Raw genomic sequence first — 118,183 nt, 5'->3', positions numbered from 1 at the left:
GGCATCTTTCCTGCAAGTTTGAAGCAATTTTATTTTTTAACCAAAATTTAAAAAATGCAAGGGGTTAGCCTTACTTTTTTAGTGAAATTTGGTCAAAAATTGACTTTTCTCGAAACAATACAGAAATTCCTTTGAAGTGTCCATCCATCCAGCAATCGAATTGGAATGCGTTTTAAGGTCCATTAGGCATCTTTCCTGCAAGTTTGAAGCAATTTTATTTTTTGGCCAAAATTAAAAAAATGCAAGGGGTTAGCCTTACTTTTTTAGTGAAATTTGGACAAAAATTAACTTTTCTCAAGACAATACAGAAATTCCTTTGAAGTGTCCATCCATCCAGCAATCGAATTGGAATGCGTTCTAAGGTCCATTAGGCATCTTTCCTGCAAGTTTGAAGCAATTTTATTTTTTGGCAAAAATTCAAAAAATGCAAGGGGTTAGCCTTACTTTTTTAGTGAAATTTGGTCAAAAATTGACTTTTCTCGAAACAATACAGAAATTCCTTTGAAGTGTCCATCCATCCAGAAATCGAATTGGAATGCGTTCTAAGGTCCATTAGGCATCTTTCCTGCAAGTTTGAAGCAATTTTATTTTTTGGCCAAAATTTTAAAAATGCAAGGGGTTAGCCTTACTTTTTTAGTGAAATTTCGTCAAAAATTGACTTTTCTCGAAACAATACAGAAATTCCTTTAGAGTGTCCATTCATCCAGAAATCGAATTGGAATGCATTCTAAGCTCCATTAGGCATCTTTCCTGCAAGTTTGAAGCAATTTTATTTTTTAACCAAAATTTAAAAAATGCAAGGGGTTAGCCTTACTTTTTTAGTGAAATTTGGTCAAAAATTGACTTTTCTCGAAACAATACAGAAATTCCTTTGAAGTGTCCATCCATCCAGCAATCGAATTGGAATGCGTTTTAAGGTCCATTAGGCATCTTTCCTGCAAGTTTGAAGCAATTTTATTTTTTGGCCAAAATTAAAAAAATGCAAGGGGTTAGCCTTACTTTTTTAGTGAAATTTGGACAAAAATTAACTTTTCTCAAGACAATACAGAAATTCCTTTGAAGTGTCCATCCATCCAGCAATCGAATTGGAATGCGTTCTAAGGTCCATTAGGCATCTTTCCTGCAAGTTTGAAGCAATTTTATTTTTTGGCCAAAATTAAAAAAATGCAAGGGGTTAGCCTTACTTTTTTAGTGAAATTTGGACAAAAATTAACTTTTCTCAAGACAATACAGAAATTCCTTTGAAGTGTCCATCCATCCAGCAATCGAATTGGAATGCGTTCTAAGGTCCATTAGGCATCTTTCCTGCAAGTTTGAAGCAATTTTATTTTTTGGCAAAAATTCAAAAAATGCAAGGGGTTAGCCTTACTTTTTTAGTGAAATTTGGTCAAAAATTGACTTTTCTCGAAACAATACAGAAATTCCTTTGAAGTGTCCATCCATCCAGAAATCGAATTGGAATGCGTTCTAAGGTCCATTAGGCATCTTTCCTGCAAGTTTGAAGCAATTTTATTTTTTGGCCAAAATTTTAAAAATGCAAGGGGTTAGCCTTACTTTTTTAGTGAAATTTCGTCAAAAATTGACTTTTCTCGAAACAATACAGAAATTCCTTTAGAGTGTCCATTCATCCAGAAATCGAATTGGAATGCATTCTAAGCTCCATTAGGCATCTTTCCTGCAAGTTTGAAGCAATTTTATTTTTTAACCAAAATTTAAAAAATGCAAGGGGTTAGCCTTACTTTTTTAGTGAAATTTGGTCAAAAATTGACTTTTCTCGAAACAATACAGAAATTCCTTTGAAGTGTCCATCCATCCAGCAATCGAATTGGAATGCGTTTTAAGGTCCATTAGGCATCTTTCCTGCAAGTTTGAAGCAATTTTATTTTTTGGCCAAAATTAAAAAAATGCAAGGGGTTAGCCTTACTTTTTTAGTGAAATTTGGACAAAAATTAACTTTTCTCAAGACAATACAGAAATTCCTTTGAAGTGTCCATCCATCCAGCAATCGAATTGGAATGCGTTCTAAGGTCCATTAGGCATCTTTCCTGCAAGTTTGAAGCAATTTTATTTTTTGGCAAAAATTCAAAAAATGCAAGGGGTTAGCCTTACTTTTTTAGTGAAATTTGGTCAAAAATTGACTTTTCTCGAAACAATACAGAAATTCCTTTGAAGTGTCCATCCATCCAGAAATCGAATTGGAATGCGTTCTAAGGTCCATTAGGCATCTTTCCTGCAAGTTTGAAGCAATTTTATTTTTTGGCCAAAATTTAAAAAATGCAAGGGGTTAGCCTTACTTTTTTAGTGAAATTTGGTCAAAAATTGACTTTTCTCGAAACAATACAGAAATTCCTTTAGAGTGTCCATTCATCCAGAAATCGAATTGGAATGCGTTCTAAGGTCCATTAGGCATCTTTCCTGCAAGTTTGAAGCAATTTTATTTTTTAACCAAAATTTAAAAAATGCAAGCGGTTAGCCTTACTTTTTTAGTGAAATTTGGTCAAAAATTGACTTTTCTCCAAACAATACAGAAATTCCTTTGAAGTGTCCATCCATCCAGAAATCGCATTGGAATGCGTTCTAAGGTCCATTAGGCATCTTTCCTGCAAGTTTGAAGCAATTTTATTTTTTGGCCAAAATTAAAAAAATGCAAGGGGTTAGCCTTACTTTTTTAGTGAAATTTGGTCAAAAATTGACTTTTCTCGAAACAATACAGAAATTCCTTTGAAGTGTCCATCCATCCAGCAATCGAATTGGAATGCGTTCTAAGGTCCATTAGGCATCTTTCCTGCAAGTTTGAAGCAATTTTATTTTTTGGCCAAAATTTAAAAAAATGCAAGGGGTTAGCCTTACTTTTTTAGTGAAATTTGGACAAAAATTAACTTTTCTCAAGACAATACAGAAATTCCTTTGAAGTGTCCATCCATCCAGCAATCGAATTGGAATGCGTTCTAAGGTCCATTAGGCATCTTTCCTGCAAGTTTGAAGCAATTTTATTTTTTGGCAAAAATTCAAAAAAATGCAAGGGGTTAGCCTTACTTTTTTAGTGAAATTTGATCAAAAATTGACTTTTCTCGAAACAATACAGAAATTCCTTTGAAGTGTCCAGCCATCCAGAAATCGAATTGGAATGCGTTCTAAGGTCCATTAGGCATCTTTCCTGCAAGTTTGAAGCAATTTTATTTTTTGGCCAAAATTTAAAAAATGCAAGGGGTTAGCCTTACTTTTTTAGTGAAATTTCGTCAAAAATTGACTTTTCTCGAAACAATACAGAAATTCCTTTAGAGTGTCCATTCATCCAGAAATCGAATTGGAATGCGTTCTAAGGTCCATTAGGCATCTTTCCTGCAAGTTTGAAGCAATTTTATTTTTTAACCAAAATTTTAAAAATGCAAGGGGTTAGCCTTACTTTTTTTGTGTAATTTGGACAAAAATTGACTTTTCTCGAAACAATACAGAAATTCCTTTAGAGTATCCATTCATCCAGAAATCGCATTGGAATGCGTTCTAAGGTCCATTAGGCATCTTTCCTGCAAGTTTGAAGCAATTTTATTTTTTGGCCAAAATTAAAAAAATGCAAGGGGTTAGCCTTACTTTTTTAGTGAAATTTGGACAAAAATTAACTTTTCTCAAGACAATACAGAAATTCCTTTGAAGTGTCCATCCATCCAGCAATCGAATTGGAATGCGTTCTAAGGTCCATTAGGCATCTTTCCTGCAAGTTTGAAGCAATTTTATTTTTTGGCAAAAATTCAAAAAAATGCAAGGGGTTAGCCTTACTTTTTTAGTGAAATTTGGTCAAAAATTGACTTTTCTCGAAACAATACAGAAATTCCTTTAGAGTGTCCATTCATCCAGAAATCGCATTTGAATGTGTTCTAAGCTCCATTAGGCATCTTTCCTGCAAGTTTGAAGCAATTTTATTTTTTGGCCAAAATTCAAAAAATGCAAGGGGTTAGCCTTACTTTTTTAGTGAAATTTGGTCAAAAATTGACTTTTCTCGAAACAATACAGAAATTCCTTTGAAGTGTCCATCCATCCAGAAATCGAATTTGAATGCGTTCTAAGGTCCATTAGGCATCTTTCCTGCAAGTTTGAAGCAATTTTATTTTTTGGCCAAAATTTAAAAAATGCAAGGGGTTAGCCTTACTTTTTTAGTGAAATTTGGTCAAAAATTGACTTTTCTCGAAACAATACAGAAATTCCTTTAGAGTGTCCATTCATCCAGAAATCGCATTTGAATGTGTTCTAAGGTTCATTAGGCATCTTTCCTGCAAGTTTGAAGCAATTTTATTTTTTGGCCAAAATTAAAAAAATGCAAGGGGTTAGCCTTACTTTTTTAGTGAAATTTGGACAAAAATTAACTTTTCTCGAGACAATACAGAAATTCCTTTGAAGTGTCCATCCATCCAGCAATCGAATTGGAATGCGTTCTAAGGTCCATTAGGCATCTTTCCTGCAAGTTTGAAGCAATTTTATTTTTTGGCAAAAATTCAAAAAAATGCAAGGGGTTAGCCTTACTTTTTTAGTGAAATTTGGTCAAAAATTGACTTTTTTCGAGACAATACAGAAATTCCTTTGAAGTGTCCATCCATCCAGAAATCGAATTGGAATGCGTTCTAAGGTCCATTAGGCATCTTTCCTGCAAGTTTGAAGCAATTTTATTTTTTGGCCAAAATTAAAAAAATGCAAGGGGTTAGCCTTACTTTTTTTGTGTAATTTGGACAAAAATTGACTTTTCTCGAAACAATACAGAAATTCCTTTAGAGTATCCATTCATCCAGAAATCGCATTGGAATGTGTTCTAAGGTCCTTTAGGCATCTTTCCTGCAAGTTTGAAGCAATTTTATTTTTTGGCCAAAATTGAAAAAATGCAAGAGGTTAGCCTTCCTTTTTTAGTGAAATTTGGACAAAAATTAACTTTTCTTGAGACAATACAGAAATTCCTTTGAAGTGTCCATCCATCCAGAAATCGAATTGGAATGCGTTCTAAGGTCCATTAGGCATCTTTCCTGCAAGTTTGAAGCAATTTTATTTTTTGGCCAAAATTTAAAAAATGCAAGGGGTTAGCCTTACTTTTTTAGTGAAATTTCGTCAAAAATTTACTTTTCTCGAAACAATACAGAAATTCCTTTAGAGTGTCCATTCATCCAGAAATCGAATTGGAATGCGTTCTAAGCTCCATTAGGCATCTTTCCTGCAAGTTTAAAGCAATTTTATTTTTTAACCAAAATTTAAAAAATGCAAGGGGTTAGCCTTACTTTTTTAGTGAAATTTGGTCAAAAATTGACTTTTCCCGAAACAATACAGAAATTCCTTTGAAGTGTCCATCCATCCAGCAATCGAATTGGAATGCGTTCTAAGGTCCATTAGGCATCTTTCCTGCAAGTTTGAAGCAATTTTATTTTTTGGCAAAAATTCAAAAAAATGCAAGGGGTTAGCCTTACTTTTTTAGTGAAATTTGGTCAAAAATTGACTTTTCTCGAAACAATACAGAAATTCCTTTTAAGTGTCCATCCATCCAGAAATCGAATTTGAATGCGTTCTAAGGTCCATTAGGCATCTTTCCTGCAAGTTTGAAGCAATTTTATTTTTTGGCCAAAATTAAAAAAATGCAAGGGGTTAGCCTTACTTTTTTAGTGAAATTTGGTCAAAAATTGACTTTTCTCGAAACAATACAGAAATTCCTTTAGAGTGTCCATTCATCCAGAAATCGCATTTGAATGTGTTCTAAGGTTCATTAGGCATCTTTCCTGCAAGTTTGAAGCAATTTTATTTTTTGGCAAAAATTGAAAAAAATGCAAGGGGTTAGCCTTACTTTTTTAGTGAAATTTGGTCAAAAATTGACTTTTCTCGAAACAATACAGAAATTCCTTTGAAGTGTCCATCCATCCAGAAATCGAATTTGAATGCGTTCTAAGGTCCATTAGGCATCTTTCCTTCAAGTTTGAAGCAATTTTATTTTTTGGCCAAAATTTAAAAAATGCAAGGGGTTAGCCTTACTTTTTTAGTGAAATTTGGTCAAAAATTGACTTTTCTCGAAACAATACAGAAATTCCTTTAGAGTGTCCATTCATCCAGAAATCGCATTTGAATGTGTTCTAAGGTTCATTAGGCATCTTTCCTGCAAGTTTGAAGCAATTTTATTTTTTGGCCAAAATTAAAAAAATGCAAGGGGTTAGCCTTACTTTTTTAGTGAAATTTGGACAAAAATTAACTTTTCTCGAGACAATACAGAAATTCCTTTGAAGTGTCCATCCATCCAGCAATCGAATTGGAATGCGTTCTAAGGTCCATTAGGCATCTTTCCTGCAAGTTTGAAGCAATTTTATTTTTTGGCAAAAATTCAAAAAAATGCAAGGGGTTAGCCTTACTTTTTTAGTGAAATTTGGTCAAAAATTGACTTTTCTCGAAACAATACAGAAATTCCTTTAGAGTGTCCTTTCATCCAGAAATCGCATTGGAATGTGTTCTAAGGTCCATTAGGCATCTTTCCTGCAAGTTTGAAGCAATTTTATTTTTTGGCCAAAATTGAAAAAATGCAAGGGGTTAGCCTTACTTTTTTAGTGAAATTTGGACAAAAATTAACTTTTCTCGAGACAATACAGAAATTCCTTTGAAGTGTCCATCCAACCAGCAATCGAATTGGAATGCGTTCTAAGGTCCATTAGGCATCTTTCCTGCAAGTTTGAAGCAATTTTATTTTTTGGCAAAAATTCAAAAAAATGCAAGGGGTTAGCCTTACTTTTTTAGTGAATTTGGTCAAAAATTGACTTTTCTCGAAACGATACAGAAATTCCTTTGAAGTGTCCATCCATCCAGAAATGGCATTGGAATGCGTTCTAAGGTCCATTAGGCATCTTTCCTGCAAGTTTGAAGCAATTTTATTTTTTGGCCAAAATTTAAAAAATGCAAGGGGTTAGCCTTACTTTTTTAGTGAAATTTGGTCAAAAATTGACTTTTCTCGAAACAATACAAAAATTCCTTTGAAGTGTCCATCCATCCAGCAATCGAATTGGAATGCGTTCTTAGGTCCATTAGGCATCTTTCCTGCAAGTTTGAAGCAATTTTATTTTTTGGCAAAAATTGAAAAAAATGCAAGGGGTTAGCCTTACTTTTTTAGTGAAATTTGGTAAAAATTGACTTTTCTCGAAACAATACAGAAATTCCTTTGAAGTGTCCATCCATCCAGAAATCGAATTGGAATGCGTTCTAAGGTCCATTAGGCATCTTTCCTGCAAGTTTGAAGCAATTTTATTTTTTGGCCAAAATTAAAAAAATGCAAGGGGTTAGCCTTACTTTTTTAGTGAAATTTCGTCAAAAATTAACTTTTCTCGAAACAATACAGAAATTCCTTTAGAGTGTCCATTCATCCAGAAATCGCATTGGAATGTGTTCTAAGGTCCATTAGGCATCTTTCCTGCAAGTTTGAAGCAAGTTTATTTTTTGGCCAAAATTAAAAAAATGCAAGGGGTTAGCCTTACTTTTTTAGTGAAATTTGGCAAAAACTGACTTTTCTCGAAACAATACAGAAATTCCTTTGATAAGTCCATCTGTCCACAAATCGCATTGGAATGTGTTCTTGGGTCCCTTAGGTATCTTGCATTATCCTGGAAACGGATGTTAAACAGTTTTCAAACATTTATTTGAGTAGAAAGTTGCACAAAATATGTTGCCAAGTAGAATTTGGGTCTTGGGCCCTATTAAAACCACCCACATGACAGGCTCTCTACCACTAGGACTGGGTATTGTTTAAGGTATTTATGAGTGTAAGTTTTACAGCAGTAAATTGTCCATTATAATGCTGAATCTATATATGTACAGTATATGTATGTACTTGTTCCAATGGTGCACGTGATAGTCCTATATTTCCTAGTTTCTTACATGTATGTGGATTCAACTTTCCACAAAGAATGAATGTGTACACCATACATGAATCAAAGTATTTTCATTAAAATGATATTTGTAAAGTATCATCTTAGCAGAAATCAATTGTTGTACAGAAAAAATGAAGTCTATAACTTACCAAAGACTCTAACAATTTGAAATAGTCTAAATTGTATAAAATCCCTCTTCACAGTACGGGCTTGAATGTTCTGTTCCAATTTCCATTGTCGCTGTAAATTGTTTTTGGTTTGAAGCAACAAAAGTGCTCAAAATCTAGCTCTGTAAATGCTGTGCGTTTCCAGGAAACACAATATTCTGGAATATACGGAAATTCTGCTCTAATCCTGTAAGCACAGAATGCGTAGTAAGAGGATGTTACAGTTACATGTAGGTAGAGTTTTGTGCTGTAGTGTCTGTGGATTTTTGTGAAACCATAAACTTGGGCAAGCCCATAATTTGTATTATATTGATGAGACTACCGGTAGCTCATGTAGTCACCACAGTGTAATCACCATTGGTGTGCAAGTGAAATTTGTACTTTTCTACTGAGGTACATATTCAATGTGTATTTATTCTTAACAGTTTGACCTTTAAAATTACAATTGTAGACGTCTCCTAGTTAACATAACAGTAAGGAAATAAAAACAACTTATTACTCTGTTGCAAAAATCTCAGTCTTATTTTGTGAGCTATTTATTCTGTTAAAAAAGTAATTCACGATTGTGAAAGTATTTTTCTGTTCTTTTGAGAAAAAAAATGTTCCCATTTCAATAATCCACATCTGTTCACCTATTATACGAAATGACAAAGTTCCCCAAAATAAGGATGTGAATCTGCATTTTATTTTGAGAACATTCAGCAAAATGTTTTAAGAACCAACATTTTTAACATTTAAGGCTGACATGTTCCTATTACATAGTACAAACTTAACTACATGTCCTCTATTATTAATGATTAGAAAATAAAGTAATGTGATCTCATGCAACAGCAAGCATCAATGGTAACATTTGAACCAGAAATAACGATGAATGAATTGTATCTTCATCGCCATTCCCCATTTACATGTACCTTGACGAAGATGTGCAAATATTTTGTCTCAAAACAGTTGTACTTTACATATTTACAACCTGGTGGCACTATGAGGCATAGCAAACTGTTAGGACTAGTCCAAATCTCTCGTCTAGTGCTTCTGTCCGAGTCATCTTCCCTTACAACTACATGGGCACAAGCTGACAATTGACACAGCCATAGCTCTGGACACCTGTTTTTTTTTTAACACATTCTTATTGTAAACGGAATAAACAATATACAATAAGGGAATAAATATGTGCTTGGCTAGTTTTAACTAAGTCCGTTTAAGACTAGCTGTAGGAATGAATGCTGATAACAGCCCCTGCCGAAGGCGAGGGACATTATCAACAACAAGGCCCCAAACTCCTAGTCTGTATTCTCCTTGACTATTTACAACGGATGTATAAGATTTGACAAATACATTTAATTATCAGGTGTAGTCACTGAGCTCTCAAAAGCTCTGTCATGCCTGTCACAGACGTTACATAAAGCTAGAATTGCCCGTAGGCAAATACCTGTCTAGAAGACTGTGCTGATGGTACTTGCCACCATGGGTAGGATCTCGTTAGTTTTACATCTCCAGTTCTTGATGTTCTTGGAGACATTACACCACAGCTCACCATGTCTAGGCTCGGCCTCTACGCAGCGCTTACGCACTGATTCCTGCTGCTCCTACAGGCGAATTGAAACAATTTACAAACTTTAGTCACTTCTGCGTAGCTTTATGGTTACCAGAAAGGTTGGGTTGACTTAATAAAAAAGTTGGAGACAACAAAATTATTACGGTGTGCTTAACAGAACTACGAATGTTGGCATTGGTCTACATTGTTGCTGTTACGCAGGTACGTGTTTATAGACTGCTTTCAGACCCTCATTTTTTTTTCTCAAGCATTTTTGTTTCATTTTAAAGAGGGATTAAAAATTCTTCAACACTTCCTTGAGATAAACTACAATGCTTTTTGAAAAAGTTAAGTTCTCAACTTTATGCGTTCTTATTTTCAAATATTTAACAGTCTAATTTTTTTTTTCTAATTGGAAAAGTTGTGAACGTTTAAAAATGATTACAAACAAAAATATGCTAAAAAATATATAACCTGGAATACTTGTAGCACATGACAGTCAATCCACTGTGTTTTTTGTGGGGGGGGGGGCAGTTATTACTCTATGGTGTGCCAATGTACTTACCTCATTGCCATGTTGTATTTCAAACCTGAAGAAGTTGGCCCATGCATCCCCTAGATCAGGCTCAATCTTGACGGTACGGTTGAACCACTCTCTGGCCTTGCTGATCTTACGCTCACTCCAGAATAACCTACAACAGTTATGATCAGAAATACTAAGATTTTGATAGATCTTGCACGGCAGACAGATTGATGTTTAACAATGGGTATTACTTTACCTCATACACATTCATGATCAAGAGTCAACTTCTCACTGATCTGTTCATCATCATGTGACAGCCGCTAGTTTTGCTAACAAGCGTGCACACTATGATTAACGTACATGGTAAATACACATGTGAGTTGACAAGTGTAAGGGGTACCCATGTGCTAGTCTATATGTAAGGGTAGTGTGCATACATCTCCAAGCTAGTAGATGTACATGAAAAAATGTTTTGGCTAATATCTGATAGCAAATGGCTGCAATGGTGGGAAACCGGATGGTCACACGGTACTTAGATTTCATAACATCGGAACGTATTGTATAAAATATTCCAAACTTACTTGGAAACAGCCAGCAGTACTTGTGGGTCATGTTCACATCTCTTGAGAGCATCCACACTCTTAGTCTTACGCTGCGGTCTAGCTTCCAGGAAGATAGCCTCAGCCCATAGTATGCCTGATGAGGGGCTGTCCTGCATGGCTCGGGCCATCGTAGCCTGAGCTATGTTCTTATTGCCAGCACGAGATTCAGCTCGGACTGCCTCAAGCCTGCAAAGAAATGAAGGGGGACGGAAGGTCAGCAAAATCCAGCAAAATAAATATACAATGTATCACCAAGAGGTTACCAAAGTTAGAGGTGATTTCACGGGAAGCCATGTTTCTACCTACCATAGATCAGGGCACTGTGGGCAGCTTAGCCTCGCTTTCTCCAGCAAGGCTCTAGCCTTGGTCAGGTTCCCAACCTTCTCTTCTAGTCTGGCGGCCAAAAGCCACAGAGGAACTGAATGGGAACACTTCTTGAGCTGAAACACATAAGGAGCATTGACAACAGTAAGCAAAAAGGGTGCTGATGAAGGGCCTGTTTGTATGTTTGTCTTTAGATCCTGATCTGGATGACAGATCTCAGCGATCCTTCTCGAGAGGTGTATCAGCACGCATTTCTAAACGTTGATGAACGAATTGACATACAATGTTTAATAACAGTCTCCAATCTACTTTTGGCTAGTCACATGACTTAAGATCCAGATCAGGTGCAGTTTTGTTGGTTATAGCACAGTGCTGGTTCCAAGGATATGGATTTTGATTCATAACGAAACAAATGCACCCAAAGATTAACCTTACTGCTGTCAAGCAGGTATACAAATTTGTCTGAGTTTGAAACAAAACTCTAAAGTCTCGGTGTTGTATTTTAAGAAAAAATATCAAAGAAACTTCAGACGAGCTTTGGTACTCACTCCTTGTTGGTAGGTCTTTCTGGCATCCTCGCGCTCGCCGAGTTGCTCAGCAATCTGTCCTCGCATCATCCATAACTGTATGGATACGACGACATTACAAGATTAAGGACTGTATGGGAAAGCACCACCTTTGTAAACAATCTGCACAGCAACTTCCAAGATTTGAATGTTGGGTTGGGATTAGTAAGTAACGGGTATCCAGATACCAGGTTTTTTTTTTAATCTGGTACCCCTGCTCCAGTACTACCCGTACATGCACACTCTAGACTTGACAATATTTAAATATCCCTGAAATCCACCCAATCATTTTGAAGAATTTTGCAGAATTCGGGAGGACGGGACTAGAACTTAAATACAAAAATAAATGCCACTTGTTTCAGCAAAGAGTTTTGAAAAGACTAAGGAAAGTTTCTAGCAAAAATATGCAGAGATTGATAAAGACTTGTCTAAGCTAGTTACCTTGGCAAAGTCTGCATAGTGTTTGACTCCTTCATCTAGTAACTGCCTGGCCCTGTCAATACAGTCTAGCTGCCATTCCAACTTCACTGATTTCATCCAGACCTAGCACGAAACAGGACAATGGATAAGAAACGATGGATATACTGTACATTCAATAGCAAATTGTGCCCATTCCAAAATGGACCAGTAGCTGTGGCATCAAATTTTATGAAGCCACTTGTGTAAGTTTCTTGTACAAAATTAGGCTTGGCCTTACCCTAGCAGTGGGGGCGCTGTTCCTAGCCCTTGCTAGCAGTCTTCTTGCTCTCTCATCTTCGTTATTCTCACTCTCCAGTTTGACAGCAGCCAGCCAAATCTCCTCACTGTTAGGGTTGGCTTGGAAGGCTAAGGCTAGAATACTACGAGCTGCTGGCACGTCACCCTATAAAAGAAAAAGAAAATATGAACAAAATGAACAAGTATTTTCTGTAGTTCCTATTTAAGAAAAGGAGCGATTTACAATACAGTACGCTATCAAGTGTATACCACAGAGAGCCCTTTATAGCAGCAAATTATGGGAAAAGTCAACATCTGAGCACATTTTTGTTACAAAGAGTTGCTAGTTCTTTGCATGTTTTTAGTTGCATTGAACTAATAAATTATAAAACATTTAAGGCGGTACTTAGTTACCTGTTCGCTGGACTTAAGAAGGGATTTCAAATCAAATATAAGATTTCCATGTACTTACAGCCAGCCATTTGGACTTAGCTCCCATCAGCCACAGTACCTCAGCCTTGGGGCAGTGGCCTACGGCTTTCTGCAACAGACTCTCCAGAGATTCCCTGAACAGGAATATAAACGTCAGTCTCATTCATTAGAAGGCAACACCGCACACATATTATAGGCCAAGATTGGAGTTGGAACAAATGGTACTTATTTCTCCTTCGCTCCACCTTATCAAAGAGCCACACTCTCCCATGTGTCAAAAACAATCACTTGATTATTTTGACTGATGCGATGCATAGCTGAATTTGTCAGCCACAGAGGGAGAATTCAATGCAGTTGTCCTCAAGTGATTATGAATAGCAAACTACCAACCCACCAAAAAAAAACAAAAATGTTGGAATCATTCTAATGATACTTGAATGGCAAATAACAAAGTACCAATGCAATAGGGACATAATGTTACAGTTTGGGCCCAGTTTATAGAATGACCAACTATTTACAAATTCATATGTGTTTGCAAACGATGAGCACATCAGTGCATGCGCCCACAACTATGTCTATCATAGACTCCATCTGAATTGTCATTACATGCAACATACTGTACCTTGAGCCGTGGTTCTTCTCAAAGTATGCCGCTTCCAGCCAGATTTTCTTGCGACTGGGAAAGACAGTCAGGGCGTGGGCATAGATGGCACGGGAACACTCTATGGCATGATGAGAGGCACTCTGTAAAGGAAACGTTGGGAAAGACGGTCAGGGCGTGGGCATAGATGGCACGGGAACACTCTATGGCATGATGAGAGGCACTCTGTAAAGGAAACGTTGGGAAAGACAGTCAGGGCGTGGGCATAGATGGCACGGGAACACTCTATGGCATGATGAGAGGCACTCTGTAAAGGAAACGTTGGGAAAGACAGTCAGGGCGTGGGCATAGATGGCACAGGAACACTCTATGGCATGATGAGAGGCACTCTGTAAAGGAAACGTTGGGAAAGACAGTCAGGGCGTGGGCATAGATGGCACGGGAACACTCTATGGCATGATGAGAGGCACTCTGTAAAGGAAACGTTGGGAAAGACAGTCAGGGCGTGGGCATAGATGGCACAGGAACACTCTATGGCATGATGAGAGGCACTCTGTAAAGGAAACGTTGGGAAAGACAGTCAGGGCGTGGGCATAGATGGCACGGGAACACTCTATGGCATGATGAGAGGCACTCTGTAAAGGAAACGTTGGGAAAGACGGTCAGGGCGTGGGCATAGATGGCACGGGAACACTCTATGGCATGATGAGAGGCACTCTGTAAAGGAAACGTTGGGAAAGACAGTCAGGGCGTGGGCATAGATGGCACAGGAACACTCTATGGCATGATGAGAGGCACTCTGTAAAGGAAACGTTGGGAAAGACAGTCAGGGCGTGGGCATAGATGGCACAGGAACACTCTATGGCATGATGAGAGGCACTCTGTAAAGGAAACGTTGGGAAAGACGGTCAGGGCGTGGGCATAGATGGCACGGGAACACTCTATGGCATGATGAGAGGCACTCTGTAAAGGAAACGTTGGGAAAGACGGTCAGGGCGTGGGCATAGATGGCACGGGAACACTCTATGGCATGATGAGAGGCACTCTGTAAAGGAAACGTTGGGAAAGACAGTCAGGGCGTGGGTATAGATATTTGATTAATATTTCACGATTGTGCATATCCAAGAATTATTCCAAACGTATAGATCTCAAATTGAAAGAGGAGTCAAGAAAATTGGGGCTATTCCAAAAATCCATGTTTCAACCAATTTCACTGCGTGCTACATTTTCCATCAGGATTTGTTTTGTTTAAATTTTTATGAACTAACTGATGGCCATACATACATGTCCATTTAATGCACCTTTAAGTAAATTGTATCAAAGCTTGAATGAAACAGGTGTTTGTCAACTTGATGAAATCATTTTGCAAACTCACACTGTCTGCATCATCCATCCAGGTTGTCTCCCTATCTTCATCTTCAAGACCAACGCCAATCACAGCACGTCTACAAACATAACCAGAATTAGACATTTCATCAGTACAAGAAATAGACATTACAACAAGAAGGATCACCAAATGAATTAATGTATCATTTCAAACAATTCCACATATTTTAAGTCCAATCCTGATGCTTGGTACGGCCTTGTTTTCATTAAAGCTCCGCAGAACCTGAAGATAACTAGCGATTGACTTGTGATAACTAGCGATTGACTTGTGATAACTAGTGATTGACTTGTGATTACTTACAACGTCTTGTAATTAACCGTACTACAATGGTGTTGTGTCTTACTCACATGATAGACTGACAGGTGACAATACTGCCAGCCTGCTCACACTCCTCAGCATCTTTGATCCATTGCTCTCGGTTAATCTCTACCATGTTGGAACGTAGGGATGACAGTGCTAGAAAAGAAATCCATCAAGAATTAAACAACAGACTGTTTGCACTGAGGCCATGTTGGAGGTGAGTAAGGAACTCGGACATTGTATTGAGTATAATTTGCCGGATTCTGAACAACTTCCCCGCAATAAAGTTATCAGTATTGGTGAGGCAAGGAGTTGCTAATGAAAATTTCGCTGGAACATGTCCAGGACAAATGCAGAGCTTCTTCTGGACAAAGTGAATGATTCTACTCGCTACTTGTCAGGAACTCGTCCCGGATATGAATAGAGACAGGCCCTTATCAGAAATGAAGTGTTTTGGAGGGTGATGTAGTTCAAGGGTTACAAAGCCTCTTTACCTCTGTCAATGATTTTGTCCACGTTGGTATGGTTGCCTTCAGCCTCTTCCAGCTTAGCAGCAGTGATCCAGATCTTACGATCTGTTGGAATATTTTCTCGAGCCTTGTTCAGTACCTTGCGAGCATTGTCATAGTTTTCAAGCTTAGCTAGAGCCAACCAGAGCTACAATAAAACAAACATTTCAGACCATTAGAAATTGACAAACAGTGAATAAACTTCAGAACAAAAAAATCCAATATTCTGCAAATGTTTCAATAATTTGAATAAATTTGTGCCGCAAACTGTTTAAAATGTCTGATGTCCAATGTTAATTTCACAAACAAAACAAAAACAAAAACTTTGCTCAAAACTGCCAAATAAAATCATTTAGCAACTTAACAGATGACTCTGATATGAAAGTGTCGGTCTTTTACTTACTACTCCCAAATATTCAACCAAATCAATTATTGAATATCCAGCTTCAGATCCAATATTTGAAAAACTTGAATATCACTGCCTAAACTGAGAACAGTAATCATTTGTATTTACCTCAACACTCGATGGACAGCACTCTACAGCTCTGCTGAGTAGGATCCTAGCATCCTCCTGGCCTTCTAGCTCAATGGCCAACTTCCACAGCTTGACAGAATTAGGAATGTGCTCCAAAGCTATGTAGTCAAAGAAGACAAAGTTCTTATCGAGTCAATCACAAGTCCATCTCAAGTCAACCACAAGTCAAATCACATGTTTGACACCAATCCATCACAAGTAAAAGCACATGTCATATCAGGAGTCGATCACAAGTCAATCATAAGTCAATCACAAGTCAAACACAAGTCCGATCAGAAGTCTGGTTTCAAGTCAATCCCAAGTCCTGTCACAAGTCAATTTCCCAGTGAAAGGAGGATGAACAATGAACTTCAGTCACAGTTCATTCTATAAATAAGTAATCACTTGACTTGAAACTGACCGACTTATCATTCACTTGTTAGGTATTTGAAAACTTGATTGCAACTCTAAAAATAAGGAATTTTGACGGAATTTGACATCAGGGAGATGTTAATTTTAATACATGTAATAGGTAATAGGAGACCCTCTTGCATTCCACTGGGTATCATTTCTCATTGTGGTGGAATTTAAATTTGAGAAAGCATTATCCATACTTACAGTAGGAATGCCAATTTTTCAAGGGAACGATCGAAGAAGCATCCTGTACCTTTTCTGAAGACCTTTCTCTTGGTTCTAGTCTCAGACTCCAAGTCTGATGCTCTGATCCATATCTTGACTGAGTTGGGTAAATGTCTGACGGCTTGGGCTATCACAGCCTTAGCAGTGTCTCCAGGCTGCGAGAAAAAAAGAAAGATGAAAACTTATCTAGAAGTTGAAGAGTACCCAATCTGAACAAAGCAGTTGATGTACTGTACATGTAAATGGTGGAGTGTATGGCCACTCACATGATCTCCTGTGTGCGGAACACACCCATGTTGAAGTCAAATCAATTGAAAAGTCTGGTTACAAGTAACAGGAAATTAATAATTTTCAAAGGAATGCCTTTGTCACAGTCCATTATTTTGAATATGACATGTGATGGACTTGTGATGGACTTGTGATTGACATGTGATGGACTTGTGATGACTTGTGATGGACTTGTTATTGACATGTGATGGACTTGTGATTGACATGTGATAGACTTGTTATTGACATGTGATGGACTTGTGATGATTGTGATGGACTTGTTATTGATATGTGATGGACTTGAGATGACTTGTGATGGACTTGTTATTGATATGTGATGGACTTGAGATGACTTGTGATGGACTTGTTATTGACATGTGATGGACTTGTGACTGACATGTGATGGACTTGTGACTGACGTGATGTACTTGTGACTGACATGTCTTCATATACATTGTAGTAATGACTGTACCTGTAATCTAGCAGCTTCCAGCCACACGTCTTCACTGCGTGGACAGACCTCCGATCCTCTCATGATAATATTCCTGGCTGCCTGTAACTTGCCTGTCACTTCTTCAAGACGAGCTGAGGCTATCCAAGCTGTCCACAAACAAATATAAAATACAAAAAAAACCTGCTGTTAGCCTGTGACCTCAACACCTCTAGCAGGGGCCAATCAATGGAGTTAAAGCAAAACTTGGAACTTGGAACAAAACATTTTGTTCCAAGTCCTTAGCCATAAAGGATAACCTCTTCATACTGACCTGGGGGATGGTTAGGGTTGGTCTCTCGGACTGATTTCAGGAGGAGTCTAGCTTTCTTGACATCAGCGACATCCCCAGCATAGGACGGCAGCATACTCTGAAGGTCAGTCAGGTAACCCTTGGGGTCAACCACTGTCTGACCACTGACTGAGTCAGACACCTGGGTTCAAAGATTAACAATGGCATTATGTTTACATGGTGAGGGGCATAGGTACCACTCTGAACTTTGTGCGAAACTGAGCTCGCTGTAGTTAAATGCAAAAATTGAGTAGCCAAGTACATCTACTAGAGCTATGACGTTACGTTTGATTTTTTTAACTTTCAAACTAAACTTGTTTGCTGTAATGCACATTCCTTTTTTAATCCAATGATTGTCAAGACACACACAAAAGGCTCACATGGTACGTGGACGGTTTTCTTTGAGTTCTGTTAATCACACATCACACTTTACACAAAAAAGTCAAAGGCAAAAATGTTCAATTCTGTGACAATCACCGACAGTTTATTTTGAAATTTGCTCTCAAATATTAATGGAAAATTTCTCAGATCGAAAGCCCAGATGCATTCCTCTTAGGTGAATGTGTTTAGAATTTTAGCATACACATTTGATTAGCTGCCAAGTGAAACAAGACCAAACAGGCAATCAAGAGATTCATGAAGTTTTGTAGAAGAAGTTGGAGTAGAAGTGAGAGTCCAATAAAATCCGAATGAGACTGACCTGGTTAAGTTTGACATCCATGAGCGTATTCCTAGCCTCTCCTATCTTTCTAAGATCATACTCTCCCGTGGGTGTCAGCATACCAGGAGTCATAGCTCCAGGGAAGGGGGTAGCTATCCCACCCAGGGCCTGCTGTCTGGCATCTAGCTTGGTCATGGTCTCGCTGCTCATGGCATGCTTCTGTAAGAAGGTGTCGGGCATAGGGGTGATCCTGTTCAGCAAAGGAGAGAAAGACAACACTTCATTAAACAATGATAAGAAACAAATAATGGCAGAGATAGGCAGTGCGCAATAACATGAGACATGGTGTTCACTCTATGTGTTTGATTCTGCAAGCTTAATGCATGGTCCTAGCAAAGTGCCAAAGGGTAGAATAAACCCTAGTCTAAAGTTTCTCTTTTTTTTTTCAATATCCTTCATTTTTGCATCGTAACTTTTCCTAAAAAGAAACAACACAAGCATGGAAAGACCCCACGAAATAGTTCATGTTGATCTCAAAAGTGACACCCCATCAGACTGTATGTTCTTGCACTGTATTGTGAAGGCTATACATTGTGCTGTTGTATTCTTCTAACTACACATTTAGTCTCTTGGACCTTTTGGGGGGCAAGGGATTACCCAAAACCTGAAGAGAAGGTGATTGGACCAACATTCAATGAACTGCTTTGTGGTTTTGTAGAGGATGCAAATTAAGAAGGGGACAAACTCAATTTGATGCCTTACAATTGCTTGGATCCTATGCATAGATCTCATACATGGGTTAGAGGGGGAGAATGGTTGGGTATTTTATCACTTCTTACCAAGAAGACCCAGATGATGATGGAAAACAGGGAAACAAGGTAAGATGAAGAAATGGATGAAGTCTTACTTGTCAGCTCTGGGGTTTCTCTGGTGCTTGTTGCGAGCGTCTCCTACTTCAGGGATATTCAGCCAGTCATCTTCACTCACCTCTGACAATTCCCTCTGAAACATAAATCACAGGGGAAAACACCATTGCTTTTTACGTAAGTATTAGCATTAACAAACATAAAGGTAATTCCAGAGTTATGAAAGGAAGTGTAACGTCCGTGACTGGGCTAATCAACAACGATACCTGATTAAAGATATATTCCCCATGCTTTACAAGTTTCATCCCAAAATAGCTTCCACGTCTAAAATTATTAACTGCCACACAATAACTCCCATTATCTTGGGGTTGGCTGGTTCCTGCCCCACAATCAGTATTGATAATGTATGGACTGGGAGCCAGTCTGCTTGCAAAGCGGGCTGTTTGTACACAAAACAAAAACCAGATGGCATGAATCTAAACCTCTAAGATGAAAAATCTATTTGTATTTTAAACAAAGCAGTGCATGTGAACAGGCCAAGTGTCCGTGACGTGCTCGTTAGGTAACACAGTGCCACATTTCATTATCACATGGAGTCTAAGGCTTTGTTATCTTACCTTTAGATCAGAGAATTGCTGTTGAATCTTTGGTCTCTCCTGACGATACTTTTCAATCTCTTCTCTGAATCGCTTTTCCCTGAGGAAGATATTGAATTGGAGGAGTTTTCAGTACGATAAATACAAATAAAAATTATGGTCTAAAGCCGCTCAACTAGGTTAATGCTGATTGGTCGATCCTTGATAACAACAGTGTGATATTATCCCATATAGGTGAACGCGGACATCCAGAAATTGATTGACATCCAGAAAAAAAACGATGAAAATTGGTGCGCAAACGAAACATTGTTTTTATGAGATGATGTCAGCCCGCCTCCACCTATACCATAGTCCATATTGCAAGCTGTGCATTGCGCTGTTCTGAGATGCACCTCTCAAGACTTATAAGGCCACGTTTGAATTACTTGGCTTTGACACACATTTTCAGCCACAGCAATGTAATTGGGACCTGGCCTTAGAACTGAATCAGTCTGCTCAGTCTCATATAATCTGTCTGACTAATTGGCAGGTTATAATAAGGCAATTGTTGATTGCTGTGATGTGGGATATGTCATATTTAATCCCCTCGGGACGCACAGACTGTGTGCTCTTTGAGTGTTTAAAACACCACATCAAACACCACTGCAGTCAACGATTGTTAAATGGTTTTTTGGAATTGACAGGTGCTAGAATTGTCTTCTACAGAAACTGATTCCTCAAAGAACAGGTGACAATTCTGATTGAGTACCTTCTTTCTTTGCGTTTTTCATCCATGCGTTTATCAATGGCTTCATAGATAGCATCAGCCTCCTCATCATCTTTCTCATAGGGTCCAGTGTTGAACAGACTGCCTCCGTAGCCAGCAAACTGAGAAAAACAAGTCAGCCAAACTCTAACAATACTACAGTACTATAGCTAAATGTACATGTAAGTGGGTCATTCTATAAATTGCGAACCGCTTTTTTCCTACCTTTTCCTACAGTCCCTGAAAGCAGTGCAAAATAGCAGTCTTCACTTACAAGGTCCCATATTTGGGTTAATCTGACCACAATCCTAAGGCCACCTCAGGCTGACCTTGCGACAACACAGAACAGTCAGCGACTGATTTTGCAGGACTTTTTAAGCTGCAATTCAAACTGTTCTCCCCCTAACCCACCTCATCATAGTTATTATCATTCAGATCTTCTTCTTCATCGTCGTCGTCTTTCTTCTTCTTTTTCGGAGCTGGATGTCTGTCATCACTGTCAACAACAAAACAAGACAGAAACGGCTGATTTCAAGTTTTCAAAGGCAAAGATGAGTTCCTGAGTAGTGAAAGGGCATGGTTGAGGACTCATTTAAATCCCCCCCCCTTAAAAAAAATCTTTCCCTTTTTTGCACCAAAGGGGTGAAACCAATGGATTTATTTTTTAAGCATACATATTTATTTATAAGCTTCTTTAGTACATTCCCAACTTTTTGAAAAGATGGACCATACAATAGTCTAAGGAACTGCTGTAAAAAGAATTTAACCCTTTGACCCCTTGAGTGATTTTACTAGGAACCTTCCTCACTCTTACAAAATCAACACCATATGGTCAACTCAACACCCAAACTGTTGGACTCTGATTATGGTGGTATGCCTGACCCCATAAGCATTATCAGTTTAGTAGTCAAGTACTCACTCCAAAAGAATCATACAAAACATACAGTTACATTGTAAAGGGTTGCAGAAACTTAGGAATTCAAGATTTACAGGGGAACTCTTTACAAATCCAAAAGACAGGGAAAAATTCTTATGAAAAAACTGAAATCAGGAAAAATCCTTAAGAATATCACCACAGTTTAGTCCTACATCAGTACATGTAAATATGCAGGCTCAAATTGTATGTGCACATACCTGATGTCATTGGCTTCTCTCGCAGGCCCAATATCAGACCGTGTAGTGAAACCAGTGGCTCTGCAAAAGAAAAGACGAATTACAAAAATCAACCCGGAAGGTCATGTGATGTCAGAGTACTGTAGCACTCTTTCCAAGACCTACTATGTCAGGGCTTGGGCTTGTGATGGTCTTATTGTGATATTCTTGTGATGGGCTTGTGATGGTCTAGTGTTGGGTTTGTGTTGGGCTTGTGATGGTCGTGTGATGGTCTTGTGATGGTCTTGTGATGGTCTTGTGTTGGGCTTGTGATGGTCTTGTGATGGGCTTGTGATGGTCTTGTGTTGGGCTTGTGTTGGGCTTGTGATGGTCTTATGTTGGGCTTGTGATGGTCTTGTGATGGTCTTGTGATGGTCTTGTGTTGGGCTTGTGATGGTCTTGTGATGGTCTTGTGATGGTCTTCACGATATCAACCGGGTACTGGTAAGTGTCTTCCATGGTGAATATGATCACAGATACTAGAGGGGGCAGATACTGTATGACACTGTATATATTTGTACGGTGACCTGTGAAACACGATGACGTCAACAAATTGGGCTATGGGGAAGGGCCCTGCTTACGACAAGTAGGTAAATGTGCATGACACTTACGTGAATTTACACGTGAATTATAGGATATCGAGGGTAAAATGCGAGCCGTATTTTCATTGATGCCAAAAAAAAACATTAAAAAGACGAATACACGGAGAAATGAATTAAAAACAACAAAGGAATAAATGAATGAATGAATAAATGAATAAAAAGGGAATTAAAGTCAATGACAATAAGTAACATTGAGATTTATAGTAATGCTTGTAAAAGTTTTTTTTGGGGGGGGAGGACCGAGCAAGCAATAAAAAATTACTCTAGCGGCGATTGCTTACAAAGTCTACAACTTTCCTGTTGTTCATCAAATTAGGATTTGCCCTTCACCAACGTATAATACACAATGTATACTCAGTGTGTTACCTCCCGAGTGAAACTGAAAGTTGGAAAAATCACTCGGGTGGGACTTTAACCACGACTAACAGTGCAGATGTCTCACCACTGGACCACTGAGCTAACAGTTATTTTAGATACAGTGTTTATACGTCGGTGAAGGGCAAAACCTAATAGGCCTACATCACCCTGACACGCAAAATTCCATCTTATTAATTTCCTGTTGTTATTCAAATATGGAGACCACTGCACTTGCATGGTTTTTTCATGTCCGGTTTGTCAAGTCGGAAAGATTTCCATATACGAAGTTCACTCAACACCCTGTGTACAAACCCTATGCATGCTATGAGATTGGCTGGAAAATTCCAAGTGTTTTCTAAGAAAATGCTTGTATTTTCTCACTGCTCAAATTGACTTTGATGACATGAAATTGCTATCTGGGGGCTTGTTAGTCAATACAGAGGACAATTAGTGAACTTCGTATATGGAAATCTTTCCTCGTAGGGATTTAAGTGCCACGTTTGCAAAACTTTGCCCGATCAGTTTGTGCCCAATTTCCGGACAACACCTTCAACATTTTCATTTGTATGTTTGTTGTATAAACGCGAATCGTGTACTTTAGTGTTTTGCAGTGTCATGAAAGTTGACATTACTGCAAATCTCCTTACCCTCGTCCCAAGCCAGGAACGTAACCAAGAGGAGCTGAAACACCGAGGAAATCTTTCTTTTTCTTGTTCATCATTCCGCCAGGAGTCGCCATTTTGTCGATTCTGTGTTTTCGATCTCGATCGCATGCATCATATCATATCGATCATCAGACGCGACGCCCTCTGTTGTTTAGATTGCCATTACTCGACTCTAGTAGTCGTATGTTGATGTTTTCCGCCCCCCCCCCCCCCCCCCATGGGAAGTTTCAAACTTAAATGTACCCAAACCCAATATTCCCTTGTCCTTTTTTCCACGAATTTCAGTATGTTTACTAATGAGACCACGAGCAACAAGTACAACTTAATTGCGCGATGCGATATTAACATTTTGCCTCTTAATTAGTCTTAAAGGGGGGTTGTGCCATTCGGGAGATGATGTGTCTCCATAATGACCGGTGTCTCCAGGCCGATTATCGTAGAACTGACGATAATTCCCTAATGGTATACATTTAGTATTATCTTCAAGTAAACTTGAATCCTCGATCCTGATTGGTCGATCCATGGCTTGTTGCCATGGATCAACTAATCAGGATCGAGGATTCAAGTTTACTTGAAGATAATATTAATAATTAAATAATAAAAATACAAGCACATTAGCATTAAAACCTAAGAACAAAACGAAGATAATTATATGGCAATGAACCTCTGGCCTCTGGATTTAAATCGTCATCAATTTCTTACAAAAGAGGGCGCGATAACACGGCTCACCGCCATAGACATATAATAAAACCGCGCGCCGACTTAATTCTGTCCATTCCAGATGTAAACAAAGGTTTTTGTAACTCAAGATAAAAACTTTGCATTCAACTGAAATCTCGTCCAATATTTTGCCATGATATTTTCATATTGACAGGAACCGATAAAGAATGACAAAGGTATAATTTAAGGAAATTGCAGTGCAAGGGTGCACACCGGGAAATAGGCCGAAACCCAAGCCGAGCTCATGAATAAAAGTTATACTCTCAAAATTATTCTATATTAGAGAGTTCTGAGAGCCATACAATTGGGGAATTGAAGATAATTATATGGCAATGAACCTCTGGCCCGGACTTCGGGCTTCCAACTCGGAGCATTTTGGATGCAATTGGGCTCGACTGAAGAAAGTGGCGCTAGGGGTCCACTCATAAGTCCGACGCCTCATACGTCCGACGCCTCATAAGTCCGACAAAATATCATCCCCCTAGCAACCAAGTAAAGGCCCATAAGTCCGACGCCTCATAGGTCCGACGCCTCATAAGTCCGACGCCTCATAAGTCCGACGCCTCATAGCTCCGACGCCTCGTACGCTTCGTTTTTCCGACATCGGACTTATGAGGCGTCGGACCTATGAGAAGGAATAAACATATTGTGTGCCTTATAAGTCCGAAATTTCGGACTTATGAGGCGTCGGACCTATGAGGCGTCGGACTTATGATACGGCCCCCGCTATTGAGCCATGATGTTGGGTTTTTTTTTTGAAAATTAGGGGTCGTCTTCTTTAAAGTCAATAGTCAACCCACCCAAAAATGAAAATAAAATAAAAAGATAACATGTTAATCATTATTTTTGTGCAGCTTAAATACCTGTGAGAGTTCTGAATATTTTAAAAAGAATTTTGAAGTATGGACATTTACCACTGGTGCCTATGGGAATGTTAATACAGGGGTGCATCCTGAATGTATTTCATAAATTGTGAACTGTTGAATGGGATGGTCATTATGGTGCCAGACTATATTTATTCACTATAGCTTCACTTTTATTATTTGTTTAAATGTGGCTTAAAACATTCAGGTGTGTTTAATCACAATTTTTTACATTATTCATCAGAGCAGACTAGCATTAGTTTGAAACGTCATTGCTTTCATTTCTCTATATACACAAGTTCCAAAAGTGAAGATTGTACCCCTCTCTCAATCTAATATGGCTGACCGTGAATAAGGCCCTTAGACCTGAGTGATAATTACACGTATACTTCCAATTTCTTTTGAAATACTCACAACTCTCCAAGGCGTTTGAGATACGTTGCGGAATCGCCCTTGGTAACCCCTAGCCCTTTGAAATGCTGGTACCTGCTATAAAATTCGAATCGTGCTATAAAATTCAGACACCATGACGGACACAATCTACGACTGCGCCTTGACCTGGGCACTCAAAATCCAGCGCAGTTATTGTTCGTGATAAACCTAGGTCAAACTTTTTTCTTTCTCCCTTTTTTTCCAAATCACGAACAAAGAATATGAGATACGCTGTGGCAATTATTGTGGATCAGTGGCGTATAGCCAGTAATTTTTTAGTGGGGGGGGGGGGGGGGGGGGGGCTGGAACATTTCATGGGGGGCGTCATGTAGATCAATGATAATTTTTTTAGAAACTCAAAATCTCAGTGTGGGGGGGGGGGGGGCGACTGGGGGGCGACAAGGTTTCATGGGGCCTCGATTCTGAAAAGAAAAAGAACTTTTCCGCTATACAATTCGAATCGTGCTATAAAATTCAGACACCATGACGGACACAATCGACGACTGCCTTGACCTGGGCACTCAAAATCCAGCGCAGTTGTTGTTCGTGATAAACCTAGGTCAAACTTTTTTCTTTCTCCCTTTTTTTCCTAATCACGAACAAAGAATATGAGATACGCTGTGGCAGTTATTGTGGATCAGTGGCGTATAGCCAGGAATTTTTCAGTGTTGTTGATGTTCATTTGAGGTCATTTAGCCAATAACAATAATACAGCCTTTGATAAACTACGTTTTCTAAAGGCTTTGTGTACCATCACGTGCCATCAATTCCCACCTGCATGTGATTTAAGTTTATTGCAGGTATACCGATGGGTCACTAGGAAGTTCAATCTGGCTTACAGACATCCACCAAGACGTAATCAGAGCAGACGTGACAATCAACAAACAGGTAATGCGAATTATTTAGCTTACCGTGAAACTAACAGGATTAATATCGGACTAATAGATTGTTGAAAGATGGTATGAATTTGATTTTCGATGAATCCACGTTCACTGTCCTGGTCCTCGCAACCATACCTATTTTGTCCATTCCAAGGCAGTTCAAAGTGAAACTTCAGCGCGAAGTATCCAGAACTTTCTTCACCTAACATTTTGTCCCTCTCACCCGAGTAAATTGCACTACATGTACATGTACATCTACAGTGTGCATCAAAATCATGAAGGTAATCCAAAAAATTGGGTTAATATGTAAAAGTTATAAACTTGAAACTGTCACAGTGGCTCCACCTTAAAGGGTAGTTCATTGTAGCTTTTCAATGATATCTTATTTGCATCTCTTCAGTCATGTATGACTGAGCACCACTGTTGATTTCAAAACAGAGGCCAATAAACCCTGTTTCCAAGTTTTCTGAAGAAGTGGTGAGTTAAACTATATAATGAATGCGCTGTCGCTGCTGCGGACAGTGCGTTAATAGGAGATTTATAATTAATCATTCCAAGGATTTTGTTTTCATCACAAACTAGCAATCCAATTTCAAAAATGTTAAAAACAGCTTCAACTGGGCATAGCCAAAGCCATGCCAAGTTGGGCAACGCCCAAGCTATGTTTTGAGTACATTTTTGCAATAGGTAGGCCTATGTGTAGTTGTTATTTTAATCATGACTACATAACATCGAAACTTTGAAATGATTGATTTAATCATGAAACACGATTATTCCATTTATACTCAAACACTTTAAGAATGTCTTACTAACATTCAATAAATAATTCACTTCAATAAATAATCCACTGCGAATGCACATTCTTTTTGACAGCTCAATTCACAGCTGACAGCTTACAAATGTAACTCACTACTCCTTCTGCAAACTTAGAAACAGGGGTTTATTGGCCTTTGTTTCGAAATCAATTGTGTACTCTGTCATCCTTGACTGAAGAGATGCAAATAAGATATCAATGAAAATCTAGTGAATTGCCTTTCAGATGAAGCCATTTTGATTGACAGTGTTCAAGTTTATAACTTTTACATTTTTTACTTTTATCAATTTTTATCAGCGTTTGGTGAATATTAAATAAAATTGTGAAAAGCCCACAATTACGTCCAAGATCTTAACTGCTGATAATAATTCATCATTTACTTGGGCAAGCCAATTTACCCCACTTGTCTCGTTCCTGTAGTGGTATAAATGGGTACCGATATTTTGAATATAACCTTTCGATGGACCGTGATCCTATTAGTAATATTCTCAGTCATTTCATGGCAATGAAATCGAAGAACAAAAACAAGCTGCCTCAACAAGCCATATTTACTGCATAATGCCCGTATGCAGGAGGGGGGGGGGGGGGGGGGGGGGGGAGAGGTCGGACACCATCCCCCCCCCCCCCCCCAGCGTGCAATATTTTAACACACGAATATCGTATCTGCAAGTCACTAAATGCATGCAAGCATTGATATTGACTACCACAGAACTATACAGTTAGGTATAAAATATTTTTACAGATTGCTTAAATACACTGTATAGGTCTACTTTGATTTCTGAAGATTTTTCTCTTCAATTTCTAATTTTGCTTTATAGTATGGATCATTCATTGGCACATCACATCTTGTGTGTGGTAGTCTTGTTCTTCGCCATTCCCGAGAAACCAGCGTCAGCTGTTGCGCAGTGCTCGGGAAAAACTCAAGGTAAACACTTTATCATTGGTTTCACTGATAACCTAGTTGTATACCAAAACACCAGGCGGCCATCTATTTTCATATCGACAATGAGTGATCAGCTGACAACGGTCAACATGAGCAGCAACTTTCAGATAGATGGGTCACCGTTCACTGAAGACCTGATCCTTCAGCCTAGGGGATCTCAACAGACTGACATCCCCGATGAGTTCACGATGTTGGGCAGTGAGCGTAGCCTGAAAGCCATTGAGATCGTTGCTTCAAATGAGATATCAGTGCACGGATTTCTAAACCAGCGAACTACAACCGACGGCTTTCTTGGTATACCCGTAAATAGCCTTGGTCAGCAGTACGTAGTGGTTACGGCTGCGCCTTTGATCTCGTCACAGTTTGCCGTCATTGGTACTGAAGATTCCACTTCGGTTCAGGTTACTTTACGCGGTGGCACATCATTCGAAGGACAGACTTACTTTGCTGGTGACATTGTAAAGTTCATGGTAAATAAACTGGAATCGGTTCACATCTGGGCCGGAAAAAATTCCCCCGATGACTTAACAGGAAGTATCATTCAAACTGACAAACCGGTTGCTGCGTTTAGTGGCAATCACTGTGCAAATCAACCGGGTACATTCTGCGACACGCTGGTAGAGCAGCTCGTTCCCGTCAGGAGCTGGGGAAAGGAGCACATCTACACCGCGGCCCGGAGTGACGATGAGAACACCTACCGAATTGTCGCTTACTGTAACGAAACCACACTCACCATCCCGGGATACGAAGATATATCACTAGAACCTGGAGACTTCTGGCAGGGGAGTCTGAGTGGTTCCGGACTCATATCGGCAAGCCAGCCAATCCTCGTCATGCAGCAGTTGGCGTCCATCAACAACATAGTAGTCGACCCGTCTTTGACACAGGTGCCCGCAGTCCAGCACTTCGGCTACGAAGTTGGCTTCCTGACACCTGCCAACGCTGGACACGATCCGAATGGTTTCTTCAATTACATTAATATTGTTGTGAAAAGTGATTCTCGTTCAACTCTGACTATTAATGGCTCTCCAATTACTGGAACCGGTGTACATGAAAGTCCTGTACCTCATACCGACTACACATCAATCACTGTTGAACTACCCAAAGGTGGAGGGGTCTACTTTGTCGAGCAAACAGATCCCCAGTCGTCATCGTTCACAGCCGTTGTCTATGGCTACGAAGAATATTTGTCCTACGCTTATGCTGCCGGTTTGGTTTTGCCGTTGACTTCTACATGTCCTGACATTCCAGAGACTACTACAGTTAGTCCTACCACTACGGACAGAAAAAAATGTAAGAAATGCATTGGGTATAATTTTCGAAGTCGTTCGCACACTAACAATAAACCGACATTCTCATGGCGGCGCTTTAGGGGTGCAGACCTGTAAGTAGGCCCAAAATTGCCTACGCCGGCCAAATCACAATTTGCAGGCCCTCACAGTCTCCGGTATTAGAGCATTTTGGGGGCCGTGAACTTGAAGATTGGAAAAAAAGAAGGCTGCTAGTCGTGCAGAGGACTGCGAGCGCGTATAAGTATGAAATGTGGTGAAATTAGGCACTAAAATAGTCTGGTTCCCAGACCAAAAGATTCTGACTATTCCTGATGAATCTTAGGTCCGGTAGCCTCCGGTAATACATTGTATTACAATTTACGTCACGTGACTAAAAGGGGAGGAATTCCTCCTTTTTCCGAACATTTCCGAAGTTTGCCGAAGTCGTTTCGTCGACAATCGGATAGCGCCCGAGTATTTCCGAGTATATAATATAGGTTTAATTTACTGCTAATTGCTTATTAATTTTATTTTAAATGAGTTGATAATTAATATTCGTTGCTTTCATTTAGAAAACTTGAAATTCAACGACGATTTTGTACATCAAATATACTCGGATCGTATGGGCGAACTTTTTGCTGCGTCATGTACAATTTTGAATTTGACGACCGTTACTGAGATCCCCAAAACTCGGTCTTCATTCGGCTCCGCCTGCTAACAGTGCTATTTGGGTGCCTAATTTTGAAGATTCCAGATCAACATTAGTCAATGTTATCTTACAGAAACATCAAACTGTATTATCATAACTGTATGATATTACGAAACAAGTGATTTATTTAAAAATTTGATCAGAACATTAAAAGCTACAAGCGATAAAGCGAAATCGGAAACGAAGCCGAGCTTTGAAAAAGGGCCACCAATGTCGTCATGTTTATTTTTAGCCACGGAGGCTGCCTGACCTAAGATTCATCAGGATAGTCAGAGTCTTTTGGTCTTGGAACCAGACTAGCACTAAAATGGCTATATTTTGCAGTTGAGCGTAGACGTCCGTTCAAAATAGCGATGGCTTCAGGCCTGCTTTAAGGGTGGTCATCTTTGGATGGATTTTCTCCCAAAAGTCATTGGATTGGATTGGTTTGGTTTTTCACGGGTTTTTCACCCCTCCCATAATCAGCGAATGTATAGAAATATATGTATATTTTGCTGATGTCACAAGAAATGTCCAAAATTTCTCGTGTAAACTTAAATCACCTTAGCAATGTCGTTTCAAACTGTATATGTTTCTTTGTAATGTTGTAAAATATTTATAATATTTGCTTTACGATCATGCAGTAATCTTGTAGGCTTTTATTTTATTTCATTGTGGTGTATTGTATTTGTAATGTATTGTATTTGTACATGTGTGTATAAACATTAGTAGTGTATGCAGGGCCCCAATCGAAACAGGGCTCCAATGGTTTTAAACTGTTTGGGCACACCTTGGGTAAAGAAATGTAATAAATAAATAAACCCCCCAAAAATGAACGGAAAATGAAAGATGATAAAATAAGCTTCAATTTGATGTGTCTCAAACACCTTGGAGGGTTGTGAATGCTGAAACTTCCACAGTTTTGAACGTTTTTCTTTATTGTTGAGTGCATGGCGTTAATATTGAAGGCAAAAAAGCAAATGATTCTATATGCCTTTAACCTCGTCAATGACCTATCAACAACAAAGGTGCCTGTATTTTAGTAGGACTTGCAGGTACGTTTCTTTACAGGTCCCTGCCCTCTGATAAATTGTATTTTTGAGAGCAAAATTGCGACAGTGGGAAGGGTTTTTTTCTAAATGAATCCGTCATATTCTAGTAGTTTGTAAAGCGTACAGTCACCCATATCTATGGGATTGGTTTACAATGCGTGTTTTGTTAAGGAAAAAGTGACCTTTGGGTGCGAAATTGTAGGAATTTGTTGGCTGAGTCCCTTTTACTTTGACCGTTGGGTTATTTACGTTTTGAAATTTCCTACATTATCTGTGGTTTTTACTTCTCAAAATCAAACCAACTTTCTTTATTATTAAAGACATTAGACTTGGTGTATCTGCAAGTCTTTTCCCGACCTGATTTTCTTGAATCGGTCGATTTCCATTAATTATTCAAAACTGTAATACTGTGGTAAACCCCTTACTGATTAAAGGTGATCTGAGTAAGTGAGCCCTGCACAGATGACATATCTATGCTCCTCTATGCATGACTACATGTGATACACAAAAGTAGACGCTGTGTTTCTTCTTGGTGATTTGAAATCCTAATTATATGTTTGGGCGCCTCGTGCAGGGGATCTACTTAAAAAGATAGCAGACATTATCCTCACTACTTTTTAAATATTAAAATAATGTAGATGTCGTACCTTCTCATTTGAAGAGGGGCACCATTACCGAGGAGAAACTGTATGGGGACACATCATCCTGGCAAATCTGACCGGAGGACAGAATATTGCGGGCACAACATTTCCTTCCACACTGGCCTTAGCGAAGTGGGGTTGGATGTGAAAAGTATCTCGACCATCTTGGATACTACCCCTGAAAATGGGACCCTAACATGCGAAATAGTTTTATTTTAAAATAAACCACAATTTGTGAAAGAAAAGTTTTATTTTACAAAGAATCGAGGATGTTTCTACACAAAGACACATGCACAAAGCACCAATCCATCATAATTATACGTGTACTTGATCACATACCCAGTTTAATGATTAAAATTTTTCAAAAGTCGGTAACTACATGTATACCTACTTAGTTCTTATTATATAATAACATTTTATTTAACGCCATATATTCAAATCAGTTTTGCTCATATACGCAGTACAATTAAGTTAAAACCATCAAAACTAAACCAAAAGTTAAAAGGTAAAGGTTAAAAGTTAAAAACATTCAAAGCTACACACTAAAAGATTAACAGAAGTAGAGATAGTCCGACCACCAAAACTAGAAAACATGACCAGCCGAACACAACAACCAACCAAACGACCGAACGACCAACAAACAGACTACGAGCAAACCCACCAGCCGGCCAACCCGTCGATCCAAAGGTGTAATTAAAGTATAATATTAAAATTGTAATACCAAGCACATCAATTAAAAGGAAACAAAATCCTCATTAAAAAGATAAGTCTTAAACCGTGATAAAAACAGTCAGGGAGTTCAATTCCTGTAAAGGTTAACCAGAATACTTTATACAGTGAAACGCCGCTATAACGAACATTTGGTTATAACGAACTTCCCCACGGGCTCCCGAAATAGTGAATTCTATTATAATGCACAATCAGTATAACGAACAACCACTATATAGCGAGCACTTTCTGTGGACCGCATCGTGCTCGTTATAGTGGCGTTTCACTGATTATTGATAGCATTCGATATTTTTGATACGCTTGATGATGATATTGAGGCAATGTTCCATGCTTCTCCTGTCGTGCCCCATTTTACAGGGCAGACTGTAGCTTTTGTAAAGTGTTGGCTAAACGTTATAAAAAGGGGCTTTAAAGTCTCCTTAAACGTTTACTACTTAAACGTGTGTTTCCATTATCATGTCCTAAAATGTTCCTGCCTCTTTTTTTGATTTTGGATATGGGCAGTCCATACAGAAAACTGTGTTGGATGTGGGCGAAACACCAATTTAAAAGTACCTTAAAACGTCCGAGCAGAAACATTCAAATCCCATAACGCTATGCTGATTCATAAACGTGTGTTATTTTCTTTGACGAAATTTACAAAGAATCTAGGTTCTATATACGACCAGACAGCAACCATGTGCATAAACAGTCACTTTGAATCTTATTCGTTAAAATTCAGATGGCACCCGTTGTCAAGAAAACGACAAATAATCGCTATTAAAATAAATGAAAGGGCAGGACGTTTAATTAAAGATTGGTAGAGCGCCAAAATATTAGGTGAAGGGTTCACATCTCAATCCTGTCAATTTCTATGCTCAATTGTGTCCTAAAAGAACCTGCTCAAAACACCCTAAAATTACGGTACAGAATGAACTCTAGCATCGCATTTCAGAATGATGCAACGTTTAACGGCAAAAAAAACGTGACTTGTTCAGGAACTTGAAGAAACATTAATCATTTTTGAACCCGGACAAAAAGCTTGTATAAAAGCCGTTCGGTAACGCTTGTTTGAAAACGCATACATGATAGGATTTGTCACAGAATTAACATATAGAAGTATGTTGGTTGAAGTGAAGAGTATAAACTCTACACCCGGGGGAAGCCCCGGGGTACCAGCGAAAGACTTAATGTAGTAATAAATGGTCACTACTGTGCGAGGAGTCAGGAGGATGTAGAACACGGTACCAGCGGTAATCAGCATCTTAGCAACATGATCTCGAGTGCGACGAGACTTCGCGCGATTCGACGTCTGTTCACTGGGTGCCTTGTGAATCCGCTTGCTGAGCTTTCGCACAATCAAAATGTACAAGATGAAGGTGACGAAGATAGCCAGCAGGCTTGGAACGATTAATGCAAAAGCCGTCAGAATCTGGGCCCACAGCGCCGGGTAAAAACAGCCACCGATGGTTTGAGGAAATTCCATGAAATAGTCGTCGTTGGGCCATATAACGCATTTCACAGTATAATCAGAGACAGTTGGACAGAGCATAGCCTCACAACATAAGGCTACCACCCAAGTCACAGCGATTAAGGCAAAGGCACGCCCTCTGGAGTTGATTTTCCGGTGATGAATTGGTCGGCAGATGGCAAGGTATCTTTCTACCGCAACGACTGTTACAAGTAAAGTCGAAGCATAAAAAGGTGTACTGTTCAGAACTTGTGTGATTAAACAGCCGTGGACCCCACCAAGAAAAGAAAAATCCGAAATAACTGGTGTGGATAGGTACCTCCAAAGGCCAAAGCCAGTACCTGCCGGAACAAAAAATCGAGGCAATTTTAAAAAGACTTCACATACAATTACCAATATCTATTGGAGAATTGAGTTAATTCTGGCTCTTAACTTACTTTGTGTCATCTTGTTGATTACTTATTAAAACAATTCCTTTAAATTAACACGCAAAATGATCAGCGGAACAGATTACATACAACTGAATTTTGAACTAAGTATATTTATATATCCAATGCATATAACTCGTGTAAGTCTCCAACAGCGAAAGCGTATACCGGCTTTGAATAACCAAAGAACAGGATTTTCAGGATTGCCTTGAAGCTATAATGTACCTACTGAGCTGGAACAAATTGATGCAGCTTTTGTTTAACATCAGTTTTGGGTGGTGACGTTCCTGTTTAATTTTTTTCTTGGACCTTGAATTTTTAAGCATTATTTCTTGAAAACTGCGCGACGGCGAGTGTCCATTAAAACCAATTAGGACAGCCATTACACATGCGGTACAGCATTTCATTTTATTATTTCGTCGTGTTGGTGTATAATTTATGTTATTCATTTGCCATTAAGGTGGGAGCTTAACGGAGGGGGGGGGGGGACGGATAATCCAAACTCGAGCATGATGTTTAAATGATGATCTTTTGCAAAGAAAAATGGTTGAAGTGGTCAGAAATTGCCTCAGATCGCACCACAGAGCGTTTTAAATTCAGAATCCAAAAATTGTTCGGCCCAACCCAAAGCAGTTCAAGGGCGGATCCAGGGGGGGGGGGGCCAAAGGGGGCCATGCCCCCCCCCCCCCCCAAAAAAAAAACGAAACCATTTTTTTTTTTTTTTTACGTGACGTCGTAATAAAGGCAGGCAATGAGTACACCACCATCTTTTCCTCAAAAAACATTGGTTAAAGTGGTCAGAAATTGCCTCAGATCGCACCACAGAGCATCTAGAATCCAAACAATTTCCGGGGCCCTTAAGCGGGCCCCGAACCCCACGCCGTAATTTTTTGACACACTTTTTGGGGGGACCAAAATTTTTTGGCCCCCCCCCCCCACAAATTGTGTTCTGGATCCGCCCTTGAAGCAGTTTAGGCTTCGCACTCGCATTAGTTCTGATCAAGATTCACATGTTATGTGCACACCCACCCCCCCCCCCCCCCCCCCCCCATTTTTGAGAAGCGATTGACGCCCTTGTTGGCAACAGGATTTTAGAGCAAGGACCTGGCTGGATTTGTACAGTGATCAAATAGCATCAACATGAATTTGGTGCTGGTACCAAGGGCGGAGTAGGGCCTACGGAAAACTGGTGCCTAGGGCCTACGAAACACTTAATCCGGGCCTGGCAATGAAAACAAAAGCCTTCACTAGACATTTGCACTTATTATTTTTTATTATTTCGAGCTGTCGTTTATTTTCTTAGGCATCTATTCTTTCATCGTGGTTTTATATTCCTTCAATGAAACAATATTTTCTATCAATGTTGAATTCTTCTTGGAATTATAGATTCTTTCAATTTTCTGTGATAATTTTCCAGAAATGGTATATTATGAATTTCATTGCCAAAATGTCGAAAATGTTTGCCCATCGATGAGTTCATTTGACCACATGTTCTCGCTTCAAATTCGAATGCTCTTCGCAGATAGTTTCAATTCGAATGAGCGCAGTACTTAAGTCGATTGCTGTATTTTCCCGATTGCATGCTTGAAAAACTAAATGGAATGTTCTGTTTATATATATTTGAACTATAATCTGAACTTCAATCATTCAAATTCGCGCTAACGGAATGACTCTGAAGCTAATGGAATGCTAATTGTGTTTAAATTGAACGGCAAAAACATACAGTAATCAATATAAAGTTTGCGGAATTAGGAAAATGCATTATTTTATTCATCTACAAATTAATTTGATATCATGGGCGGATCCCAGGGGCGGTTTTGGATGGCTAACCGGCCCCTCCCTCGACTGACACATTGGCAAAAAAAACACCTGCAATTTTCCTGAAGTTCCCTGAATAACGTCTTCAATCAATAATTACAAATATTGATTAATAACTTCAGGACTTTTGGTCTTTTACGCGTTGAGTGTTACACCTGATCTATACCCTCCCCCTTCCCTGAAAACACATTGGACTCCAACATCCCAGCCACCCCATTGGCAAACTCATGGATGTAGAACTAATCAAGTAAAAAGATATCATCTCACCTGTTATCAGGAACATGATATCCGATACAGCCAGACTACTCAGGTAGATGTTGGTTATGTTCTTCATGTGTGGCACCCGAATAACCGTCAGCAGAAATATCGAGTTAGTCAGAATACCGAATAGGCAAATGCATGGGTAGATGATCGTGACAAGGGCGCTCTGAACCGAGTTGTACTCGTAGCGAGTTGCGATACTGGGATCCGAAAGATTGAGAATCGGCGCGTCTGGTATCGAGCAGACGGGTTGCTGGTCATCGTAGGCAAACGTGTCGTCCATCATGTCTCCAACTGTAGTCGTCCACTGCGTCTTCCAGGCACTATTACCTGACTTTTCCCCCATACGCGATAGGATCGAAATGGGCATTAAAGGTATCACCCACGCATTACTGGACCAAGCGCAGTCTAATGTGGCTTTCGCGAACCCGGGAATCCCGGGTTCGTATTCATGAGCCCCCTACTAAGACAATGCCTATTTAATCAGTTGACGATCATAAATATGTCCTTGATAAGCACTCAGGCTATCCCCAGTGTATGTGCGTCTGTTGTTTAGAGCCAGCCTGCCTCCCATCAGAATTTAAGTGATGAGTGATGAGTTAAGTGATGGAAAGCTACCTACAGCCAAGAAAGCCACGTAAGACTGGGCTTGGTCCAGTAATGCGCTTGAGGGCGTATACAGGGAACAACACAACAGGTCCGGTCATAGAAATCTGTATGTTGGGTCGTTACTAAAGATTCGTCGTTCCGAATCCACACGTTGTGACCAGTGTAACAGGCTCGTAGTTCCGAATCCACACTTTTAATTATAGTGTGACGTCATAGCTGCAATGGTTTAACAATTATAGTTTATTCAATGCAACGTGAGCCACAAGGTTCAGACTAACCGGTTGTGCGTGGTGTGGATTGCGTTTCTTTCATAGTACTATTTCATATTCATTATGAAGCGGTACGTACGCTTCAACATACAACAGTTATGGGTGCGCGCCTGCAAATAAATTCCCATAGACACTAGTGCTAAATGTCCATACTTCAAAATTCATTTAAAAATACTCAGAACTCTCACAGGTATTCAAGCTGCACAGAAAAATGATGATCAACATGTCATCTTTCATTTTCTTTTCAATTTTGGGTGGGTTGACCATTGACTTTTTGAGATATTCTCACCCAAATAAGAACACCCCTAAAACGAATGATGTTTCCCGAACTGGAAAAGTAGCCATTTTGAAAAGAATCCCTCCACAACATGGCTAAATAGCGCCACTTTCGGGCCAGATTGCATCCAAAATGCTCAGAATTGAAGCTCCAAGTCCAGGCCAGAGGTTCAGTGCCACATGTCTTCAATTCCCCAATTCCATGGTTCTCAGAACTCTCTAATATAGAATATTTTGAGGGTATAACTTTTATTTATGAGCTCGGCGGACGGATTTTTGGTCTATTTACAGGCGTGCACCCTTTAGTGTGCGGGCAGGTCAAACCAACTACCCTGTTGGCGGCTACGCGGTCACGAAGTGGGAGTGCAATGGAGCATGACGCATAGTACATATAAGTAGCGCTGAGAATGTTTATTGAGGTCAATCAGCCGTGACCTCGTAGCCGGCTACGAGGTGGATAGATCGAGTGGCGGGGTAGTCTGCAATTGTGCCTAGGTACGTTGGTCTGAATGAGAATAACACGACACAAAAGTCAACCACCTATTCATTGCGCCCACTTCCATGCAGGATAACGAATAGAGGACAACAATCCTGTCGTTCCCATGTAGCGTACGTATATAGTTGTCAGTAATTATCTATTGTTTGTAGAGCACTGTAGACAGCTAGTTATTTGATAAACCTTTAATACATCAATGCATTCAGACAGACAATTAACTCTATATTTCATGAATGGAACTGTTTGTAGTATCCTGAAGTATGTTATTTGTGTAAAAAAGTAAAGGGGACGAACCTATGTGTCCATCTCTCTTTCGATAGCGATTGGGCCAGACTCGTATGCTGCCGTGGGGGGGGGGGGGGGGGGGGATCGCCACATCCCCTCCACAGAGTCTGTAACCTTCCCAGCTAGCACTGAATAATGCCCGGTACCGTAGGCAGACATCTAACATATGTTTCTACACAGCACATTGTACACAAAACCTTCGGGGTGTGCTAGAGGTTTCCTTTTCCTTGGCATATACATCATTTGCTTTTGCTGTAATTTTCAGAAATGGATGGAATTGGGGGGTTGGAAATATATAGCAAATATAGTTACACTGACTTTTTTGAGGTTTTGGGTTCGAAAAAGCTGTAAAAACAAGAAAAACGATCATTTTCCTGTAGTCTGGTTCCCTGACTCCATATAAGAAGAAACAGAGCAGTTTACATACATTGTGGAATTGTAAGGTCAGGGAACCAGTCTAGCTGGCTCGTACCCGTTCATAGGTTTGTAATCGATTGCAAACAAGTGCGATGGTCAATTGGGGCCAGTATTTGAAAAAAAGCCAGTTGTTTCCAACGCTGATCGGCCGATCAGCGTTGGAAATTGATACAAAAATACCACTTTTCTTGAAAATGGCAGTATACCAGGTGCCATGATTTTACAGGATGCTTTACACTGTCATTCACTAACAGTCCAGCAAGGTATTTCAAAATGATTTGGTAGTTTTATTTTTTGATGTTTGCAAATGATGTATTTTCCCTTTAACCGCGCTTTCATCAAGGTCATCAAAGAATTCAATAAAGGAAGCGCTGTGAATTTCCTGTACATGAGGTTTAACCTCACGCCATGGAAATCCAAATCTTACCGTAAAGACGTTAAAGAATAGGCCTACAGTTCAGTGAATCAACCTAATGAAGGCTTTTGTTGTTGTTTTCTTCCAAGTTAAAAACGGATTTTTGTTTTTGCATTCCTACTTATTTTGTCAGAACCATGGAAAACAAGGTTGAAATTAACGCTTCGCCTTCGATAGAATATGTAAATTCAAGCGGAGAAACTCCTCCCAACGGCGCCCCGCCCACGTCGTCTTTGGCCAATAAGGATAGAGCTGACGAAGAAAATGACAACATTGACAAAAGATCTGAGGAGAAACCGGCGGGAACGAAGTTCACCTACCACCAGAAAGCCACTTTTGCCAGCGCTATGATGGCTTCACTGTCAAACATGATGGCCGCTTCCATAATTTCAGTTTTCTACCCCATTGAGGTGAGTATCCCAAACGGTCCATATTTCTGTTTTTTTACCCCATCAAGGTAGTATACACAGAAAAAAAGTGTACCACACCCTGGGATCCGCTTGTTGCTTTATAAATAACTTTACCCAAATATACGTTTTCCCCAAAATACTTACTGATTACTAATTTTTTTGAAAGGAATTTCTCCTTAGCGGAATATACATCTAGCTAATCAATTTGTGTAATTCTGCACCATTTACATACATTCTGAATTTCGATATCCCCGGAAAAAAATGTTTTCCTGAGTTAAAAAAATAATCTGAGAAAAACTGAAACTCTGACTTCTTGTTAGGTCTATTTGTTATAATTATTATTATTATTATTATTATTATTTTTTTTTTTACATCTAACAGGCAAAGGCGAAAGGGATGAACCAGACTGTAATTGGACTCGTGTTTAGCGCATTCGCCCTCACTACAGGCATTGGGTCACCAATTTGGGGCAAATTTGTAGGTTCTCAATTGTTTATCGTCAACATGGCGTTCTTGCGACCTGGTCTATTCAGCTCATGTCTAGTGTACATGTCATTGTTTAAAACCATGCTCAGTTCAACACGATTCTGCATATAAATGCACCCCTGAGGGTTAAAGTTAATGAACGTGTGAACATTTAAATCCGGAGGGGCACTGTTGCAATGCTGTGCAGAGGACTTTTCTCAATAATACCAGGATGTAAAGCGCCCTCTTCTGACCATAAGCATTCAACTAGTTTTATGTGAGATAAGATTTATCAATAGTCACCGGTTTTCGATTTACATTTGGGAATTTTGTGTACTGTCAAATACTTTGAATTAACTTTAACAGACATTTTACATCATTATTATCTATTGGTGTTCTTCACAATATATTTTCACATTTCGAGACTTTTTTTCGCATGAACGGGCCTACTTTGCTTTGTTTTTTCTTTTTAGATTCCTGTTTTTGGAGCTCGGTTTATTTTTCTGGCAGGAGCCTTCGTCACCGGTGGATGCAATGTCTTGTTTGGGTGAGAGATCTCTTGGTTGAAACATGCGCCAGGCGCGCACGCGAGCACGACGCGCAAGTGTCATACCAGAAATTTGGGAAGTCGTTAATTATCTTTATGTAGAGGATCCGCGCTTCAATGATCCACTTCAAAATATTAGTCCTATGTGTAATTTCTTGGGGGAAAATCAATAATCTATGAAAATTTGATTTTTGCAGGTTTATTGTTGACATGCCAACCAGAGCAACTTTCACTGCGTTCAGTTTTGCCATAAGGCTCTTGGAAGGGCTTGGAAGCTCGGCTACAAAAACTGCGTCAGCGGCCATTGTGGCGTTTACCTTTCCTGAGAATGTCGGCACTGCAGTGGTAAGTCGCTGAAGGGCAGTCCGTGTGTAATCAGTAGTATATCGGTGTATTAAAGATTGGTGTGAGATCGGTGTAACAATCAGTGTTGGTTAATTAGTGTGAGATCGGTTTAGAGATCAGTGTAATCTTGATGTGAGATTTAGTGTGAGATCAGATTAACATTAGCGTATGATCAGTGTTAGATCAGTGTATATAAGATTGGTGTGACATCAGTTGTTTACATGTTTGTTAACAGAGCTTGATTGAGATGACCGGAGGGCTGGCATATGCAATTGGACCAGCAATTGGTGGTCTGTTATATGATGTAAGTACACATTTACAATTTTTCTTTTATTTTTAAATGGGTAGGCCTATAGAGGGCAAAACCCAAGATAAATGTATTGATTATATTTTTCATCGAATGAGGACGCTCATATTAAAGTGATTTTATTTATATCTCCATTAATGTAGCAATTAATTGAATTGCTTCAACGTTAACAATTCAATAAATTATGTAAAGGCAACATGTACACTCCAAAATGGTGTCGTTAATTAATACAAAGTGCTCAGATATGGACTATTTCAGTTCAAGGTCGATGAAGCACTGGTTATCTGTAAATACACTTGCTGAAGTGGTTGAAATAGTTGCGCTGGTTAAATAAAATTGTTCGAAACACTTGATTTATTCTTTGTGTGTGGTGTGTGTTTTTTAAGGCAGGAGGCTTCCGGTTTCCGTTCTTCGCTCTGGGAGGGCTTGTTCTTGCAATTGATATCGCCAATTTCTTCTTATTGCCTCAGCAGGGTACGTTCCCCCACGATCCAATGATTTCTCCTCAAATTATGTGTTAACTTGTTAACACAAATCTATTTATACGATTTTAGATAGGCCAACATTCACTCAAATTTATGGTCTTAAAAAAAAGTTGGACTTGGTTGTGTGTTTTCTTTTCATCAGGGCAAAAGAAGGAAGAGTCTGGGCCCTTGACTCTAGTTTTGAGCATTCCAGCCATTTGGTTGGCTTTACTTGCTGTCTTTGTGGCAGCGATTTCCTTAACATCCCTCGTCCCAACTGTGCCGATTCATTTAAAAGAGGTACGTTACTATGGTAACCCATAATGCACGCATAATAGCAACATATTTCTTTGATGTCATGGCTTAAGATATTTCTAGCTCTATAAATTGACCATGCATGAATATTCAATGTACATGTATCAATAACGTTTTCTTAACGTACCCACTTACGAGTTCCCTTACTGTCGTCAATTATTTACTGATTGGTATAGCCTAATGTTTCCCCCCATTTTCTCCACAGCTTGGTTTTACTGTGTTGCAGATCAGTTTCATCTTTCTAAGTTTCGGTTTATCTTACGCAATTTCCTCTGTGATTTGGGGAGCTGTTGCAGACGCAAAGGTACGTAAGAGCAGTAATAAATCAAAAACCCAGTTAAGTTGCTATCATCTTCATAGACGTGATTCCATTTTAGCGCGAAGCAAGTAGGATTAAGTTCGATCAAGGACCAGTGGTTAGTGGTTGGTTCGTGACGTACCTAGCGCATGCGCACTGAAGTTTAAATGCGAACGACTCTAGTTGAACTATTGTCATGTCAACGACAGTGGGAAAATGGCGGTCGCACAATTTTTCAACTCACGATGTTTCCGTTTCCGTTATTATCGCCATTGTTATTGAACAATGGTGACAAAATGACAGAATCGTACAGTACGTACAGTAGCCCACAAACATCCTCATATCATTCAGACAGAGATACCAAACTTTAATCACGCGCAACCAAAACAAATGTGTTGACTTTTCTCCCACACTTCATTGCGAAAAAAATGGCGTCTATTAATAAGTGATACATTTTCAACCTCGTACCCCGTGGGTACGATCTTGCAGCGCCATGTTGTTTCCCATCATGCCTTGCGCGATCGTAAGGAACGAGCACGCGCCCCTGGAGTGGAGGCTGATACATTTTATATCTTGCATCTCGTGTACTCTGTCCCTCGTTTATATAGATCGTTTAATGTTATTTTGGTCCTAGAGAAAAAGTTGTTTGTTTCGGTTTCAGAAAGCCACACGAATTATGATGGTCTTTGGAGCATTTGGCAGCGCACTCTTTTTCCTATTCCTTGGACCGTCGCAACTGCTGAAAATACCCTCGTAAGTTTAATCAGTAGTTTACGGCATCTCATTTTAGCCATTGAAAATTATGGCGGACACAAAAGGAGGGCGCTATTCAGCTTTTGGTAAACTTGGTTAAATATACAAAACAGTTTATACAAACCAACAGCGCCCCCTATGTGTCCGCCGTATCTCATAAAAAGGTTTAATAATGTTTAGGCTTATTGTCTTTCATAATTTGGGGAAGCATTTTATAACGCAATCGCATATTTCCTCAATGCATAAATAACGATTTTGTAAAAAATATAATATATCAGTCAAAAGAGTGGCAACATCTTTATTGTCTAGTTGTAGTCCATATCTGATCGTTTTTCCTCGAAACTGAAACCGAACTTGTTTTTTTCTTCTGCAGGACCAAGCTGCTAGCTATCCTTGTTATTCCAACTGGCACCGTTATGATGGGTTTGTTCATTATGCCGACATTCGTTGACATGTACATCTCTGCAGAGTAAGTCCCTGTACTGATCCCTATAAAAACACAGTCTGGATATCCCATTGCTGTTGGAAGTGAAAACACGGTCCACCACATTACCAGTCCAGTCCCATGACAATGGAATTGTAAACAATTCTGTTCTAATTTAACAGCAATCTGTACCTTTTTATTAAATGTATTCACTTTTGTAATTACCAAAAATTTATGTGTGACTGAAATATTTTGTTTAAAAACATTTATGGCATTAATTATTTTATTATAAACTGCTGGTGATGGGAGTGGTACCGTTATACTGGTTCCCGTACCATATTCGAATAGAAGGATTGGGAACCAGCGCGTAGCTTCAAATGTGCACAGCATACACTGGCCAATGAGCTATCAATATTTCTAAACATGGAGATCATGGTTGTTAGTCCACGTAGAAATGCAAAACTCAATCTTTGTTAGGTAATAGTTTTGACTCGTGGAATAACTTCATGTACATAAACAAACTTGCGTTAATCCAAGGTTATTGACGTAGGGTTCTTACACGTCTTACTTTAGGCATTACATTTTTTGTCAGTCTTTTATTTTTAGGTTGTGGGGAAAAAAAGATTCAATATAATGCGCTGTTTCTAATTGTACTGAAAAAATGGCGTCGTTTTAAGAGAGTGCCACTTACGTTATATCAACTTTGTTACATAATATTCGTTACAATATTAAGTTTGATATAGTATCTATGCTTTCAATAGTATAGAATGCATGATGTAAATATTTCTTGATGCTGACGAATTTAATAATAAGTTATGGTTTATTTTTCTAACACAAAATACTTTGTGGGACTTCCCAGAAGAAAGTTTAGGGGAAAATATCCCCTTGAACTATTTCACGACGTCCATGCAGTTACAAACGACGACAGCCAATGGAAAAGGAAAACAGGGAGCAATTAGTCAGAATGAAAATGTTGATGACAATTTGATTTTGTTAGGGAAGAACACGAAATTAAAAAAAAATCATTCATGAATATGCATTGCATCTTATTGAGGCATTTTATATATGAATTACTTCAACAGATGGTATGGTGTTCCTACCAACCTTGGGGTGACTTCTATAATAGCTGGCCTCTGGAACGGTGTATTTGCATTCGGGTAAGTTTGTTGATTGGTTTGTGTAGATAATCCGGATGAAGGGGATCTTAGTGAGCTTGGATAGAAAGTGGTGCTGTTGCTTTTGCTACCAATGCTGCTGCTCTGTTTTTCTGCTGTTGATGTTGTTGTTGCTGCTGTTATGTCTGTCCTGCTTTCGTAATAGCTGTTGATACTGCTGCTGCTGTTGCTTATGCGTGACTGTTACTATTGCTGATACTGTTGCCGATAATTCTGACGGTGTTACTGTATATAGCTGATGCCACATATTCCTAATGCATGTATACATTTTCCTTTAACGGACAGGTCCTTGGTAGGGCCCTTGCTTGGGGGCGCTTTGACGCAGGTCTATGGATTCGCTTACGCGACTACAATATTCGCTGGTGCTTTAATCTCTGTCATGATTGTACTGTGTCTGTTTGGAGTCTGGGAGTATCGTTGTGGAAAAGGGTTAGTACACTGAAATAAAAGGAGATGTCCTGATTGGTTGCATAATAGCTAACACAAAGTAATGAATGAATGGCTGATGAAACATTGAGTCTAATTGGTTCGAGTCGCTATGTATTAAGTTACTAATTAAGACTTGCTACACACAGACAACAGACCAGAATTTCATGATGCATATTTTGTGACCTTACAGGAGACGGGTCCCGAGATCACGGCTTGAAATGCAGGCTAACACAACTGACGAGGAACAGGTGCCACTTATACCAAATGATGTGTGAAGCGAGTTCATTATAGCAGCTGAGAGAAGACGCTTCACTTTACACAATTTTATACCAAATGCTTCTCTAGCCAGCCACAATCATCTTTGTTCCTATCTCACGGATTGACTTACTGACTGACTGACTGACTGTCTCCCCTACAGACTTCCTTCAGCCTCACCTTTGCCAAAATTTGACTCGAATGACTACCGGTACGTTATACGACCCTCAGACCAAATTGGTCTGGGACCAGCTTTGAAACCCCCTAATGAGTGACATTAATAATAAACTTAACATAAACATATGGCTGGGAGCAAACGATCACCAACTAATTCACTCTGTTTGCGCTTTTTTTCCTCTCAAAATTGTTTCACCGGTTTTCCAGCATATACCAACCCACTCCCTGTGGCAGTTTACCAAGCTTTCCTAGCTACAATCACTAGATCCGACCCCTATAACCCCAACTGTTTATTAATTTGGAACAAATGGTACCAGTAACCCTCGAGCTTGCCCAGTCTAGGCCCAAATATTTTTGTATACCACTTAATATTTTTGGTAGACTCTACTAAAATTAAACACATTAACGAGTTTCTTCTATATACATGTATGAAGAAGTAGCTTATTTTTTTTAATAATATTGTCAACTTTGGTTAAACCATAGACAAATTATAAGAACAAAGGTTTAAACCTAATGTTTGTGCTACTATACACTATACTTCTTCAATAACAATTTCGGGGTCTATTTTTTTTATCTGGCAAGGCCGGCTGTTTGTGCGCAAAAGAAACCCAAAGCAGAATGCTTTCTCACGGTTACAGACGCCTGAAACAGAAAATATAGTGCATTTTGTTTTTGGCTTAGTAAAACATATGATAGCATAAAGTTAATAATTCGACACATTGGATTTGTTGAACACAAAAGGTAAATTTTCAGCATGACTACCCATAGATTCGTTTTGTTTTTTTAGGGGTTTTTTTACAATTTTTTTTTAAAGATAGTGATGCACATAATTGAAGACACATAAAGACAATTTTATATATACAACACAACTTGAGTTACTATACTTAATCAGTTTACAAATGTTGCCTATCTAGTATTACAAATTCGCTGCCATTTTTGAACAATGAATTTGCTTAGTGTCAAATAGCGAAAGTAGTGGGTGGTTAATTTCTGAGCACCCCTTTCATCTCACCGATAGTTATGACGTAATATTACTTATTCCATGCTTGTCATACAATGCGCATTTTGTTTGTGGATGTTATGAATTCAACACCCTATCCCTGCCTGGTCCTATGTTCGAAACGAATCATTCTACAACATACGCAAGGCGCCCAATCATGATGTCACGGTTGAAACCACGCTAGTCTTTGTTTGCGAATTTTTGTTCAATTTGAAAATCACAAATACTTTCCTTTATCTTTTTACAAAAACTTTTTCTTTTTCGCAACCGCGTATATTTTGCGAGATAAGAAAACTGTTTAATGAGAAACCGTGATAACTTTTGAACCTGGGTAAAATGCTTGTATAACAGCCGTTCGGTAACGCTTGTTTGAAAATACATAAATGATAGGATTTGTCACAGAATTAACATATAGAAGAATGTTGGTTGAAGTGACTAGTATAAACTCTACACCCGGGGGAAGCCCCGTGGTACCAGCGAAAAACTTTATATAGTAATAAAGGATCACTATTGTGCGAGGAGTCAGGAGGATGTAGAATACGGTACCAGCGATAATCAGCATCTTAGCCACGTGATTTCTCGTGCGACGAGACTTCGCGCGATTCGAAGACTGCTCGCTGGGTGCCCGCTTACCAATCCGCTTGCCCAGTTTTCGTACTATCAGAAAGTATAGCACGAAAGTGAAGATGAAAGCGAAAACTATGGGTACAGTAAGAACAAAAGCTGCCAGTACCTTTGTCCAGAGCGCCGGGGTGAAACAACTTCCGATGGTTCTGGGGAATTCCTTGAAATAGTGGTCGTCAGGCCACATGACGCAACTAGAGGTGTAAACAGAATAGGACGGGAGGAGAAACGCTTCGCAGCAAAAAGCAGCCGCCCAAGTGGCTGCGATAAGGGTAAAAGCGCGCCCTCTAGAGTTGATTTTCCGGTGTTCAATTGGTCGGCAGATGGCAAGGTATCTTTCTACCGCCACGACTGTTACAAGTAATGTTGAAGCAAAAAACGGTGTCGAGTTTAGCGCTTGCGTGATTAAACAGCCGAGGACTCCACCAAATATAGAAAAATCAGTAGTTACTGGTTTCGATAGGTACTTCCACAGGCTCAAGCCGGCACCTGTGAGAAAAGAAAGTTGACAAGATTAAAAACACTATAATAGGTTGTCTTTCATTTGACCTGTATCAGGCCGGGCACGCTATCTTGAAAATCATAGCGAGGCAAAATAATTATACATGGACCAACAAGCTTAGCGGGGCTACTAAATAGTATGTGCAGTGAACGAGTAACTTGTATGATTAAAACAAACAAGATCACGGATTTTCGTGTTCAGTATTGATAGAGCTGAAACGTAAAACGAATTAACACGTAACATTGTGCTAAAACGTTTCAAAACAAGTAATGTATTCCAGCAATCTTCTACAGAAAGGATATTAGCAAATATGTTTGCATTTTGAACACGCACGTTCCCTTATGGTAATGAATGCACGTTAATCAGTAATGCCCCATCGCTAGTGATATCCTTCGTTTAATTCTGGTCTCCTGTGTCCTTTAATGGATGCAATTTATTTCAGGAAGGAGTACTTCTAGTGCGATTAGTTTCCTCATCAGTTGATTTTAATGGGAGTCAATGAGGTACACTCGTCCCCAAATGAGAATGTAATGTCTCTTTTTACTGCAGGCGCATGTACGACATCTTTCTATATCCGCAGTTGTACGGGTAGGCCACGTTTTCCATAGAACAAGTTAGTGTTGTTTCATTTTTGTTCAAACGTAATTTCGTAGCGCTGTACATCCTACATTGCTTGGTCTTTTGTTGTATTTCTATTGAGAATTTTTTTTACATGCAATGCATCTTTTTTGTACAGTGCTGAGCCAGAGTTTAAACAATAGAAAATAAGCATCGAATTAATTTGCAGCAATTTGTGAAAAACTACATGCAATATATTGATATACTACGTGTATAAAGTGTGTATAAATAAATGCAAGCAAAATGTTACAGAATGCCAGACGCAGAATGTGTAACCAACATATATAATATTGGAATGGTTTGAAAGATGCACCTTTCAACTTTAAAAACGCCCAAATCTGATTATTTTTGACAGAGTTATGAGTTATTTTCCAAGAGAGGTCAAATTGCCCATGGGACCAAGTTTTAAATTTTAGGCGTTGGTTGGGACAATAAGGAAGCCTAATTGCCTCTTTGTTGATATGTGCCTGGTCTACAAGCGAGTAAACACACTTATAAACATTTCCTTGCTATCACCTCATGCTAATTTTTTTTTAGCACTTTTACAAAATGATAGTAAGAAAGTGTTTAGAAGTGAGTTTACTCGCTAAATATTTTTTTGTAGGCCACCCGAATATCCAGACAGAGGCAATTATATAAGGCTACCTTTGTCCCAACGCCTAAAATGGAAACTTTGGTTCCATGGTCAATTTGACTTCTCTTAGAAAATTACTCGGCCTAACTATGTCAAAAATTATCAGATTTATTGGACGTTTGATGTCTCATTTTAAAGTGGAAAGGCATATATTTCCAACCAAACCTATATTACCTAGGTTGGTAACACATTCTACGTCTGGCATTCCGTTATATTTGGTTTGCATTTTGTTTTGATACAGATTGTATAGGTCTGTGTCTAGTAACTAACATTGCTTTGCAAATTACCTGTTGACAGGAACATGATATCCGATACTGCCAGATTACTCAGATAGATGTTGGTTATGCTCTTCATGTACGGTACCCGAATAACCGTCAGCAGAAATATCGAGTTAGTCAGAATACCGAATAGGCAGATGCATGGGTAGACGATCGTGACAAGGGCGCTCTGAACCGAGTCGTACTCATAGCGAGCTGCGATACTGGGATCCGAGAGATCGAGAATCGGTGCGTCTGGTATCGAACAGAAGTTCCCTGGCTCATCGTCGTTAGACGCATTCATATTGTACAATTCGAGTTGGAAAATATTCTGCTCCATGATGCAATTTAACGTAACTGCCTGCGAGACTCAATGTGAACTATCTGTGTTATCTGCTACCACACCACCAATATAGACCGATATCGAGCAAGAAATATGGTTATTTAATTCAACTAACTTTCCCCAAACGCAATGTGCATGATCACACTAGTCACCACAAGATTTGACTACTAGCGTACATAGAATGGCCGTAAAGCTTTTTATCAAAAGCCGTGCGCTAGCTCACGGTGCGTATATATTTCCCATGCGCAGCTGACAACCAGCCGTCAGCTTTCCTACTAGCGTTCTTTCGTTTTGGACGGTTAATCATGACGGTTCGTCATGACAGCTCGTCATAACGGTCGTCCTGTCCAATCACAATACTCGCTGAAACGAAGGGGCGTGATCAATAAAATTTTGTCAATCAACTGGCTCCTCTGTTCGTTTTAGCGAAGACTATGATTTGCCAGGACGACCGTCATGACGAGCTGTCACGAACCGTCATGAAACCGTCCAAAACGAAAGAGCGCTACTAAGATGGTTGGACCGACATCAGTACGCCGGGTGCCGCTTCACAAATCAACCACTAGTTAACAAAGGGTACTTTTTCTAATTTACATATATTCAAAGGTGCGCCTGGGCTGGGGAACAAGAAAACAAATCTGTTTTTTAATTAAATCGTTGAAAATGCACCCATGACGTGTCTTTTTTTTACCTTCACTTCAGTCTTCGTATTACCATTTTCAATGTATAGTTTCGATGCTGTGCTGTCATAATAAAGCACAAACTTCCGTGTTACAAAAACTGCTTCAGTAACAAATGTTTCCAGAATTTCGGATTTTTTTCGCTGTATAATGTTTTCTGTTTTTGGTAATTCATTGCTGTTACAGTGCAAAGCAATTTTATGAGAAAACATTATGAAAACTGTTTCTGTATTTTGTTTTGGTTCTATATTTGAACAGAAAGCCCTTTGAACTTTAATGTATGCCTCACTGTCGTCACAGCAACAGCGCCTTCAGTTGTGACGAAAAGGACGGTACATCAAAAAGTGCACTTCACAAACATTTTCACCAGAAAGAGTTTCACACCTTTGTGAGGAATGAATATTTCATGATGATCCTGTGTAAATTTCATGTCATGATCCCTTTTAATTTGAGTGTGTTTAAATTGTACGGCCCTTTAATGTTGAACATGCATTTAATTTATAACACTGCGACTCGGTTGAAAGCGTTGCTTAATGCACATTACAATGTGAAATGATTATGATTGCCATGAATTATTCGTATTGAGCTTATGGCAAGGAAAGCCAGACACTTTATAGACAGGGGAGAGATAGTCGTTCAACATTCAAGTGTCCTTGAGATGACGTTATAAATAATTTTACTCTGAACCGAAATATATCGTGTGAGGGCGCACTACTACTATGTGGAACAAACAGTGCACGTTGGTCGGCGTGTTTAACCAAGACTAGCACAGCACTTATGTCGGTGACAGGGCAAAACCAACTGTTCGTGATGTAAAGCAACTAACTTGTACAAATAATGTCCACGGCAATTCCTTAGTTAAAAAAAAACTATATAAGAAGAAGCAAAGGCTGCATGATCTCTGATGTTTGTTGAAAGGCTTTTTCTAAGACGGCACACAAACATAGAATGGACTTCTCTGCAAAGATCTCCGCAAATAGATTTGGATATAAGACCCGAGTCTCCCACTATGAGAATCATTCTGCTAGAAAGTGAAGCAAGTTCTAGCTCAACCATGGCTCGACCTTTTCTGATCGTTTTCCTGCTCGTCGGAGTCCTTACTCCACAGCTATGCAGGGGGCAGGGAGAGGATTCTTCCCTTGGGGTGACAGCCACCGAGACACCAAGTGATTTCTTCCAGCAACTCCAGGACCTGTTTCCAGGTATCGACCTAGCACAGGACGGGAGCATCGAAGAACTCATCCGTCAACTTTTGGTGGATGGAGATGAGGCGGCTACGGATTCGCCTGCCGTTGGTGATGAACCGCTGCAGCAATTTCAGGATTTGCTTGGCGAAGAAGTCCAAGCCGCAATCATAGAGCAATATATCCGTCAGCTGCTCGGAGACGACGTCCCGGACGAAGTAGTACAGCAGTTAGCCCAACTCGTAGCCTCTGGTTCGCTGGACAGTTTGATGCAACCACTTCAGGATCTTCTATCTTCCCCGATCAATGGAAGCAATCAAGTCCAGGCTGCGATCATCGAACAAGTTATCCGTCAGCTGCTCGGAGACGCACAAGTCTCAGACGAGGTCGTAGAGCAGCTAGCCAATCTGCTAGCTTCCACCTCACTGGACAGTCTGATCCAACCGCTCCAAGATATTCTTGCTTCCCCAACTAACGGAAGCAATCCGGTCCAAGCAGCGATTATCGAACAAGTTGTCCGTCAGCTGCTAAGCGACGCGGGTGTCCCGGACGAGGTCATAGACCAACTTGTGGCCTCGGGCTTGCTCGAAAGTTTAACCCAGACACTCGGGGAGATTTTATCATCTCCAGATAGTGGAAGCGATCAAGTTCAGGCCGTGATCATAGAACAGGTTGTCCGTCAGCTGCTAAGCGACGCGGGTGTCCCGGACGAGGTCATAGACCAACTTGTGGCCTCGGGCTTGCTCGAAAGTTTAACCCAGACACTCGGGGAGATTTTATCATCTCCAGACAACGGAAGCGATCAAGTCCAGGCCTTGATCATAGAACAGGTTGTCCGTCAGCTGCTAAGTGACGCGGGTGTCCCGGACGAGGTCATAGACCAACTTGTGGCCTCGGGCTTGCTCGAAAGTTTAACCCAGACACTCGGGGAGATTTTATCATCTCCAGACAACGGAAGCGATCAAGTCCAGGCCTTGATCATAGAACAGGTTGTCCGTCAGCTGCTAAGCGACGCGGGTGTCCCGGACGAGGTCATAGACCAACTTGTGGCCTCGGGCTTGCTCGAAAGTTTAACCCAGGCACTCGCGGAGATTTCATCATCTCCGGATAGTGGAAGCGATCAAGTTCAGGCCGTGATCATAGAACAGGTTGTCCGTCAGCTGCTCAGAGACGCGGGTGTCCCGGACGAGGTCATAGACCAACTTGTGGCCTCGGGCTTGCTCGACAGTTTAACCCAGACACTCGGGGAGATTTTATCATCTCCAGATAACGGAAGCGATCAAGTCCAGGCCGTTATCATAGAACAGGTTGTCCGTCAGCTGCTCAGAGACGCGGGTGTCCCGGACGAGGTCATAGACCAACTTGTGGCCTCGGGCTTGCTCGACAGTTTAACCCAGATTCTCGGAGAACTTTTATCATCTCCAGATAACGGAAGCGATCAAGTCCAGGCTGCTATCATAGAGCAACTTATCCGTCAGCTGCTCGGGGACGCACCAGTTCCTGACGCCCTCGTAGAGCAAGTAGCTGAGACACTAGCTTCTGTCTCGCTGAACGACTTGTCCCAACAACTCCAAGCTCTTCTCGTTTCCAACAGCTCGGCCGCGGGACTTGACTTGTTCTCAGAAAACTCGACGACTCTTGAAGACGTACGGCAACTCCTTGTGGATCTCGGCTTAGTACCCGAGGAGTTAGACTTGCAGGGCTTGACGATGGCCGCCCAAAATGTGCTCGCGAGGTATCTCCAAGACAATGTTCTCCAAAATGTCTCCACGGTCTGCGCGAACAACACTCTGCAGTTTCTGACCGACATAGGCAACGGCCAGCCATACGCGAGCCAAAGTGAGTAGCCTCACATTTTCCTTCAATTTGAACGCATATCTGAACTCATGGATCCACTTATCTAGTCTTGTATTCACGATATAAAGATGTGAAAATCCATAATAGGATTCGAAGCTTTTCATGATGGAAAGATTTCAGCGATGGTAGGCTTACTCACCCAATAATTCTTGTATTGATTGGGAAAACTGTGGCCGAGCTGGCCCTAATCAATTTTAAAACAAACGAACATTTTCACAAAGAGATACACCCGTAATATTTCTTTTAGTGCATTACTTCTAATATTAATTCATATCAAATTTGCGTTTTACGAGCCGTTTCTTGTTAACAATCGGCAATTTATGTCGTCATGAACATTTCTTTTATAACAATTTTCACATAGGCAATAATGAAAGCAAGAACAGCCATTTTGTTGTCATGGTACCAAAAAATATAACCATATTATTATTGTCAATACGTGGAACATCATAAATTTGTGAGTGTGTTAAAACTTTTGAAAATTGTTTTTGATGTAGAAGTTATCGTTCGGAAGAGTGCAAGCAAAACCAACATTAACATATTGGTCATTTGATGTTTTCAGGCTTTTTCCAATTAGTACCGTTTTTGTTCCAACAAAACAGACGTTAACCTCAAAAGGACTTTCCAAATTGGATCGCATTTCGAATTAACCTATACTCACTTCAGTTGATCTCGAGACTTGGTGTTGAAATTCTTATTTGTAAACAAAACCAAATAATCACAATATTCTGATGTAACAATGTATTGAAATTCTACATGGCCTATTGGACGGAGCATTTTGTCGTCACAAAAGACATCTAAAGCGTCCGAAAAACATGAAAGAAATAACTGAATATTTTATTTTCTTAACAGTGTGGCTATCAAACGGAGACATTCTAAATCTGAAGGTGCTGACGACGTACAATGCAGCCAGTCTGGGCAATTTTGAGCAATGTCAGGCAGTGAATGTCTGGAACCCAGACGCTCCATTCAACACAAAGTACTGTAGCCTCAATTACTGGGCCTCGGTATGTATCAGAGTGTATTGTTTTCGCCACCCAAACAGAGAATCACATTAAAAGTCTTAATCAAAATTGACCTATCAGGTTTCAGCCACGTCATCTTATGCAGAGATGATTTAAATTGAAATAAAAACCCGAAAAGAACAATATCTCTACCAGACCTCTTTGTTCCATAACAGCCGTTGTGCGGTACATTTTACCGCATGTTTTTTCCAATCAGACATCCGTTAGAAACCGACAATGTGGGAGAATTACCGAGACTTACAGGTTTATTCATGTGCATCTGTGTGACACGTAACATTGGTACTTTATCTGCAGGTCGCAACGCTCACCGTGGGCCTGTGCGTGCCCTCCAGCTGCACCGAAGCCGATCTCAAGGAAATCGTCCAAAGTATTCCAGGTAGGAAAGGACCAACTGAAGAATAAAATTCTGAAGAAACCCGAACCCACTGCACTATCCCATCGTCGAAATTTTCTTTAATTCGTTTGTTTATACCCTGGGCTAATCATAAATTGGAATTGTTTTTACTCCTAACGAATTTTGAAATTAAATGTTTTGTTTTTACGGCCGATTTAGGACGTCTTGCGCTCTCTCTAAAAATAAAAAAGCGGGGACGACCTTGCTATCATTTTTTATGTGGAAAGTGAACTTCAAATTGAACATTTTTCGTCTGTGGTTGCTACGCTAAAAATCGCAAGAGATTTTTTTTAAACTGAAGGGATCTTGTATTTGCATTCGTAGAAATCGGGTCAAGTGCCGAGTTCAGTTGTGTCGTCCCTTACCCCTGGAAGACAGGAGCCATTGTAACGTTGTAAGTAAAAAGCCTCGTTTCGTTTCAATTTCTTTATTCATTTGAATTTTGTTATGACAGCGCCCTTATAAAAAAAAAAACTGAAACCCGTTCTGTTTTCCCCTCCACTTCGGCCTGTGCGCAGGTCCGTTTCATTTTGCCAGAACGCCTCACTGATGTTTTCAGAAACACACATGTCACCAAAGAGATTGACTACATGATGCTACTGCAAACCTAAAACACCATTGGTTGTCCATCTTGCCAACCTTCAGGTCTTATTTTTAAATATTCAAGACGATTTCGTGATGAACAACACCTTCAAATATGCTTCTGATTTTGTTGGTTGTACAATGACACACGGTGGAAGGAATATATTTTGTTGTTTCTCCAAATTAGATTCCCAAGCCCATCGTGATCCAATGTTTGCAGTTAAAGTGTTTACTTTTTGGGCGCACAGTCTGTGAAGCGCTTTACTTTCACTTTACTGTGGACCCAACATGGTGCGGACAGCCTCTCCATGACGACTTAAGATCAATATTTGTGGATGAACAAAGGCTTTAAATGATGCAAAGTAAACCATGACAGCGCATATTCCAATGGTTTGCTCTTTTGTGCCACCTCTATTTGCAGTGGCAGGTTCGGTATTGTCCAAAACGTGAGATCCAAGACTTCGGGGGGGGGGGGGGCTCTGGATCAGACATTGTTGTAAACAAGCCAATACGAGCAAATGCTCCGAGCGATTAACTCAAGACTTGCAATATTTCTTGATGACGTTATTTAGTTACGGGAACCTAATGGAATTTTCCATTATGTGAATCATTAACATTGGTCAGTCGTAGGGGGGAGGGGGAGCATGTGCGCAATCTCGGTTATAAAACACTAAGTCAACACGTGATGGGCGGGCCGAATGGATCAGGCCGTTGTGTATTCACAACGTTTGTTTAAAATCATATATAGCACCATTAAAGTGTTATAACATGGACGTTCGCTGTGGTGTCAATGGGGTGGGATGGGCAAGTCATTTTAGAGCTCCCCCCCTAGAAAAAACTGGCAACGCCCATGATCAGACGTTGTTGCGGAGCGTACGTGTGGGCTCTATTAAATAACGGATGATACCCAGACTACCCCCCCCCCCTCCCAGCATTAAAATAATCTTTGACTTCAACATAAAACTGTCACACAGTACTCAACATTGACACCACACCGGTACAAACTGACGTACTTGACTCTATTCGCAGGTGCATCTTGGGGGTCTTTCTCCTATTGGTTACCATAGGCACCGTGTATCACGTTATAGTCCGAAGACGAATCCAGGCCAACATCACCAAAACCAAGGACAAAATTGAGAAGATGGAAGAAGACACTAACAAAACTATGAAACAGGTGTGTGCATTCGAATCAAACTTTGTCGTGTTAGGACACAGAAAGAAGTCGTTTCTGCGTCTTAACATAGACACCTCGTTGTATAACAAGAAGGTACAGATACGTACGCCTTTGCTTTTGTTAGATGGTATTTTACGAGGGCACATTTTTCCTCCTGATTTGGGATTTTTTTTTAGCCAATTTGTTTCCTTCCATTTCCGTTTCTTTTCTTTTCCTGCACTGGCGGACAAAAGTATTACTGCGGATTGCGAACATAATAAAGATTCTTAAAAAAAATCACAAAACACAGAACTTGATTTGGACATGAACGCCAAATGATGCAATAATAGGCGCCGTACACACCTCCCGTGCGCACATCATTTCCATAATGGTCCCTAATTCTCATGTATTGCTGTGATATCGTTCTTTTACAGAAAGAAAATGAGTATGGGAATGGAATCATCAGAACCGTCTATTGGACGGGGAAAGATGACGTGGAAAACAACGGCAGCATTCCACATTATACCAACGGTGGGTTCGTCGACGTAGAGGACGCTCAAGAGGCCGCAGAGCACACCAAGCCTACTGCGCACGCGCATGGCTGCACATGCACGATTAGAGCCAGCAAGAAAAAGGTTAAGAAAATGGGTGAGTTATTTTTTGTTTCAATTTAGGTAAGCATCAAACAAAATGTTAAAAATCCGCATCAAACCGCCAGAATTTGAGATGAAAATTATGAGTTTTCGGATCCCAATATTATCATTCTGCAACTAACTTACACACATCCTTTGTATAGTAACTACAATCTAGACCAAACTGGTCCCAAGGATTTCCTTTTTATATCAGCCTCGTTTCAAATAGCAAGAGCAGGTGCACGGTGCGTACTGCTGGACAGTCGACACCCTGGGAACGAGGTTGAATCTAGTCAGCCATTATGTCTTCATCCTAGACTCCGTAACGCCGTTTGTTTGTTTCCTACAGGTTTTCTGGATGCTATCATGATGGGGTTCTCGGCATTGCACAACGGCTCGAAGATCTTGAACACCAAGGAAACGGCTGGAAACCTGGGCGTTTTGAACGGCATCCGCGTCATCAGCATGTGGTGGATTATTCTGGGGCACTCCATCTATTTCATAACGCCGTTCTTAGGTAGTTCACATTATTAGAAATTAATCATCAATAGATTTTAATGAGAAACATCAAAATGTAGGATGTAGACCTACCTAATTCTTTGTTGCAGAACAATATCTAAAACACGTTTCAATTACATAATTGGTAACGGTTTGTTTAAACCAGTTCCACACCGCTTTAAGGGTAGCTTGATATAAGGAACCAATTTTGCGGCGCTTATCGGTTAATAAAAAAATACAGTTTTTCTAAAATATTGTACGTCAGGTTGTCTAAACTTACAAGTATTTCACGGGCTTCGCTTGTGCTCAGGGCGATTTCTGCTGTTGTGTCAAATTGTTAAGCATTTTTCCTCCTCGTATTCGTATCTTTGCTGTACTCAGTGCTCTGACTCAACAGATAAATCGTTTACTTCTTTGCGAGGTATAAACTCGAGTCTGAATAGAGAAGGCAAAGGGTCCATGTTTGAGGTGGAAGGGAAGAAAACCTGGGTCAAAGTAAACAATTCCCTGTTCATTTCATAGATGATCCTCGCTACACGGGTATGGAGCTCTACCAATCATTCTGGTTCTCCGCTATCATTTACTCCACTGTGTCCGTGGATACATTCTTCTTCCTCAGGTAAAGTGATAGTTAAGAAAATCTTATTGAAAAAACACTCTTTACAACTCGATTTATATCTTTATTATCTTCTTCAAGTTCATGTATTGAAGTCGTGTCCATCACAAGTCCAACACAAGACATCCAGTGCCTATAGTCGTCAAGCTATACTCAAATCAACCGAGACAAAGATTTCCTCTGGTATTGTTCATCTCATATCTGTATCTGTTCGGCCACGTACAAACACCATCTTCTGATTGTCGCATACGTTGGTTTGTCGGGTCGTGTGCAAGTTCCAATTTAGGTAATGGGATGTGCTTTTGCGGTGAGGTTTCTTATGTTGATGGATCTATCCCACTTTTGGATGTATTGACATCTGGTGTACTTCTTGTGTCAACGGATCAAGGAGGTTCAATTCTGGCATTGTCTTTGGGTATAAAAGAGGGTGACGATAACAGTCCTATTTTGAAGTGATGACATTATATTTGAAAGCCCCTGTTTGTCTGGTTCGATTGCGATCTGTAGAATTTGCAGATTGAAGATAACACATAATGTTTGAAGATCCCTTATGATGAATTCCGACAGCAAGAGTGATTTTCTTCCCAAATTTCATACCGCAGCGGTCTCCTTCTGACGTACTTGACATTGAAGCATCTCCAGAAAGCCAACGGTAGACTGAACTGGTTTCTCTTCTACCTCCATCGCTTCATCCGTATCACTCCGGCCTACATGATCTGCATCGCCGTCTGGACAACTTTGATCGTTCATTTTGGTGAGGGTCCAGGCAAGATAGACCTGTTCGAATCGGCGGCTAATATGTGCAGGGAACGATGGTGGACCAACTTACTCTATATCAACAACTTGTATCCGTTTCCCGGCCAACTTGGTCAGCAGGTAATACCTCCAAACGTGTCGTTTATTGTGTTAGAAGAAGTAAGGATTGACTATTATGAACTTCGTGCAGGAAAGCAGACGTTGTTGTGCGGCTTAGCTTTATTCCCGTTTACATTTCATGCAAAAGTGGGAGTGTTACTATAGAGTTTGTGCGTTTTAGACCGACCATAGTACCTTCAATTATCGATGTACGTAAGCCCTATTTCAGCACTTGCGAGTGTACATATGAGGTCAGCGATGTTTGCGTTCCATCCAATCAACTATCAACTATAAATAATTATCATTGAGTCAAATCCCTGGCACATTACTACCCTGTCATGAAAGTGATATATTCAAATATAAAACAGTGCCTTGCGAGTGTTTTCTTGACTGATCACATAATTCAGTTCAGGGAGTGCGATAATAACGTACTTCTATTAAACGTGAACATTTATTTGTTTTACCTCTGGTGATTTTATGAGCATGCATTTGGTTATGATTTGTATAGTGTATGGGTTGGTCGTGGTATCTGGCGAATGATATGCAGTTCTTCGTCATTAGCCCCATCATCATCTACCTGTTGTACAAGTGAGTATAATTAGACTACTGATAATAATCTTCGCACGAAGAAAATCTACTGCTTCATTGACATCAGTCACGAAAACTTCCAAAATTGATTAGCCTTTATAGGATCTGCTAACTGCAACTAAAAATTTAGACGGGACAGTCCGGACCATTTGAAATGGTGCGGTTACGGGATACGTACGCAGCTCGGAAAAACCATGAACGTAGAATTGCGATTTAACACGCAACTTAATGGATCCTATAACTGATTGTTATTAGGACAAAACAGATCCGTTTGATATCTCTAATCTGAATGTTAAACTGTAATGACTCGCTGATAACATTTTCTGCAGGTACTCCAAGCTGGGCCTTGGACTGATCGTTGCACTGTGTCTTGCCTCATTCGGCATCACTGCATACATAGCTACCAAGTACGGGGTAACTCTTGGTGTAGGCCTCAACCCGTAAGTGTGATTCAAATAACTTTAAGTTTTGCCTGGATTGCTTAGTTAAACTCCAAATATTATTCGTCAGCACAAATGACGGGTCCATTTGCGTTCTAGTAAAATCACCGATAGGCAAACATGCCTTCCAATTAAAAGTAATGGAAAAAAAATCCGCTCGTTCTACGCATTTGTAATTCGTTTTGTAATTCGTTTTGCCCGTAGACCTTATAGCAACAACAACACAATCATAGACTATGGGAATGGCAATCCGGACATCATATACAGCAAGCCTTACTGCCGTATTCCTGCTTATTTGGTGGGCATGGTGTTTGGGTACGTCTTCTACAAACTGAATGGGCAACCCTTCAAGATGAGCAAGGTGAGAGAGTTACTTATGCTACCACTCCACCAAACCTCAGGGTTAACCTTACCTAATCAAGTAGCAACACCAACTCCACCATCATACCCCACATAGCTCAACACCACCCAACCTGGCCCAACCCAGCCCAGCCCGGCTTAACCCAGCCCAACCCAGCCAAGCCCAACCCAGCCCAACCCAACCCAACCCAGCCCAACCCAACCCAACCCAACCCAACCCAACCCAACCCAACCCAACCCAACCAAAGGCATATCAAACTACGAATTAACCCTACACAATTTAAAAAAAAACATATCCAACCGAATCTGGCGCAAAGCAAGCCCAAGTCAACCAACCAAATCACCCCAACCTGAAACAATCACATTCAATGTAATTCATCCTTACGCAACCAAACACAGTCATGACCTAGCCATTCGACCGCCATTAACACTTGAATTAAACAATTTTCTCACCGATTACTTGATCAGCCCAATATCACGTAAAACTTGGCCTGAAAAAGTCATGAATTCAAACTCATAGCCTTGCTTCATTCAGCCCTTTTACACAATGAGGCCTTACCATAATCCAACCAAACCTAAACCTCATACCTATACTCTAATACGTTCTAAAGATCTTTAAAATCAATCCAATGCTTTCCTGTGTATTGTTTTTAATTTTTAGTGGATTAATGTCACCATGTGGGTTGTAGCCGTTGGAGTGGGCCTAGCTATCATTTATGGACCATATCGTAGCAATGGAGAGCTCATACCGCAGTATGCTGCGGTGATGTATACTGTTTTCAGTCGAGCAGCATTTGTTATGGCCGTGGGCTGGGTGGCATTTGCATGCGTCACAGGCTACGGAGGTAAGCGTTGGCAATGGTATCACGTCCTTCTTCTTCTACCCGATGATAAGAACAAATGATGAGAACTTCTGTGATTCCATTTCAAAGATCTACATGAGATTTTTATATTAGATTTTAGGCAAGATCAAAAATTGGGAAAGCGAGTCCTCCTCAGCTCAACCTAGGATTTTAAAGATTCTCGTAACCTACAGCTTGTTAATGTGACCGTTTTACCCCACCTTGTAGGCCCCATCAACGCCCTCCTGAGCTGGGGCTTCTGGGCACCGTTGAGTCGCATCACCTTTGGTGCATATCTGCTTCATCCGATTCTCATGTATTCCTTCTACACAACCGCCAAGTCCCAATATCACTTCACCTACATCCAATATGTAAGTAACCATTCCTGAGCAGAATCAAACAACTACTTTAAACAACTCTTGAAGCACATTTGTATTTAAATTTCATTGCTTATTATTATTATTATTTTTTTAACCCTGCGCAGTATCAAAAATGAGTTCCATTGGGCAACAGCTACGTCCATTAACCTAATGTGTCCTTAGTCTTTTAACAGCAAAAGATAACTTGCTGACTTTTAACTTATACCCAATTTCCTGACAGGCTTCCATGTTCATTTCCAACACGGTGTTTGCCTACGCGGCGGCCTTCGTACTGTCCATCGGCGTGGAAGGCCCGGTCATGGGGCTAGAGAAAGCTCTACTCGGCGGAGGGGCGAGAGGCAAGAAGAATTAACACACGGAGCGCGGACAAACAGTTCGTCAGAGATGGAAATAATGCGCCTCGAGCGTTATTGAAGATTTGTAGGGATTTACATTACCTATTATTTTTAGACATACAAGTTGCAGTGTTAGTGGTGTAGTGCTCGTACTATTGAAAACCGAGTGTGCTATTTTTATGTTATGAAAGTGGACTTAAATTCGCCTTGTATTTTTTGCGCTTAACACACTCACTACATTGGTATTGTTATATCATTTTTATTATTTGACAATTTCCCCCGATATTCAACAGAATTTTGTTACATATCACTAATATATTATATACGACATTTCGATTCAATGTGACTACTTTTGAGTTATCATCCGGAAAACGAGTGCGGTTTTGTTCCATATAATTTTACTTAATGCGTGGTAGCCTATTTCCTTCAAAAGAGGGCGCGCGAATGTTTGGGTTGTCGTCCGCACAACGAGTGCGGGCGTGGTGCAGCGCGAAATTCAAGACAGTCATTCCTGCACACCGTCGTAAAAGTAGCATGTTGTAGACCGTTGTTCTTTCTTGAGTTCAGCCACAATACTTGTTCTTCCGTTGCATCACGTTGCTATTACTGTGCAGCTACATGAGCCCTCGCCTATATGGCTTCTGAAGGAACCTTTTCATACATTAGGTGAGCTTAATTTCAAAACCTTTTCTATAATTTTGTATGTTTTAGTGACGGTATTTGAGTAGGTATATGAATGTAGGTATATATGTAGGTATATTGCTGGTATTTGGTGACTTTAGCACATTATTTTGGCAAGTTATTATCCTCATTACTGTATGCTTAATAAGCTCAGCTCACTTTATATTATAAGGTGTCGTTATTTTTGTGTAATACAAAATGTACATTTGCACTCACGGTTAGTGCCATTGAAAATGTATTACAGTAATCGAGTTATGGCCATTTTGTTGTGGTAGATGTTGAGACGGTACCCACCAGTCACTAACTCTCTGGCAGGTACATGATCGTTAATGGTTCATATTGTAGAAAATTAGATAAGATTGGCATTCCGTATTTTGCCTTCATTTAACTCTTCATTACTGCATAAGTATTCTTCCATTTGTTAAATTTCTCCTGTTTTGGGGTATTTTGTTTTGACATTACAGTGTGCAGATATATGCCTCGCATGTACTCGCGTCAAATAGAAATGTTCCAATTTTAGAAATAATGCCCATCTCCAAAACATTTTGTAATTATTATCTTTTCATTTTTAAAAATCAATTTTAAGTTCCCAATTGAATTAACCATCTCGTGAGCTTTATGAGCGACCTGAAAAGTAAGTTTCCAACAACATTTTTGTCACCTTCTCTCGTCTGCTTGGTTTTTAACTAGACACATTTCAAACACTCAGATGTTACAAGACTGTGTTCATGTACATTGTCCTTTGTTTATTTTCATGCAGATAATACGTACATATTGCACATAAGCTACATACACATGCTCTACAACCTTTCCCATGGGTACAACACAAACGTTTTATGTGGTTTAAAACCCTTTCAGCTGTCTTAATTTTTCATATTCATTAAAACATTCTTGGTAGAATGGTTTTGCAAACTCCTCCCAAGTGAACTTTCTATGGTTGAGAAAAATGGTGGAAATGAGATGGCGAGAGATTATGAAAAATACCATGTAAATATAAGAATGTGATAAAATTGAAATCTGGGGATGCTTAGAACTTTCAACATTGACTGTTAAAGTTAACAAGTTTAAGTACAGTGCATCTTTTCTATCCTAACATATGTACATACACAAGTATTTACATTTATAAATGGCAGTACACGTGTGTAAGTGTATACACGGAAATTGTGCCAATTTTTGTGTTTTTATTTTTTAAACATCTGGATAGACTATTCAGGGGGCAAAGAATTACACATGTTTTCAGTTTAACATGTACATGTACTGACTGTTCATTGGAATGATTTCAAAAATAATGTACATACTACACAGCCTCAATGACATCAACTCAAAGAGCAACATCATATTTTACAAAATAAAAAAATAGTGATTGTTCAGCAAATAATACAGATCCATAATTCACTGGGTGCGTAGCAAGCTACTACATTTTTGTAATCACAAAAGAAAATATTTAATTCAAGATACTGTTTATGTAATCTCGCCCAAAATTAGAAAAAGATTTATTTTGAGCTAGATTTAGTTTAAATTCATAATTTGTACAGAATTTAAGTGGGTGCCTCAATCATGTCAATTGACATCACAGAAACAGCACCACACGATATACAGACAGGAACCAATTAATTCTAAAACGTTGTCTGTTTTTTTTTATATACAACTTTAATTTGGCTTAAAATTCATTTGTGGCCCCTCTTTTTATAATAACCATGGTCCTGAACTGAACCAAGTTTTTGTTTATAGATAATTCATGGTCACTGACCAATATCCTATAGTCATAACACGGAATAAAGTGAATACTTTCCAATGAACACATTGTACCCATATAGTTTATATACTTTTTGGCAGCATAGAAATAATGCTAAATGAATAAAAAATAAATAATCATAATGTGGTGTTTCAGCTTATATATCACTTTATACCAAAGGTCTTCATAATTATTACCCCTGTTCAACGGGCCGTGAGACCCGTGGGTTCTGCCTCTCCTCGAGATCAGCACAATCTGGTCTCTACCTTCACAGGTACCCATACTCCTGGGTGGAGAGAGGCAATTGTAGGAAAGTGTCTTGCCCGAGAACACAGGCACCATGTTCCCCCTCAGGGTTTGAACCCACGTACAATGGCACACAAGTCGAAAGCCGTAACCATTGAACCATGGCACTGTATGTAAACTCATAATATTTTCCAGGAAGCCTTGAAGAGATTTTACACAAAGGATCCAAGCTCATTAAGCTGTAGCGTAGCGATAAATGTTGGGGGGGGGGGGCTGTTTACCAACACATTTCCCTGAAATTGAATATGTTGGACTGCACTGTTGATGGTTTCTACCTCATACACACACATGCTACGCGCCATGGCCGTGTGCAGAGAGTGTATTTATCAGTATGTGTGGCAACAGCCCCCACCCCCGGCCACTGGCATTACGTGAGGACTAGCGCAGCCTACGCGTACCTGATTGTAAGATGTAACTGGTTGCAAGTGTACCATGGTGATTATCATTTTCTGTACCCTGATTGGTGAAGCTCCTAGCAACAGCATGAATATTCATATGACATGAGCCCTGACCCATACAGAGGTTAAATATTTGAAACACTTCAGTCAAAATAGGCCCTCCTGGTCCCGCACTCGCAGCAGAACTTAGCCTGTACCACAGGATACTGCGTCCCACACTCATGGCAGAACTTGGAGGCTCGCCGGCCGTTGACATTTTCCAGGCTAGCTTTTCTCTGGAGGCTAGAGCCCGATGAGGCCTTGGAAGGAGGGGTGGGGGTCCTGGAGGTCGGTGAGCTGAAGAAAGACACACAATTATATAACATTGTATTATTTTCCTTACAATGCACTTGCAGTGTAAATATAAACAAAGGGCTAAGTCATGTGAGGCAATTTTTACAAACAACTTGGAGGCAACCAAATTTACTCGCAATCACTGAAGAACAAAGTACAATGTACCAAAGTCCCACAGATAATGGAAATTCTCCAGAATATGTCGAGGAATTTAAATTTGTATCCGTCCTTGTCGTCTTTGAAATTGCCTGTGGATCAAATGACATTGCCTGGTACAAGTTGCCTCATGCTTTATTCCAAAGCACCATGGGTATATAAATTGTGGTTCGCATGTGCTGTCTCACTCAGTAGAAACCGCCCAAGACCACCATGCATTAGAATGTATAAGACATCAACCACTAACATGCTACAACTGATGAACTGAATAACTGTACTCCAACCTTTGAAAGAGATATATTCAACTCAGAAAGTCTATCATGAGGTGTATCACTTTTAGTGAGAGGGGTAGGGGGAGGGGCTGGTATAAGGAAAGGGGAGGGGTAGTCGTCGGGATACCAACCTCAGCTCCTTGGCGGCCCTCACGCGTTGATGGGGCAATATGTGATTGGACCCTGCTCTCCTACGACCATAGCGATCTGCCGTATCACCGTAGCCATTGTAATCATATTCATCTTCATCATCAGTGTATCTAGTGGATGGTGGGATGGGTAGCGAGTGGATGGATGGGGATGACATGTGGATAGTTTGTGGATAACATGAGGATGGCGTGTGGATAACAAGTGCATGGTTTGTAGATGGTAACATGTGCAAGGGATGTGGATAACATGTTGACAATAACATGTTGAATGTTTAGTGGTTGATTGAGATGTTTTTGGATGGTACATGTACGTGGATAACATGGATTGTGTGAAAATGACAGTATGACAGTATGTGGATAACATGTGGACGATATGTTTACATATGAATGGCGTATGGATAATGTGCATGTAAGTGGATGGATAACACATACACAGAGTAACATGTACATTACACAAACAACATACAGAAACATAATGTACATGTACATGGAACAGCATGCAAAGAAATTGAGAAATGAATGGCAAAGAGAGTGGAAAATAAATATAAACAACAATAAGAATTACAAAAGCAGAATAACTAGATTTGAAGAACAATAGATTTACACCTAAGAAATTTTCCTGTCAGTATGTAATGCAAATTATTTATGTACATTGCAACAACAGTTAACCCAAGTTTGTATAACAAATATATAAAAAAAACTAGTTACCTTTTGCCACGTAAGCTATCTCCACTTGAGCTGCGGTAACTATCAGTTGGCTTCTCTAACCGTCGTTCCAGACTTGCGCTCCGTGCCTTGGATCCATTGACTGTCCCACGCCCACCTGGTGATAAGTGTTGAAATAAGGGAATAAATATGTGCTTAGCCTGTCTTAAACTTGGCCTGTTTTAAACAAGAATGTTAAAAACCGTATATCTAACCACTCCCCAAGATCAGTAAGACTAGTACAAGGGAATATTTTACAGTGATGAGGGTATCTCAGCAACTGACCTGGTTTTGTCCTTGCCCTGCCCGGTGGCGTTTTCTCATTCATGCTCATATTGCTGTACTGGTCTTCCAGCTGTTGTACATTGGATCCAGACCCCGTCCTTCCGGTCCTTAGTGCTGGGCCTGCCTTGGGAGGTACAATCTGACGCTTCTTGCTGCCTGGTAGCGGCGGTTTGTACTGTGTAGAACAAATGTATACAAATATTGACTGCTTTAAGTGGTACATAGTAAAACTATTCCCTCCACGTGTTGGATCCAGACCGTCCTTCCGGTCCTTAGTGCTGGGCCTGCCTTGGGCGGTACAATCTGATGCTTCTTGCTGCCTGGTAGCGGCGGTTTGTACTGTGTAGAACAAATGTATACAAATATTGACTGCTTTGAGTGGTAAATAGTAAAACTATCTCCTCCACGTGTTGGATCCAGACCCTGTCCTTCTGGTCCTTAGTGCTGGGCCTGCTTTGGGAGGCAAAATCCATCGCTTCTTGCTGCCTGGTAATTGCGGTTTGTGCTGTGTGGAGCAGCGTCATATACAAATACTGACTGCTTTGAGTGGTATATAGTAAAACTATCCCCTCCAGGTAATGCAGATGTTAAATCCAGACCCTTTTCATCTGGATTTAACTGATTATCATTGGTAATGCTTCTGAAAATCATCAGCACTGCCTCAATGTAACAGTGATTTTTGGAGGATTTTGAAGGAATAAGGCAGTGGTCACCCCTCTATTGAAATAAATTTTTAAAAATGAATGATTTAGAGGACTGAGGCAGAATCCAGTTCTTATGTGATGGCAGTTGGAGGAGTTTAAAGGATTAAGGATGCATCCTAGCAAAAGGCCTAGCTGTTTGATTTCAGTACCTGTGTCCTGATGGCCTGTTTGTCCTTCTGAGCTGTGGATTTATTACCAGTCGTCGGTAGTCGTTTGTTCTTCTCTTTACACCAAGGTATGTGCCTCTCAGCAGCACCCTCACTGAAGTTTCTCTGGCAGGTTGGGCATTGCACATAATCTGGGGGCAGGGAAGTACTATTAAATAAGGGTGGCGCCAAGTTTCTCTGAATTCACAGACACTATGGAAACACTGATAAAATTTCTAACACATATATGGACATCTGTGCACAAGTTACCCTGCAACGGTTACAAAGGGCGAGTTGGGAAGACCCGCCTACCAATAGGTTAACCTCGGACTCACTCCGGTTGACCCTGTCTGTGAAGGGGGGGGGGGGGGGGGGTAGGGGTGCCCTTGTCTTCACTGACAATCTGGATTGACCTTTGACCCACCCAGGTTGACCCCTGACTCACCTTTGCCTGTGAAGGGGGCGGAGGAAGAGGTGCCCCAGTCTTCACTGACCACCTGGAATGACCTTTGAGTTTGACCCACCCAGGTTGACCCCTGACTCGCCCTGGTTGACCCTGCTTGGGAGGGGGTGGGGTTGGTAGAGGTGTCCCAATGTTCACTGACCATCTGGATTGACCTTTGATCCACCCAGGTTGACCCCTGACTCACCTGGGTTAACCTTTGCCTGTGAAGGGGGCGGAGGTAGAGGTGCCCCAGTCTTCATTGCCCGGGTGACCCCTCGAGCTGCTCGAAGATTAGACACTAACTCTTCATGCTTGTTGCGCCAGTTGGCTGTCGCTCTTTTCTGTAATGTGCAAGGATCACTTGTTTTACTTTGGATTTATTCCCTAATAAACCTATAAATCCATTCAGTGTTGAGGCAAGTTTATAGAGTTATAAGCAGGGCGGTTTTGGGCGGTACAGGGTATAATGCGCCAATGTATATAAAGCATGTGTTGCTTCACTTTGTTGTGAATGGATTCTAATTTCGGGAACTTTGGCACTCAGACCCGAGGCTTGAGCATACCTTCCTATGTACTATATTTAAGCTAATGCACTGATGATGACCAAGTACTGAATAATAATCTCATCTGTATTCACATACATGTACAAGGTCGTCAATGGAAATCCAGTGAAAATTAAATAAAAATAAGCCAACGGGATCTGTTGTCCCGAGGCATTCGTCCTTCACCAACTGATTTGCATATAGTTGTTGAGGTCACTGTTCACGCTTTGTAAAGTGCATAGCGCATGGCTAGTGATTGCAAATGTATGTTAGTAGCCAGATACCATCATGGACACTAGAAAAAAACACCATGACGAAAACTAAACTTGACCTGGGTCTTCCGGGCTTCGTTCCCACTGAACTGTCACACGTCTTACCGCTTTTTCAAGTTTTTTAGGGTCTGTTTTTGGCACTGACAGGATCTCGTTGCCGGTGGCCCGCTGCTTGGAAGAGTTGAAGGTTTTCCTCTTCTTGGTAGCGTTTTTCTCGCAGATCTTAACATGACGCTGGAGGGTCTGTTCCACGAAGGATCGGCCACAGATGTCGCATGGAAAGACCTCTGGTGGTGTCGTGACTAGACGAGGACAACAAAAATTGATAAAACATTTCAAATTTTCTTCAAAATCATCACCGAGGTCACATATACCTATCTTACTGTCAAACACAACTTCTTTGTTAAAGCCAGAGTCCATCATTTGCAGCTATCCAAAAAGTAACTGGCGTAATTATTGTTGAAAAATATACTAAACTCCCTGTGAAATAATTCTTTCTGACAAGCTGTCATTTTGAAGAAATCAACAAAAGAAGGCCTTCCCAACGTTTAGAAGCACCGTATGATATACAAACTAGTAGTTCATTTTGTTATTCGGCGAAGCGTGCGCAAGCATTGGCACGACGCAAGCACGTGCGCGGTTGCTTTAATTCGTCGGATCAGTGCGCGACATCACGTAGCTGCAATCGGCTCTGTGAGAACGTGTCTCAGACGCTGAATTCAGGCCCAATTCAAAACATGATTCAGCAACTTTTGATTTGAAATCGAGATCCTAGAATGTTGTTTTCCTCGAAATATACTGCTTAAGCCAAGCTGAAACTTCATCAGCTTAGTTGTTCAGCACCCTTCTTTAGATCTTTTGACTCTTTTGAGTACTTTTGTTGCTTCAAACAAACAAAATGCAAAAATTACAAATGGTGGACCATGATCATGATACCTTTAGCCCCTTTGTACTACATTGTATAAAAATAAACTTTACTGATGAGGATTTGTACTTGTAGGAATAGATCGATTCACAACCCTGCTCGGTTTACTCCAACTGCAATGCAACAAGGATGCAGATCATCAGTACACGCAAAAAAGTGACATCGAATTCGTAAGCATGGACATGGTAAAAAAAAAAAACACAACATACACGACATGTACATAGGCCTACCACCTGACCACATAAATTGTTATTATGTTAATAATAAAACGTTAATGCACGACAACATAATCAAGGGAATTGAATGAATATGTTATTTTCAAGAAAGAGTACCTCTTTCGGGTATGTCGAATTCATCATCCATGGCTGTATCTTGCCCACAAATGATCCACAAACATGAACAATCTCAGCAAAGATTGCAATGGAATGCTGTTTGTGGAGTCCGAGCAACAAGAATAATCATCATGTCATCAAAAGAGGGCGCTCTCCAAAATTAATCCCGCCGGTTCCCGTCTGATACCCAACTTTATCTAGTGTCAATTCAATTGGAAAATCAATTCATGGTTGCGGGGCCATTCTTAATTAATTTCCAATACAGAAAAATTCACTCCCAATCCCATCTGTCTTGACGGAAAAGGAACAAAACATCATAAATGCACAGCATTCATTTCCTGAACAGAGTTACTTTGTGATAGATTTTTAGGTGAGTATAAAGCTAAGATTATAGTATTTGTAGTGGCAATATATTTTTAATTACTTGTGAAGTTGTGTCTAGTCATGCCATTGCCACTAATGCCAGTGCGCTTAAGCCCCTAAACCGCTGCGCTGGCCACTGCAGCAACTCGGTCATGCATGTGTCAGTGATCAGTGTCACACACATGCTTAACATAACCTCGCCCCACAATACCAACTCGCCCCCGAATGTCAACTCACTTGTTTAGGTAGCGCCAGTATCACACCGGGAGGAAGGTACACTTAACGGTATGGGGAGCTCTCGGAATTGAACGGGAAATTTCACTTCAATCCGGATTGTAAGTAGAGTACAAACATCTTAATCATCGATGTCTACTTGTATCTCAGGTGGCGTATCTAGTAAGTTGTAGGGCCTAGGTCATTTTGAGGGTGAAATCTGATGTTTTTGTTGGGCAACGTTTAGTCCGAGTAACTTGGACCCAACTTATCGCCTTTTTAAAAATTTGGACATGGTCTGGCGATAGTAGGGTCCAAGCCCATTCCTCGACCTAGACAACACAGTCACTGACAGTCCCAAAAACCAACATTTTCCAACAAAAAACATCAGATTTCACCTTCAAAACGGCCTCCAAATTACTAGATATGTCACCTGAGGTACAAGTAGACATAGATGATTAAGATGGTTGTACTTAAGTTTACTTACGATCCGGAAAAAAAGTGAAATTTTCCGTTCAATTCTGGAGACCCCCTCTGCCTAGGTTGTCGTTGTTGTGCTCACGTTCAAAACTGCATGATAATGGCGTCTGACCTCGACCTCATGCAAATGTGGTGCGGCGCGCTTGCGCATAATGCACTGCATGCATACACGGCAGATTCCCCTGCGCCGCGCCGACGACTGTTTCCTGATGTAGAGCGCTGTGTAAGTTCGCGGTACGCCTGGCTAGCCAGCGCGACTCCCAGGCGTACCGCGAACTTACACAGCGCTCTACATCAGGAAACAGTCGTCGGCGCGGCGCAGGGGAATCTGCCGTGTATGCATGCAGTGCATTATGCGCAAGCGCACCGCACCACATTTGCATGAGGTCGAGGTCAGACGCCATTATCATGCAGTTTTGAACGTGAGCACAACAACGACAACCTAGGCAGAGGGGGTCTCCAGAATTGAACGGAAAATTTCACTTTTTTTCCGGATCGTAAGTAAACTTAAGTACAACCATCTTAATCATCTATGTCTACTTGTACCTCAGGTGACATATCTAGTAATTTGGAGGCCGTTTTGAAGGTGAAATCTGATGTTTTTTGTTGGAAAATGTTGGTTTTTGGGACTGTCAGTGACTGTGTTGTCTAGGTCGAGGAATGGGCTTGGACCCTACTATCGCCAGACCATGTCCAAATTTTTAAAAAGGCGATAAGTTGGGTCCAAGTTACTCGGACTAGGCAACGTTGGGTTTTCGGGTCAAGGACAAAACCGACTGTGTCGACTGACTGATGCGGTTTAGCTTGGACCCTACTATCGCCAGACCATGTCCGAATGTTAAAAAGGTGATAAGTTGGGTCCAAGTTACTCAGACTATTCCCAACCCAGATTGTGGAATGGATTATGGAAAATGGGTTGGGAAAATAGAGGGAAAGTGGACTGTTTTGGAATACACTGGGGGATATACGATCCCGAATTTCGGGCCTCTTACAATCTGGTTTTTTACAGCTCTAAATGCGATGAGCATTGAAGCTGGAGTTACTCAAGCTAGTCTAGTATTTCCTATCAAAATTTGAAATGTTTCTAATTCTAGTCCAATAATATTAATAATATTAATGTCTTTTCAACATTTTTGAAATCGGCCTATCTGACCTTTTTGAGCTGTGTAGTGATAGTGATACCGGTATGTGAAGATTCAATCATCAACCGCATATTCAAATTTCAAATAGCTTTTGGTTGGTTCAAATATTCGGGGAAAAAAATTAGCATGTACATGTACAAGCACAACTGTAATGTTATTTATCGTAAAGTTGCGGTGCTTTATTGTCAGTTGCCACTTTTTGTCAACGGTAAATTTTTGTCGACGGTGGTTCATTGTTCCCATCCTTGTAGTTGTAGCAGTTACATTTTGTACTTAAATACTGCAAAACACTCCAGCAGCCCTCCGTGCAACTTTTGACTGGTACAGTTGTAGCTGGCGCCTGTCAAACTTGATCAACAAGTTTTGAATATTTGAATATTCAGTCTGTTTTGGAAAAAATACATCATTAGCTAAACAACTCCTTGTTTTTAAATCTTTTTTTCCCCCCGAAAAAATTATAAATTTTAAATAGTGACATTTTGGCATCTTTGTCTGTTCACTCTGTTGCATCTAGCCCATACATGGATAAAGGTGGTATGTCATTTCCTGAGTCAAATGGCAGCCATCTTGAAAAATAGCCTGCTTGGGCGGCCATTTTGGAGGGGGGAAAAAAAGGGCCTCTCGCTTCCTTTTTTCAAAAAGGCAGGACGCTAAACATGTTTTATTTGGCCTAAATGAAAGCATGCATTGGAACTTGGAGGAAGGAAAACAGACCCTTCCTCCATGATTTGAATGATTGGAAGCAGTGTGATTGATGGATTTTGGTGGACTTGGTCCAGTACTAATTAGTAAAAGACAGTAGGGAGTTAGGGTTGCATACATTACATGTACATAGTATACAAATGAATTTGTGTCAATATGAACTATTCTGATCATAAACATACAGTACATGTATACATTTGTATGTATGTGCAGGTACTTCACTCTTTGACCATATATGTTCAATGCTGCCCTCTTTAGTCTGGGCATTGCCAGTCATGGCATCACAAGTCAAACCCACTGTACATGTACATGTACATGTATATGCATTGTATGCTACTCATATTTTGTTCTGTACCAAATTCAGAGTGTGCAAAAAAAGTGCAACTTTCAGAAAACAAATACATTGTAATTAAAATGTTTTAATATTTTTTTCTATGAAATTAGCCTGACTATTTCTCAATCCACAAGAGTCCTTTTTACCCCATTCCATTTGGGTCCTTAGATCCATTAAAAAAAATGTACAATCAATTAAGTGAAAGGGTGTAAATTTTACTTGGGCACTCTATCTCACCTGTGATGTCACCAACTGCAATGCCTATTCAATGCTTTTAAACTCAAATGCAGCATTTCCAGATTCAGCTTGTTATAAATAAAGGTGGAACTTGAATTTCAATCAGCATTATACCACATGTTATGAAACCTACCCTATTCTGACAGCCCCTACCCTAATTTTTTTTTGGGGGGGGAGGGGAAATGAGACAAAAACATCCAAAACCCCCAAACCATTAATTTCTACCTTGTACCCTTGACTACACGCAGACGCCGCCGTATGTTTATACACAAACAAAATTAGCCAAAAAAATAAAATTGCCTACCTACCTACCCTATTAATTGCCATGTAATCAGAAGCAGAACTCATTTTTGTTTTGACCTACGTGTAAGCAATGTTCCACATTTACTATTAAGTGTCCATGCTGTACACAGTGCTACGCAGCAGATATGTTCACACATTGCTTTTGTTATAATGGCATAATTCGTGAGTGATTGATACCGGTATTCCCATCTCGTCTTAACCGCAGAATAATCACCCAGATCCCAAAGGGAACTCTGCTGCAGAAAGCTTAGAAATTAGTCTTGAGATTGCCACGGTAACCATGGTAACAAATGCTGGGAGATCATGATTAAGACAGCGTAATTCAATATGTTTGCCAGGCAGGCTTTGTTTGAGACATTGACGAGTGGATATACAGGTCCCGTGGGTGAAAAGAATCGTGACGATGCAAATGGTTTCTTGCTGTCGGCAAATAATTGACATCTTCTTATAGCTAGCTCTGAAACCAGGATTTCAAAAACCAGTACAATGTGTATGTACATTGTACAATGTACATGTACATCAACTTGGAAAATTCCAGCCTTTTCGCAAGAAGATATTGTATGTCCATGTACTGTTCCTGCAATATATAGTCACTTCCATGATGCCACCATCAGTCCCAATTTAAGTTGAGACTGTCCCAACTAAAGTGTTCCAGTTGGACCATACCAATTGAGTTGTCCTACATGTATACTTTAGTTTTTATGGCAGAGTTTATAATGAAAATAAAATTGCTATTTGCCAGTTTATAGGCCTACCGTACATGTCGCCAAAAAAAAGTAAACTTAGGCCAACAACAAGTTAATACCGGTAGATTCTCCAGCACTTGAGTGGCACTTGGCAGTTGGGCCCGTCCCAACTTAAGTTGGGACCAATGGTAAAGTTGGAGCGTAACATACATGTACATATGTACATAATTTACAATGTACACACCTGGCTATCTTGGTGCAGCATTGTTGTACAAACACAAATGTATCGTCCAGGTAGGCCTAGTATTTGAACACGTAGATCCTTGAACCATTTTATGATCCCATGCAACTGTACACTAATGACTTCTAAGCAGGTTACTTGTAGTTTTTCAGGAAGACCTAGTTATCAGCTAGGAAATTCACCACTTCCCTGCCGATGCTGTGTAGCGTAGCCAGAATTATCGATCCTGTATGCACAATGAATCACTCAAATCATGATTTAGCCACAAGCTCAACAAGCCAGCAGTTACCGTTTACTAGTTTCCAAGTGGTTATAAATGTTATGGGAATACCTGGCAGCCTGGACAAAAAAAAGAATGTCACTGAACATGCACACCGTTGGAGAGAAATTGGATGTTAAAAAAGTCAATTTGAACCCAAGGAAGTTAAGAAATAATGTAAGGCAAATTTAGGCTTTGCTTGGTCGTAGCAGTGCATTGTACGAACAATGTCCTTTCAGTCCAGTCACAAGCAATAAGGTACAAAAGACAAGTACAAGTACAAAAGACTGCTTTCGTCACATTTCATTTGAATAGCTTGTGACTTGACTTCAGACTGGACGGACTTGTGATGGACTTGACTACAATGTTAGTAATGTTCCTCTAATCGTGATAGAATGGCTACAGACTTGAGCGGAGTCTACACACAGGAAAAGTCAGTTTTTGAAGGAAGACAGGGCACCCGTGTTGTGGATATGAGTAACAATATGAGTTTGAGTCATTAGTGGTCTGGGCAGCAGCTGGCTCGCTCCATACAAAATACTTGTAATTTAGGATGTGGCACAATTAGTTGTAAATTGTCCGTTCTGAACGTGAAGACAATACTGTATCAGCGTGCTATATGATTATTATTGGCAGAGCATAACATTCCTGAGACCTGACATTTCATATTGTAGGGAAAACATGGAGAGTCAAGGTACGTATAATCCTTCTTTTTTTCAAATTTCTTATTTGTCTTGCGTTGTTTGAAGCTCGTCCTAGATTTGTTTTTCTTATAAATCGGGAAAGCAGACACAACTCACATTGTTCTTTGTGTGACTGCAAAGAGCTGTCCATCCAAGTTCACAACACTCATGACCGCAAGGGATGAAATGCGGTTTCCAACTTAAATACTCTTGCCACTGTGTATATTCCTAGCGTGGTTGATGTCTTGCTAATTGGCCATTGTATGCTTCTTCATGAAACCCTTTTTTAATGATTTTTTTTTGAGACAGCAGGGTATGAATTTCTTGGAGTGTCTGTTGTCTTAATATTGGCATACTCTCTTATGTTCTGTATGTTGTCTGCTTTGACTTGAAAACTTTAAAGCTGTACAAAATGTAGGAAGAAACATTTATAAAACATTTAGGGTCAGCGGGATTGGTTTAGAAAAATAAAGTCTAACATGAGTCAATGTGGCCCATCAGGCCGGCATTTATCTCCGGTTTCAGTAGCATGAAATGATTGAGATTATTTCTATTCCCCCTGGATGGGATGCTAGTCCATCGCAGTAGGTTACTCCCCAGCAAGTGTCGGTACCCATTTATACTCCTGGGTGGAGAGAGGCAAGTGGGGATGAAGTGGCTTGCCCAAGGACACACCATTTGGCCAGTGGCTGGATTTGAACCCCTGACCCTCTGATCCTGAGTCACAAATCCTAACCACTAGGCCACACTCCGCCACAACGGGATACAATATGTAGACCTGTGCTGTACTTTAAAATGGAGGAATGTAGGAATGTTGGACTTTTAATTTTGTAGAGTTACAAAATTGTTAGTCATGTTAGTGACTTAATTAAAGCGGCTACATATATTTCATTTTCTTTTGACCTGGGCAACACTGTCTCTTGCTGGAACAATGAGTGTCTGCAGGTTCTTCTTATAAACAACCAAACTCACGAAAGAGATTTGCTTTCTCAGAATTTTTCCGCAGACTTTCACCAGTACGGTACATGTACCGGTACCGTAGGCTGAATCAAGTGCCCATCCTGGACCAGCATTCTTAAACTTGTCTTTTTAACAACAAATCAAAAGTATTTTATCTGATCGATTAGTTCAAGTGCAGACCTTAAAGAAAAAAGAATCACACATTTTCAAGAAATTGCATCATGCCATATTTACTTTGGGTGTACCGTACTCTGGTAATAGATAATTAACATTTAGCTTTCAGTAACAGTAAAATATGTACAATGCAGTAGTGCACTGGGGTACATCATTAAGAATAACTTCAAAAGATTGGGATTTTTTTTTTTGGGGGGGGGGGAGTTCTGGGTAGTTTGCTGTTCATAATCTTGGAAGAGGACTGCATTAAGGAGTGCATTCTAAATCATACTGACCGATGTAACAGGGACACAAAAACAAAAGTGGACGCCAAATTTATAGAATGAACCAGTAGTAATGATTTTCAGATAAATTATTTTGTTGAATTTTATGCTACTCATTACTCGTTGGATATCGCTGCCAGCAGTGTAACCTTTCCTCCCTACTGGGAGCTCTAGATGTACAAATGTAGTCTTCCCATTTAAGCAATACATGTACATGTAGCCAAATTTGCTATCATCTTTAATAGCGATATTTTCCCCACGCGACACTCACACTACAATTATATTGTATTGAATGCATACACTTGAATATTACACATATGATGAGATGTTACAACGTACACAGCCAAGGGAATATCGCTGTCACAGCTGTCACTTCCCTGTCGGTGTGCGTGTGGGTGTCTGTGTGCGTGTGTTGCAGGTACAGCCACAATCAACGTGGCTTAACTACAATACACAGTAAACGCTACCACCCTCAGTACACTACAATGTACGTGTGTCTGTGCTGAGTGGTTTCTGTTGTTGACTGCGTTGCTCACATACAACAGTTGGTGGAGCGCTGCGTCAGATCGGAGCAAGTGGCCGCGAAACGGCCATATGGTTGAATCGTTTGGCCGAAAACAATACACGGAGGATAAGTCTGGGCAACTCTGAAGGAGTGAACAAATGAATGGAAAAGGTAGAGTCAGCAATTTTATGTTTCTGCGTTGTTTGTCTCTTTTTTACAAAACATTGTGTGTGTGAATGTGGGTTAATATTGCATGAAAGGAAAAAATGCCTTCACTGTCTGAAATGTTGAATATTTGATTTGAAGTTTGAATATTTTATGTGATTGGATTCACTTCAGCACCTGTTCCGTTCGTGATAAGGAGAAAACCTTGTACAATATGAAGTGAACAATCTGTTTTTAAATTGCACCAGGCAGAATTGTATGATGTCAATTTACATAAATTTCACTTGCTCAGGGAAAATTGATATTTTTCCCATTTTTTTTATCTGAATTTGGTTAATTATTACCAAGTTATCTTTGTTGTTTTGTTACTTGTTTCATTTTCACATAAAATTGCACGCACATTATCACAACTGTATGTGCTGTCAATTACACACGGATGATTTTATGTTTTATACAGTGATTTTGTAAATTTCCACAACCGGTATGGGATGTGTGTACATGTAAAATTGACAGTGTAATGTTGTCACATTTTAATTAATTAATATGCCGCCTAAGTGTTCAGATTCCATTTTTGGTGTTTTTTTTTATTTAATTATGTCCATTAGATACAAAATAAAACTATTAAGGCCTATCTGTGAGAAGTGATGGATTTGCTGCAAATGGCTAAAGAAACTGAAATACATTTACCATACTTTACAAAATTTCCACAAGATTGAAATATTAAAACTACATGTATACAAATTGAGTGAAACTCCCAATTTATTTGTTTCATTTAGTTTTGTTTTATGTTACCGAACATACGGTTCTGAGGTCAATATTGTGATACTGTATTGTAAACTTACGTAAGTTATGGCGGTTGTGACAGGTGTTGCATTCATTGTATTCACAGAAAAAAAACCTGTTTATTTGCTTTAATTGGTTTTCCTTTTTGGATGCTTTAATTAAGAACTCTATGAAACTGCACAAGCTGCCTATATTCTTCTCTTTCGTTTCCAAGGTACATGCATTTTGTAAGTGGACATTTGATAAATTGTCAGAAGTTCTGAGCCAATTATGCAAATATGTCGTGCTAAGGCCAACAAAAATAGTTTTGCTTCCGGTTTCCCTACCGGGACCTATGTACCCTATCCTGACAGCCCCTACCCTAAGTTTTTAGGTTTTGGTTGTTTTTTCTCATTTTTTTCCATAACAGAATTAAGCTAGGGGCTGTCAGAATAGGGTACCGTACATGTAGGTAGGGAAACCGGAAGCAGAACTATTTTTTCCCCTTAACCTAGTGTATTGAAATCAGTGAAGGAATTCAACATCTTCCATGTTTCAGCTCAAACTTCATTGTGCTACATGTAAATTTCCCTTTGATTTCACCTTCTAAGTTTCAACACTATTCCTCTTGAAAAAAAAAATTATTAATAAATGCAGTTTTACACATGGACGAATTTGATTAGAGATCCTGGCAGGCAAACTTTGCCGTCTTTCATGGTAGACTTGGAATTTAATTAGATCCGAGTAGTTGTTCATTAAATCAAGCGCTGTCTTATTTGATTGATGATGAACCATTCTCTAGTATAGTGCTAGTTCAGTGGGTGTTGCACTGGGTGAAATTATCCAACACACATTGACTGCAAATGTGAAGCCAAATTGTTTAAAGTGTGGAGAATACATGTGCACCTCAAGGTGTTTCTGAAATCCTGGCTTCATTATCAGATCAGCTTCATCTCCCAAGATTAATCCTGCCACAAGTACATTGTACCTGTGTTGTTCTACATGTGTAACCAAATGTGGCAGGATTCAGTGTCTCTATAGCAGAAAATCATGTTCTTGAAGTTGATTCTGTCAAGTTGTACAAATGTTCTAGGAGACTAAAATATGATGCTATAACAGCCAATATTTTCTCAACACGCCATAACTCCATCAGCCAACATTACATTGTACACAGCCATAATTTGTATTTGCATCAAAGTAACGCACACACCTGATACTAACACTGTTCAAACACCGCAGTGTGTACATTTTGTAAGTGAATAAAATTTTAACTTTTATTATGCTAAAGTTCCGCCCAAAATGTACATGTAGGTTAAAAAGGTCTTGAAGAAGAAAAAGTTTTAATAATCTTGAAAACGTGTGAAGAAACCATCATCTGTTCATTGTGAATATCTGTAATTGATCCTTATTAGTGAGATTCCTGAACTCTTAAAAGGGGCCAGATACATACATATGTACATGCATACGTATTGTCATTTCGGTCACTTACAATGTATGTGTGTGATGTGTGGCAGTTTTCAAAACTTGACCACAAACAATAACTTTTACATATTTGTGCCACATTTTTCTGGGAAATATGATTCTTAAATCCTCACTACATTCCCCAACTGGTGTAAACTGAAGGTCAATTTGAGCGTTTGTTTTTGTTTTTCTAAATTGCAGTACCGGTACCAGCCTTTTTTCACTCGCTTGAATCAATGGATCATAAGATCTACATGTATTTGTTTTTGTTTTCTTTAGTTTTCTCGTCCAAACAAAAGGAGGATATATGAGGGAAATAGAGGTACCGGTACATATCAACATGTTTTTCTACTATCAGGGATATATTCATTTGTTGCTGTTATGATGTACGATGTAGAGGTATTTGATCAATATCAAATGTACCCCCCTAATATCATGTGTACATACGTGTACATGTATGTATCACGTGCATTGTAAACAATGAAAAAAGTGTCAGCAACTCCCCTTTTATTTGGATATTGTACATACATGTACACGTATACAACACGTAATGATTGTGAGACACCTGAATTCTGATTTCACCTGAAAATCACTTTAGTCATATGCATTAGGCCCCTATGTATCAATTTTACATACCGGTACACATCGACAACTGCCTCTTGTGTTATACACATGTACATAAAAGTTTGGATTTTAAAACTGTTGTTTATGTCTTGAACTTTTAAGAACTTCTTATTTGCTGTTCTTGTACATTGTACTTTGCAAGAATGTAATGATAATATGTACAAATGTATATACATGTAAATTGTAGCCCATGTCGCACGCGTCAAGACAAAGAATCCTACTTAGTTTCCATGATCATGGTTCTATTAACCTTTAAATCTAGCCGTCTGCTATGACTGTGACTAAATGGAAGCACCTGCAACCCGCTCAATGGCACGGTTTCCCCAGCTCAATAACCTCAATGTAAAATGTCAGCCATGAATAGAAACGTGGCCCACGCCGGCCCAAATGTCAAGACCAATTGTAGCCTGTCCATCGTGTCTGTTGGATATCCGGAAAGATATGCCTATTGCTACATTACAATGCCATTCATTAAAAAATGGTTTGGAGTTTAGAAACTTTGCCTGCATTAGCAAAATTTGAACAATTGTGGCCTGTCCCTCATCTGGAAAATAATCGGCGACATTAAAATGCGATTGGTTATAAAGGCTTTTTTCCTTGTCTTGTTTTGATCATGTCGGCTGTCAGGAGTTTGAAGTATTGATTCATATGTTTTAAGGAGAGGCAGAGATTTTGCTCCTGCTGATTTGTTTTTGTATTGATTCTGACGGGGTGCAGAACGCGATGTTTTTAGGCTGTCTGCAATAGTCTTGGCAGTTTTTGACTGTGTAACATATTCCTTGTCATGTTTGTAGTACCTCTGCTTGCATTGCGTTCTGGATTTTGTTTGAACATGAGAAACACAGGAAACATGCATGAATGGAGCTCTGCATTCTGTATTGAGCATGCAAGGTTCGCTGGTTCACAATCACTTTTCATGTGAATGTCTTAACAATTAATTAGGCCTTCTACTGGACTTCTGTGTTAAAATTTATCCAAGTTGAGGTTAACATTTTTCCTTCTATTCTAGTCATCAGTTCACAATATTTTCAATATGTTGTAAATTGTAATGCTTTCTTCTGTTTCACAGAACCTTAATAATATTGCCCTTGACTGGACAAAATTAACAAATCCTCCAAAATTAATCAACACTTTTTTGCCATTCAGCCTCAAACCTCTAAATCATCCAAAACCGCCTGGAAGATATTGGACAGTTGGAGGATTGAGGAAGGTATGGGTTAGTACATGTGCAATGTACGTGGTGCAGGGATGTACTGTAGGCCTACCGGTATTCCCATAAAATCTTGCAGGTTTTTGAGTTCAACTTGCACACTCTCTTGAGTTACATACATTTGTAACTATTGCTTTTTTACATGCTTCAGGTTTCAAACTTTTTTTAACCCTGTTAAAAGCACAAGTAATTATTGAAGTCAAGTCACAAAACATAAGCAGCAAGATTTGCCATGGTTCGAAATAAAACAAACTAGTGTGACATCACAAATTTGCATAAATTTGCATTCAAAGAATTTACATCACAAAGTTTGTGTTTACATTCACTTTCTTGCCAAGTGCCGGTACGAACCAGCCTTTATGTATCAGTGCGGCACTAAATAAAACTGCAGGTAGAATGACTGTCTACAAAATGAAGATGTTTCCAACATAACTTGATCACCTTCTTTTGTAGAATGACATTTGAGTAACCATAGTGATGTAACCTTTTCCATGGCAGCACCACACTTGCCATCAGAATTGGAATGTGTACATGTACGTGGGTGGACTCTTTGCAGGAAGAGCATTGTATGATGTTACATGGCCTTCACAAGAAAGCATTCGCATGCTGGTTTGGCACGTTATGACCCAGACTGTGACTTATTTTCATCTGAATATCCTGGAACGTGTGGCATCTTTTGAGTCGGGGCACGTGGCTCCGTGCTCAAACAAGAAAGGCTGCCTTTTTACCATTTTCCAGAGCCAAGGGATACACCACAAGCACCTACTGGCATGACTGGTTTGTGTGCAAATAGCGAGAAGTACATGTCTGCACGTCTTATTTTATTGTGAATGTGCACTTAGTGTCTTTGCATGAGCATCAGGCGATGTTAGCAATGCGTTCGTACCTGGTACATGAACCATTGGCACTCAGCATCAACGATCGCCAAATACAAAATTCCTCCCTTATCGCCAGATTTCTAGCCAGACCCACTCCCACAGGGAACATGCCTGTACTGTCAGATGTAAGATCGTGGATGCTAAGAACAGATATTATCAGATCATGGAGGCAGACCTTGTCTCCAAGGCAGAAGGGAAATGCGCTAATGCGTGAAATACCTCCTGGCTGAAGCTGCATTGCACGGCCGTGCCGATAGGCTGGTGGGCATGGTTAGGGACCGCTGGGAATACATCAGCCGTTTCACGCGCAGCCAATTTGGGAGGAAATTTGGCTGAAATTGGGTGACAACGAGCATGCCTTGGGACCTGCAGCCTTAAAATTCTGGAAACGTAGACTTTTTTTTTTTTGCTTAAATTTCCGTACAATACATGTACAGTATACCGGTATGTGTGCACTGAAGACTATAGCGGGTATTTTGCCCTACTTTGGGGTTAGCTGACCCATTTGACTCAGTAAACCGACCATTGCAGGTCAGTCGATTGCTTTTGAAATCTGTACTATAGGCAGAAGGTTGTGGGTTAGAGTCCCAACCGAGTTTTGCTTACAAGTGAGATTTTCTTCATAATTTTCTAAAGTTACTTGGAACATGTACCTGGTAGATCTGTGAAGGGTAGACACAGGAGAGACTTCCATACAGCAGTCTAGCTCCTGGGGCTATGGGATTAGAGTTGTTTTTGCTCTGGCAATTCGGGAACAAATTTGTCTCATCGTAGGCTAAAAAAGAAATGGCTTACGATAATCTGGACTACTTGTAGAAAAACAAGATGTTTTGTCTCATCACCTACGGCTACAAATATGGAAGTTTTTCAATCTTGTTGTTGGCAATTTAAAGAGCGCTCCCTGTGGGTTTTTTTTTTATTATTTCACCTCCAATTTTTTTTTTTCATTTGCTTTTTTTCATAGCACTTTAAAAATTATTTTGACAATTTAGCTCAAAATTTTGCACTTAAAATATGTAGGTCTTAATGTACACCATGCATGATGCATGGACTTTCTGGGAAAAACCATTTTGAATCAGTTGAATAGAGTTTTGCACACTCTGAGACTTTCTCAGACTTGAGTTGTCTTGTTTTATAAAGTGTTCCAAGTGATAGTGGTTCAAGTATTGACATACGTGTACAGATGAGACACTCCTAAAACAACTGAATCGGTCATGCTGTATGATCAGGGAAACCCAAGTCTGAGGGCTGCAGATCGTTTTGATTAAAAACTGCAGGATGTTCCCTAGTAAGTCTTACAAAGTTACATACACCAAATGTAAACCATCACATCTGATCCAGGAAGTTCTGTCAAGTTACAGACAAAATATCCTACCAGTACATGTACAGGTACGTGTAATTAAAGTGGACTTAGCAACTTGATGCATTGACAGTTCTAGGTCAGTAAAAATACAGTTCATCAAAATGCACATGTTTGCCGCTCTGTAGGAACATGTGGCTCATGTTGCTCATGGCCTTTTGAAACTATCGTCTTGCTTTAGAAGCGTCCATCGTAAGCAGAAGCGGGTCTCGTCAAACACGGTATGCAAAGCTGATTGCTCACACAAAATCATTGCTCCTCTTCATCAGGCCATGAGACCACTTTTCAGCAGCCATGACTGGAGCGCATGTCTCTACCCTCACAGACTAGTGTACTCTCCAGGGTGGAGAGAGGTACATGTAATTGAGTAAAGTGTCTTGCCCAAGAACACTACCCTATTTTCCCGCATCAGTTTTGGAACCCAGTATCATGATAACGCATGAGTTGAACACCGTAACCATTAGACCACGGCACACCTCATGCGTGATCATAGTCGTGTGCGTTGAACTCGACATCTTGTTGGTAAAATGTAGATCATGGGTTGGAGTGCAGCTCGTGGGGTTATAGTGCGTGTGTCCTTGGGCAAGACACTTTGTCTTATTGCATGTTCCCACCCTGGAGGAAATAGGTACCACTTATGAGGCAGAGATGGTTATTGTGTTTGAATAACAATGTGTGGAGCTGCGCCAAAATTACAGTTACATACGTACATATTTTTTTCTGTATTTTTTCCCAGAGGGCTGAGATGGTTCAATGAATATTTTATTGGCCCAATAGGTTAGGGCTATTATGATGTAAAATTCTCCAACGTAATCATGGTTAATCGCTATACAAATAAGCAATATTATTATTCAGAGTGTAATCACCAAATTAAAGAAATGCCTTGCGGACATTTGTTAGTGGATGCTCAAAGAGGATTACATGAGAACCTTTCTCTGAAATTAACCATGGGATAGAGAAAAACATGGTGAGCTCTGGCGTAGTGTGCCCTTCAGAAAAAGGGATTTTGTTGCTCGCTGCATGTCTTGACAGGACTCGTCCGCTTGTCGCATTTGATTCCTACTGTTTGCCTTGATACTTGATTCAGCTTCATGCATTATTCATCAGTTCTTGCACTCCCCCTGCTATGCCGGTGAGGGGCTCCGTTTTGGATCAATATATTCCACCTTGGAGGCACAGTGTAATCTCTCGCTAAATCTAACCCGTGGGCATGCTGTCTTGCTAAGTGTCACAATTATCCGATCTTTTCTTTCGCATGTACTTGTAAATCTTTCGAATATTATTTTTCCTACATGTATGCAGCCTACTGAAAATCCTGTGCACAAGTTTCTTGTTTTGTAATTTAAAATTGTGCAGTTGCAGTAATTGGCAAACTTCATTTCACACGTTTCAAAGCAAATTTTTGAAAAGTACCGGTTATAAAAATTAAAATCAATGTCATTTTGTTAAAAACCCTTGCATGCTTTCTTGATATTGGGCATGATGGGGAAAAGTTTTGAAATTGCACAGTTACGGTACCTTAATTGTAGCGGAACATGAATATTTAAAGATTCTAAATTTCCCCGGGAAAAAGTCCAACACAAATCCTACATGTGTTTCAGACACCTCAAAAAAGTATCCCCAAACACTCGACCATGGGTACCATGTGTACATGAGAGAAATGCAAAGGATTTATGAAATTCAAGCAATTCCTACCACAGACGATTGGATCGTCTTGTAGGAAATGTGCAAGACTTTGCCTTACACACAGCAGAAATTCACCGCGCTCCACTTTATCAAACCACTTGTCCAATTCGATTTGGATTGAAGCTCCACGTTTAATTTTGTTGTCAGAAGGTATTAGTCCACGAGGCGAGAGCTGTGTCAGATGTGACAGCTGACTGTAGTCAGAGAAAACGGGCAACGTAGTTGCGGGAAGGGTGGGGAATGTGGCGTTTCATGACATTTCCGTGTCCGAAATTTCTGTTTGGGGTTACTGTATATGTGAAGAGATTTGTAAAAACCCTTACATACCGTACATGTAGTGATCAGTTTTGAGATGTTATGGTCATTAAATTTGATTTTTCTGCATTAGAGCATTCAACTTTTATGAACTACTATAATGTTTGATGATTTAAGAAAGAAATTAACCAAGCCCTTGAAAGTGCTTCTGTGTGATAAATGTAAAGTTTAAAATACATGTACATGTATGAAACTTTAACCACGTGTAGGTTTTTTTACCTCATGTGAACATGTGCATGGTACATGTACATGTAAGTTGTTAAATTTTAATTCAGGATTATTCAACTGGAAAGCACGGGTATGCATTCAAAAGTGCGAGTAATTTGTGTCAGGTTAAAAACATTTTGTTGTGGGAAAGTGATGGTGATTCTGATAGGGGAAGATTGTTTCCCTGAATGTGCAGTGGATACAACATAACTGTGGCAGTACAGTGTTATATTTATGCAGTGTACATGTACATCAATGTACATATTTTTTTTCCAAATGTTCTTGGTACTACAGTGCAAACATGTTCAATTACATAATTATTGATAATATCAATATAATTATATCAAGTACAAATGATAAAGAGTATAAATTGCTCAAAACATCCCATAAATTACCCTGTAGAGAAAAGCAAAGTTCGCTTTTGGCTGCCTGCTTAAAGGATAGAGAAGATTGGAGACACCACAAGGATCCCGCCTGCAGGTGACATGATCATTATAATGCTCGAAGCAGAACGAAGCAGAACAAGTCAGAACACGCCAAAGGAAAAAAGTCCCATGCCGGCAACGGCATATGCCATTCCTTAGCTTTTCCTATCACATTGGAGATCCCAATCATGTTCACACCAAGTGCTTTCATGACAAACACTCGACCGTGCCCTGACGCCATAAAATTCCGGCCAGCTGCGATGCCATCTGGGGAGAAGGCCCTTTTTAAGTATTCCTGCCCTGCGAAAGAATCAGCAGTTTAAAGGAGCAAGACCTGAATTGTCCACAGATCTAAAACGTGTTTCATTCAAGACGGTAATAGTTGGAATGATTTAAAAGTAGTCCAGCATGCACACAACTTTACTTTAAGAATGTGGTTTTCGTGTAATAATCACGCCAAGGATACTCCAAGTCACAGATTTCTGCCTCAAAAGTGTGCGCTAGGATTGCCATACATGTATGTACATGTACATGTAAGTCTAAAATTGGCGTACACTGTACAGTTTGGCTCAAAGTTTGATGTTTTTATTCAGTGCTAGAAATACATGTACATGTACATGTACGTACAAATGTATGTACAATGTACATACAAAAATGTATGTAAGGTAAACATTGCCGCTGCGCTAAACATGAACATGAATGTAAGACATTGTGTGGATTTTCTGTGACACAGAAAATCCAGACTTGTATGGTTGTATGGCTATCACTGAACCACAAGATTTTGGTGATTTCCGGATGAATGTGTACACCGTACTGTTGTACCTTTAAATTCAATCTAATCCACTGTTCGTGTCTGTGTTCCCGTGGGCTGAACACTTCACTTTGTGCACCTCATTTCAAGCAGCATCTGTGTCAGCTGGATATGTGACTGTTATTGATTCTGTGCTTTGTTTAGGCAGAGTGGATATTGTCTCAGTTGAGAAGACTGTTGATTTGAGTGGATTGGTCCAACGAGCAATTTACATTATAATGGTGTTTGTTTAGTGAGGATTAGCATGCCACTACCATAGCTGGGGTAGTTTTATGGTACTGCCAAAAATATTATTTTTTTTGCATGGGGATAAGGTAGCACTACCGTTTAGCTCTAAACACATGTTTACATGTCCAACGCCTTGTGTCCATGTGGCATCAACCTTACAGTCTTGAGGTCTTTACCGATACAACAATGGATTGTCTTCCTCCATGGTACAGCCAAGCCGTCATTATACCCTAGTTCACATGAGAGTTGATATTCCAATTTTGTTTTGTGTGTAAGACTGACACGTCTGCACAGTGTTCAATTTGAATGAATTCCCAAGAAGCTTCTTGAAAAACTAAATTGCAGATGGAGTTAGGGTGAATGACCATTCAGGAGCAATACATTGACCTACATGCAGAGTCATGATGATGTCCTAGCTGACAGGTGATGTCATAATTAAACCATGAATAACACATGTGAATTGCCTGCCTGACTTGACAAGCAGGCTAGATGGTTGAGTGCTTCAATCGCTCATACTGTATATGTCTGTACTTGATGAAGTTGTCAGCAGGAGGCCGTTCCTAATAAGTCCCGTATCCAGCAGGGCTATGAAGATTTCATTCTCATAGAATGTCAAAATGCATTGAGCATTTGACGCTAATAACATTACTGGCATACATGTTCATGTACAATGTACGTCGGTGAAAAGAAACTTAGGTTATTAAAAAGCTGAATCCCATGTAATTTGACACCTGTTCCCAGGAGGAAATTGATCATGTCTGGGCCTTAATTTCACACTTTCATTTCCCAACCCGTGTTGAAATCACCACAGGTCCACTGTAAGCCTAACCAGGTCCTATCAAACACGGGTAGGCAAGGCGTAGTTTTCACTCTTTTACTCGTTGCGTACATGTACAATATACGGGCTGTAAATTTTAGATTTTCTACTTGGGTGTTAATTAAAAAAGATATTTGTGAGGTTTTTATCATTATTTCCTGCCGGATTTAGTGAGAGTTGAAATCCGAAGAGACTTGTGACTCCTTGAATTAGAACTCATTCCAGAAAGTTTGGAGTAGCACTTTGGCCAGTTGCAATTTGGGCTCCAACTGCCAATTTAACTGATTTAATTAACCTACATGCATTGAAAAAGGGCGACTACGGTAGTGGATTGACTGAATTTGCTAGTATTTTGTCCTTTTTTTCTTCAGTTGTAAGAAGACCGGTTGAGTTTCATGCCATGGAGTTTGTTGAGTATATCAAGACTCCCAAGGTGGATAGCGTTACCCTGCATCGGCCCTTCTACGCCCGCGTCGAAGGCACGCTGTGCCTGACTGGACACCACTTGATTCTGTCGTCAAGGAAGACTAACACAGAGGAATTATGGGTAGGTACCGGTATCTACATGCACAGGCATGGCAGGCTCAAGTATGACACGTACATGTGCGTGTTCATGGGTATGATGTGTTGAAGTCGGGCCAATTACAAGTCCAGCATTAATGTGAAGCGTTCTAGGAAAATGAGACAGAACTTGGCAGATGTCAAAAATGAGGGTTTGTTGGAAATTTAGGAAAGATAATCATATTCTCCTTACAGTACTGTTTGTTGCACTTCAATCAGACAGTAAATCTGAAGAAAGAAAAAAAATTCACCCCATTTTTTTGTTTTTATTTTTCATTTTTCGTTTTATTTTTGCCAAAATGACTCACAAATGTCCCTTGCCACAGTTCATTTGAATCTAGTTTGTTCTTGACTTACATTCACTTCTGATATGATGGATCACTCATACCGTAGTTCCTTTGTCTTTTGTTTCCGCACTCAGCTTCTCCACAGCAACATTGATGCCATTGAGAAGAAGTTTGTAGGCTCCGTAGGCCATCTGACCATCAAATGCAAGAACTTCATGATCATCCAGCTGGATATACACGGCATGGAGGAATGCCTCAACATTGCCAGCTCCATAGAGATGCTGTCCAACTTGTGTAAGTCTGAACAAGGCTTATGGCGCCACCCTGTAATACCTGCAGACTCCATCATGTCCATGCACCGGTAACCCTTCAATTGTTGCAAGGGGTTGGGCCGGACTCTGTGTGGTCATGTTTGGTTATGCGTGGTTGTGCACAACTGTACATTGCTAACTTGCTCCAATTGCTTATCACATCCACTCTTGCAAATAGTTTTAGACTGATGGATCTAGATTGGCAGTTTTTATACTCAGTTCCCCTTTGGGCTCCGTGCCCCAACAAGAGCCCCTTGGACAGGACACACCGTGTGTGTATACTGGCGCGTGTTTATGGTGTAAATCGAGGACAACGCACATGCAACACCATCGATAAATCGAGGACAGAAACTGAATCGAGGACTCCTCGGTTGGAAAGTGTGTACAAAACCAATGAGAGCTTTTGTACAAACAAAGTACAAACAAAGGAAAAGGGAAGAGGAACAAAAAGAAAATCTTCGATTTACACCATAAACAAATGTGTCTGTTCGTGCATGTGTAGTGGGAAGAACACACGTCTTATTCTATTGTGAATGTGCAGAAAGCCATGTAGCGTCTTTGCGTGAGCGTCAGGCATCGTCTGTGATGCATTGGATTGTCTCTCCAAGGGTCACTCCAACTGTCCCATTCTTATTATGGGGGAGGGGGGGGGGGCCTACTTGTAAACAGAGCCCATAACCATGGCTTTGTTTGTTCTGATTGCAGCAAAGGTGACTCTGACCTACCCGTTTTTCTACCGTCCCATGTCTGATGCCCTGGAGGATGGCTGGCAGGCATTCCTTCCAGAGAGTGAGTTTGCTAGAGTGACCGGCGATGAATGGCGCTTGTCTCATGTCAACAAAAACTTCCAGGTGAGTGGGGGTTGACATGTATCTCCACGAAGGGAGAAATTGTATTATCTGACAGATTGTACGATGAACAAAATGATCATTTCCAGAAAAACAAATTGGGTTTCTCTAAGGGGTGTATTCATTGATATGGATGAAAAACATGTACATCTTGCCCCTCCCTAGGTATGCCCAACCTACCCACAAACAGTGGTTGTGCCCAAAGCTGTGGATGATGACTGCATCATGCAGGCTGCTGCATTCAGGCAAGGAGGGAGGTTCCCAGTTCTAAGCTACCTTCACTCCCCAAATGGGGTAAGCTTTTTCCACTTACATATGTACATGAGTCCAGAATCTTTTCAACAGTATCGTTTGGTGACTATCTTTCTACTAACAGAAATTTCCAAAAATGTGTCACTTGGCTCATCTTTAGAAAAGACCTGCGTTTATTGTTTTCTTCAAAATGACAGCTTGCAAGAAGGAATAACTGCATAGGGAGTTTTTTTTACAATAATTTGGTCAGTTACTTTTTGGATGGCTGCAAATGATCTACTCTACCTTATTTGAATTCAGACGGTAATCTTAAGGAGTGGTCAGCCCCTCCCAGGCCCCAACGGCAAGCGGTGTAAAGAAGATGAGAAGCTGGTCAACTCGGCGCTAGGTGTCGGCAAAAGAGGGTACATCATTGACACCAGGTCCTACAACTCGGCCGTCAACTCGAGATCCAAAGGTAGAACACAGTGGCTGGATGGCAGTGACTAGAGAAACGCACAAAACCATACTCGCTTCATATTCTGTTTGGTGCAGTGGTAGAGTTTGTCAAGGGTTCTGTGATGGGCGGATGCATTCGTGTGTCGTTCAGCAAGACACTTTATTGCAATAGGAGCAATTAATAATTAAAGGTGTATAAACAATACCACATTTTCACATCAAGATACCATGCAAGATACTGTATTGTGACAATGTATCATGGCATTGTTAATATACCAATTGACACCTCTATTCGTAGTGTATCACCAAGATGTACATTGTAAGAGGCCTATTTTTTGCATTTCAAAAAAGTTGTAAAGTGTCCTCTCCAATGATAACTTGTGGTGGGACTCCGTACTATAAATCGCTTCTATTACCTAGTGGGAGTGATGTGTTTAATAGCTCCATGGAGTGATTGAGGGTAGAGTTTGCTGTTGCGTCGGTTGATATCAGGTGCAAAAAATGATGTCTACAAACCGTGCTTACTTAACACGCTTAAAGAATATTTTGAAGTGAAGTCGTGTCTATGTCTGCGCGCTTGTGTGGAGATTTCTATTGTTGATTTAGTTTACAGAGTGAGTGGTTCTTTAGTAATGCTCATAAAATAAGTTGTACACATTTCTACCATCATAACGTCATTCCTTTTTCGATTTCATGTCTTGAAGCTGATTTCCCTTCCTCCCCGTTTGGTTTTTCTCTCTTCGTTTACATTTTTCGTTTAGATTTTTATTTGATTCTTTTCCCTCCAGGCGGGGGCTTTGAGACTGAGGCTCACTACCCTCAGTGGAGGCGGGTTCACAAACCGCTGGATCGGTTCAGCAACCTCCAAGAAAGCCTGACTAAATTGATGGAGGGTAGGTCCCTGCCCCCCAAGGTTACCCCCTCCCCACCCAACCCCCCCCCCCCCCCCCCCCCCCACCTTCCAATCTTGGTCCAAGAATTGATTTGGAATTTGTTCTTCAAAGGCCGCCCTCAGTTCAACCTTGTGAAGACCCAGAACAGTCAGCAACTGACTTTTCAGGAACAAGCTGGTCCTGAGCTACGATCATTGGGAATGTATCAGTCACCGATTTCTTGCAACCTGAGTGTAACTGGACCGGGATTAAGACAATCAGCATTAGTCAGCACTAAAAAAATCAACAGTCACAAGTTTAGGAATATTTCAACTTCTTCGCCTCCACTGAACGTGTTCTTGACAGGGGGAATCAATCGCAGTCTATCTGTGTGAGATACGGTATCGTGCGCGTATCCTGATCGTTTTATTTCATTGTGAAGCCAATAATGCCGGAAAATATTGTTTGAATGTTATCAACGCTGCATGAAAATGTCAAATGATCACGTCTGTGTCAAGGGACTTGAGCGTGGTTGCAATTATTTTGTGTCAAGATGCCGCCTGCTCCACACTAATCTCACGATTGATCAGTTTTGTGACCCGGCCAAGTATGAATTTTGTGCTTGATGTTGACAGTTCCGTTGAAGCGCAAGTGCGGTCAATTAAGTCACGACACTAGAGGGTGCTATCAACGAGATAAATGAAATCCAGACTTGGGAACTTCAGCACTCGTATTAGAGAGATTCTGAGCATTCCTCATGCACATTATATTCAAGCTAACGTGCACGTGGGAGTAATAACATTGAAGTTCTCGGGTCTGAGTGTCAATGTTTTTAAGACTGGATTGATTGATCTTGTTGATAGACTACACTTACCAGTGACCAGCTGCATTAGGGAAACAAATCCAAATCCAGTCATGGACCAAGACTAACCTCCAATCCCTCTCAGTTGCCATAGTAACAAACACATCCCATCATGCATTGCTCTCTAAGAAGCATTCGACTCTCACATCATGCACTGCACACCAAGTCAAACATTTCATTCTCGTTTGTGCAGTCTAATCCTCCTAGTGTCCTATTTGCACTTTTCACCAGCATTGTGCACTCCATCTTCATCCCTTTTTTCTGAATTGACAAGTACTGTGGACTACAAGGTGGTAAAGGAACTAAGCCTAGGACGCACTGTTGTGTAGTCTGTGTACCCAGGCTATTGATTGTCCCTGGGTATTTGGACAAAACTGGTGCATTGGTGCATGGGCTTGATTTCCACAATACCAAGTTATAATATCTCAGCTTGCTTGGGAACGTAGTAAATGGATTTGACTACAACACTTCCATCATGCACTTTGGTACTTATTTTCATGTTGATCCCTCACTTTAATATACTTTGCAACATTAACACAGGCAGGTATGTCAGCAGTGTGAAAAGACCGCCTAATCATTGCATTGCATTCCCACAATGCACCATTGCATTCCCACAATGCACCAGGTTTCTGCTCCCATCATGCAGTGTGCCTACCTGGGATTTCTGTGTGCCACCTGTAATGAGGAAATCATGTATCGGCAAGAGTTGAACACATTATTAACATTTAGTACTTGTATTTAAATTGTATTACAGTGTATTTACTCCTCCAAAATCAATCAGTGCTGGGGGCGGTATGGGTGGCAACAGGCAGGGCGGTTGGGGGCAGTACAGTTAGGGCTAAGCATGCTAAGTGCCTAGGACATGGGCAGATGTAACTTCTGGAGGCAAACAGCCTTTAGTTGGATTGTTTTCAAAATGGCTGCCTTTCCTACATGTAGGAATTGCGAAGCAAACAATTTTTGGCTTTTTTGAAACCTAGGCTTCACCCCTGCTTTGCCTACAGGAGATTAGGCCCCTGACTTACAAGATGCTGGCTCAGTGTACAAATATAGTTTCAATCCGGCGTGAATGTGAGACATTGTGTGGATTTTCTTAACCTTTGAAATATGGCAAGTAAACAATCTAAAAAGCTAAATTTGACTGTCCAAAGTGGATTCTTCATAGATTGATTCCAATTTCAAAGATTTTTTTTTTGTATTTTGAATTGCACCTTCTTGTGTGCAGTCCCTAACTCAGCACTGGGACATTGTTTTCATTTAGCCAGTTTGTGTATGTAATATTGAGGTCCCAGCGGATGGGTTTCTCCTGGCAGTATTTAAGAATAAGTGTGTCAGCAGGCACACATTTTTAAAGCCACCCTCAACCATTGTTTTCTGCCTGATTGTAGCGTTTCAGGCAGACTAATTTCACAGAGTAATCGGTACCAGTCCCTTCACTTTGAGCAAGGATTTTCTCATTTATGTCAGTAAATTAGTTTCTTGGTAGTTTCCAATGTTTTGACATACCTTTTAGGAGGATGGATGTATGTGGAGAGTAACGGTCATATATACTTACCAGTCTTATTCCAATCTGACACAGCATGCAACAAGAACACCAACTCCATGGACAAGTGGCTGGGCCATCTAGGTGCTTCCAGTTGGTTGAGTAATGTCAAAGAAGTCTTGACTACTGCGTGCCTGGTGGCACAGTGTGTGGATAGAGAAAGTAAGTTCTGCCCAAAAGCTAGCTTTTTCCCTTTTTTTATTTGCAAAATGTAACCAGTGGTGCAACTAGGGGAGTGGTGGACATGTTGGTCCCCCCCCCCCCTCCCCACCACCACCATGTGAGTCAGTGTAGATGTCCACTGAAAATGTATGCATAAAGATTTCTGCCGATTGATTTTGCTAAAGGTTTCAATGATATTAAAAGAAGCAATATGAATGATCGACATGGACAAAAACTACTTAGCAAAGTTGATAATAAGCAGGACAAGTTCTTTTCAGAACTAAATATCTTCTAAGCAGTAGTTATTACCACATGGTGTTACCGCAAACCGAAACGATACCGATACTCCACCACGCAAAGCCTGAAATCTTATATGAAAAATTTTGGACACAATTTCAATGGTTCACTTTGAAAATTTAATTGTACTATATAGTTCTCCAGCAATTCCAAATGACTGATCAAAGAATGCATACAAAGGCCTTTCACATTCTAGTGCATTATTGTGAGAATACAAAACAAAGGCCCCCTCTCAAACAATGCACAAGATATCCAGTTAAGCTCAGAAGTCCTGTAGGTATACTTCAGAAAGTAGCTTACATGCAGACTGCAAATGATCAGTATTGAAGCCCATCCTTGGTGGTGTCATTTTCATTCACTTTTAACTTCCCGAGTCATGCCTGTGTCTTTCTTCTTCATTGATTCAGGTTCATCTGTTCTGGTGCATGGATCGGAGGGTCTAGATGCCACACTACAGATCACATCCCTAGCTCAGATCATACTCAATCCAGACTGTAGAACACTCAGAGGGTAAGGTCTGTGACATTCAGGAACATTGTGTCCAAGTATCAATCATGTGATGTAGATTCATCTGATGTACGGATCGGAGGGTCTAGACGCCACACTACAGATCACATCCCTAGCTCAGATCATACTCAATCCAGACTGTAGAACACTCAGAGGGTAAGGTCTATGACAGGAACATTGTGTCCAAGTATCAATCATGTGATGTAGATTCATCTGATGTATGGATCAGAGGGTCTAGATGCCACACTACAGATCACATCCCTAGCTCAGATCATACTCAATCCAGACTGTAGAACACTCAGAGGGTAAGGTCTATGACATTCAGGAACATTGTGTCCAAGTATCAATCATGTGATGTAGATTCATCTGATGTACGGATCGGAGGGTCTAGATGCCACACTACAGATCACATCCCTAGCACAGATCATACTCAATCCAGACTGTAGAACACTCAGAGGGTAAGGTCTATGACATTCAGGAACATTGTGTCCAAGTATCAATCATCTGATGTAGATTCATCTGATGTATGGATCAGAGGGTCTAGATGCTGCACTACAGGTCAGATTTTCCACAGCCAGAAATTTCTCGGCACACGTACTACCCGTGAGTGATTTGTCCACCCTAGTACAAATCCTGCCAATGCCTGGCCTGTCTAGCATTTATCTGATATCTCTGCACATGTTTGAAGCTTTCGTCTTGCCTAAGAATCTGTCTTCTTTCCCGTCTCTGATAGGTTTGAAGCTCTGATAGAGCGTGAGTGGGTTCAGTCAGGTCACCCTTTTGCCAGTCGATGTGCCAAGTCCTGTTACGCCGGTAGCAAACTCAAATGCACCGGTCCGGTCTTCCTACTGTTCCTGGACTGCGTGTGGCAGGTAATGGGCTGGGGATGGGGTACCAGACTTCATCCTTTTGATGTACGGTTTATGAAATCTTGGCTTTGTCTGCAGCTACTGCTCTAGGCTCCGGAATTCCAACTTTTTCAAATTTATTTCCAAATTCTGATTTTGCTGATGATCTTTGCCCCGCAAAGTTTGATTTTAAAAATTACATTTCAACAAATTTGATGAAAACAGCACCACGATATCTGTATTATGAGCGCAATTTTATGTTGCGTTATTTTCAGAGGTTTGAGATTTAGTTGTACAAAATGTAATGCTTTAAAAATCACGATGATGATCTTTGGAATGGTGAAGAGGACAAGATTTCATTGGCGGTTGTTGGAAGAAAAAGACAGTAATGCTGATTTTATTCCTCGTACTTAAGTGGAGCTGTTTAAGTGAATACTGCACTTGTCTTGGGCCATGCTTGGACTTTTTGCTCGATTTTCTCAAGTAAGAATAAAGTGAGCTTCTTTGTTATCGAGTAAGCTACTCTAGCCTTAATGCAAACTTTTTACCTAAGGAAACACTGGACATTTTTTTACACAGTAAAATTTCGTTTGGATCTAAAATAAAACTGGAGGCAGTGTCCTGAAATTGGGCACAAAGTTTATTGTACATATACATGCATACGTGTGTGTAACTGCAGCGCAGCCCAAATTTCAGACACAGATTTGTGTTTGGCCTATTTTCCGATTTTGTTCCCCAGTTTCATCTCTGATTATTGCATACAGCTTACTGTCGTGTTTGTCTTTGTCTGATCTTCAGGTCATTCAGCAGTTCCAATGTTCCTTTGAGTTCAATGAGCAGTTTCTCATCCTCCTGTTTGAGAATGCCTACGCCTCACAGTTTGGCACCTTCCTGTGCAATAATGAGCACGAGAGACAAATACTGAAACTGTCTGAAAAGACACAATCACTGTGGTGAGATGCTTAGGGCTTTGCCAACTCAGTGTGTCTTTTTTTCTTATTAATAAAATCAAATCAGATTCTGTCAACGAGTCATTTTTCTTTTTTTAATCACACATGTATCTCCAACTTACTCTGGCAAAAAAGTTGGAAAATAATATTAATTCATTAAATTATATCAATATATATTCATTAATGAACTTTCTGTGTATCACACAAGGCACAATTGCTGTTTTAATTGTTTTCAATGAGAAATTTTTGCAGTTTTCTCAGACAGTAAAGATATAACAAATAACCAGGACCTACTCCTGAAAAGAATTCTCACTGTTTGCCCTCAATGCTGTACTACCGTACTTATGTCTTCTTAGTTTAGTCTTCTTATGTTTTTGGAGGGCATTCATATACATGGGAGCCTAGCATGGCTACCATAGATTTGGTTTTATTGGAATTCCTTACAACTACTTGCACCTTTTCATCCAACAGGACATACGTTAACAGGCCTCAGATACTAGAGGGTTACATCAACCCACTGTATCAACCCAACTCCTCTGTCATATGGCCGTCAGTAGCACCACAGAGCTTGGTAAGATTCTTGTATAAAATCAAGCTGAATCAGCCTATACAAAAAACTCACAGAACCCCCCCCCCCCCCCCAAGTATAAATTGACAATTTAATTCTGTAGCAGGGCTGTGCATCAGAACTGGGTACCCAAGTACCCGACCACTGATGTCAGGAACCGGTTCCAGATTTAGGAATCGGGTACCCGTAACCAACTTTAAAAATTACTTAATAACTTCTCGGACAATGAAACAGAAAGGTTTGAATGTCATTTGTGGGGAAGTTTCCAAGTGAAAACCAGGCTACATGGAAAAACAAAACAGATTTGACGTTTATGACGCTCGCGAAAGTTGGCTCCCTATTAAAAGCTTACAGTACTGTACACACATGAATCGCTGCACTGACACACTGATGTAGTAGTATTATCGCCTGACCTTTATGAACAATCTGAACAGAAACTTCTGAGATTTGAGTTTTGGGGTTGGTTTCTATAACAGGTCCTGGAGTACCCATTTTGTTTTCAATCGGGTACCCAGTTCCCGTACTACCTGTAAATGCACATCCCTATTCAGTAAGCAACAAGTGAATAACGCAACGCTCCTTGATTTACAGTAACAGTGAAGCCACATTGGCTGTGCAAATCTTACTTGACTTGCAGTGAATTATGGATCTCCAAGTCTAATCAATATCTTTCATTTCTCTACCTTACATGTTGTGGTGTAGATGTTATGGTCAACCTTGTTCTTACGCTGGGACATGGACAACACCAGCAATGACTCAACCGACAAAGAAATCCGCAAAATCCAACAGAACGACAAGCAGCTCAAGACAAGGGCCATTCAGCTCAGAAAGTATGTCTCCTGGAAATATTGCTCACCTGCTTTCTGATTAGAGGTGTAATCAATTCATTGCAAGCCCCTTGCTTTCCCTTCGTGGTTCGTTTGATGACATTTTTTAGTGGTTAAATATTACCTTGTGTTCACATTCCACAGACAACTTTCCGAGTTGCAGAGAGAAGCCCTGGAAAAAGGACTGATCAGCGAATAGCAGCAGGGTTGCATCTTAACAAGACACTCAACCTGATCAGGAAACAGCAGTAGGTTAACTTCTATCTGCCAAGTCCTGTGCATTGTTCAGCTTCAGCACCAAATTTACAGAATCAATGACTGGCAAAAAACAGCTGGATCGCATAAACATTGATCAGGAAACAGCCACCTGATACCTATTGGAATCCAGCTTGAGCAGCAAACGGCAGTTGGGAAACATTTAAGCCCATTGTCAAGTTTGCAGGCGAAACTCTGATAATGCTGAACGTGATATATGTAGTTTACTCTCACAGTTCTACTTTATTCAATCAGCTGGTATTGAGGTTCAATCAAGAAATTGGAGAACCTTAACATGTCTACGTCATGAAACAGCCGCAGGGTTGCAACTGCCATCAGAGAGGCGATTGCAGGATGATTTTTCAAATCATGCTGATCATATTTGGAGACATCCATCAGCTGATCCTACCTGTCATCGCAATCATCATTTATTCAATGATTGTGTGAACCATCAAATGCCCTAAAGAAAAGCCTTTGACGAGACTTCGGTTTTTTTTTTTTCAACTTTACAGTAGCTTAAAAGGGAACAGTCAGCATTTCCACTTAATTAAGATATTTATTAAGATGTCAAACTGAGATCACAATGCTGTCACTGCTGTATATGCAATATTAAGAGAAACAAATATGCCCTTAATATTGTTTCATGCAGTCCAGTCAAATGACAGAAAACTCAGTAAAGGGGTCTAGTACGACGTGATCATGTTAATGTTTCACGATATATAGTGCCTTCAATTAGGCATTATAAATATTGATGTCATCAGTCATAATAATTAGAGATTGCATTTGTTCGCAGTGTAATGATCGAGATTCAGAAATTTTTTTAGTTTTGATGCAAATTACAAAATCTGGGGGGAAAAAAACAGAGTTAAAAATGCTGTTTTTAAATTTAAGAAATGCCTTTTTCAAGAAAAGTTTATGACGCAAGTCGTTCTAGATTGCCTCCTCTTGTCTTGTGTTTGAATGCTTTCTACTTAAGGCAATGGATGCGGTATTCAAAAAGTTTATATCATCATTAATCAACCTCCATGATTCTATAAATAGAACTCTGCTGATTTTTGTAAACATTTTTTTGAGGCAGTTTCAAATTTATGTGGTGGAATGGTCTGGAAACTGGCATATATGTCTGTAAATCAATTTATTTGAATATTTTGCCTGTATCATGCCAAATTTGCCATTTTGCTTGAAAACAAATTAAGTTTAAATGAGACTACAATTATGTAAGTGTACATATGATGCATATTTATATATTGAGAAGGGGACTTTAATAAATTTGTATAAATTGTGCAGTACAAGCAAAGCGAGCTGATTCGCACATTCAAACTTGTAGAACAAATGCACAGTACAATGGAAATACAAATGTAGGAATGTCTGAAAAACTTTAAACTGTAAAGTTGCCTTTTGGAACACATTGCATTCCAAGCTGAATGTTCTGCATATTATGTGAAGCGTTCTGGCAAAATGAGACAGGAAGTGAGCTGAGGTCAAAATTAGGGGTTGTGGCTATAAGGAATGTACATTTGTACATCTTACAATAATGTTCGTTGGACTTTAATTTCAAGGTTTTTATACTACATGTATTTCTGTGAAACACACGTAGTAGACATGGTAGACAATTAAAAAATTACACATAACAATAAATCTTACAATTAAAAACACTAATGCCTGACTGCTACACAATTGACCTATCGCCGTTTGCGAGTTAGCCACGCCCCTTAGACAACCCTTTGGAATTTTGTACGTAAACATTTGTTTGTCTCAGATTTTGCATGCTCTGCGTCCATTTGCATATCGGTAATGGAACAAATCTTTTACAAGCTGCTATCGCGATTCTACCATGATAGGTTATTATCTGCAACATATATTTGATATGAAAATATCAAATCTTGATATATTGTTTTTTTGCTTTACAATCTTAGTGCATCAAATTACGGCATTGTGAAAACAAAAATTCTATCTTATAAATAATCTTAGTGCAATTCCTCTATGGTGTACCGCTCGTACCATTCCTCCATGCTTCTAAAACGCTTACTGAAAACGCATGCACAATTTAATGTAAATGAAGGAACAAAATTAATGAATAAATTAAATTTTTGTTTTTCTATTTGTAGGCTTCTGCTTGAATTATATTGAGGTTATTCTGTGTTTGAATGAAACACCTAGCTGGCATAATGGACCTATGTTGATATGGAGTGGCATATAGGCAGGATGGGTAGTTACATATATGCTGCCCCCACAGTTGGTATCCATCGCAAGCTGCTCTCGGGCCAAGCTAGGATCGTGTAATTGGTGATAGTATATTGCATATTTGAAGGTTTGATGTAGATTATTACAGCCAAGGGTCTGGGTTGTGTAGCCCCTCGGAGGGAAACCTATTTTTGTATTCTGAATCAATTCTGCAATTGCAAGTGAATGGTTCATGTTGTTTACTTTGTGATTTTATTTCCAACTTGTAAGAAAAATCACATTTTATTTATCAAGTTGTAAGAAAAATCACATTGCACCCCATTTTGGGGAAAGAGCAAGGTTAACCCCTTACAAATTTTAAATTTTTTAGAAAAACCGAATTTTGATAAAAAGAGCAAGGTTAACCCCTTACTAATGTTGCTTTTGTACAAAAAAACCCACAAATTTTGTCCAATTTTGATGAAAAGAGCAAGGTTTATCCCTTGTAAATTCTTGTAAATTCTTGGTAAATCAAATTTTACCAAGATGTGCTAAAAAAAGCAAATTTTCTGGATTTCTCAAAAATTAACATTTGTAAGGGGTAAGCCTTGCTCTTTTTATCAAAATTGGGAAAATTAGGTTTTTCTCAAAAATTAACATTTGTAAGGAGTTAGCCTTGCTCTTTTTATCAAAATTTGGCAAAATTTGGTTTTTCTCAAAATTTAACATTGGTAAGGGGTTAGCCTTGCTCTTTTTATCAAAATTGGGCAAAATTTTGGGGGTTTTTTCAAAAATTTCCGTTTGTAAGGGGTTAGCCTTGCTCTTTTATCAAAATTGGACAAAATTTGGTTTTTTTTTCAAAAATTACCGTTTGTAAGGGGTTAGCCTTGCTCTTTTTATCAAAATTGGGCAAAATTTGATTTTGTCGAAAGTTAACATTTGTAAGGGGTTAGCCTTGCTCTTTTATCAAAATTGGGCAAAATTTGGTTTTTCTCAAAAAATACCGTGCGTAAGGGGTTAGCCTTGCTCTTTTCATCGAAATTGGGCAAAATTAGGTTTTTCTCAAAAATAAACGTTCGTAAGGGGTAAGCCTTGCTCTTTTTATCAAAATTGGGCAAAAATAGGTTTTTGTCAAAAATTTACGTTTGTAAGGGGTTAGCCTTGCTCTTTTTATCAAAATCTGGCAAAATTTGGTTTTTCTCAAAAATTAATGTTGGTAAGGGGTTAGCCTTGCTCTCTTCATCGAAATTGGGCAAAATTAACTCTTTTTATCAAAATTGGGCAATATTTGGTTTTTGTAAAAAATTTATGTGTGTAAGGGGTTAGCCTTGCTCTCTTTATAAAAAATGGGCAAAATTTGGTTTTTGTCAAAAATTAACGTTTGTAAGGGGTTAGCCTTGCTCTTTTTATCAAAAAGGGGCAATATTTGTTTTTTCTCAAAAATTAACGTTGGTAAGGGTTAAGCCTTGCTCTTTTTATCAAAATTGGGCAAAATTTGGTTTTTGTCAAAAATTTACGTGTGTAAGGGGTTAGCCTTGCTCTTTTTATCAAAATTGGGCAAAATTTGGTTTTTGTCAAAAATTTACGTGTGTAAGGGGTTAGCCTTGCTCTTTTTATCAAAATTGGGCAAAATTAGGTTTTTGTCAAAATTAACGTTTGTAAGGGGTTAGCCTTGCTCTTTTTATCAAAAATGGGCAAAATTTGGTTTTTCTCAAAAATTAACGTTTGTAAGGGGTTAGCCTTGCTCTTTTAATCAAAATTGGGCAAAATTAGGTTTTTGTCAAAAATTTCCGTTGGTAAGGGGTTAGCCTTGCTCTTTTTATCAAAAATGGGCAATATTTGTTTTTTCTCAAAAATTAACGTTGGTAAGGGTTAAGCCTTGCTCTTTTTATCAAAATTGGGCAAAATTTGGTTTTTGTCAAAAATTTACGTGTGTAAGGGGTTAGCCTTGCTCTTTTTATCAAAATTGGGCAAAATTTGGTTTTTGTCAAAAATTTACGTGTGTAAGGGGTTAGCCTTGCTCTTTTTATCAAAATTGGGCAAAATTAGGTTTTTGTCAAAATTAACGTTTGTAAGGGGTTAGCCTTGCTCTTTTTATCAAAAATGGGCAAAATTTGGTTTTTCTCAAAAATTAACGTTTGTAAGGGGTTAGCCTTGCTCTTTTAATCAAAATTGGGCAAAATTAGGTTTTTGTCAAAAATTTCCGATGGTAAGGGGTTAGCCTTGCTCTTTTTATCAAAAATGGGCAAAATTAGGTTTTTGTCAAAATTAACGTTTGTAAGGGGTTAGCCTTGCTCTTTTTATCAAAAATGGGCAAAATTTGGTTTTTCTCAAAAGTTAACGTTTGTAAGGGGTTAGCCTTGCTCTTTTCATCGAAATTGGGCAAAATTAGCTCTTTTCATCAAAATTAGGCAAAATTAGGTTTTTGTCAAAAATTAACGTTGGTAAGGGGCTAGCCTTGCTCTTTTCATCGAAACTGGGCAAAATTAGCTCTTTTCATCAAAATTGGGCAAAATTAGGTTTTTGTCAAAAATTAATGTTGGTAAGGGGTTAGCCTTGCTCTTTTTATCAAAAATGGGCAAAATTTGGTTTTTGTCAAAATTAACGTTTGTAAGGGGTTAGCCTTGCTCTTTTTATCAAAAATGGGCAAAATTTGGTTTTTCTCAAAAATTAACGTTTGTAAGGGGTTAGCCTTGCTCTTTTCCTTGAAACTGGGCAAAATTAGGTTTTTCTCAAAAATTAACGTTTGTAAGGGGTTAGCCTTGCTCTTTTTATCAAAAATGGGCAAAATTAGGTTTTTGTCAAAATTAACGTTTGTAAGGGGTTAGCCTTGCTCTTTTTATCAAAAATGGGCAAAATTTGGTTTTTCTCAAAAATTAACGTTTGTAAGGGGTTAGCCTTGCTCTTTTCATCGAAATCGGGCAAAATTAGCTCTTTTCATCAAAATTGGGCAAAATTAGGTTTTTGTCAAAATTAACGTTTGTAAGGGGTTAGCCTTGCTCTTTTTATCAAAAATGGGCAAAATTTGGTTTTTCTCAAAAATTAACGTTTGTTAGGGGTTAGTCTTGCTCTTTTCATCGAAATCGGGCAAAATTAGCTCTTTTCATCAAAATTGGGCAAAATTAGGTTTTTGTCAAAAATTAACGTTTGTAAGGGGTTAGCCTTGCTCTTTTAATCAAAATTGGGCAAAATTAGGTTTTTGTCAAAAATTTCCGTTGGTAAGGGGTTAGCCTTGCTCTTTTTATCAAAAATGGGCAAAATTAGGTTTTTGTCAAAATTAACATTTGTAAGGGGTTAACCTTGCTCTTTTTATCAAAAATGGGCAAAATTTGGTTTTTCTCAAAAATTAACGTTTGTAAGGGGTTAGCCTTGCTCTTTTCATCGAAATTGGGCAAAATTAGCTCTTTTCATCAAAATTGGGCAAAATTAGGTTTTTGTCAAAAATTAACGTTGGTAAGGGGCTAGCCTTGCTCTTTTCATCGAAACTGGGCAAAATTAGCTCTTTTCATCAAAATTGGGCAAAATTAGGTTTTTGTCAAAAATTAACGTTTGTAAGGGGTTAGCCTTGCTCTTTTCATCGAAATTGGGCAAAATTAGCTCTTTTCATCAAAATTGGGCAAAATTAGGTTTTTGTCAAAAATTAACGTTGGTAAGGGGCTAGCCTTGCTCTTTTCATCGAAACTGGGCAAAATTAGCTCTTTTCATCAAAATTGGGCAAAATTAGGTTTTTGTCAAAAATTAACGTTTGTAAGGGGTTAGCCTTGCTCTTTTCATCGAAACTGGGCAAAATTTGTTTTTTTTTTCGAAAATTAACGTTGGTAAGGGGTTAGCCTTGCTCTTTTCATCGAAACTGGGCAAAATTAGCTCTTTTCATCAAAATTGGGCAAAATTAGGTTTCTGTCAAAAATTAACGTTGGTAAGGGGTTAGCCTTGCTCTTTTTATCAAAAATGGGCAAAATTTGGTTTTTGTCAAAATTAACGTTTGTAAGGGGTTAGCCTTGCTCTTTTTATCAAAAATGGGCAAAATTTGGTTTCTCTCAAAAATTAACGTTTGTAAGGGGTTAGCCTTGCTCTTTTCATCAACATTTTGCCAATTTTGATAAAAAGAGCAAGGTAAATCCCTTACAAGTGTTAATTTTTGACCAAAATCTAACTTGCCCAATTTTAATAAAAAGAGCAAGGTTAACCCCTTACAAATGTTAATTTTTGACAAAAATTGAATGTTGCCCAATTTTGATAAAAAGAGCAAAGTTAACCCCTTACAAATGTTAATTTTTGACAAAAATCAAATTTTGCCCAATTTTGATAAAAAGAGCAAGTTTAACCCCTTACCAAATGTGATTTTACGACAACTTCAAGTATTTCTCTCTATGCCGTTGGTTAGTCACTCAGTTAGTAACTCAGTCAGTCACAGGACAACAGGCTGGCTTCTCAAGTCTGGCAAAAAAGAAAACGTTCTAAAACAATATATTTAACTGCGCACAATATACATTTTTTATTCACAACAAAGGCAAGCATGAAATTAAAATGGCTACCTGTATACATACCGGGGTACCTACGTGTACTTCACTGTGTAAAGGTTGCAACTACAAATGTGAAGGGGCATTAATGATAAGTGTGATAAACAATGATCACAAATTTCTGTTTCACTATACACTAGTAGTTTACCAAGCTTTAATACGAAGGGCTTCCAGTAATTAATTTTTGGCGACTGACTACGGTTAAATGATGTCCACAATGCTCAGAGTACTGTTGTGTACATGTGCCGGGAATAACTTCACAAAAAGAGAGATGGAAACCGGATGATATTCCCCAGACCTTTTAATTATTATTAAAAATTGCCATGTCCAATCATGATGTCCTAGAAGAGCCATTTATAATCTCCATGGTGGCCCCGAGTCCAACACAGAGATTTCAGGAACCCCTTTCACGCTAGCAAGAATCCAACATGGTTTCTTCATGGGTCTGGAGCTCTACACGAGTGAAATGCAACCCTGGTCAGGACCAGGGTTGAGAGGTAGGAAATCTAAAGTCTACGTAGGACAAGTTTTTATTTCAAGATGGGTATAGACAAGGCAACTGTGTGAAAAGACCCTGTCAACAACCAACAAGACCACACATAGCAGCAACGTTTGTATACAGGTGAGGCCATTACAAGTCATCCAGACTCGAGTCATGTCACAAGCTGTGTGAATGAACTGTGAAGCAGCCATTCCTTTGTTCTGTTCAGCCCCTGCTACACATGACAGGATTTATGAATGGACTTGTGATTTACTTGTGATGAACTCGACTACCTAGCAGTTGTGGGAAAGAGGCATACAGACATGAGGGGCATCAGTTGCTCTTCAATTTAAGTTACTTAAAAGCTTGAAAAAAATTGACAAACTGTGCATATGTACACGCTCCTTTGATGAATAAGATCACCTAGCATCATACTGTGTCCTTTCCAAGTTAGAAAAAGTGAAAGGGTAAAAAAAAGGGGGGAAAAAAGAGGCTTACTTTTTACCTAGTTTCACTAAATTGTGGTTGCCTAAAACAAAATCTACCACTGAAAATAAATTTACAATAAACTTGAATTAATTCAGCTAACATTATTAGAAAAAAAATAAGAACTAAACTCATTTTACCACTCCTACCAATGGAGGAACCCTGACATTTCCTCAACGCACAAAGTTTGCCTTGAAGACTGGTGCCTTGCCATATCAGCAGCCTACACTGGTTCCACTTCCAATGTCACATATGATCTTCCAATGCACAAACCAGCTTCACTGGTACACACCATCAAGAGTGACCATCAAGTACCAGATCAATGTCTTGCAATGAGATAGCAAGTGTAATCAGAGCTACCTATTTCAAGGCGGTTTGGATCTTTCTAAAGGTGTTTGTATTCAAAGCGTCATCAAAATGTACCTCTGGTTCATTTCCAATTCACAAAATTTGCGACGCAGAATATGTCAAGCGTAGAACATCTGCAAAGGGTCTGGCAACCTGTGTTCAGTCACAGCTCAAGATGCAGTGTTGGTCGACTCTGGTGCGTGGGAAACCTCTTTGTTTTTCTGTGACATGAATGACAATATCAACACAAAATGTACCATTACATTAACTGTCAGTGTTGTAATCGAGTAAATAGAAAGGCTGTGCATCAGAACCAAGTACCCATGTACCCGACCGCTGATGTCAGGAACCGGTTCCAGATTATGGGATCGGGTATCCGTAACCGAGTTTACAAATTACTTAGTAACTTCTCAATGAAAAAGGAAGTTTTGAATGTCATTTGTGGGTAATTTTCGAAATGAAAACCAGGCTACACGTACGTGCAATAAAGCTCACTGTACACAAATGAACTACTACACTGATGTGGTAGTATTACATGTGTACCATGCGGACAGTTATAAACAATCTGAACAGAAACTTCTGAGATTTCTTCTGAGTTTTGGGGTTTGGCATCTTTAACGGGTACCCAGGTACCCGGTTCCTCTACATGTACCCATAAATGCACACCCCTAGTAAACAGGTATATAGGAAATTTCACAAGATACAGGGAACGGAACAATGGAATGCCTTGTCACATTGTGGCTGAACAGCTTGTAAAGTGAACAAAACAAATTAATACAAAATGTACAGCGAAATGAACAGGCAGTGTTTAGTCGAGTCTACCACATGTCCATCACAAGTCTTGCAAGTTGTAGTCCAATTCACTAGTGCGGCCACAAGATACATACACTAGGCAATGAATGATGGAGTATCTAATCACAGTTCATTTGAATAGTTTGTGGCTTGAATTGGGACTGGACGACTAGTGATGGACTTGTGAAGACCTGTGCTGGACTCAACTACAACACTTGGTATATGTACCTACAATCCCGGCCAAAATGGTTGGGACACGTCCACAAAATGAGCATACCCTCCCCCGGTCCCCCGCTCCCCCAGTCAATGTTGTCATCTCGCGCTTGAGCACAGATTGCGCAGTGAGAGACAAGATTGGCAGGGGGCCGGGGGCCCAGCAAGGTTTGGCCGGGATTGTATAAGTTGAAAAAAAAATTGAAAATGGATGATTGTTTCTGACCTGGCCTGACTCGGTCCTGCTGGGACTCTTCTTCACTTTCTTTGCTTTCTTCACCGTCTTGGATTTCTGTTTCACAGAAGACTGAAAATGAGCAGGCAAAAATAAAATGTAGCTATGAATTAGTACTTAAAGCATGCAAGCTGAAAATAATTTACAGGCTAACAATTGACATTTACTCTTTTTATAAGTTTCTTTGTACTATGGGAATAAACATGTGCTTTTAAGTACATTTAAAACTTGCTAGGGACCTGGATGCAAATAATGGCCCTAGCCAAGCACATCTTTATTCCCATTCATAAATAATTTTCGGTCAAAAATCAAAACAAATCAAGAATTCACAATTTTCCAACGATTTTGTGCAACACTTTTACGATTTTACGTTTGGGGTGCGATCAACCAATTAAAACCCTACCTTCTTCTCTTTTCCCTTGTCATTCTTGGCCTTCTTCTTTTCCTTCTTGCCTTCCCCTTCCTGAGTCTCCTCCTTCTCCTTGTCAAACATGTCATGGGTCCACGCTAGACTCCTACTACCTCCGCTACCGCCAAATAAGCCCCGCCCCCTGGGAGTGTATCTTCCCCTCACACCGTGGTTGTAGCCTCGGTTGTAGCTGCGGTTGTTGCCGCGGTTGTTGCTGCGGTCGTAGCCTGGGATGAAGTTCTTGCCTAGGTAGCCTCGTCCTCGTCCCCGTCCGCCGCGGTATGTACCAGTACCGCGCATTGCACCACGGTACTTGCTGTTACGTTCAACCGAGTCGCGGTCAGATGACCTGGAACGGTCTTCTCGGCGGTCGTGCTGCTAAAAAAAGAAAATGATTGAAAAACAATAAAATAAGTAACTCCTTCAAAGGAGGCAACAGTTTCAAAAATTCAAGATCAATTTACTCTCTTCCGTCAAAAGACAAAAGTCATCCCAAGCACACCATGTCCATACATGTACACACTCCATAGGAACATTACATACAAAGAGTTCTAGCAAGTTATCACAGAGTTTTCAACTCACATGGTAAAATGCCTGCTTCCTACTCCAGTTGAGTGACTTCCCACCTTCATTGCCGTCAGAGAAAGAGCTGTCTTCAGATCCTTTGGAGACGTTACCAAGCCGCTCTCGAACAGGTCTGCGGTCCCGGGAACGTTGATCCTCAGATCGGGATCGAGAACGCCCATGACGGTATGAAGATGTCTTGTACTGATGTGATGGCGAGCGGGAACGGGAGCGGGAGCGTGAGCGCTGCCTGGACATGGGACTCCTCCTGCGAGACCTGGATCGGGAACGGGATCGAGACAAGCTTCTCATTTGCCCCTGCTGCTGCTGTTGTTCCATCTGCTTCCGGCGTGAGTCTAGATCATACCTCAGGTCATGTGGGCCTTTAATATCGGGCATGTCATCTGGCGGGTACTGGTAGGAGATGGGACTCTGAGGCATATCCTGCATGACAGGTGGTGTGTTCTGGACAAACATGGCCTGCCGGTTAAAGTCTGGCTGGGGCTGGACTTCCTTGGGTGGTCCATATTGATCCAGAGGCTGAACCTGGTATGTCGAAGGCTGAGCTGGGTACTGGTTGTCAAGACCCATCTGGATGACTCTGGGGGCAAACTGGAAGCTGGGGCCCTGGTAGGTTTCCCGCCTAGGCTCAAAGCCCAAGATCACAGGCTCTCGCTTTTCGATGAAGCTTTGTGCCTGAGGTGGGAGGGCACCGCTCGGGAGAGTGCCTGTGAAGTGTACATCTTGCCGATACACCACTGGCTCTTTCTTCTGGGGTTCCGGGCCTCCGTCAGGAGGCAGCTGCTCAGAAGCAAAGCGGGCCTTCAGTTCTGGCCGATCAAATATTTCCGTCAGGCCCTCGTCCTTACGGCGGGGGATCTTCACTGAGTAGGGGTCAAATATTGGCCTGATGATAGGAGCAGGGGCCACCTTGGCATTTTGGGGCTCAGTAGGCATGGCTGGTTTGTTGCCCTGGCCTGAGGCATCCAGCTTGCTGTACTTCTCCTGGACTTGATAGTATTCTGCCTTAGGTTTGGAGATCTTGCGGTCGTAGGGCGATTCGCTATGTTGGGCAGACTTGGGAGAGAAGCGAAGATCGTCTGGAGACACAGCTTCATATTTCATCTCCTTCGAGTAGGACCTCTCCGAAGGCTGGCTGTGGGACAATTTGGACTGGCTGCCTCCTCGCTGACTATTGCCCATGTCATACACCACATCGCGGGAGGCCTGAGGTAACTGGTCTTGTGCCTGGACTCCTTTTCCATACTCCTCTCTGTAAACATTATGGCCAGGAGGAAGTTGAGGTCCTTCAAAGTCTCTGACTTGCTTGTCTTGGTGCAACAGGCCTGTACCCTCTTGGTAGCCTGGGCGGGAGTCAGCCTGCTCATCTCGTCCGTAATTAGCACTTTCATTTTGTTGGCGGATGGCCTCTCGTCCACCTCGCTGAGGTGATCTCTTGGGCGACCTGTATCTTTTATTTCGATGAGATGGAGACCGAGACCTGGACTTGGCCTTGCTCGTTGATCCACCGTAGTGACGTTTCTCAGGGGTGTAAGAGCGTGAGCGTCTGCCTCCTCGTTGCTTTGAGGAGGAACTTTTATAGCTTGACCCACGGTCCTTCCTTGGTGGGGATCGGGAATATGAGCGCCCCCTAGTGGTCTTCTTGCCATGAGGGTGGTACTTGGGGTTACCTCTCAGAGGTGACCTGGATCTGGACCTGGATTGTGAACTGACGCTGCTGGAATAAGATCTGTATGAAGAGACAAATCTGTTAGTATTCCTGTCCTCAGTAAAATGAAAATATGTAGTGTCATAACTTAACAGAATCTAAACTTCTCCACTTGTATCTGGCTCTGAGAAGAATGTTAACCAACCAGCTTCACTCTTTGTTAGAGAATGTACATGGTATATTTGGTCGTATGGATTACATGTAAATACACATCATGTGCTCCCTGATAACAAAATGCACTGTGTCTTACATGTAGGACTTGTAGTGCGTGTACAGTCAAAGGAGTTTGAGTGTACCTTCTTGAATCGTTGGCACAATTTCATGGCTCTGCCAACCACAAAATACGGCAATCACTGTCCATCAATGGACAATTAAACGACACACATTTTTCCACTCACAGTTACGGACCATCACAATTTTACAACTATTTCACCATGATAGTTAAAAGGCTTGAATTTGGTAAATTTGATCTGTAATTAAAGCATGTTCACTAGCCTTTTTCAGCTACACTGTATTGGTAAATTTGGGTAAAAACCAACCGAATCCAAAGAATGTCCCCATATTATGTCCACCCATTGGCAGATCCATTATGGGGGGGGGGGGGGGGGGGGCAAGGCAACAGGGCCAACTAACCAACCAACCCCCCCCCCCCCCACAATTTTCTTTTTTTTTGTTTTTTTTATCGGAGGGATGAAAGACACCTTTTTCCACAATGGGGAAATAGCACATACTTAATCCCCTATCCCTTTTGGAGAAAAAAACTGAGCCCTCTTGCCCCCCCCCCCAAAAAATTGTTTCTTGATCCGCCCTTGTGTCCACCTAATCTCAAACAGCAAATTGTAAGCGTTCAAACCAAATTCAGAATATCTGGCATGTCATGTGGTACGGTACAATGTAGTTAAGTCTACTTGAGCACAAAACTAACCAATGAATGGGTATGAAAAATTTAAAAAAATAAAACTGGCAGGTAAAATGCTAAGGGGTGGATAGAAAGGGAATAAAGAAACAAGAAAAGAAAGGAAACTAAATGTACGAAGGCTTAAGATAGGACAAGAAAGAGTGCAGAGTCATGGAGTGCTATCACATCATGCAAACACAAGTTTCCATTAGGCTAATACCGTACCTTTTCAGATGCACAATGATTGCTCAACTGCAACCTGTGCTTCCATAAGTCAGTCCACTTACGTACTTGTGGTACTTTTTTTTTCTTTCACACATTTTAAACTCTTTTTTCCTCAGCAAGTGACCACATTCCAGCACACATTTTCCAACATCAGTAGAACGCAATGGGACACTGTATTCTCCTTCAGGGCATTATGGCCCATTTACTGGTCACTTTATTTCCACTGCTTGTAAGTGTACCGGTATCTCCCCTAGCTGGGTGCCATTTCCCCTTCTGGATGCCAAGTTCCCCTTGGTGGGAACCATGTTCCCTTTATGGGTGTCCTGTTCCCTTTGGTGGGTGCAACATTCCTCTTGGCTTGGTACCATGTTTCTTTGGCTCCGTGCTACCTTTACATGTACATGTTTGTTTTCCTGGCTTGATTCCATGTTCCACTCACTGGGTGCCATGTCCCTCTTGCTGGGTGTCATGTTCCCCTTGGTGGGAACCATGTTCCCTTGATGGGTGTCCTGTTCCCCTTTGGTGGGTGCAACATTCCTCTTGGCTTGGGACCATGTTTCCTTGGCTCCGTGCTACCGGTACATATACATGTATGTTTTCTTGGCTTGATTCCATGTTCCGCTCACTGGGTGCCATGTCCCTCTTGCTGGGTGTCATTTACCCTTCTGGGTGTAATGTTCCCTTGGTGGAACGCTGGAAGCGATGTTCCCAGATGGGTGCCACATTCCCCTTGCTACCGGTAGGTGTCATGTACCTCTTGCTACATGTAGGTGCCATGTACCTCTTGCTGGTTGCCTTGGTCCCGTTGCTGGGTGCCACGTGTCCTGTAGCTTGCTGGGTGACATGTTCCTTTTGCTGGGTGCAAGAGTTGCCTTGCTGGGTGCCCATGCTGAGCGCATGTATACATGTATGTTCATACATGTACATGTATGTATTGCTTGGTGCCATGATCCCGTTGCTTTCCGAGTCTGCAACCTTCTGTTAAGCTGTCCTCTCCACAAGTTTTTTTTTCCTGGGAAGGTTATGGAGTTTCTCTCCTTTAATTTCCTGCGCAATCCAACAGACTTTTCAAAGCTTTGGCGTCTTCTGAAAAACTTCACACAATGTAATACATAAACATTGTACTCTTCATTGGTACTTGGCCGATTTGACATGATATACAGTTGTAAATTATGATTGATGACATCATTCATTTTTCTTGCCTTGGAAGTCATATTCTTGCTTCTCCATAAAAAATCTTTAATCCATGGTACAAAAACACTTGTCATCCTTCCGTCCTGTGCATTGATAATACCCATCATAAGCATCTTCACTCTTGCAGCATTCATGATGTTTATCCTTCATGTCCCTCGTTCAAGAACCATCCACTTTTGGGCTCAAGTCACCCTCAAAAGAAAGAGCTGCGATGAAAGTATTTGTTGTCAGTAATGCTTCAGAATTCTTCCAAAGTTCATTCGCATTCAAACATTTTTCAGATTTGCACCTCCATTTTTGCACGTCTCCATTTGAAAAGAATTGTACAGCATCCACACTAGAAAGTACACAGTAGGGGCTGCAAACACGCACAAATCCATTCTCGTGCAAGTACAAAATTCTCGTATGCGTACACAAGTATTCACAGCTGCATTTCGTTTAACAAAAAGCAAAAGAAATTGTGAACTTTCAAGATTTCTCATGATTCCATGACTGTAAGAGTTGACAAATTGAAATTGGATTTTCTTTACATTCGTGTGCAGTTTTTTGGGGGCCACTTCACTATTTAAATGAGATTCTACTAAAGGTATAAAGTGTTTTTGACACATACCGTAACTGATTGAATTGTTCACTTTTCTTTTGCTTTTTGCCCTTATACAGACTTTCATTCTTCGTCCCTTCAAGAAATCAGTACCCGGTTCTAGTGTTCCTTCCGAGACATCCTTGGTCGAACTGCTGACAGATAATCAATGGATCCAATTCTCATGCTTGCTGCTCTGCCTGCATCTGGCCAGAAGTCCATATTCTAAGTCATCATGGTTTTGCAGAATTCCCAGTGCCATAGGACTCAACTTCTCTTGGAAACCAAGTATCGACGCAAGACTAGGTATAGATTATGTTCCCAAATCACAGACACTTCATGGCAACATGCCAAGTCGCCACCATGATAGAGGGCGCTTTCACCAAACTCAAACTGATCCAGTCTTGTGAATCGTGGTAGGGCTCAAGAAATTCCAATCCTAACCTCAAGTGCATCTATTACAAAGAATGTACATGTAACTCACATGAGGTATGTTCGGAAGTTCTTGGGTCAAAGTGCCAAGATTCCTAAAACCGAGTTTGATTCATTTTGTGGACAGCGCCCTCTAGTGCCGAGGCAGCTTACCCGTGTTGGCCAGTGAGGGACTAGCTCAACGTAAGTCTTGGGAACATAATCCAAAATCTTGTCTTGGGCAAAGACTATTGACAGCTTCAGAATTGGGAAGGGCAATCTCAAGCTGGTACATACAGTAACATGTACATGTGGATCGTTTACGTGTAAGTTCAATCACATCTACATGTTATGTACCGGTACACCAGTTTGCCAATCTACATGTACATCAACTCCAGCCACAACGTCAGCCAAATCTTGACAATCTTGACAGAGAAATAAGTCAATTTAAAACAGAAAAAAAATCACATTTTTATGTACAAACATTACACAAGTAATTACAACAACCCATATTTGCATCTTCAGTTTGTGGGATTTAGTTGAAAACAAATTTCTTCAATTTCTGTAAGGGACAAAGATGCAGTTGAGTAAATCTAGTGTATTAATGATCATTCTAAATATGACCATTTCAAGATAGAGCACCGCTTTTTACTGGGCTCAAATCGCCAAAATCAGGACCAATTTTATGTGTTAACCCTCCTACACTACATTGTATTAAGTTGTATTCATTCACTGATATTTGTACAGGGAATAACAGGCAATATGCTTTCGACTAATGTACAGAGAATAATGAATTAAACAGAATAAAGGGTCAAACAGTTTGACCAGTTGAAGCAAGAAGAAATTTGTCTAGTTTAATTGGTCATTCTCAGAAAAACACAGGAACTGCATACTTCCACTACCCTGAGACTCAAACCAAAAACCAATGCATGGAGAATCTTTTTAATAGAAAAATGAAACCAAGATTGCCCCATTCATTCCAGTGGTTTTTGTTCTAGAGCTTTTTTTGTGAGTTGGAATTGTCCAAATTACAATGTATACATGTACCGTGTAGTTGGGACAATTCCACAGTTGGGCTGAACATTTACAAAGTGAGGATATCATTCTTTCCTAGTAACAGCAAGTTGCGATCTTTTGACCTATGCCTTCATCTTACCTCCTGCGGCGATGTCTTGGTGACCTTGAATATCTTGGCATTTTACCAGATTTTGATTTTTTTTGTCAAGATAAATCTTCAACAAAAACAGGAATCCTGTCGTCTTGTAAGTTCCGGATTGTTGAATGTCAAGCAGCTTGAGGGGTGTCACATAATTGTGTAATCAGCCATACCTGTGAAGAAGGTAAACACTAAGAAAATCATTTTAAAACAGAGAAAATAATGGAAACTGTCAAAACAAACTCTTTTGTGCAGCAGGTCGAAAAGAAGTTTGTAATGAAGTTATCATGGCGAGGGGTACAAATTTCAATTTACTGAATTGCTGTGAAATGGAGACAAAAGTAAAACCAGGGTTTGAGAAATGGGCAGAGACAGCTAGCCTAGATGGTTTACCTTATGCCTATGGCTATGGTCTTGGAGCTAAAAAAAAAAGGAGTTTTAACTTTGCGTGCATGCTGGCTGTACGTGGCTACCCCTCTGTTCTTTCCCCTCCCTAGCTACCTCCCCCAGCCAGCTGCTTTGTTCCGGTCATGGGGGTTTAACCCAGGTGGGGTAGTTATGGAGGACTTCGCCCCCCCCCCCCCCCCAGTCCCCATTCCGCCCCCCCCCCCCCCCCCGGGCCCCATGATGGGGCATGCACTGTCAAAGTGTCAGCAGATTCTCCAACTTTGTCATGTTTGTCTTGAAGTTGAACTCCCCCTGATCTTTACAGTTTACATCAGCAAAGCAAAGGCAAAACATGTTAAGAAAAAGCATGAAAATTCTATGAAATTAATTCTAAGCCTTGTTATTCAATATGCTACATGTATGTACCAATAATAAAAACCATTTTCAGTTGAAAAACGTACGTACCTCCGAAGGAGCGCCATGTTTGTGATACAGCGCGTGTCAAATCTGAACGGCGCCCTCATGTGTCGCTTCGTAGAAATTCAAAGTTTCACCTGCAAGCGCAAAGCCACGCCGCGCGGAATGTTGGCCCGACCAAGCCGCCGAATCACAGCGGCTTATGGGGGGGGGGGGGACTCAGTCTGATCTATCGCTATAAATAATGCTAAAAATGAACCCCACTTTTGATTGTGTGCCGGCGTCTTTTTTAGGCGTATATTGTTGGCGGCGCAGCATGCACGGCCGTGCCCGTGCCTTGCACGTTTTTTTTGGGGGGGGGGGGGGGCCGGAGGGAAATTGAAACCAACTTCAGAACTTCAGAAGCTCAATTTTTTTTTAAATTTGCTTGCAAAATACTTGGATGTTGCTTTTAAAAATGAGCATAATCCTGCCAGACACTCACGTGCCGAACCAGTACGACCATCATGTATACGTGCCGATATCATCGATGTATCCATATCATAGGGACGCCTAGGGCGAAGGGAGTTCTGTTTTTTTGTGTTTGAACTACGCACATTTTTTTTTTAGCTTTATACTATAATTTTAGAACACATTCTCTACAATGTGTTTTCTCTCTCTTACTCCTGTTACATATGTGGGGAACAAACTCAACCAAGGCCAAATAAAACAAACATGTTTAGCGTCCTGCCTTCAATTTTGGGAAAAAAGGAAGGAGGCCCTCTTTTTTCCAAAACGGCCGTCTGACCCATTTTCCAGAACGACCAGCCGGGCTATTTTTCATGTGGCCGTCAGCTTTTTTTTAAAGAGCCGCCACTAAGACTCAGGAAATGAAATACCAACTTTATACGGGCTAAATGCAACAAACAAAGAGGCCAAAATGATGTCACTGTTTGAAATTTAACATTTTTCTTTTTTTTCCCAATTAAAAAAAAGGAAAAAAAAGTAGGCGGCCTCCTTGAAAGGAAGCGGATGGGGACGCTGAACTTCTTTTTACTAGGCCTTAAATATGATTTCTGCACCCCATGATAGACCAGGCTGTATGACAATCAAAGCAGTGCAACACAAACACATTTTCTGCAACACAGTAACATGGTTATATTTCTACAAGTATAGTTCACTCATTACAGTACTACTAAACAAAATTGCACTCGACACCAAATGCAATACATGAATTGAATATGCATAAGGGAATAAACATGGGCTTGGCCAGTATTTCTTTTGTTTTTGCTCCGACCCTATTTTGAAGACCCAAGGCCTAGCTGCACCTCCTAAAACTGAGAGGTATTTTAAACGATTACAGATGTAAAGGTATTTGTCTGGTGTATACACATGCAGTGAAATCTCGATAAGTGAAAGCTCAGGGGAATGGGCTCAAATTTTGAGTTAATCAGAGTTTTGAGTTAGCAAGTGGATTTTCTATTCAACAACAATTGACGGGAGTGAGTTTTTACTTCGAGTTAGAAGGGTTTTGGAGTTAGCAGGTTTTGACTTACCGAGATTTCACTGTGTATACAACAAATTAAGCATCTTTTTTAGTCTCCATGGGAGTCCAGGGATAAAAAAAAATACTGTAGCTGTCATAAAAGTGTTTGTTGATCGCTTGATAACCAAAAAGTGAAATATTTAAATTTGACAGCAGAATCTTGCAAATAGTTGAAAATGGTACAAAAGTTTGAAATAAAAGCTGCGAAATACAGTGTCAAGCAAAAATGATGTATACATGTAGCAATATTGACCCATTTCTCAATGCCATGCAGCATAGATTTAGACTTGTAAATGAAAATTT

The 118,183-nt window shown here is 40.2% G+C and overlaps 10 protein-coding genes across 19 annotated transcripts in view; 4 read left to right on the top strand and 6 right to left on the bottom strand.

Annotated features, from left to right (window-relative positions):
- Positions 1 to 7,623: 7,623 nt before the first annotated feature.
- Positions 7,624 to 23,488, bottom strand: LOC119724987 (pre-mRNA-processing factor 6-like). Its single transcript, XM_038196353.1, has 23 exons — positions 23,344 to 23,488; positions 21,720 to 21,779; positions 20,997 to 21,081; positions 20,589 to 20,707; positions 19,862 to 19,940; positions 19,286 to 19,380; positions 18,418 to 18,628; positions 17,700 to 17,859; positions 17,408 to 17,535; positions 16,697 to 16,823; positions 16,030 to 16,148; positions 15,501 to 15,663; positions 15,054 to 15,162; positions 14,695 to 14,764; positions 13,341 to 13,462; positions 12,759 to 12,852; positions 12,288 to 12,452; positions 12,032 to 12,133; positions 11,573 to 11,647; positions 11,007 to 11,140; positions 10,680 to 10,886; positions 10,141 to 10,267; positions 7,624 to 9,627 (listed from the first exon to the last, which is right to left on the bottom strand). The coding sequence occupies exons 1-23, from the start codon at positions 23,433 to 23,435 to the stop codon at positions 9,475 to 9,477; spliced, it is 2,796 nt and encodes a 931-aa protein (XP_038052281.1). The 5' UTR covers positions 23,436 to 23,488; the 3' UTR covers positions 7,624 to 9,474.
- A 2,459-nt stretch (positions 23,489 to 25,947) lies between these two features.
- On the top strand, positions 25,948 to 29,463 carry LOC119724986 (IgGFc-binding protein-like). Its single transcript, XM_038196352.1, has 2 exons — positions 25,948 to 26,264; positions 27,890 to 29,463. Exon 2 carries the CDS (start codon positions 27,891 to 27,893, stop codon positions 29,400 to 29,402), a length of 1,512 nt encoding a protein of 503 aa, XP_038052280.1. The 5' UTR covers positions 25,948 to 26,264; position 27,890; the 3' UTR covers positions 29,403 to 29,463.
- Positions 29,464 to 31,984: 2,521 nt separating this feature from the next.
- LOC119724985 (neuromedin-U receptor 2-like) lies at positions 31,985 to 36,959 on the bottom strand. The gene is made up of 2 exons (XM_038196351.1): positions 36,359 to 36,959; positions 31,985 to 34,186 (listed from the first exon to the last, which is right to left on the bottom strand). The coding sequence occupies exons 1-2, from the start codon at positions 36,720 to 36,722 to the stop codon at positions 33,369 to 33,371; spliced, it is 1,182 nt and encodes a 393-aa protein (XP_038052279.1). The 5' UTR covers positions 36,723 to 36,959; the 3' UTR covers positions 31,985 to 33,368.
- LOC119724984 (MFS-type transporter SLC18B1-like) lies at positions 36,602 to 45,363 on the top strand. 4 transcript variants are annotated; one of them, XM_038196349.1, is made up of 14 exons: positions 36,602 to 36,727; positions 39,253 to 39,529; positions 39,911 to 40,006; positions 40,468 to 40,541; positions 40,739 to 40,886; positions 41,122 to 41,190; positions 41,580 to 41,667; positions 41,821 to 41,957; positions 42,178 to 42,276; positions 42,932 to 43,023; positions 43,397 to 43,492; positions 44,530 to 44,604; positions 44,908 to 45,051; positions 45,242 to 45,363. In XM_038196349.1, exons 2-14 carry the CDS (start codon positions 39,257 to 39,259, stop codon positions 45,324 to 45,326), a joined length of 1,476 nt encoding a protein of 491 aa, XP_038052277.1. In that variant the 5' UTR covers positions 36,602 to 36,727; positions 39,253 to 39,256; the 3' UTR covers positions 45,327 to 45,363. The 4 variants fall into 4 exon arrangements, with proteins under 4 accessions (XP_038052277.1, XP_038052276.1, XP_038052275.1 ...); XM_038196348.1 differs by lacking the exon at positions 36,602 to 36,727 and adding an exon at positions 37,945 to 38,001; XM_038196347.1 differs by lacking the exon at positions 36,602 to 36,727 and adding an exon at positions 37,956 to 38,115.
- Positions 45,364 to 46,569: 1,206 nt separating this feature from the next.
- LOC119725208 (neuromedin-U receptor 2-like) lies at positions 46,570 to 49,422 on the bottom strand. The gene is made up of 2 exons (XM_038196571.1): positions 49,149 to 49,422; positions 46,570 to 47,608 (listed from the first exon to the last, which is right to left on the bottom strand). Exons 1-2 carry the CDS (start codon positions 49,420 to 49,422, stop codon positions 46,782 to 46,784), a joined length of 1,101 nt encoding a protein of 366 aa, XP_038052499.1. The 3' UTR covers positions 46,570 to 46,781.
- A 501-nt stretch (positions 49,423 to 49,923) lies between these two features.
- On the top strand, positions 49,924 to 63,721 carry LOC119724981. The gene is made up of 15 exons (XM_038196339.1): positions 49,924 to 53,164; positions 54,032 to 54,186; positions 54,499 to 54,580; positions 54,923 to 54,992; positions 56,210 to 56,354; positions 56,768 to 56,981; positions 57,315 to 57,482; positions 57,986 to 58,082; positions 58,682 to 58,955; positions 59,443 to 59,522; positions 59,852 to 59,962; positions 60,167 to 60,323; positions 60,984 to 61,167; positions 61,393 to 61,535; positions 61,765 to 63,721. The coding sequence occupies exons 1-15, from the start codon at positions 51,046 to 51,048 to the stop codon at positions 61,894 to 61,896; spliced, it is 4,131 nt and encodes a 1,376-aa protein (XP_038052267.1). The 5' UTR covers positions 49,924 to 51,045; the 3' UTR covers positions 61,897 to 63,721.
- Positions 63,722 to 65,045: 1,324 nt separating this feature from the next.
- Positions 65,046 to 70,419, bottom strand: LOC119724983 (zinc finger C2HC domain-containing protein 1A-like). 2 transcript variants are annotated; one of them, XM_038196344.1, is made up of 8 exons: positions 70,266 to 70,419; positions 69,114 to 69,310; positions 68,400 to 68,535; positions 67,753 to 67,901; positions 66,900 to 67,074; positions 66,618 to 66,732; positions 65,892 to 66,020; positions 65,046 to 65,335 (listed from the first exon to the last, which is right to left on the bottom strand). In XM_038196344.1, exons 1-8 carry the CDS (start codon positions 70,294 to 70,296, stop codon positions 65,143 to 65,145), a joined length of 1,125 nt encoding a protein of 374 aa, XP_038052272.1. In that variant the 5' UTR covers positions 70,297 to 70,419; the 3' UTR covers positions 65,046 to 65,142. The 2 variants fall into 2 exon arrangements, with proteins under 2 accessions (XP_038052272.1, XP_038052274.1); XM_038196346.1 differs by lacking the exon at positions 65,892 to 66,020.
- Positions 70,420 to 70,516: 97 nt separating this feature from the next.
- LOC119724982 (myotubularin-related protein 9-like) lies at positions 70,517 to 101,248 on the top strand. Of its 4 annotated transcripts, none has more exons than XM_038196343.1 (14): positions 70,517 to 70,635; positions 89,131 to 89,306; positions 89,742 to 89,901; positions 90,624 to 90,769; positions 90,932 to 91,060; positions 91,319 to 91,475; positions 92,218 to 92,349; positions 94,770 to 94,895; positions 95,600 to 95,702; positions 96,433 to 96,571; positions 97,346 to 97,500; positions 97,969 to 98,068; positions 98,768 to 98,895; positions 99,037 to 101,248. In XM_038196343.1, the coding sequence occupies exons 2-14, from the start codon at positions 89,160 to 89,162 to the stop codon at positions 99,089 to 99,091; spliced, it is 1,677 nt and encodes a 558-aa protein (XP_038052271.1). In that variant the 5' UTR covers positions 70,517 to 70,635; positions 89,131 to 89,159; the 3' UTR covers positions 99,092 to 101,248. The 4 variants fall into 4 exon arrangements, with proteins under 4 accessions (XP_038052271.1, XP_038052269.1, XP_038052268.1 ...); XM_038196341.1 differs by lacking the exon at positions 70,517 to 70,635 and adding an exon at positions 75,849 to 75,919; XM_038196340.1 differs by lacking the exon at positions 70,517 to 70,635 and adding an exon at positions 77,739 to 77,981.
- Positions 101,249 to 106,840: 5,592 nt separating this feature from the next.
- On the bottom strand, positions 106,841 to 116,496 carry LOC119724980 (bcl-2-associated transcription factor 1-like). 3 transcript variants are annotated; one of them, XM_038196338.1, is made up of 6 exons: positions 116,404 to 116,496; positions 115,552 to 115,724; positions 109,377 to 111,108; positions 108,789 to 109,169; positions 108,377 to 108,457; positions 106,841 to 107,366 (listed from the first exon to the last, which is right to left on the bottom strand). In XM_038196338.1, the coding sequence occupies exons 2-6, from the start codon at positions 115,590 to 115,592 to the stop codon at positions 107,316 to 107,318; spliced, it is 2,286 nt and encodes a 761-aa protein (XP_038052266.1). In that variant the 5' UTR covers positions 115,593 to 115,724; positions 116,404 to 116,496; the 3' UTR covers positions 106,841 to 107,315. The 3 variants fall into 3 exon arrangements, with proteins under 3 accessions (XP_038052266.1, XP_038052263.1, XP_038052265.1); XM_038196335.1 differs by having other exon boundaries at positions 108,789 to 109,172; positions 116,404 to 116,495; XM_038196337.1 differs by having other exon boundaries at positions 108,789 to 109,172; positions 116,400 to 116,440.
- Positions 116,497 to 117,369: 873 nt separating this feature from the next.
- LOC119724979 (serine/arginine repetitive matrix protein 2-like) overlaps positions 117,370 to 118,183 on the bottom strand; it is a 6,061-nt gene continuing 5,247 nt past the window's right edge. Inside the window, exon 6 of the mRNA XM_038196334.1 lies at positions 117,370 to 118,183. This exon is cut by the window's right edge and continues 441 nt beyond it. The gene's annotated coding sequence lies outside the window, so the exon portion shown is untranslated.

Source organism: Patiria miniata, unplaced genomic scaffold (assembly GCF_015706575.1).
Source record: "Patiria miniata isolate m_02_andy unplaced genomic scaffold, ASM1570657v1 HiC_scaffold_18, whole genome shotgun sequence".
In the NCBI taxonomy this organism is placed as follows: domain Eukaryota; kingdom Metazoa; phylum Echinodermata; class Asteroidea; order Valvatida; family Asterinidae; genus Patiria; species Patiria miniata.
Note: the sequence above shows the minus strand (reverse complement) of the source record. Positions and strands in the feature narration are given on the sequence as shown.

Coding starts and splice junctions, on each gene's coding strand:
- LOC119724987 (XM_038196353.1), bottom strand. CDS start 23,435: ATGGCGACTCCTGGCGGAATGATGAACAAGAAAAAGAAAGATTTCCTC. Junction 16,149..16,696: donor GAGAAAGGTCTTCAGAAAAG/GTACAGGATGCT, acceptor TTGACTACATAG/CTTTGGAGCACATTCCTAAT. Junction 15,163..15,500: donor GGACAAAATCATTGACAGAG/GTAAAGAGGCTT, acceptor TTTCTTTTCTAG/CACTGTCATCCCTACGTTCC.
- LOC119724986 (XM_038196352.1), top strand. CDS start 27,891: ATGGATCATTCATTGGCACATCACATCTTGTGTGTGGTAGTCTTGTTC.
- LOC119724985 (XM_038196351.1), bottom strand. CDS start 36,722: ATGCCCATTTCGATCCTATCGCGTATGGGGGAAAAGTCAGGTAATAGT. Junction 34,187..36,358: donor TATCATGTTCCTGATAACAG/GTGAGATGATAT, acceptor TTGTTCCGGCAG/GTACTGGCTTTGGCCTTTGG.
- LOC119724984 (XM_038196349.1), top strand. CDS start 39,257: ATGGAAAACAAGGTTGAAATTAACGCTTCGCCTTCGATAGAATATGTA. Junction 41,958..42,177: donor TGCCGATTCATTTAAAAGAG/GTACGTTACTAT, acceptor TTTTCTCCACAG/CTTGGTTTTACTGTGTTGCA. Junction 43,024..43,396: donor CAACTGCTGAAAATACCCTC/GTAAGTTTAATC, acceptor TTTCTTCTGCAG/GACCAAGCTGCTAGCTATCC.
- LOC119725208 (XM_038196571.1), bottom strand. CDS start 49,422: ATGAATGCGTCTAACGACGATGAGCCAGGGAACTTCTGTTCGATACCA. Junction 47,609..49,148: donor TATCATGTTCCTGTCAACAG/GTAATTTGCAAA, acceptor CTTGTCAACTTT/CTTTTCTCACAGGTGCCGGC.
- LOC119724981 (XM_038196339.1), top strand. CDS start 51,046: ATGTTTGTTGAAAGGCTTTTTCTAAGACGGCACACAAACATAGAATGG. Junction 56,982..57,314: donor GAAAAAGGTTAAGAAAATGG/GTGAGTTATTTT, acceptor TGTTTCCTACAG/GTTTTCTGGATGCTATCATG. Junction 61,168..61,392: donor ATGCGTCACAGGCTACGGAG/GTAAGCGTTGGC, acceptor CCCACCTTGTAG/GCCCCATCAACGCCCTCCTG.
- LOC119724983 (XM_038196344.1), bottom strand. CDS start 70,296: ATGGATGATGAATTCGACATACCCGAAAGAG. Junction 67,902..68,399: donor ACAGGCAAAGGTTAACCCAG/GTGAGTCAGGGG, acceptor CCCTGCCCCCAG/ATTATGTGCAATGCCCAACC. Junction 66,733..66,899: donor CAGGGCAAGGACAAAACCAG/GTCAGTTGCTGA, acceptor ACTTATCACCAG/GTGGGCGTGGGACAGTCAAT.
- LOC119724982 (XM_038196341.1), top strand. Junction 98,069..98,767: donor CAGTAGCACCACAGAGCTTG/GTAAGATTCTTG, acceptor GTTGTGGTGTAG/ATGTTATGGTCAACCTTGTT. Junction 98,896..99,036: donor AGGGCCATTCAGCTCAGAAA/GTATGTCTCCTG, acceptor CACATTCCACAG/ACAACTTTCCGAGTTGCAGA.
- LOC119724980 (XM_038196335.1), bottom strand. CDS start 115,592: ATGCCAAGATATTCAAGGTCACCAAGACATCGCCGCAGGAG. Junction 108,458..108,788: donor ACAAGGGAAAAGAGAAGAAG/GTAGGGTTTTAA, acceptor GCTCATTTTCAG/TCTTCTGTGAAACAGAAATC. Junction 107,367..108,376: donor GCAGGACCGAGTCAGGCCAG/GTCAGAAACAAT, acceptor TTCATGTCACAG/AAAAACAAAGAGGTTTCCCA.